The sequence below is a fragment of the Hypanus sabinus genome, chromosome 25, assembly GCF_030144855.1.
Source record: "Hypanus sabinus isolate sHypSab1 chromosome 25, sHypSab1.hap1, whole genome shotgun sequence".
Taxonomy (NCBI): domain Eukaryota; kingdom Metazoa; phylum Chordata; class Chondrichthyes; order Myliobatiformes; family Dasyatidae; genus Hypanus; species Hypanus sabinus.
Window position 1 is genome coordinate 277,680 of NC_082730.1, and position 144,179 is coordinate 421,858.

Below are 144,179 nucleotides of genomic sequence, written 5' to 3' on the forward strand. Positions count from 1 at the left end.
AGGAGGTAACCAGGCATATAGATGAAGGTAGTGCAGTGGATGTGATCTACATGGATTTTAATAAGGCATTTGACAAGTTTCCATATGGTAGGCTTATTCAGAAAGTCAGAAGGCATGGGATCCAGGGAAGTTTGGCCAGGTGGATTCAGAATTGGCTTGCCTGCAGAAGGCAGAGGGTTGTGGTGGAGGGTGTACATTCAGATTGGAGGGTTGTGACTAGTGGTGTCCCACAAGGATCTGTTCTGGGACCTCAACTTTTTGTGATTTTTATTAACAACCTGGATGTGGGGGTAGAAGGGTGGGTTGGCAAGTTTGCAGATGACAAACTTGCCACCAAACAAAGGTTGGTGGTGTTGTAGATAGTGTAGAGGATTATCAAAGATTGTAGAGAGACATTGATAGGATACAGAAGTGGGCTAAGAAGTGGCAGATGGAGTTCAACCCAGAGAAGTGTGAGGTGGTACACTTTGGAAGGACAAACTCCAAGGCAGAGTACAAAGTAAATGGCAGGTTACTTGGTAGTGTGGAGGAGCAGAGGGATCTGGGGGTACATGTCCACAGATCCCTGAAAGTTGCCTCACAGGTAGATAGGGTAGTTAAGAAAGCTTATGGTGTATTAGCTTTCATAAGTCAAGGGATAGAGTTTAAGAGACGCGATGTAATGATGCAGCTCTATAAAACTCTAGTTAGGCCACACTGCGTCCAGTTCTGGTCGCCTCACTATAGGAAGGATGTGGAAGCATTGGAAAGGGTACAGAGGAGATTTACCAGGATGCTGCCTGGTTTAGAGAGTATGGATTATGATCAGAGATTAAGGGAGCTAGAGCTTTAATCTTTGGAGAGAAGGAGGATGAGAGGAGACATGATAGAGGTGTACAAGATATTAAGAGGAATACACACAGTGGACAGCCAGCGCCTCTTCCCCAGGGCACCACTGCTCAGTACAAGAGGACCCGGCTTTAAGGTAGGGGGAGGGAAGTTCAAGGGGGATATTAGAGGAAGATTTTTCACTCAGAGAGTGGTTGGTGCATGGAATGCACTGCCTGAGTCAGTGGTGGAGGCAGATACACTAGTGAAATTTACGAGACTACTAGACAGGTATATGGAGGAATTTAAGGTGGGGGGTTATATGGGAGGCAGGGTTTGAGGGTTGGCACAACATTGTGGGCTGAAGGGCCTGTAATGTGCTGTACTTTTCTATGTTCTATGTTCCAATTAGAGTGCACAACCTCAAAACTGAGAGGAAACCCTTTAGAACAGAGGTAAGGAGGATTTTCTTAGCCAGACAGCAGCAAATCTGTGGAATATTCTGTCACAGACTGTGGTGGAGGTCAAGTCTGTGTGTATATTTAAGGTAGAAGTTGGGCGTATGGGGTTGAGTGGGATCCAGGATCAGCCATGATGGAATGGTGGAACAGACATGATGGGCTGAATGGCTTAATTCTGCTCCTACGTCATGTGGTCTATCCTCCCACATTTCCCTTCCTTATTGTTGGTACATAGTGATGGAGATGCAACATAAAGATTCTTTACTCCCTCATGTAAGATGGACATAAGAAATAAAATTTTAATTCTAATTCTAATCTAATCAATTCCATCATCCAAATCTTTGACATATAACTTAAAAGGAATCAATCCCAACACAGACCCCTTTGGAACACCACTAGTCACTGGCAGCCAACCAGAAAAGTCTCCCTTTATTCCCTCTCTTTGCCTCCTGCCAATCAGCCACTGCTTTATCCATGCTATAATCTTTCCTGTAATACCTTGGGCTCACAGGTTGCTAAGCAGCCTCATGTGTGGCACCTTGTCAAAGGCCTTCTGAAAATCCAAGTACACAACATCAACCGATTCTTTGTTTATTCTGCATGTTATTTCTTCAAAGAGTTCCAACAGATGTAATCTGTGGCCAATCCAATTTTGAATCCAAATGTCCAAATCAGAGTGAACTCATGCTTCTTAATTTTGTTCATCAGCTGCCATGAAGGACCTTGTTGAATGACTTACTAAAGGATATGTGCTTTATGGCTGGCTATGTGGAGTGTGAGTGGTTGCAGCCTATGCTCATGTATTTGAAGGGGCTGCCCCTCAAGTTCTAATTGGACTACAGCCCTACACTCCTGACTTTAGGTACTTGGTGGAAAGGGGTTGAGGTGTGAAAGACAGGAGACTCCTTTTCAACTATCTCCTGAGCCTGACCAAGGTGATTGAGGCAGAGTACAAGCAGCAATCTGCTCGGCCGACTGCTGGTACCTCTTATGAGGATGTACCCATCCAGGTGTCCCTGGAGAGGGAACATGTGCTGTCCATGAGCACCTTGGGAGGTTGTTCCAGGACTGGGGGATGCCAAGGGAGTTTTATGGTATTGTAGAAAAGGGTAATCATATTTTTAATTCCACTAAAATCACATATATTAATTTATTTTATTCTAAAGAAAGAGTATATGAGCAAGAAAGGAGAATGGCAGTATGAGAAAGGCAGACAGTAAGGGAGAGAAGGGATGAAAGAGAAAGACCAACATTGAGAAAAAGGGTGAGGAGAGAGGAGGCCAAGACAGAAAATGAAGGAACGAATGAGAAAGGGTTGCAGACTGACCCTGCAGAGACAGAGAGTGCAAACAACCAGGGGAAGTAGTCTCTTGCACTAGTACTTTTATGTTTATTTTGTTGTGATTTTTGCGCGTGTAAATTGTGTACAATTAGTGTTAATGTAACATTGGGATCACATGTTTGTCCTCATCTATTAACGCACTGTTCTGCTCCTACATGAAGTAAGTTTTATGGTATTTATACCCTTTGGCATATTCATCAACAACAATGTTAAATATGAACATGGAGGAAGGTAGAGTGGCTGACCCAGGCAAGGTTGGAAGTCATCAGACCATATTGTGAGAGCTACCTGCCCTGTTCAGCCAGGTTTGCAGGATTCACTGGATGTTTGCTCAGCCTTGTATTGATTATAGAGCCTCTAGCTCATATGCTGTGTGAGGTGTAGGGGTCACGTTAGTCTCCTTTCCCCAGCTTCCCAAAAAAGAGACTGGTCTGTTATCTTAGTGTCTTGTTTATATTTTCTTTCTCTTTACCTCTATTCCCACGAGATTTTCGTGCTGATTTCTCAATAGAAAAAGATTAAGTTAAAGAGCTTTACAGATAGAAAAAAATCATCAGGTGGCGCCCACCAGGAGTGGAGATGCAGGGACAGACCAGAGTCTCATCCACCTGCAACTGAACAATGGCTGCTGATTGGATGGCGATTAATCATCGTCATCATCATCATCATCATCATCATCATCGTCGTCGTCGTCGTCATCATCATCATCATCATCGTTGTCGTCATCGTCATCATCATCGTCATCATCATCATCATCATCATCTTCTGTGTTGATCTCGCCTGAAAGTACGTCCTCAATCCAGTCCTCTAGCTCATCGGTGCTGGGCAGGTCATCCTCATCCATGTCAAGCCAGACGCTGTCAGCCTGCAGCCATAGAGAGAGAAGTGCAGGGGTGGGGGGGAAGACCAAGAGGGAAGTGAAGGAAGGCACAAGAGATTCTGGAGATGGAAATTTGGAGAACGCACACAAAGTCTAGCAACAGCTCTATTTCTGTGGTGAACTACATATACCTGTCTGGACATGCCCCCCCTGCTGACTGCTCCTGTGGCTCCTGCCACCAACCGTGGCTCCTTCCACAGACCCCAGTATAAAGGCAAATGGGGACTCCGCCCCAGTCTCAGTCTCCAGGATGCAGTGTGGTGGTCAATTGCTGCTTGTTCTTTCTTCCAGCCAATAAAAGCCAATATCTTGCCTCACGTCTCAGAGAGTTATTGATGGTGCATCAATTTCCATCTTTAGTATCTTTATTTTTCCCTTCCAGGGTTCTTTTGAAGACCCTGACCTGGAGTTACATGCAAACTTCAGTTCTCTATGGGAATGGGACCTGTTCTCAAGGTTTCAGGACCAGCTGTTGTTGCTTGCCACACCAAGGGTTTGGCCTGAGCATCTGGCTTGAATTTGAAAGCCTAAGATCTCGGGGCTCTGGAGACGGGTGGATCAAGGGTCGGTGTCCTGACAGGAGACTCATGTGTCATCGGGGAGGCTGGAAAATCTTTCGCTGTGGGCCCGAAAATCTGAGATCTTCACAATCTTCAGGCACAGAGCTTGTAAAAAGCGATGAAACACACTATTTAACATCGTAAACTAGCGGGTTGTTGTTATGTCGCCCATTCACTGTGAAAATGGGGGACACCTCCTTCTCTCTTATTAGGGAGAGAGAGAGAACCTGTGGTTTGTCAAAAACTGGATGAAGTGCGGTAGTCTTTGGAGTAACTGCAATGTCTGTGTCTTTGCTATCACCTAGCTCATGCTTGTGCTTGGTAGTGGGTGCGCTATTTTGCTGGGGAGGGAGAGGGGGGAATTGTTGCTTGTTGCTGCTTACACATGGGAGGGAGGAGCTGGGGGGTTTCTTTTGGGTTCTCATGTTTAACTACCATTCAATCTTTGGGGCACTTCTCTGTTTTCATGGATGTTTGTGAAGAAAAAGCATTTCAGAATGTATATTGTATACATTTCTCTGATATTAAATTGGACCTTTGGACCTTTGAACCTTTGAAATACTGAAAGAACACAGCAGGTCTAGAAGCATCTGTGGAGGGAAAAGAACAATCTTTCCTGCTGAGGCAGTGTGAATCTGTTGATGTCATTTATTGTATCCGATACTCCCAGTGTGGAATCCTCTACATCAGTGAGTAGTGACCTGGATTGGCAAACGACTTTGTCAAGTACATTTGCATTGCTCGCTGAGATCTTATAACCGCCACCATTTCAACTCTACTTCCCATTCCAATACCTACCTTCAATCAATGATCTCCACAGTGGTCACAGATGCAGGTTGAAGGAGGAACACCTCATATTCTGCCTGGGTACCTCCAATCTGATTGCACGAAAGTAGCCATCTCTAACTTACGGTAATAACTGCCCCCATTTCTTTTTATAACTGCCCACCTTTTTTCCTCATTCTGGTTGCCCTCTCACCCCATCTCCTTCCCACCCTCATGATGTCCATGACCTTCTACTGGTTTCCCAACCTCCTTCCCTTTATTGCTCTTCTACCTGTCAACTCCTAGCTTCTCCCATTATTCTCCTTTGCCTCTAATCAATCTTTAACCTCATCAGGTCTCAACTATCAGCTCCCAGTTTGTGCTCCTCTCCTTCCTCCACCTTCTTATTCTGGTTTTTGGCCCTTTCTATTCCAGTCCTGATGAAGGATCAGCCCAAAACATGAACCATTCACTTCCCACCATAAATGTTGCTTAGCCTGCTGAGTTCCTCCAGCATTTCCTGTTTGTTATTCAAGAGAGAGAAGGCTCTGTGACTGTGAAAGTTATCCAACTCCCACCCTCAACTCCCTCCATTTTTGATTGCTGCATGAGGTGAGTCCTCACCACATTCTAGATGGGAAGGTGGCTTGCTGTCATGGAGGGGAGACCATGCAGTTCAGGCAAGCCCCTCAAGAGGAGAAATAGAAAGGAGGAGGGCACCTGGAAAGACCTGGTTTCTACACAGGCAGATATAGAAAAGATAAGAATCAAATGCAGGAAGAGACCATTCAGCACATTTGGAGTATTGTGTTCTGATCTGGTTGTATCATTATAGGAAGGATGTGGAAGAGAGAGTACAGAAGAGATTTACCAGGGGGATGCTGTCTGGATTTGAGATCATGTCAATGGACAATAGACAATAGGTGCAGGAGTAGGCCATTTGGCCCTTCGAGCCAGCACCATCATTCACTGTGATCATGGCTGATCATCCAGAATCAGTACCCCATTCCTTGCTTCTCCCCATATCCCTTGACTTTGCTATCTTTAAGAGCTCTATCTAACTCTTTCTTGAAAGCATCTAGAGAATTGGTCTCCACTGCCTTCTGAGGCAGAGTATTCCACAGATCCACAACTCGCTGGGTGAAAAGGTTTTTCCTCAACTCTGTTCTAAATGGCCTAGCCCTTATTCTTAAACTGTGGCCTCTGGTTCTGGACTCCCCCAACATCGGGAACATGTTTCCTGCCTCTAGCATGTCCAATCCCTTAATAATCTTAGATGTTTCAATCAGATCCCCTCTGATCCTTCTAAATTCCAGTGTATACAAGCCCAGTCGCTCCAATCTTTCAACATATGACAGTCCTGCCATCCCTGGAATTAATCTCATGTACCTACGCTGCACTCCCTCCATAGCAAGAACATTCTTCCTCAAATTTGGAGACCAAAACTGCACGTAATACTCCAGGTGTGGTCTCACCAGGGCCCTGTACAATCGCAGAAACACTTCTTTGCTCCTATACTCAACTCCCCTTGTTATGAAGGCCAACATGCCATTAGCTTTCTTCACTGCTGCTGTACCTACATGCTTACTTTCAGTGTGATGAACAAGGACACCTAGCTCTCGTTGTACTTCCCCTTTTCCTAACTTGACACCATTCAGATAGTAATCTGCCTTCCTGTTCTTGCCACCAAAGTGGATAACTTCACATTTATCCACATTAAACTACATCTGCCATGCATCTGCCCACTCACTCAACCTGTCCAAGTCATCCTGCATTCTCATAACATCCTCTTCACATTTCACACTGCCACCGAGCTTTGTGTCATCTGCAAATTTGCTAATGTTACTTTTAATCCCTTCATCTAAATCAATGTATATTGTAAATAGCTGCGGTCCCAGCACTGAGCCTTGCGGTACCCCACTAGTCACTGCCTGCCATTCTGAAAAGGACCTGTTAATCCCTACTGTTTCCTGTTTGCCAACCAATTGTCTATCCCTACCCCCAATACCATGTGCTTTAATTTTGCCCATTAATCTCCTATGTGGGACCTTATCAAGGGTTTTCTGAAAGTTCAGGTACTCTATCTCCACTGGCTCTCCCTTGTCCATTTTAATAGTTACATCCTCAAAAGATTCCAGAAGATTAGTCAAGCATGATTTCCCCTTCGTAAATCCATGCTGATTCGGACTGATCCTGTTACTGCTTTCTCAATCGTCTGGCTTCCTGCTCATCTTTAATATGTTATACTTCTTCTCTTTTATTTTTATACTGTCATTGACTTCCCTTGTCAGCCACAGTCGCCCCCTACTCCCCTTAGAATCTTTCTTCCTCTTTGGAATGAACTGATCCTGCATCTTCTGTATTATTCCCAGAAATACCTGTCATTGTTGTTCCACTGTCATCCCTGCTAGGGTATTCTTCCGGTCAGCTTTGGCCAGCTCCTCCCTCATGGCTCCATAGTCCCCTTTGTTCAACTGTAATACTGGCACTTCTGATTTTTCCCTTCTCCCTCTCAAATTTTAGATTAAAACTTATCATATTATGGTCACTACCTCCTAATGGCTCCTTTACCTCGAGTTCCCTTATCAAATCTGGTTCATTACACAACACTAAATCCAGAATTGCCTTCTCCCTGGTAGGCTCCAGTACAAGCTGCTCTAAGAATCCTGCATGTTGAAATCCCCCATAACAACCGTAGCATTACCTTTGCAACATGCCAATTTTATCTTGATTCAACTTGCACCCTATATCCAGGCTAGTGTTTGGGGGCCTGTAGGTAACTCCCATTAGGGTCTTTTTACCCTTACCATTTTTCAGTTCTATTGATACTGTCTCTACATCTCCTGATTCTATGTCATCCCTCACAGGGACTGAATTTCATTCCTCACCAACAGAGCCACCCACCCCCTCTGCCCACCTGTCTTTCCTTTCGATAGGACGTATACCTTTGGAATATTCATTTCCCAGCCCTGGTCCTCTTGCAGCCAGGTCTCTGTTATTCCTATAACATCATTCTTGCCAATTTCCCACTGAGCCTCAAGCTCATCCACTTTATTTCTTATACTTCGTGTATTCATGTACAATATTTTTAATCCATTACTCCCCTCACCTTTCACATCAATTCCTGTTGCACTTGGCCATACTCTCTAATCCCTTCCTGAGCTTTCTGCTTCTTTAATTCTGTTGTCTTTCTTAACTTTTCTTACTCTCTCTTTCCCTTTAACTCCATCCTTATATTTCCAGTTTGTCTTCTCCCCCCCCCCCCCACTGCTTAGTTTAAGCACACCCATGTACCAGTGGCAAACCTGCCTGCCAGAATGCTGGTCCCCCACCTGTTAAGGTGCAACCCATCCCTTTTGTACAATTCATCCTTACCCCAAAACAGATCCCAAAGGTCTAAGAATCTAAATCCCTGCTCCCCGCACCAGCTCCCCAGCCACAAATTCAAATCCCCTATTTCCCTGTTCCTGATGTCTAATGGGGAAAGTTTCAGTGAACTAGGGCTTTTGTCTTTGGAGTGAAAAAAGATGAGAAGTGACTTGATAGGAGTAAAAAAGACGATGAGGGGCATAGATAGAATGGCAGCTGGTGTCTTTTTCCCAGGGGCAGCTATGCAAGTGGGTACAATTTTAAGAAAGGAATTTTAAGAAGGAAAGTACAGGAGAAATCTCAGAGTTTTTTCACACACAGAATGATAAGTGCATCGTACACACTACCATGTGGAAAGGAGGGATTAGATTGGCCTTGGAGTAGATTAGCACAAAAGTACAGTATCGTCGGCCAAAGGGTCTGAACTGTGATATGCTATTCTATGATCAGTGATCGTCCTTCTCTCATTTATCCCACAAGCATGGGAACAAACTCAGGAAAAAATCCAGTGAACTCAGAATAAATGAACACAGAATGGACCCGATCAGTGACGATATTGGTAGTGTCACCTCATCAGAAAGCAGGATCTGTACAGGAGGACTGAGCACTCCAGTTATGTGAAGAGGTTGGAGAGGCTGGGTCTGATCTCTCTGAAGCAGAGGAGTCTGAAAGGTCACAAGAGTCCTCGAACCATGAATCAAAGAAACAGGCTGTCAATCAGTTTTATAAAATCATGTAGATGATGGGATTCTATTTTTCTTGGTGAGAATCTTTGAAACAAGAGAGTTTATAATGATTGGAGGTTTCAGAGGAGTTCTGGAAAGAATTTTTCCCATTGGAGTTTAGAACCTATACACACTACCTGAGGGTGGGGGTGGAGTGTGGAGACAGAGATTCTCATCACACTGATGCATCTGGATCAGCACTTGAATAACTGAGGAAGATGCGGACTGAGTGCTGTGAAATGGAATTGAAATAGATAGAGACAATAATCACCATGGGCATGATGGGCCAAAAGGTCTCCATCTGTGCTGTGTAATACCAATACCAATCCTGGAGCCACAGGCAAGTTTTTGGTAGATTAGAGCATAGTAAATGTTGTGACTTTACTTAAGAAGGGCAGCAAAGAAAAATCTATGAACCATGGACCAGTAAGCAAAACAACTGTGGTTGGTAGGTTACTACATGGAATTCAGAGGAATAAGTTACATAAATATCTGGAGGGACAGGGGTTGATTAAGGGTAGTCAATACGCCTTTGTGTGTGGGAAATCATGTATCATGAACTTGATTGAGCTTTTTGATGAGGTGTCCAAGGTGGTCCATGAAGGCAGGGCATTGGACATGATCTATATGGAATTCAGTAAGGCCTTTTTTAAGGTTAAGCATGGCCATCGGCTATGGGTGCAACATCACTCCAGATCCAAGGAGATCTGGCTAATTGAAGGTGTAAAGCAGAGGGTGATGATGCAATGTTGCTAGTTGGAATGGAGGCCCATAATTAGTGGTATTCCCCAGAGGTATACAACTGCTATTATCAGCTACATCTGTATGGATTAAAATATACAAAAGATGGCTTGTACGTTTGCAAGAACTCGTTGGTATCGTTGATAGGTGGTATCATTGACAATGAAAATGATTATCAGGATTTACAGTGAGATCTTGAACATTTTGATAAGTGGACTGAGAAATGGCAAATGGAGTTTAATTTTGATACGTGTGAGGTATTGCAGTTTCAAAAGTCATATCCAGGTAGGAAGTGCCCTGGAGAATGTTGTGGTACAGAAAGACCTTGGAGAACTTGGTACATGGTTTTTGAAAGTGGCACCACAGATAAACATGATAGTGAAGAAGATGCTTTTCATCAGTCAGGGTGCAGGGTAATAAGTTGAGATTTTATGGTGCAATTGTACAAGAGGCCATAATTGGAGTGTTGTGTTCAGTTTTGCTCACTCTACTGTAAGAAATGTGATTGAACTGGGACGTGCACGGAAAAGATATACAAGGATGTTGGCAGAATTGTAAGGGTTAAAGGGAGAAGTTGGACTATAATACCATAAGACATAGGAGCAGAATTAGTCCATTTGACCCACTGAGTCTGTTCTGCCATTCAATTATGGCTGATCCTTTTTTACTCCTCCTGAACCCCATTTCCCAGCCTCCTCCGCATAAATTTTGATGCCATGTCCAATCAAGAACATATCAATATCTGCCTTAAATGCATCCAATAACCTGGCCACCAGAGCTGCACATGGCAACAAATTCCACAAATTCACCACCCTCTAGCTAAAGAAATTTCTCTGCATCTCTGCTTTAAATGGATGCCCCTCTAACCTGAGGCTGTGCCCTCTTGTCCTAGACTATCCCATCTTGGGAAACATCCTTTCCATATCTACTCTGTCTAGGCCTTTCAACATTCGAAAGGCTTCAATGAGATCACCCTTATCCTTCCATCTAATTCCAGGGAATACAGACCCAGAGCTATCAAATGTTCCTCGTATAAAAACACTTTCATTCCTGGAGTCATCCTTGTGAACTTCCTCTGGACTCTCTCCAATGCCAACATATCTCTTCTAAGATGAGGAGCCCAAAACTGCACACAATACTCAAGGTGAGGTCTCACCAGTGCCTTATACAGCCTTAGCATCACACCCCTGCTCTTGTATTCTGGACCTCTTGAAATGAGTGCTAACATTGCATTTGCCTTCCTCACCATTGACTCAACATTTAGGGTGTTCTACACAAGGATAGTCAAGTCTAATTGCATCTCAGATTTTTGGATTTTCTCCCTATTTAGAAAATAGTCCACACTTCTATTTCTACTACCAAAGTGAATGACCATGCATTTTCCAATATTATATTTCATTTGCCACTTTCTTGCCCATTCTCCGAATCTAAGTCCTTCTGCATCCTATCTGTTTCCTCAACACCACCTGCTCCTCCAGCAACTTTCGTATCATCTGCAAACTTGGCCAGAAAGCCATCTATTTCATCATCTAAATCATTTATATACAGCATAAAAAGAAGTGGTTCCAACACCGACCCCTGCAGAACATGACTAGATACTGACAGCCAACCAGACAAGGATCCTTTTACTCCCACTTCCTACCTCCTTCCAATCAGCTAACGCTCTAACCATGCTAGTAATTTTCCTGTAATACCATGGGCTCTTAAGTTGGAAAGCAGCCTCATATGTGGCACCTTGTCAAAGGCCTTCTGAAAGTCCAAATATACAACATCCACTGCAGTCCCTTTATCTATCCTACATGTAGTCTCCTCAAAGAATTCTGACAGGTTTGTCAAGCAGGATTTTCCATGGAGGTAACCATGCTGACTTTGTCCTATCTTGTCCTGTATCACCAAGTACTCCATCAGCTCATCCTTAACAATTGTCTCTGACATCTTCCCAACTACTGAGGTCAGGCTAACTGGTCTATAATTTCCTTTCTGCTGCCTTCCTCCTTTCTTAAAGAGTGGAGTGATGTGCAATTTTCTAGTCCCCTGGCACCATGCCAGAGTCCAGTGATTTTTGAAAGACCATTTCTAATTCTGCCACAATCTCTAACTCTACCTCTTTCAGAACCCTAGGGTGCAGTTCATCTGGTTAAGGTGACTTATGTACATTTAGGTCTTTCAGCTTCTTGAGCACCTTTTCCCTTGTAATAGTAACTGCAACCACTTCTCTTCTTTAAACACACTGCAGCATCTGGCATACTGTTAGTGTCTTCCACAATGAAAGCTCATGCAAAATACTCATTTAGTTCATCTGCCACCTCCTTGTCTCCCATTATTTCTCCTGCCTCATCTTCTAGCTGTCCTATATCCATTCTCATCTTTTATTTTTTACATACTTGAAGAAGTTTCTGCTATCCACTTTGAAATTACTTGCTAGCTTGCTTTCATATTTCATCTTTTCCCTTTTAATGATTCTTTTAGTTGCTCTCTATAGGTTTTTAAAAATTTCCCAATCCTCTATCTTCCCACCATTTTTTTCTTTGTTGTATGCCCTTTCTTTTGCTTTTATAATAGCTTTGACTTCCCTTGTCAGCCACTGTTGTACCATTTTACCATTTGAGTATTTCTTCATTTTTGGAATAAACATGTCCTGCACCTTCCTCATTTTTCCCAGAAATGCATGCCATTGCTGTTCTGCTGACATCTCTGCCAGCAGTTCCTTCCAATTTACTTTGGCCAATTCCTCTCTTATACCAGCAACACAGACAAAATGCTGGTGGAACACAGCAAGCCAGGCGGCATCTACAGGAAGAAGTACAGTTGACATTGAGGGCTGAGACCCTTCATCAGGACTAAGAGATTTGAAAGTGGGAGGCGACACTTCACCCGTGAGTCGGCTAGTGTGATAAACTGCGTCTGGTGCTCCTGGTGCGGCTTTCTATATATTGGTAAGAATCCGATGCAGACTGGGAGACCGTTTCGCTGAACACCTACGTTCTGTCTGCCAGAGAGAGCAGGACCTCCCAGTGGGTACACATTCTAATTCCATGTCCCATTCCCATTCCGATATGTCAATCCATGGCCTCCTCTACTGTCAAGATGAAGCCACACTCAGTTTGGAGGAACAACACCTTATATTCTGTCTGGGTAGCCTCCAACCTGATGGCATGAACATTGATTTCTCTAACTTCCGTTAATGCCCTTCCTCCCCCTCTTACCCCATCCCTTTTTTATTTATTTGTTTATTGTTTTTTCTCTCTGTCCCTCTCACAATCACTCCTTGCCAGCTCTCCTTCTTCCTCTGGTGCTCCACTCCCCCTTTCTTTCTCCTTAGGCCTCCCGTCCCATGATCCTTTCCCTTCTCCAGCTGTGTATCACTTTTGCCAATCAATTTTCCAGCTCTTAGCCTCATCCGTTCCCCCCTCCTGCCTTCTCCTATCATTTCAGATCTCCCCCTCCTCTCCCACTTTCAAATCTCTTACTATCTTTTCTTTCAGTTAGTCCTGGCGAAGGGTCGCGGCCCGAAACATCGACTGTACTTCTTCCTATAGATGCTGCCTGGCCTGTTGCATTCCACTAGCATTTTGAGTGTGTTGCTTGAATTTTCAGCTTCTGCAGATTTCCTCGTGTTTCCTCTCTTATACCACTGTAATTTCACTTACTCCGCTGAAATACTGCAGTCAGACTTTACTTTTTCCCTATAAAATTTCAAGTTGAATACAATCATATTCTGATCACTGGTTCCTAAAGATCTTTTACTCTAAGCTCCCTAATCGCCTCCGGTTCATTGCATAACACCCAATCAAGTATAGATGATCCCCTAGTAGGCTCAACGACAAATTGCTCTAAAAAGCCATTCAACAAGTTCACCCTCTTGAGATCCATTACCAACCTAATTTTCCCAATCAACCTGCATGTTAAAATCTTCCGTGACTATCATAACATTTCCCTTTTGACATATCTTTTCTATTTTCTGTTGTAATCTGTGGTTCACATCCCAGCCACTGTTGCAATCAAATTTCTTCCTCAGCACTGTCTACCTGTCCACCTATCTTTGTATCATCTGCAACCTTTGCCACAAAGCCATCAATTCCATTCTCTAAATGACTGGCAAACAATGTGAAAAGTAGCAGTCCCAATACTGACCCCTGAGGAACACAACTAGTCACTGGCAGCCAACCAGAAAAGGCCTTCTTTATTCCCACTCAATGCCTCCTGCCTTTATCCATGCCAATATCTTTCCTGTAAAACTACAGGATTTTAACATGTTAAGCAGTTTCATGTGTGGCACTTTATCAAATGCCATTTGAAAATACAAGTAAATGATATCCACTACCTCTCCTTTGTCCACCCAGCTGAATACTTCCTCAAAGGACTCCAACAGATTTGTTAGGCAAGATTTCCCTTATAGAAACCATGCTTCATTTGACTTAGGTTTATCATTAGTCTCAAGTTACCCCGAAACCAAATCCTTAATAATAAACTCCAACACTTTCCCAACCACTGAGGTTAGGCTAACTGGCCTATAATTTCATTTATTTTGACTTACTCCCTTACTTAAAGAGTGGAATGACATTTGCAATTCTCCAGTCCTCCAGGTCCATGCTAGAATCAAGTGATTCTTGAAAGATCATGTCCAATGCATCCATTATCTCAACAGCAACCTCTCTCAGGACTCTGGGACGTTGTTCATCTGGTCCAGGTGACTTATCCACCTTAAGACTTTTGACTTTGCCTAGCACTTTTAGTATCCTGCTTTATATTATTGGCAAGTTTGCCCTCATATTTCATCTTTTCCTTCTTATGGCTTGTTTAGTTGCCTTTTGTTGGATTTTTAAAGCTGCCCAATCATCCAACTTCCCTCTCACTTTTGCTACTTTATATGCCTATTCCTTGGCTTCTATGCAGTCCTTAACTTCCTTTGTCAGCCACAGTTGCCTACCCCTGTCAGTTAAGAACTTCCTCTTCTGTGGGACATGTCTATCCTGTGTTTTGTATTAATCACAGAAACTTCAGCCTCCTCTGCTCTGCTGTCATCTCTGCCAGTATCCTCCTGCTAGTCAAGCTCCTCTCTCATGTCTCTGTAACTCCCTTTATTCTATTGCAATATTGATACATGTGACTTGTACTTCTCCCTCTCAAACTGCAGTATGAATTCAATCATATTATGATCACTGTCCCCACAGGGTTCCTTTACAATAAGCTCCCTAATGAGATCTGGGTTATTACACAACACCCAATTTAAGATCATCTTTTCCCTAGTAGGTTCAAGCACAAGTTGCTCTAAAAAGTATTCTCATAGGCGTTCAACAACTTCCCTTTCTTGCGATCTGACACCAACCTGATTTTTCCAACCCCTTTGCATATTGAAGTCCCTCATTACAATTGTGACATTACCCTTGTAACATGCCTTTAATCTCAACCCCACACCATGGCAACTATTTGAAGGTCTATAAATGATTTCCATCATGTTTTTTTTAACCCTTGAAGTTTCTTAACTCCACCCACAAAGATTCAACATTCTCTGACCCTATGACACCTCTTTCTAAAGATGTAATTTCATCTCTTACCAAAAGAGCCACACCACTGGCTATGCCTTCCTCCCTGTCCTTTCAATACAAAGTACGTTCTTTGATGTTAAGCTCCCAGCTACGGCCTTCTTTTAGCCATGACTCAGTGATGCCCACATCATGCTGACCAATCTCTAACTATGCCACGAGTTCGTCCACCTAATAATGAATGCTACGCACATTTAAATACAACTCCTTCAGTCCTGCACTCTTCACCCTTTTGACTTTTGCCTGTGATATAACTAAACTCTTTGCTGTCTGGATTTATACCCAGTCATTGGCTTGAACTTCCTTACATTCATGTTACACCCATCATCTACTTGTAAACATGCTGGCTCATCCTCAGCTCTATCATACTGGTTCCCCTCTCCCTGCCCTTTTAGTTTAAAGCACTCCCAACAGCTCTAGTAAACCTGCCCGCAAGATTATTGGTCCCCCTCAGATTCAAGTACAACCCATCCCTTTTGTACATGTTCCATCTGTCCCAGAGGGGTCCCAATGATCCAGAAAACTAAATCCCTGTCCCCCTGTTCCAACTCTTCAGCCACGCATTTATCTGCCACCTCATTCTATTCCTTTCCTCACTGTCATGTGGCACAAGCAGCAATCCCAAGATTACTACTCTTGAAGTCCTGCTTTTCAGCTTCCTTCCTAACTCTCTGTATTCTGTGTTTAGAACCACCTCCCTCTTTCTACCCATGTCATTGATACTAATATGTACCACAACTTCCAGCTGCTCTCCTTCCCTTTTCAGGATATTATGGACATGTTCAGAAACATTCCAGACCCTGGCACCTGGGAGGCAAACTACTATCTATGTTTCTTTTTCACACCCGCATAATCACCTATCTGTCCTCCTAAGCATTGGAAAGGGTACAGAGGAAATTTACCAGGATGCTGCCCGGTTTAGAGAGTATGGATTATGATCAGAGATTAAGGGAGCTAGAGCTTTAATCTTTGGAGAGAAGGAAGATGACAGGAGGCATGTTAGAGGTGTACAAGATATTAAGAGGAATAGACAGAGTGGACAACCAGCGCCTCTTCCCCAGGGCACCACTGCTCAGTACAAGAGGACATGGCTTTAAGTTAAGGGGAGTGAAGTTCAAGGGGGATATTAGAGGAAGGTTTTTCACTCAGAGAGTGGTTGGTGTGTGGAATGCACTGCCTGAGTCAGTGGTGGAGGCAGATACACTAGTGAAGTTTAAGAGACTAATAGACAGGTATATGGAAGAATTTAAGGTGGGGGGGTTATATGGGAGGCAGGGTTTGAGGGTCGGCACAACATTGTGGTCCGAAGGGCCTGTAATGTGCTGTACTATTCTATGTTCTATGTTTTAATTATAGAATCCTCTATCAGTGCTGCCATCTTCTGCAGAGCCACAGAGGCAGACTCAGTGCTAGAGGCATGGCTGCTGTTGCCTCTCCCATTTAGGTCCTCCTCTCTCCTTAGTGTACTCAAAATGGAGCACTTATTATTGATGGAGGTGGCCATAAGAATGCTCTCCACTATCTGATGTTCTCCCTTCCCTACCTAATAATCTTTCTGCTGTGTCAGGCTAGGGTCTAAATGGTGTTGGACATGGTTCCAGCAACCTGTCACTGATCTTACATTCTGTGTCTAGGTTGCAGAACAGTGATTCTTCTGCCTTTCTGTCTCCAGAATGACACTTCTTATCCACATTTTTTGTTATACCACCAACTGACAGACAGTTGGAATCTAACAGAGCAGAGGGGAAAAGGACCATAGCGTGTGAGGAAGGCTGGGACCTGGGCAATACAGACTTCACATACAATTCTGCTGGAACAGAGGGAGCTGTAGCATCCAATGGGGAATCCTTCCAGTGGAAGGAGTCACCATTCTGACCCACAGAGAGTCGCAGTATTACCGACTCACAGATTTGTACAGCATAGAAGCAGACCCATAGTGTCCATGGTGACCCTACTGTCCATCTACACTAACCCTATTTGCTCAAATTAGGACCGCTTCCTGTTCCTTGCCTTCTGGTAACTGTCTAAATGCTTGTTAAACATGGTGATGTGGTGAGCAGCAATGTTCTAACAGGGATACAGGAACAAAACATAATGCAGAGGATTGAATCTGGAAACAGGAACTTGCCAACTTAAGGGACAGCCCAATTCTCCATAAGGAAAAAATCCTGGATACCACACAAACCGTTGTTATCCTGCAGGTTGTGAACAAGCATGGAGGGCAGTTATAAACACTGTCCTTAGCATATAATAAAAGTTTAGATCAGGATAACCAGGTATTATCTCCAAGTTGCAGATGACAGAAAGCTGGGCTGTGAGGTAAATGGTAAGGGTGCAAAGAAGTTGTAGTGGGGTGAGTTAATTCAGGTGTAATGCACTGTGGCCTGCTCCTGTGCCACAGTTAATATGGAATTGTATCCCCAACATGTCTGTTCCCCACCCTTCCCATTACAGCTCTGCAACCATCACCCCCCACCCACACATACATATACATACACAACTCACCGGCCCTTCAGAAGGCCACCTCATACATGCAAAACACTTACGTCAGTGACATTGACGATGCCAATCTGGGGTTCGGACAAATCGATGTTGAATGTTTTCTCCCAGTATGGATTCAGCTGCAGGGAGGGAAATGGGAGAGAGGTGAGTAGAGATTAGGGATGGAGGGCAGGCATGGCCAAAAGGCAGGGTCAGCAAAAGGGGAATGACAATGACTTTTCCTCCCCGAAAAGAAACTGGTGTAATGTTCAGGATAAATGTAAATGTTCTGTCCCTCCTTCCAGGCTGACAGCATTTTGCAAACTTTGATAGAAAGTGCCCACAGATATCCCAACCAACAGACTTCCCAGCACTCAACTCTTGGCAGGACCAGGAGAGGTGGTAGCCAGCCTGATGTAAGGCCCAGGACACTGGGAAGGGTCTAATCACAAGCAAAAGAAAATCTGCAGATGCTAGAAATCCAAGCAACAGACACAAAATGCTGGAGGAACTAAGCAAGCCTGGCAGCATCTATGGAAAAGAATATACTGTAGTCGATGTTTTGGGCCAAGACCATGTCTTAGGAGCAGAATTAGGCCATTCAGCCGACCTAGTCCCTTCAACAGGACTGAAGAAAAAAAAAAGAGGAATCAGAGTTAGAAGGTAGGAGGAGGAGAGGAAGAAACACAAGGTGATAGGTAAAACCTTGAGGGGGTGAAGGATGAAGTAAAAAGCTGGAAGTTAATTGGTGAAAGAGATACAGGGCTGGAGACGGAGAAATCTGATAGGAGAAGACTGAAGGCCATGGAAGAAAGAAAGGGAGGAGGAGCATTAGAGGAAGTGATGGGCAGGTAAGGAGATAAGGTGAGGGAGGGAAAGGAGAATGAGAAATGGTGAAGGAGGTAGTTTAATTCCACTTCCCATTCCTATTCTGACATGTCAGTCCATGGCCTCCTCTACTGGTGTGATGAGGCCACACTCAGGTTGGAGGAGGAACACCTTACATTCCTCCTGGGTAGCTTTCAACCTGATGGCATGAACATCAATTTCTTGAACCTGGTAATGCCCCGACCCCTTCACCATTCTCCATTCCCTTTTCACCTCTCTCACCTTATCTACTTTCCTGCCTATCACCCCCTCTCGTGCTCCTCTCCCTTTTCGTTTTTCCATTGCCTTCTCTCTTATCAGATTCCCCCTTCTATAGCCCTGTATCTCTCACCAATCAACTTCCCAGCCCTTAACTTTAGCCCCTTCCACACTCCGGTTTCACCTGTCACCCTGTGTTTCTTCCTCTCCTCTCCCCACCTTCTAACTGACTCATCATCTTTATTTTTCCAGTCTTGATAAAGGGTCTAGGCCTGAAACATCAACTACACTCTTTTCCATAGATGCTGCTGGCCTGCTGAGTTCCTCCTGCATTTTGTGTCTGTTGCACTGGGAAATATTATGGTCAGAGTAAGATTACAGCAAAGCCAGGCATTACGTGTAGGGATAGGCCAATGATTAAGTAAAGGGAACAGCTGGGTTGGAGTACAGTTTAGATTAGATTTAGTATTGTTAGGATTGCAAGTACATTTAAATAAAGTCACAGTGAGTCTGAGGCTGGGACACAACGAGCACTGGGAACTGAGCAAGTGTTTGGGTCTGGCTTCAGGTAAGGGCTTGATGATGAGGGTCAGGCAGAGCACTTAAATCAGGTTTAGAGTCAGTGACATAGAAAGTGGAACAGACGTTGGGAGGGGTTGGGTGTGAGGGGCCTTGGGAATGGTTGGAAAGTGAGGCAGCTGTAGGTAAGGGTTGAGGAATGAAAGACACATTGGGAAGTTTTTGGAAGTGGGACAGATATATGGAAGAGTTGTGCAGTGAAGGCACCTTGGGGAGGGTTTTCATGTGAGGAAGCCATTCAGATATAAAGTGCTGGGAACTGTGGATTGATATGAAAGGTGAGGCTCATGGATTTGAGATGGTCTTAGAGCCTGGGCAGTGAGGTTGTACCCAGGTTTTGTGTGAGCTGGGGCTCAGGATGTTTTAGGGTAGGACATGGATGTGGGAGTTTGGTTTGGGGAGTAAAGACAAAGGAGGACAGGTTGTGTTCATCTGGGAACCATCAGTGAATCAAAGTTCTCAGTGTAACAGGTACCAGAGGGAAGTCTTCAGGATCGATCCAGATGATGCTGAGGTCTGGATTGTCTGTGTTGTCCTCTGCCACTTCCTTCAGAATCTCCAGGAATTCATAACCATCTAGGACAGGGAGAATCCAGTGGGAAAGAGAGAAGCAGTGATTATGGCAGTGATAGTACATCGATGCAACTTCACCTTCAGTGTGACTCCTTGCCACCACCCCCCCACAGAGCATAGCACCCTCACTGGCTCCACCCACAGCTAGCAGATCCCTCATTGCTCTATTGAACAGTGAGGAGCTCCCTTACTCTGCCCTTCCCATAGAATGGTGCTCCCTCAACAGTGAGCGGTTGTTGGTATGAAAATTGATTAGATAGCAACAGAAGTAATGGCCAGAGGAGGTTACAGAGATGGGGAGGTGCATAAATGTCAGAGGAAGCTACAGAGACAGGAAGGGTGTAGAGGACAGAGAAGGTTACAGGGATAAGGAAGTTGGGGAGAACAGAAGGGGTGACAGCAATGGAGAATGGGTCGGGGCCGGTGGGGTGATAGGAATAAAGACTGTGCTCTCAAAATAACTAATGCCCATTCCCCCCACCTTGTGTTTCCAAAATAAAGCCAACAAGATTGGCCTCAGCCCTGTCTCTGGGCATCACCTGCGTCATCCTCCTCTGCAAAGGCCACGATGTGTATCCCATTGATGTCGTCCTCCTGAGTCCAGATGGGTGGTGGGGTGTAGGGATGGGGAAGACAAAGAATCACAAGGTCATGAAACAGCTTGTGTCACCAAAGCTGCATCACAGGCAGCGGAAGTTGAAAGGTCACTAGAGGGGTGATAGCAGAACAGTCTCTGAGCAACATGAACACTCACCCAGGTCTCGTACATACTGTCAGGCTTCAGCTTCCGCAGAGTAGCCCTGCAATCATTCAAACCATTATGTTTAGAAAATCATTGAGCATTTCCACAGTAAAGCTCTCCCTGCACTTATTTATTACACACTCCCTCTACACTGTCCCATCACACATACCCAGGGGAGGGTTAGACACAGAGTGAAGCTCCCTCTACCCTGTCCCATCATGCACTCCCAGGGCATGGGTCAGACACAGAGTGAAACTCCCGCTACTCTGTCCATCATACATTCCCAGGGGAGGATTAGACGCAAAGTGAGACTCCCTCTACACTGTACTATCACACACTCCCAGGGGATGGATTAGACACAGAGTGAGACTCCCTCTACCCTGTCCCATCACGCACTCCCAGGGCATGGGTCAGACACAGAATGAAGCTCCCGCTACACTGTCCATCATACATTCCCAGGGGAGGATTAGACACAAAGTGAGACTCCCTCTACACTGTACTATCACACACTCCCAGGGGATGGATTAGACACAGAGTGAGACTCCCTCTACCCTGTCCCATCACGCACTCCCAGGGCATGGGTCAGACACAGAATGAAGCTCCCGCTACACTGTCCATCATACATTCCCAGGGGAGGATTAGACACAAAGTGAGACTCCCTCTACACTGTCCCATCACGCACTCCCAGGGCATGGGTCAGACACAGAATGAAGCTCCCGCTACACTGTCCATCATACATTCCCAGGGGAGGATTAGACACAAACTGAGACTCCCTCTACACTGTCCTATCTCACACTCCTAGGGGATGGATTAAACACAGAATGAAACTCCCTCTACACCGTCCCATTATACACTCCCAGAACACAAATCAGACAAAAAGTATTGTTCTCTCTACACTATCCCATCACACACTGACAGAGTATGGTTCAGACACTGAGTGAAGTTCCCTCTACAGTGTCTCCCAGGGATGGGTTAGACATAGAGTGAAGATCCCTCTGCTTTCTGCCCTCTGCTCACCTTTTATGTTCAATGACATAATCGACAATTTCTTTCTCTGTGTAGGGTTTTCCTGGAATTGTATCTGGCTCATCCATAAATGGTTCATAGAAGTCAACTTGGTTCATTTTAAGGTCCAGGTTATTTGCCACCTATATAAAGCAGAGAGAGACTTTGGAGCTCTTAACTATGGTGCGCAACATGTCCCTTACTCTGTTACCTGCCCCTCAGTGATTTCACACACAACCATCGCCGGTCCCCTTGGAAGTGCTTCCCTCCCAGTTTCCCTGCATTCCTCCCATCTTGCAGCCTAACAATCAATGATTGTAGAATCTTCAGTTCCATTCAGAACTCCTCAACAAATGAAGAATTTTGTATCTGTATGTAGTGAGATCTGGTCATTATTCAGACACAGGCTGACAAAATGACAAGTACATTTGCAAAGTATCTGGTAATGGCCATCTCAACAGGAGACAGCATGGCACTAACTTTCAAGCTAGTTATGGGAAGTGGTCAGGACAGTTTTGAAACTCGGGCTCTAACTCAGCTGATGTCAATATTGTTAGACAGAACTTGAAAACAAGAGACATAAGACACTAATGACAGAAGTGATGATATTAGCTTAAAGGAAGAAAGCAGACGGTAGTTGTGGTAGGAATGTATTCTGCCTGGAGGTTGGTGACTAGGGGAGTGCCGCAGGGATCTGTCCTGGGACCCCTGCTATTTATGATTTTTATAAATGACCTGGATGTAGAGGCGGAAGGATGGGTGAGTAAGTTTGCGGATGACACAAAGATTGGAGGAGTTGTGGATGGAGCTGTAGGTTGTCGAAGGTTACAAGAGGATATAGACAGGCTGCAGAGTTGGGCAGAAAAATGGCTGATGGAGTTCAATCTGGACAAGGGTGAGGTGATGCATTTTGGAAGGACAAACCAGAAGACTGAGTACAGGATTAATAGTCAGTTACTTAAGAGTGTGGATGAACAAAGGGACCTTGGGGTTCAAATCCATAAATCCCTCAAGGTCGCTGCACAGGTTGATAGGCTAGTTAAGAAGGCCTAGGCTTCATTAACAGGGGGATTGAGTTCAAGAGTAGAGAGGTCATGTTGCAACTCTACAAATCTCTGGTGAGACTGCACTTAGAATAGTGTGTTCAATTCTGGTCACCTCATTATAGGAAGCTATGGAGAGGGTGCAGAGGAGATTTACCAGGATGTTGCCTGGTTTGGAGAACAAGTCATATGATGCAAGGTTAGCAGAGCTGGGACTTTTCTCTTTGGAGTGTAGAAGAATGAGAGGGGACTTGATAGAGGTTTACAAGATTATGAGAGGCATAGGTAGGGTGGATAGTCAGTACCTGTTTCCCAGGGCACCAACAGCAAACACCGAGGGCATATGTACAAAATTAAGGGAGGGAAGTTTAGGGGAGACATCAGGGGTAAGTTTTTTACACAGAGGGTTGTGAGTGCCTGGAATGACTTGCCAGGGATGGTGGTGGAGGCTAAAACATTAGGAGTATTTAAGACAAGTGAATCTGCAGATGCTGGAAATAAGTAAAAACACAAAATGCTGGCAGAACTCAGCAGGCCAGACAGCATCTATGGGAGGAGGTAGTGATGATTTTTCGGGCCGAAACCCTTCATCAGGAGTGAAGTAACATGGGATGGTTGAGGGGGGATAAGAAGTGGGGGGAGGGATGAAGTAGAGAGCTGGGAAATGATAGGCTGAAGGGAAATGGGCTGGGGGAAGGTGGAGAATTACGGGAAATAAAAGAGAAAGAAAGGTAGGGCTGGGGGGGAGATTATAGTGAGGGGGAGAAAAGAGAGAGAAAGAGAACCAGACTAAAATAATAGATAGGGATGGGGTGGAGGGGCAGGGGTATCAACGGGTGTCTGTGAGTTGAATGTTCATGCCGGCAGGTTGGAGGCTACCTAGGCAGGAGATAAGGTATTGCTCCATCAACCTGCGTGTGGCCTCATCTTGACGGTAGATGAGGCCATGGACAGACATATTGGAGTGGGAGTGGTCTGTGGAATTGAAGTGTGTGGCCACAGGGAGATCCCACCACTGCTGGAGGACTGAGCGCCGGTGTTCGGCGGAATGGTCTCCCAGTCTGTGACGGGTCTCCCCAATGTAGAAATGGCCACATTGGGAGCACCGGATACAGTATATCACCCCAGCTGACTTGCAGGTGAAGTGTTGCCTCACCTGAAAGAACTGTCTGGGGCCTAGGATGGTGGTGAGGGAAGAAGTGTGGGGCCAAGTGTAGCACTTCTTCCGTTTGCAGGGATAAGTGCCTGGAGGGAGGTCGGTGGGGAGGGATGGGGGGGATGAATGGACAAGGGAATCGCATAGGGAGCGATCCCTGCAGAAAGCCGAGAGTGGGGGGGAGGGGAAGATGTGTCTGGTGCTGGGATCCTGTAGGAGGTGGCGGAAGTTACGGAGGATTATACAGGTGGCAGAAGTTATGGAATTTAAGAGCATCTTGGACAGGCACATGGATGAAAGAAAAATGGTAGTGTTGGTTTAGTACTTTTTTTAAGGATTATATGGGTCGGCACAACATGGAGGGCTGAAGGGCTTGTACTGTGCTGTAGTGTAGTGTTCTATGGTTTTATGTCTTCTAAAAGCATGAGGTGGTACATCAGACTGAAGCAAGGAGAGGTTAAAAGTGTCTGACTGATTTTGCTCCTCCTACAGTTGCAGGAGAAAGTACAAGGAGACAGGGACCATAAGAACATGAGACATAGGAGCAGAATTAGGCCATTCAGTCCAACAGGTCTGCTCCGCCATTTCATCATGGCTGATTCTATATCCCACTCAACTCCATACAGCTGACCTCTCACCATATCCCTTGATGCACCAACCAATCAAGAATCTATCAATTTCCGCTTTAAATATACCACAAGCTTGGTCTCCGCTGCAGTCTGTGGCAGAGCATTCTGCAGATTTACTACTCTCTGGCCCAAAAATTTCTCCTTACCTGTGTTCCAAAGGGTCGCCCCTCAACTTGGAGGCTGTGCCCTCTAGTTCTGGATACCCCCATCATAGGAAACATCCTTTCCATATCCACCCTATCCAGTCCTTTAAACAATCGCTAGGTTTCAATGAGATCCTCCTGCATTCTTCTAAATTCCAGTGAGTACAGGCCCAAAGCTGCCAAATGCTCCTCATGTTTACCCCTTCATTCCCAGAATAATCCTTGTGAACCTCCTCTTGATTGAGTCCAATGACAACACAACCTTTCTGAGATATGAGGCCCAGAACTGTTGACAATACAAAGTGCAGCCTGACCTCTGCCTTATGAAGGCTCAGCATTATCTCCTTGCTTTTATATTATATTCCCTTTGAAATAAATGCCAACATTGTGTTTGCCGTCTTTACTCTCGACTGAACCTGTAAATTAACCTTCTGGAAGCCTTGCACGAGGACTCTAAGTCCCTCTGCCCCTCTGATGTTTGAACCTTATGCCCATTTAGATAATAGTCTGCACTATTGTTTATACAAAATGTGTTATCATACATTTTCCAATACTATATTCCATCTGACACTTTTTTCCCCATTCTTTCAATTTGTCTAAGTCCTACTGCAATCGCATTTCTTCCTCTACCCCTCTATCTACTCTCCACCTATCTCCATATCATCCGCAAACTTTGCCACAAATGAGTCTGTTCTGCCATTTTATCATGGTTGATCTATTTCCATCTCAGTCCCATTCTCCTGTCTTCTCCCCATAATCTTTCATGCCATGACTGATCAATAATCTATCAACCTCCACCTTAAATGAACCCAGTGACCTGGCCTCCACAGACGCCTTTGGTAATGAGTCCACAGATTCACCACCCTCTGGCTAAAGAGATTCCACCTAATCTTTGTTCTAAATGGACATCATTCTTTTTTGAGGCTGAGCCTTCTGGTCCTAGACTCTCCCACCAAAGGAAGCATCCTCTTCACATCCACTCTATCAAGGCCTTTCGACATAATGGATGAGCCTCCCATGGGGGATCTTCTCAAACACCTCTCTAACATCCATGTAAGCAACATTTGCTGCCTTGTTTTCATCAATTATCTTCATTGCCTCCCTATAAACTCAATTAAGTCCGTAAGGCATGAATTGCTCACACAAAAGCATGCTGGCTGTCCCAAAGTCGGCCATGGTTTTCCAAATGCTCAAATCATATCTCCAAAGCCCCAACATCATTCCTGTAATAGGGCTACCAAAATTGAATGCAATACTCCAGATGTGGTTTAGATAGATTTATACAGTTGTAACTCTGTTGTTTCAGAGAAGTTTCTGAGCCTTGAGGTCAAAGCCTGGACAAATACAGACAAGCCTGCCATACATCTTCTTCAACACCCCCTCAAATGATGTGGCTATTTTTCAAAGAGCTATGGACTTGAACAGAAAGTTCCTGCTCTGCATCAATTCTGTTCAGTGCAGAGTTTCCTCAAATCCCTTCTTATGATTCAGATTTTCTTTTCTGTCTCTCCGTCTGTAGCCCACCCTCACCTCCCCTTTCCAAGTGCATCACTCCCTCTTCACCACCCCTCTGAGAGTGCAGCATTCCCATAGCATGCTTCCCTCACTGCCCACAGCACTATCCCACCCCCTTCTCCCCCTAGTTCAATCTTTACCCTTCCCCAATGTGGTTCTTCCACACTGTTCATCCCACAATGAGGCACACTCGCACTGTCCCTCCCACTGTATGGAGTTTTGTCCCATGGTGTGGAGCTACCTCACTACCCCTCCAACAGTGTAGCATTCCCTCACTGCCATTTCCCCAGCACTGCTCACCCTTGATACTACTGTGGCTGAATATGCAGCACTGCCGTGTGTCAGACAGCATGTCAGCACTATCAGTGACCAGAAACGATTGCTTCAGTTCACCCAGCAGCTCCAGACTCACCCGTTTACTGAAAGTGGCATAGAATGCAATATAGGGTTGAAATTCTTCTGCTGCCTCTTCAAATGCTTTGAACTCTGGGGATTAAGAAGGGTAATTATTATCTCCTGATGCATTTGGAGTACTATGCACAGTTACACTCTCCATACAGAACAAAGATTAGCATAGGGGACTGTCCCTTCAGCCCATGATGCTGTGCTAAAATAATTATGATGTTTAATTAAACTAATCTGCCCATATCTGTCCATTCCCATTTCAGAGCCTCAAATACCTCTGTCATATCTTTCTGAACCACCACCTCCGACCACGCATTCCATACACTCACAACAAAACACTCTGCACAACAAAATTTGGTCCCTACGGTTCTTCTTTGAACTTACAACCCACCCCACCCCATATCTTAAATGGTACAGTAAAAAGGTAAAAAGGTGAGAAGGTAAAAAGGTAAAAATGGTACAGTAAAAAGGTTTTCTACTTTATCTTTGCCTCTCATTATCTTGTAAACCTCAATCAGATCTTCCATCAGCTTTGTTTTAAATAGCTGTCACATAACTTCTTTGCTTTTCCTCAATCCTCTGACCAATGAAAGTAAGCAAGCTATATGCCTTCTTACCATCCAATCCACTTGGGTGGCCATATTCAGATAGCTAAGGATTAGAATCCATGTTTTCCTCTGCACATTAAGGCTGTTAAGGGCTCCGCCATTAACTGTATACTTTCCTCTTACATTTGACTTCCAAAAATGCAATACCTCATATTTAATTATAATAATTAGATTAGATTAATTATCCGGTGACTAGTGGTGTGCCTCAGGTATCTGTACTGGGTCCATTGTTGTTTGTCATATACATTAATGATCTGGATGATGGGGTGGTAAATTGGATTAGTAAGTAAGCAGGTGATACTAAGGTAGGTGGCGTTGCGGATAATGAAGCAGGTTTTCAAAGCTTGCAGAGAGATTTAGGCCGGTTAGAGGAGTGGGCTGAACGATGGCAGATGAAGTTTAATGCTGATAAGTGTGAGGTGCTACATTTTGGTAGGAATAATCCAAATAGGACATACATGGTAAATGGTAGGGTATTGAAGAATGCAGTAGAACAGAGTGATCTAGGAATAATGGTGCATAGTTCCCTGAAGGTGGAATCTCATGTGGATAGGGTGGTGAAGAAAGCTTTTGGTATGTTGGCCTTTATAAATCAGAGCTTTGAGTATAAGAGTTGGGATGTAATGTTAAAATTGTACAAGGCATTGGTAAGGCCGGATTTGGAGTATTGTGTACAGTTCTGGTCACCAAATTATAGGAAAGATGTCAACAAAATAGAGAGAGTACAGAGAAGATTTACTAGAATGTTACCTGGGTTTCAGCACCTAAGTTACAAGGAAAGATTGAACAAGTTTGAAAGATTGAACCGCTCCCTGACCTTTAGCATTATCATGGAAAAGGATAGAATCAGAGAGGACAGGAAAATTTTTAATTGGGGAAGGGCAAATTATGAGGCTATAAGGCTAGAACTTGTGGGTGTGAATTGGGATGATGTTTTTGCAGGGAAACGTACTATGGACATGTGGTCGATGTTTAAGGATCTCTTGCAGGATGTTAGAGATAAATTTGTCCCAGTGAGGAAGATAAAGAATGGTAGGGTGAAGGAACTATGGGTGACAAGTGAAGTGGAAAATCTAGTCAGGTGGAAGAAGGCAGCATACATGAGGTTAAGGAAGCAAGGATCAGATGGGTCTATTGAGGAATATAGGGTAGCAAGAAAGCTTAAGAAGGGGCTGAGAAGAGCAAGAAGGGGGCATGAGAAGGCCTTGGTGAGTAGGGTAAAGGAAAACCCCAAGGCATTCTTCAATTATGTGAAGAACAAAAGGATGACAGGAGTGAAGGTAGGACCGATTAGAGATAAAAGTGGGAAGATGTGCCTGGAGGCTGTGGAAGTGAGCGAGGTTCTCAATGAATACTTCTCTTCAGTATTCCCTACTGAGAGGGAACTTGATGACAGTGAGGACAATATGAGTGAGGTTGATGTTCTGGAGCATGTTGATATTAAGGGAGAGGAGGTGTTGGAGTTGTTAAAATACATTAGGATGGATAAGTCCCCGGGGCCTGATGGAATATTCCCCAGGCTGCTCCACGAGGCAAGGGAAGAGATTGCTGAACCTCTGGATAGGATCTTTATGTCCTCGTTGTCTGTGGGAATGGTACCGGAGGATTGGAGAGAGGCGAATGTTGTCCCCTTGTTCAAAAAAGGTAGTAGGGATAGTCCAGGTAATTATAGACCAGTGAGCCTTACGTCTATGGTGGGAAAGGTGTTGGAAACAATTCTTACAGATAGGATCTATGGGCATTTAGAGAAACATGGTCTGATCAGGGACAGTCAGCATGGCTTTGTGAAGGGCAGATCGTGTCTAACAAGCCTGATAGAGTTCTTTGAGGAGGTGACCACTCATATAGATGAGGACAGTGCAGTGGATGTGATCTACATGGATTTTAGTAAGGCATTTGACAAGGTTCCACATGGTAGGCTTATTCAGAAAGTCAGAAAGCATGGGATCCAGGGAAGTTTGGCCAGGTGGATTCAGAATTGGCTTGCCTGCAGAAGGCAGAGGGTTGTGGTGGAGGGTGTACATTCAGATTGGAGGGTTGTGACTAGTGGTGTCCCACAAGGATCTGTTCTAGGACCTCTACTTTTCGTGATTTGTATTAACGACCTGGATGTGGGGGTAGAAGGGTGGGTTGGCAAGTTTGCAGATGACACAAAGGTTGGTGGTGTTTTAGATAGTGTAGAGGATTGTCGAAGATTGCAGAGAGACATTGACAGGATGCAGAAGTGGGCTGAGAAGTGGCAGATTGGGTTCAGCCTGGAGAAGTGTGAGGTAGTACACTCTGGAAGGACAAATTCCAAGGCAGAGCACAAAGTAAATTGCAGGATACTTGGTACTGTGGAGGAGTAGAGGGATCTGGGGGTACATGTCCACAGATCCCTGAAAGTTGCCTCATGGGTAGATAGGGTAGTTAAGAAGGCTTATGGGGTGTTAGCTTTCATAAGTCAAGGGATAGAGTTTAAGAGATGCGATGCACTGCTCTATCTTCATCAATGTGTTTTGCTACATCTTCAAAGAATTCAATTAGGCTTGTAAGGCATGAGCTGCCCTTGATAAAGCCATGTTGACTATCTGTAATCAGATTATGTCTCTCCAAATGTTCATATATCCTGCCTCTTTGGATCTTCTCCAAAAACTTGCCTACTACTGAAGTAAGACACACTAGCCTATAATTTTCTAGGTTATATCTACTCCCTTTCTTGAACAAGAGAACAGCATTTGCAACTCTCCAATCCTCTGATACTTCTCCCATCCCTATTGATGATGCAAAGATAATCATCGGAGGCTCAGCAGTCTCCTCACAGTAGCCTGGGGTATATCTCATCCAGTCCCAGTGACTTATCTAGCTTAATACATTTCAACAGCTCCAGCTCATCCTCTTTCTTATTGTCCATACACTCAAGTGTTTCAGTCCATTGAAAGTCATCCCTACAATTGCAAAGGTCTTTTTCCCTGGTGAATACTACTGCTACCTCCTCTGGCTCTATGCACATTTCCACTATTGCACCTGATGGCTCCTATTCTCATACAGCTTATCCTTTTGCTCTTCACATACTTGTAGGGGTTTGGGGTTTTCCTTAATCCTACTCACCAAGGCCCTCTTCTGGCCCCTTCTAGTTCTCATAATTTCATTCTTGAGCTCCTTCCCAGCATCCTTGTAATTTTCTAGAACTCTAACAATACCTAGTTTCTTGAACCTTTTGTAAGCTTTTCCTTTCTTCTTAGCTAGATTTTGTACATCCTTTGTACACCATGGTTCTTTTATCCTACCATCCTTTCCCTGCCTCAGTGGAACATACACATGCTGAATGCCATGCATACGTTCCCTGAACATTTGCCACATTTCTGCTGTGCATTTCCCTGAGAGCACCTGCTCCTAATTTATCCTCCCAAGTTTCTGCCTAATGGTGACCAGTGTGTGCCTCAGGGATTTGTTCTGGGACCCCTTCTCTTCATGATAAATAACCTGGATGAAGAAGTGGAGGGATGGGTTAGTAAATTTGTTGATGACACAAAGGTTTGGAGGGATATCAGAGGTTACAGTGGGACATCAGTAGAATGTAAAACTGGGCTGAGAAGTGGCAGATGGAGTTCAACCCAGATAAGTGTGAGGTGGTTCATTTTGGGAGGTCAAATATAATGGCAGAATATAGTATTAATGGTAAGACTCTTGGCAGTGTAGAAGATCAGAGGAATCTTGGGGTCTGAGTCCATTGGGCACTCAAAGCTGTTGCGCAGGTTGACTGTGTAGTTAAGAAGGCAAACGGTGCATTGGCCTTCATCAACCTTAGGATGAGTTTAAGAGCCGAGAGGTAATGCTACAGCTATATAGGACCCTGGTCAAACCCCACTTGGAGTACTGTGCTCTGTTCTGGTTACCTCACTACAGGAAGGATGTGGAAACTATAGAAAGTGTTAACAGGAGATTTACAAAGATGTTGCCTGGATTGGGGAGCATGTCTTATGAGAATAGGTTGAGTGAACTTGGCCTTTTCTCCTTGGAGCGGCAGAGGATGAGAGGAGACCTGATAGAGTTGTAGAAGATGATGAGAGGCTTTGGTTGTGTGAATAGTCAGAGGCTTTTTCCCAGGGCTGAAATGGCTAACACACGGGCACAGTTTTAAGTTGATGGGAAGTAGGTATAGAGGAGATGTCAAGGTTAAGATTTTTACACAAAGATTGGTGAGTGCGTGGAATGGGCTGCCTGTGACCGTGATGGAGGTGGATATGATAGGGTATTTTAAGAGATTCCTGGATAGGTACATGGAGCTTAGAGAAATAGAGGGTTATAGGTAACCCTAGGTAATTTCCAAAGTAAGTAGATGTGCAACACAGCATTGTGGGCCAAAGGGCCTGTTTTGTGCAGTAGATTTTCTATGTTTCTATGTAATAACATCATATTTCCCCCTACCCTAATTAAAAGTTTTCCCAAATTGTTTGCTCCTAGCCCTCTCCAGCGCTATAGTAAAGGAGATAAAATTGTGATCACTACCTCCAAAATGTTCTCACACCAGGAGATCTGACAGCTAATCAGGTTCATTTCCCAATACCAGATCAAGTATAGCCTCTCCTCTTGTTGGCTTGTCAACATATTGCGCCAGAAGGCCTTCCTGAACACACCTAACAAACTCCACCCATCTAAACCTCTTTCTCTAAGGAGATGCCAGTCAATATTAGGAAAGTCAAAATCATCCATCACACATACTTATTATTATTGCACTGTTCCAGAATCTGCCTCCCTATCTGCTCCTCAATGTCTCTGTTGCTACTGGGGGCTCTATAAAAAACACCCAGTGGAGTTACTTCCTTCTTCCTGTTTTTGACTTCTACCCAGAATGACTCAGTAGACTTCCTCCTTTTCTGCAGCCGTGATGCTATTCCTGATTAGCAATGCCACACCCCCACCTCTTTTGCCTCCCTACCTGTCCTTTTTGAAATATCTAAAGCCCGGCATACTCAGCTGCCATTCCTGCCCCTGAGACATCCAAGTCTTTGTTATGGCCACAACATCATAGTTCCACATATTGATCTAACTTCATCTACCTTGTTTATCATACTCCTTGCATTAAAATAGACACATCTCAAGCCATCTGGCTGACTGCATCTTTGCTCTGTCATTTGCTTATCCTTCATCACAAACTCCTTACAAGCTGTCTCTACTTATGTGCCAGCTGCCCCATGCTCTGCTTCTTCACTTCAGTTCCCACCACCCTAAAAATCTATTTCAAACTCTCCCCAACAGCATTAGCAAACCTTTCTCCCACGATATTGGTTCCCCTCCAGTTCAGGTGCAACCCATCCACTTGTGCAGGTCACTCTTTCCCCAGAAAAGGTTCCAATGATCCAAGAACTTGAAACACTGCCCCCTGCACCATCTCCTTAGTCACTCATTCATCTGTACTGTCTTCCTTTTCTGACCTTCCCTAGTTCATGGCATCAGGAGCAATCTAGAGATTAACACCTTGGAGGGTCTGCTCTTCAGCCTCCTTCCTAACTCCCTAAACTTAGTGTGCAGGACCTCTACCCCTCTCCATCCATGTCATTTGCACCAATGTGTATCACAACCTCTGGCTGCTCACCCTCCCCTTCAAGAACATTCTGCAACCACTTAGTGACATCCTAGACCATAGCACTCAGGAGCCAAACACTATCCTGGCATCTCTTTTGTTATTTATAGGTATCAACATACAGTTCATATCCTACTCTGGATCCCTGAAGAACACTACCTGTCATGGATATCCAGCCAGAGCATGTCACATCAAAAACTAACCTCTCTTTTCAGTGGAAAAGGTAATTCTGAATCCAAATGGCCATGTTACTGTGGATCTCATGCATCTTAATCTTCTGGATGAGCATACCATGAGGCACCTTGTCAAACACCTAACTAAAATCAATGTAGACAATATCTAGAGTTCTACTTTTGGCAACTACCTTTGTTACCACCTCAAAAGACATGACCTGCCCCCCATAAAGCCAACTGACTGTTCCTTATCAGGCCATGCAGTTTGAAACATGTGTAAATCCTATTTCTAAGAAACCTTTCCAATAACTTCTCTGCCACTGATATGATTTGTTGGTCTATAATTTCCTGGATTATCCATTATCCCTATCTTCTTCTTGACCAAAGAAGAAATTTAGCTGCTCACTAGTCCTCTGCGATCTTGCCTGTGGGTTGAAAACATACAAAAATCTAGGTCAAGACCTCAGCAAACTCCTCTCTTGCCTCCTTCAATAAACAGGGATGTATTCTTCGGACTCTGGGGAATTATTTTTCAAGAGACCCAACTTCCCCTCCTTACTGATCTCAAAATGCCCCAGCATGGAAGAATTCCCCACATTGATCTCACTGTCGTCCATATACTCTCCTTGGTGAATCTCAATGCAAACTATTAATTTAGTACTTTGCCCACATCCTCTGATTCCAAGTATAAATTCCCTGCTTTATCCTTGAGTGGTCATGCCCTAACCCTAATTATCCCATTTTTATTATCTCCTCTATCACGTATATAACATCGAAACCCAGTACTATTCCTCTTCAAACTAAGTCTCCATGATGGCCACAACTTCATGATTCCACAAACTATACAGGACACATCCATCTGCTTCATCCATAATGGTTCTTGCACTGAATCAGATGCACTTCTAATGAGCAATCCCACCATGTTCATTTATATGGCTCTGTCTGTTCTTCCTTTCAAACTTGTCAGAACACCTCCCCTGGATCAAGCCCACACTGAAAGCACTGAGCACAGCTTTGGTCTCCAGACTGCTGGATTTGATCAGACTGGGTGTAGTGTGTGCAAGTATGATATCTAAATCCTTGGGTTCAACCATACCAGTGTACCGTGTACATTTCTGGTCTCCATATCCCTTTGTTAGTCCACACAGGGAACACTGCACAGTTCTACTCTCCCTACCTCTGGGTCAGACCATACTAGCAGCATCATGCACAGTTCTGACCTTCATATCTCTGGATCACATCACATTGGGAGCACGGTGTCCTGTTCTGATTTCCATATCCTTCAGTTAGACCATACTGAGTGCATTGTTGTGTTCATTTCTGATCTTACATATTCTTGGGTCAGACCACACTATGATCAACCTGTATCACATGTGTAACTCTTTAGATCTCTCTCTGTATTGCAGAGGAAGATAATCAAAGGTGTAGGATGGCAATGCTGAGATGGCTGGCATGACCAGACAGGAGGGTGGAACAGCCATTTGCAATTCTATGACTGCTAACATCTTACGTTCTGAGTCTTCGTTCTTGAAGTACCCAACCAGCTTGATTTCATCCTCATTATCCTCAAACGTTTCTAGCTCATCCTCATCGTCGATCATCTCCACTGGGTCTTCCAGAACCTTTAGAAATACCAGCAGGTCAGCAATCATTATCACAGCACAAAACAAGTCAACTACACTCAGTCCTCCCAATTCCACCTCCACCTTTGCAGCTCTCCACCAGTCCCTCACCATCATCACCAACCCACATATCTGGACTCCCACATGAGGCACTGATTATTGTTGGTCATGCAACCAGAGGCTCTCACCCTGTAGAATGGATACCTGATATCCCAGTAGGGTTGGGCACAGGGTATCAGGATGGGTGCCTGTTTGGATGTGTAGGAAGAGGGTCTGGGAGGGTGAACTCCATGAACATTGGGATCTTGGAACACATCCATTGCTGGAGGACTACTCTGAAGGTTAGTGTAACTATAGTGAAGGCACTGCCTGAGGGGAAGAGTCGGAGCGGTGTGGATTACACCAACCAAGATCCCACCCTGGTTAGACACACTGGAAGATCTATTTCAAGTGCTCCTTTTATAGACTAAATTAGGGAAGAGATACCTAAACCATGGATTTGAGGTTGTTCTACTTTGTCACCTGGCTGAGTGACTCCAACAGGTGGTACATATTGCAGTCACAGTGTGTTGATGGAGGGAGGGGTTGTTTATGGAGGAGGAGGGAAGGAGTTTTTAGGGCAGCAGATGGGGAGGTTGTTTAAGGCTGAAGGAATGAGTATTTAGGAAGCTGGAGAGAGGGAGTGTTTAGTGAGGCGGAGGGAAGGAATGATTTAGAAGTTGGATAGAGAGCTGATAGAGTGACTCCTTTGCTCTGGATGGTGTTGGCCTTCTTGAGAGTTGTTGGAGCTGCAGTTACCCAGACAAGTGGTGAATGATCAATCACATTCATGACCTGTAAATGGGGAGAGCCATGGGATATTGGAATTTAAATCACGCCCCACAAGATCTCCAGTCTCTGACCTGCTCCTAGAGCTATGATGTTTATCCATAGTCATAGGGTGATCTGGTTGATATTCTATTCGGTGGTGACCGTAGGATGTTGATGGTAGAGACTGAATAATGGAATGCCAGTGGCTAGACTCGCTGTTGTTGGAGAAGGTCTTTGTCTGGCAGTTATGTAGTTGTAATGGTACCTATCACTTCTCAACCTTAATCTGAATGTTGTCTGGATCATCTGGAAAGTGGGTGGGATCCAGGTGCGATTCCCCTAGGCAACAAGGAACCTCATGTCTCCTTGTTTGGTACAGAAGTCTTCAAATTTTAAACAAAAACTAAGGAGTTGGTAAGGCCATAAGACCATAAAATCAAGGAGCAGAAGTAGGCCATTTGGCCCATTAAGTCTGCTCTACTATTCAATCATGGGCTGAGCCAATTCTTCCAGTCATATCCACTCCCCTGTTTTCTCCCATGCCCTTTGATGCCCTGGCTAATCAAGAACCTATCTATCTCTGCCTTAAATGCACCCAATGACTTGGCCCCTGCAGCCACTCATGGCAACAAATTCCACAGATTTACCACCATCGGACTAAAGTAATTTCTCCACATCTCTGTTCTAAATGGATGTCCTTCAAACCTGAAGTCATGCCCTCTTGTCCTAGACTCCCTTACCATGGGAAATAACTTTGCCATATCTAATCTGTTCAGGCCTTTTAACATTCAGAATGTTTTGATGAGATGCCCCCTCATTCTCCTGAACTCCAGGGAATACAGCCCAAGAGCTGCCAGACATTCTTCATATGGTAACTCTTTCATTCTTGGAATCATTGTCACAAATGTTCTCTGAATTCTCTCCAATGTTAGTATATCCTTTCTAAAATAAGGAGCCCAAAATTGCACACAATGCTCCAAGTGTAGTCTCATGAGTGCCTTACAGAGCCTCAACATCACATCCCTGCTTTTATATTCTATACCTCCAGAAATGAATGCCAACATTGCACTCATCTTCTACACCACCGACTCAACATGGAGGTTAATCTTTAGGGTATCCTGCACAAGGACTCTCAAGACCCTTTGCATCTCTGCATTTTGAATTCTCTCCACATTCTAAGTAATAGTCTGCCTGTTAATTTCTTCCATCAAAGTTCATGACCATACACTTTCCAACATTGTATTTCATTTGCCACTTCTTTGCCCATTCCCGTAAACTATTTAAGTGTCTCTACAGGCTCTCTGTTTCCTCAACACTACCCTATCTTTGTATCATTGGCAAATCTATTAATCACAAATCTATTAATCCCATAGTCCAAATCATTGATATACAATGTAAAAAACAGTGGTCCCAACAGCGACCTCTGTGGAACTCCTCTAGTAACCGGCACCCAGCCAGAATAGGATCCCTTTATTCCCTCTCTCTGTTTTGTGTTGATCAGCCAATGCTCCACCCATGCTAGTAACTCCCCTGTAATTCCACGGCCTCTTATCTTGCTAAGCAGCCTCATGTGCAGCACCTTGTCAAAGACCTTCTGAAAATCCAAGTACACCACATTTACTGCATCTCCTTTGTAAATCCTGGTGACCAAAACCTGGTTCTAACTTGGGACCTGCCAACCTCTAGCACATGCAGTTGTTAATTTGAGATCTAGAGAAGGGGAGGTTTCAATTTTCAACCACATGGAAGGTCAGTGCTCGTTGCTTCTGAGGGCAGCCAGGGTGGGTAGGAAGTTGGTTGTAGCACGTGGGTGAGAAAAAGGAGAGACTACCTGGTACATTCTGTCTTCTCCTCCCACCTATCAGTAACAATATAAAAGCCTGTAAGTATGTACTGTACCATGAAGCTCATGGACAAGTTCTATACTACTCTTATCAGACCCTTAAATGGACCTCTTGTCCTATAAGAGACTTGGCCTCAAAATCCACATCTTTCTGATCTTGCACCTTATTGTTTACCTGTATTACACTTACTTAGTAGATATTACACATTATTCTATATTCTATTTTTATAAGACCATAATACCATGAGATAAAGGAGCAGAATTAGTCCATTTAGCCCATTGAGTCTTTTCCGCAATTTCATCATGGCTGATCCAATTTTCCTCTCAGCCCCAATCTCCTTCCTTGTATCTTCTTCCCTGTATCCCTCATGCCCTCACCAATCAAGAATCTATCAACCTCTGCTTTAAATATTGTATCTTCCATAGTGAAGACTGATGAAAGTTACTTATTCAGTTCATCCACCATTTCCTTCACCCCCTTTACTGCCTCTCCAGCATGTTTTTCCATCAGTCTGATATCCACTCTCACCTCTCTTTTACACTTCATGTATCTGAACAAACTTTTGGTATCCTCTTTAATATTATTGGCTAGCTTACTTTTGTATTCCATCTTTCCCTTCTTAATGGCCTTTTTAGTTGCCTTCTATTTTGTTTTAAAAGCTTCCCACTGCTCTAACTTCCCATTAATTTTTGCTCCATTATATGCCATCTCTTTGGTTTTTATGCGTCTTTGACTTCTCTTGTTAGCCACAGTTGTGTCATCTTTCCTTTAGACCATAAAACCATAAGACATAGGAGCAGGATTAGGCCATTTGGCTCATTGAGTCTGCTCTGCCATTCAATTATGGCTGATCCTTAATTCCCTTTCTCCGATCCACTTCCCGGCCTTCTCCCCGTAACCTTTGATGCCATGTCCAATCAAAAACCAATCAATCTCTGCTCTAAATACACCTAATGACAGACTCCATAGCTACCTCTGGTGACAAATTCCACAAATTCTGGCTAAAGAAATCTCTACACATCTTTATTTTAAATGGGTGCCCTTCTATCCTGAGGCTGTGCCCTCTTGTCCTAGAAACCCCCACCATGGGAAATGTCCTTTTCACATCTACTTTGTCTAGGCCTTCTAAATTCCAGTGAGTACAGACCCAAAGCAGTCAAATGTTCCTCATACAATAACCCTTTCATTCTCAGAATCATTTTTGTGAACCTCTTCTGAACCCTCTCCAATGCCAGCACACCTTTTCTTAGATGAGGATCCCCAAACCGTTCACAATACTCAAGGTAAGTGCCTTATAAAGCCTCAGCATCACATCCCTGCTCTTATATTCTAGACTTCTTGAAATGAATGCTAGCATTGCATTTGCCATCCTCACCACTGACTCTACCTGCAATTTAACCATTAGAATGTTCTGCACAAGGACTCCCAAGTCCTTTTGCATCTCAGAATTTTGGATTTTCTCCCCACTTAGAAAATAGTCTGCACATTTATTTCCACTACCAAAGTCCATGACCATGCATTTGCCAACATTACATTTCATTTGCCACTTTCTTGCCCATTCTCCTATTCTGTCTAAGTCCTTTTGCAGCCTACCTGTTTCCTCAACTCTACCTCTCCCTCCACTGATCTAACTATCACCTGAAAACTATGTAACAAAGCCGTCTATTCCATCATCTAAATCATTGATATACAGCATAAAAATAAGCAGTTCCAACACCAACCCCTGTGGAACACCACTAGTCAAACAGAAAAGGATCCTTTTATTCCCAGTCACTGCCTCTTTCCAATCAGCCAATGGTCCAGCCATACTAGTAACTTTCCTGTAATACTATGGGCTCTTAACTTGGAAAGCAGCCTTGTGTGTGTCACCTTATCAAAGGTCTTCTGAAAGTCCAGATATACAACATCCATTTCAACCCCTTACTCTATCTTGCTTGTAATTTCTTCAAAGAATTCCAACAGTTTCAGCAGGCAAGATTTTTCCTTAAGGAAGCCATGCTAACTTTGTATCTTGTCCTGTGTCACTAAGTACTCCATCACCTCATCCTTAACATTGACTCCAACATCTTTCCAACTACTGAGGTCAGGCTAACTGGTCTATAATTTCCTTTTTGCTGCCTTCCTCCTTTCTTAAAGAATGGATTAACATTTGCAATTTTTCAGTCCTCTGGCACCATGCCAGAGTCAAATGATTTTTGAGAGATCATTATTAATGCCTCCACATTCTCTACCGCCACCTCTTTCAGAACCCTAGGCTGTAGTTCACTTATGTACCCTGAGGTCTTTCAGCTTTTTGAGCACCTTGTAATAGTAACTGCACTCATTTCTCTTCCCTCACACTTTTCAATATCTGGCACACTGCTCGTGTTTTCCACAGTGAAGACTGATGTAAAATATTCATTTGGCTCATCTGCCATTACTTTGTCCTCCATTACTACCTCACCAGCATCATTTTCCAATATCAACTCTCATTTCCCTTTTACTCTTCATGTAACTGGAAAATACAATTTGCCTACCGACACAACCGATTGACAGATGATGCAATAACCACTGTTCTACAAACCGTCCTTACACATCTGGAGAAGAAGGATGCTTATGTGAGAATGCTGTTCTTGGACTGCATTTCAGCATTCAACACCATTGTTCCATTCAGGCTTGACAAAAAGTTCAGAGACCTCGGCCTTCACCCTGCCTTGTACAGCTGGATCCTGGACTTCCTTTCAGATCGCTGGCAGGTTGTAAGAGTGGGCTCCCTCACCTCTAACCCTCTGATTCCCAATACAGGAACTCCTCCGTGCTGCTTACTGAGTCCCCTCCTTTACTCCCTGTATACTCATGACTGTATTGCCACCCACAGCTCCAATCTGCTAACTACATTTGCCAATGACACTACATTGATTGACCTTATCTCAAACAATAACGAGGTGGTCTACAGGGAAAAAGTAATCTCTCTGACACTGTGGTGTCAACAATCTCTCTCTTAAAGTAAAAAAAAACAAAGGAGCTGGTTGTTGGAGATGACATCATTGACATCAATGGATCTGGGGTTGAGAGTAAACAGCTTCAAAATCCTCAGCATCCACAGCACCAAGGACCTCACATGGTCTGTACACACCAGCTGTGTAGTGAAAAAGGCACAACAGCATCTCTTTCACCTCAGATGGTTGAGGAAGTTTGGTATGGGCCCCCAAATCCTAAGAACTAAGTATTTACTCAGTAGACCAACGTAGTCTATAGAAGTGAAGCAAAGCTGCATCAATTTCATGGACCTTGGCTGAATTACAGAGGAGAAGGTGTTTGCTATCCCAAGGCAAATAATGGTGGATAAATTCACAGGGCTGATTAGGGGTTCCTTTGATGCTATGGGAGGGAGGCAAGTGCAATAATTGCCATGGCACTAGAAAAAATATTTACATCATCTTTACTGACAGGAGAGGTACCTGAGGATTGGAGGATAGCCAATGTTGTTCCACTGTTTAAAAAAGCTCTGAACTTAAACCAGTGAATTATAGGCCATAGAGTCTGACACCAGTGGATGGAAAATTACTGGAAGGTATTCTAAGGGACTGGATATATAAGTATCTGGATAGACATGGTCTGATTAAGGACAGTCAGCATGGCTAAGGACAGGTCATGTCTAATCAATCTTATAGAGTTTTTCGAGGACATTACCGGGAAAATGGATGCAGGCTAGGCAGTAGATGTTGTCTACATGGACTTTAGCAAGTCATTTGACAATGTCCAGCATGGGAGATTGGTCAAGAAGGTTCAGTCACTCAGCATTCAATATGAGGTAGTATATTGGATTTGACATTGGCTTTGTGGAGAAGCCAGAGATTGGTAGTAGAGGGTTTCCTTTCTGACTGGAGGACTGTGACTAGTGGTGTACCACAGGGATCAGTGCTCGGTCATTTGTTGTTTGTCACCTATATCAACAATCTGGATAATAATGTGGTCAACTGGATCAGCAAGTTTGTGGATGTCCACAAGATTGGCGGATGAAGTGGACAGTGAGGAAGCCTATCATGGCTTGCAGAGGTATCTGCATCAGCTGGGAAAGTGGGCTGAAAAATGACAGATGGAACTTAATGATGACAGGTGCGAAGTTTTTCACTTCGGTAGGACCAGCCAGGGTAGATCTTACACAGTGAATGGTATGGCAATGATAATGTGGAGAATAAAGGGATCTAGGAATACAGGTTCAAAATTTGTTGAAAGTAGCATTACAGGTAGATTGGTTCATAAAGAAAGCTTTTGGTACATTGACCTTCATAAATCAATTTAACGAGCGCAGGAGATGGGATGTTATGTTGAAATTGTCTAAGACATTGGTGAGGCATAATTTGGAGTATTGTGAGCAGTTCTGTTCATAGAAACATAGAAAACCTACAGCACAATACAGGCCCTTCAGCCCACAATGCTGTGCCGAACATGTACTAAGTTTAGAAATTACCTAGGGTTACCCAGAGCCCTTTATTTTTCTAAGCTCCATGTACCTATCCAGGAGTCTCTTACAAGACCCTATCATTTCTGCCTCCACAGCTGCCACTAGCAGCCCATTCCATGAACTCACTGCTTTCTGCGTAAAAAAACTTATCCCTGACATCTCCTCTGTACCTGCTTCCAAGCACCTTAAAACTGTGCTCTCTCATGTTTACCATTTCAGCCCTGGGAAAAAGACACTGAATATCCACACGATTAATGCCTCTCATCCTCTGCCGCTCCAAGGAGAAAAGGCCGAGTTCACCCATTCTCATAGGCCATGCTCCCCAGTCCAGGCAACATCCTTGTAAATCTCCTCTGCACCCTTTCTATAGTTTCCACATCCTTCCTGCAGTGAGGTGACCAGAACTGAGCACAGTACTCCAAGTGGGGTCTGACCAGGGTCCTACATAGCTGTAATGTTACCTCTCAGCTCTTAAACTCAACTCCACTGTGAATGAAGCCCAATGCGCCGTATGCCTTCTTAACCACAGAGTCAACCTGTGCAGCAGCTTTGTATGTCCTATGAACTCGGTTCCCAAGACCCCTTTGATCCTCCACACTGCCAAGAGGCTTACCATTAATACTATATTCTGCCATCATATTTGACCTACCAATTTGAACCACCTCACACTTATCTGGGTTGAACTTCATCTGCCACCTCAGCCCAGTTTTGCACCTTATCGATGTCTCACTGTAACCTCTGACAGCCCTCCACACTATCCACACACCCCAACCTTTGTGTCATCAGCAAATTTACTAACCCATCCCTCCACTTCCTCATCCAGTTAATTTATAAAAATCACGAAGAGAAGGGGTTCCAGAACAGATCCCTGAGGCACACCACAGGTCACTGACCTCCATGCAGAACATGACCCATCTACAACCACTCTTTGCTTTCTGTGGGGAAGCCAATTCTGGATCCACAAAGCAAGGTCTCCGTGGATCCCATGCCTCCTTACTTTCTCAATAAAGTAAGGAGGCATGTTCACCTACCTACAGGAAAGATGTAAACAAGGTTGAAAGAGTACAGGAAATTTTACAAGGATGTTGCTGGGTTTGGAGGACCTGATTTAAAAGGAAAGATTGAATAGCTTAGGACTACATTCCTTGGAATGTAGAAGATTGAGAGGAGATTTGATATACAGGATTATGAGAGTTACAGAAAGGATTAATACAAGCAGGCTTTTTCCACTGAGGTTCAACTGGAGGTCCTCAGTTAAGGGTAAAAGGTGAAAAGTTTAATGGAAACATGAGGGGAAACATTTTCACTAAGAGGGTTATTAGAATGTGGACCAACACAAATGGTACAGGCAAGCTTGATTTCAACATTTAAGAGAAGTTTGCATAGGTACATGGCCGGTAGGGGAATGGAGGACTATGGTCCCATTGCAGATTAGAGGGTTAGGCTGTTTAAAGATTTCTTGTATGGGCAAAATGGGCCAAAAGACCTGTTTCTGTACTGTACTTCTCTGTGTACTTGTACTTCGAAACATAGACACATAGAAAATCTACAGCACAATACAGGGCCTTCAGCCCACAAAGCTGCGCTGAGCATGTCCTTATCTGAGAAATTATCTCGGGTTATCCATAGTTTCTATTTTTTTAAGCTCCATATACCTGTCCAGCAGTCTCTTAAAAGACCCTATCGTATCCACCTCCACCACTGTCGCCGGCAGCCCATTCCACACACTCCCCACTCTCTGTGTAAAAAACTTACCCCTGACATCTCCTCTGTACCTACTTCCAAGCACCTTAAAACTGTGCCCTCTCATGCTAGCCATTTCAGCCCTGGGAAAAAGGGCTGTCACCCTCCAATATTATGATCACTGTCTCAATTGGGTCCCTTTACCTTAAGCTCCTGAATCAAATACATTTCATTACACAACACCCAATCCAGACTATCTAATCCCCTCATGGGATAACCCGCAAGCGGCTCTAAATAACAATCTTGGAGGCATTCTACAAATTCTCTCTCCTGAGATCCAAAATCAGCACCAGACATAAAATCACTCATGACTATCCTAACATTGCCTTTTTGACATGCATTTTTTATTTTCTGTTGCAAATTGTAGCTCACCTTCTGGCTACTGTTTGGAGGCTTGTATATACACCCCATCATAGAAGTCGGAGGAATGTACCCCAGGTACTGAGGGAGGAGATTGCTGAACCTCTGGTGATGATCTTTGCATCATCAATGGGGACTGGTGAGGTTCCGGAGGATTGGAGGGTTGTGGATGTTGTTCCATTATTCAAGAAAGGGAGTAGAGATAGCCCAGGAAATTATAGACCAGTGAGTCTTACTTCAGTGGTTGTTAAGTTGATGGAAAAGATCCTGAGAGGCAGGATTTATGAACATTTTGGAGAGGTATAATATGATTAGGAATAGTCAGCATGGCTTTGTGAAAGGCAGGTTATGCCTTACAAGCCTGATTAAATTTTTTGAGGATGTGACTGAACACATTGATGATGGTAGAACAGTAGATGTAGTGTATATGGATTTCAGCAAGGCATTTGACAAGGTACTCCATGCAAGGCTTATTGAGAAAGTAAGGAGGCATGGGATCCAAGGGGAAATTGCTTTGTGGATCCAGAATTAGCTTGCCCACAGAAGGCAAAGAGTGGTTGTAGATGGATCATATTCTGCACAGAGGTCTGTCGCCAGTGCTGTGCCTCAGGGATCTGTACTGGGACCCCTATTTATCATGATTTTTATAAATGACCTGGATGAAGAAGTGGAGGGATGGTTTAATTAATTTGCTTATGATACAAAGATTGGAGGTGTTGTGGATAGTGTGGGGGGCTGTCAGAGGTTACAGCAGGACACTGATAGGGTGAAAAATGGGCTGAGAAGTGGCAGTTGGAGTTCAATCCAGATAAGTGTGAGGTGGTTCATTTTGGTAGGTCAAATATGATGACAGAATATAGTGTTGATGGTAAGACTTGGCAGTGTAGAGGATCAGAGCGATCTTGGGGTCCGAGTCCATAGGATACTCAAAGCTGCTGCACAGGTTGACTCTAGTTAAGAAGGTATACAGTACATTGGCTTTCATCAATCGTGGGATTGAGATTAAGAACCGAGAGGTAACGTTGCAGCTAGTTAGGACCCTGGTCAGACCCACTTGAGTACTGTGCTCAGTTTTGGTCACCTCACTACAGGAAGGATGTGGAAACTATAGAAATGGTGCTGAGGAGATTTACAAGGATGTTACCTGGATTGGGGAGCATGCCTTATGAGAATAGGTTGAGTGAACTTGGCCTTTTCTCCTTGGAGTGGTGGAGGATGAGAGGTGACCTGGTAGAATTGTAGAAGATGTGAGAGGCATTGACCATGTGGATAGTCAGAGGCTTTTTCCTGTTTAACCATAGCTTATCATGAAACAATTTTCAACGTCCAACTAACCTACCAACCAGTATGTCTTTGGAATGTGGGAGGAAACCAGAGTACTCAGAGGAAACTCATGCCGTCATGGGGAGAATGTACAAAATCCTTACAGGCAGCAGTGGGAATTGAATGCAGTTTGCTGGCACTGTAATGCATTGTGCTAACCACTACGCTATGATGCTGCCCTGTTTTTTGCTGTAGAATCTGCTTGAAGGCTTTATAAGGCATTGGTAGGGCCTCACTTGGTCTATTGTGAGCATTGTTTGGCCCTTCGTCTAAGAAAGGTTGTGTTGATATTGGAGAGGGTTCAAAGGAGTTCATGAAGATGATTCCGGGATTGAAAGGCTTATCTTAGTAAGATGGGGGGGGGGCCAGGGATCAGTTTGAGGAAACTATGGGAGAGGAGGTTAGTTCACCAGTAGAGCAAGTAAGTAGACTGTGTGTGAGGGAGGAAAGACAGGTGATGGAGAAGGGATGCGCTCAGCCCGAAGATGTAGGGGAGAAGAAAGAAAAGGATAATAAATTTGAATGCATTGTTAGGGATGAAAAGAGAGGAGGAGGTGGAGAGTATCTTAAATGTATCTATTTTAATGCTAGGAGCATTGTAAGAAAGGTGGATGCGCTTAAAGCGTGGATTGCTACCTGGAATTATGATGTTGTAGCTATTAGTGAAACATGGTTGCAGGAAGGGTATGATTGGCAACTAAATATTCCTGGATTTAGTTGCTTCAGGTGTGATAGAGTAGGAGGGGCCAGAGGAGGAGGTATTGCATTGCTTGTCCGAGAAAATCTTATGGCGGTGCTTTGGAAGGATAGATTAGAGAGCTCCTCTAGGGAGACTATTTGGGTGGAATTGAGGAATGGGAAAGGTGTAGTAACACTGATAGGAGTGTTTTATAGGCCACCTAGTGGGGACTGTGAGTTGGAAGAGCAAATGTGTAAGGAGATAGCAGATATTTGTAGTAAACACAAGGTGGTGATTGTGGGAGATTTTAATTTTCCACACATAGATTGGGAAGCTCATTCTGTAAAAGGGCTGGATGGTTTAGAGTTTGTGAAATGTGTGCAGGATAGCTTTTTGCAACAATACATAGAAGTACCGACTAGAGATGGGGCAGTGTTGGATCTCCTGTTAGGGAATGCGATAGGTCAGCTGACAGAAGTATGTGTTGGGGAGCACTTCGGGTCCAGTGATCACAATAGCATTAGCTTCAATATAATTATGGAGAAGGACAGGACTGGACCTAGGGTTGAGATTTTTGATTGGAGAAAGGCTAACTTTGAGGAGATGCGAAGGGATTTAGAGAGAGTGGATTGGGTCAAGTTATTTTATGGGAAGGATGTAATAGAGAAATGGAGGTCATTTAAGGGTGAAATTATGAGGGTACAGAATCTTTATGTTCCTGTTAGGTTGAAAGGAAAGGTTAAAGGTTTGAAAGCACCATGGTTTTCAAGGGATATTAGAAACTTGGTTCGGAAAAAGAGGGATGTCTACAATAGATATAGGCAGCATGGAGTAAAGGAATTGCTCGAGGAGTATAAAGAATGTAAAAGGAATCTTAAGAAAGAGATTAGAAAAGCTAAAAGAAGATACGAGGTTGGTTTGGCAAATAAGGTGAAAGTAAATCCGAAAGGTTTCTATAGTTATATTAAAAGTAAGAGGATAGTGAGGGATAAAATTGGTCCCTTAGAGAATCAGGGTGGTCAGCTATGTGTGGAGCCGAGGGAGATGGGAGAGATTTTGAATGATTTCTTCTCTTCGGTATTCACTAAGGTGAAGGATATTAAATTGTGTAAGGTGTGGGAAACAAGTAAGGAAGTTATGGAACCTATGACAATTAAAGAGGTGGAAGTACTGACGCTTTTAAGAAATTTAAAAGTGGATAAATCTCCGGATCCTGACAGGATATTCCCCAGGACCTTGAGAGAAGTTTGTGTAGAGATAGCAGGAGCTCTGACGGAGATCTTTCAGATGTCATTAGAAACGGGGATTGTGCCGGAGGATTGGCGTATTGCTCATGTGGTTCCATTGTTTAAAAAGGGTTCTAGAAGTAAGCCTAGCAATTATAGACTTGTCAGTTTGACAAGTGATGGGTAAATTAATGGGAAGTATTCTTAGAGATAGTATTTATAATTATCCGGATAGACAGGATCTGATTAGGAGTAGCCAGCATGGATTTGTGCGTGGACGGTCATGTTTGACAAACCTTATTGAATTTTTTGAAGAAGTTACGAGGAATGTTGACGAGGGTAAGGCAGTGGGTGTAGTCTATATTGACTTCAGCAAGGCCTTTGACAAAGTTCCACATGGAAGGTTAGTTAAGAAGGTTCAGTCGTTAGGTATTAATGCTGGAGTAATAAAATGGATTCAACAGTGGCTAGATGGGAGATGCCAGAGAGTAATGGTGGATAATTGTTTATCGGGATGGAGGCCAGTGACTAGCGGGGTGCCTCAGGGATCTGTTTTGGGCCCAATGTTGTTTGTAATATACATAAATGATCTGGATGATGGGGTGGTAAATTGGATTAGTAAGTATGCCAATGATACTAAGGTAGGAGGTGTTGTGGATAATGAGGTGGGTTTTCAAAGCTTGCAGGGAGATTTATGCCGGTTAGAAGAATGGGCTGAACGTTGGCAGATGGAGTTTAATGCTGAGAAGTGTGAGGTTCTACATTTTGGCAAGAATAATCCAAATAGAACATACAGGGTAAATGGTAGGGCATTGAGGAATGCAGTGGAACAGAGAGATCTAGGAATAACAGTGCATAGTTCCCTGAAGGTGGAGTCTCATGTAGATAGGGTGGTGAAGAAGGCTTTTGGAATGCTGGCCTTTATAAATCAGAGCATTGAGTACAGAAGTTGGGATGTAATGTTAAAATTGTACAAGGCATTGGTAAGGCCAAATTTGGAATATTGTGTACAGTTCTGGTCACCGAATTATAGGAAAGATATCAATAAATTAGAGAGAGTGCAGAGACAATTTACTAGGATGTTACCTGGGTTTCAGCAATTAAGTTACAGAGAAAGGTTGAACAAGTTAGGTCTCTATTCATTGGAGCGTAGAAGGTTGAGGGGGGATTTGATCGAGGTATTTAAAATTTTGAGAGGGATAGATAGAGTTGACGTGAATAGGCTGTTTCCATTGAGAGTAGGGGAGATTCAAACGAGAGGAGATGATTTGAGAGTTGGGGGCAGAAGTTTAAGGGAAACACGAGGGGGTATTTCTTTACTCAGAGAGTGATAGCTGTGTGGAATGAGCTTCCTGTAGAAGTAGTAGAGGCCAGTTCAGTTGTGTCATTTAAGGTAAAATTGGATAGGTATATGGACAGGAAAGGAGTGGAGGGTTATGGGCTGAGTGCGGGTAGGTGGGACTAGGTGAGATTAAGAGTTCGGCATGGACTAGGAGGGCCGAGATGGCCTGTTTCCGTGCTGTGATTGATTGTTATATGGTTATCAGTTGACGATTGTTTGATGGCTCTGGGCCAGTACTTGCTGGAATTTAAAAGAATGAGGGGGATCTAATTGACCTATTGAATGCTGAAAGCCCTAAATCGAGTGGATGTGAAGAGGATGTTCCCTATAGTTTGTAGTCACAGCATTGTGGGCTGAAGGGCCTGTACTGTACTATTGTTCTATGTTCTAGTCTATGACCTGAGGGGGCAGGCTCAGAATAGAGGGTGTCCTTTTAGTACAGATATGTGAATAAATTGCTTTGGTCAGAGGGTGGTGAATCTGAGGAATTCATTGCCACAGATGGCTGTGGAGGCCAGGTCATTTCATGTACTTAAGGTGAATGTTAATCGATTTTTGATAAGTCAGGGCATGATCATTATGGGGAGAAGTCAGGGGAATGGGGCTGAGAAGGAAATAGATCAGCATGATCAAATGGCAGAGCAGTTCTGATGACCTATATGGCCTAATTCTGTTCCTATGTCTTATGGTGTTATGGTCTTATAGTCTCAAACCAAACCAAAAATGTGGTACAGAAAAGGGTGCCCCAGAGCTGTCCAAATAATGGAACGTTGAAAGAAGATGGAGTGGGAAAAGAGTCACTGTACGTATAGCAGAAGCCCTCTTTCAATCTCCCCACCATTACACCCAATCACTTACATCCAGGAGGAACTCCACTATAGTGTCAGCTGCCAGCTCGCCATCGTATTCGATCACGTTATCCTCCTTGAAGACATAAATACTGCCTTCTTCAACCAGACCTGTAATAGGATGTTGTTCAGTGGAGGTTCACAGAGGGGGAAAGGGAGATCAGTCAGGCAAGTTCTATCTGAATGGGACTCACCTTTTTTCTCTATCCTCCCACCCAACATCATCAGTCCACTATTACTGCCTCCCCTCCAACTCAGAATTCCTCATCCAACTTTCCCTCTTGTATTCTACTACCATCCCCTCCTCCCCTTCCCCTCCACTCTCAACTCCTCTCTCTTACAATAGCCATTTCACTAACCCCTTCCCACCCCCTCTTTCCTCTCAAGCACATGGGGAAATTGAATGGACTCACCTAGTTTCTTTGCAACAGCCTCATCCTCCTCTGCGTCAACCAAGCCAAACCCAATGTTCTCATCTTCCAAGACCTGTGCTGCCAACTGGTGGGTGGGAGAGAATCAGAATCAGGTTTATTATCACTGGTATATGATGTGAAATTTGTTAACCAACAGTAGTTCAATGCAAAACATAATATAGAAAAAAAACAAAATAATAATAATAAATAAATCTTATTCAATATCTTTATACAGTATACGCATATTGAATAGATTAAAAATTGTGCAAAAAACAGAAATACTATATATTTTTTAAAAAGTGAGATAGTGTCCAGGAGTTCAATGTCCATTTAGGAATTGGATAGCAGAGAGAAAGAAGTTGTTCCTGAATCACTGAGTGTGTGCCTTCAGGCTTCTGTACCTCCTGCCTGATGGTAACAGTGAGAAAAGGGCATGTCCTGGTTGTAGTAGGTTCTTAATAATGGGCGCTGCTTTTATGAGACACTGCTCCTTGAAGTTTTCTATGTTTTCTGTGTTTTTCTAAGATGTCATAGGTCCATTGTAGGCTAGTACCCAAGATGGAACTGATTAAATTTACAACCTCCTGCAGCTTCTTTCGGTCCTGGCAGTAGCCCCAGCCCCCGTACCAGACAGTGTTGCAACCTGTCAGAATGTTCTCCAGTATAGAATGCTATAGAAGTTTTTGAGTGTATTTGTTGGCATACCAAATCTCTTCAAACTCCTAATAAAGTATAGCAGCTTGTCCTGCTTTCTTTATAACTGCATTGATATGTTGGGACCAGGTTAGATCCTCAGAGATCTTGACATCCAGGAACTTGAAGCTGCTCACTCTCTCCACTTCTGCTCCCTCTATGAGGATTGGTATGTGTTCCTTCGTTTCACCCTTCCGGAAATCCACAATCAGCTCTTTCCTCTTACTGACGATGAGTGCCAGGTTATTGCTGCGGCACCACTCCAATAGTTGGCATATCTCACTCGTGTACGCCTTCTCTGCCAGCTGCGGCTGTGTCATCAGCAAATTTATAGATGGTATTTGAACTATGTCTAGCCATGCAGTCATGGGTATATAGAGAACAGAGGGTTACTTAGTGCCCATCTCCTGATCCCCAAGTGGCCAAGAAAGATTGAGGGCTAGTACAGTAAATAAGAATAGTCCATCGAAGTGGTCAGCAACTGAATGAAGACCATTTAAAAATTTACATAAAAGCCAAAATTCAGGAGAACTAATCAAAGGCGTAACAAGGAGCCTAAAATCCAAGAGATCTGTTATATAATCAAGAAAAGACCCTCATGGCTCAGCACTTTCATTGTGTTCCTAGTGTTGCTTTCTTGAGTCTGGCTGATTCCTGTTGAGGTTTTTGTAATTTTGCTGAGATCTAAGGACAAGTCTGACATGTTGATGGGTCTTTGTTCAATCTTTGGATATTTGCTGGTCTTCTGGGAACATTTCCCTGAGGGGCCCATGTCGATTCACTAGGTCCTTGTTCAGTTTTGAATTAGCAGAGAGTCCTTGATAAACTTTGGGTTGTTTTGAGTGTTTAGTTCTGATCAAAGACCCAAGAAAAATACAAGAACTAGACAGAGATTAAGCAACTTACAACAAACCTAATAAAGGCCTAGTCACCTTCAGTAAAGACCCAAAAACAATAAAAACCCAATAACAATCTGGGAAAAAGTGTATTTGAAGTTTCGGTAAAGTCTTGTGGAAGTGTCAGTGATGAAGACTACACACAATAGCAAATGTCAACATTTGTGAATGCATCTAATGAAGACCCTACTAATGAAGTTTCATTAAAGTCCAGGAACGTGAAGTTTCATTCAGGGCAGAGACCCAGTTCACAATGCACTTGCAGGACAAGAACCAATTACCAAGGTTCAGTAGGGGATAGCCAGAGCATCACCTAAACCAGGCAGCTCCCAGGGAGGCATCTATGGTCCCCAGGATCAGAAGACGCTCCACAGCCTGATGTACCAATGAGGGAGCACAACAGCCCTAATCCCTGCTTCCTACACCCCTCCCTGTCACTTTATTTTCTTCCAGCCCCTACACAACTCCCTATTCTGGAGCCCTCTTAGGCCCCCACATACCATGCATTGTTACCTCCTCTGACTTTGACATATGCTCCACCACTACCATTCAGGAGTGGAATTGGTGAGGTGTACTCTGATAGACTGGAATATGTCCATCAGGAAGGAGGAAGTGCTGGAAATTGATTTACGTGAATTGGACAGATGCTCTTGGTCCAATGAAATCTATTCCAGGGTGGAAGCAAGGGAGGAGACAGTTGGAGTTCTAACAGCTATGTTTACATAATTTTTAACCATTGTTGAGGTACAGGAAGATTGGAGGGTGGTAATATTTTTTGTCATGTCCAAGAGGGTCAGTTGGGTTAAACCTGGGAACTACAGAGTAGGAAGTCTTAGGAAGTCTTGCATCATTGGTCGGGAAATAATCCTTAGGGAAAGGATGCTTGTTCACTTGGAAGGGCAGGGACTGATTAGGAGGTGTCAGCATGGATTTTTTCATGGGAGATCATGTCCCACAAACGTGAATGTTTTTCTTTGCGGATAAAACTGAGGAAGTCAGGATAGTAGCTGAGGTTTACAAACACCTTAGTTAGGCATTTGACAGGTTCCTGGTGGTAGGCTGGTCCTGAAGGTTAAAGCACAAAGATGTTGAGATATATTTGAAAACTGGTTCTAAACCTACCTGGGTAATAGGAGGCAGAATGTAAGGTAATATAGGTATTTATCTGACTGAAAGTTTGTATCTAGTGGTGTACAACATTGGTAAGTGCTGTAACCATTATTGTTTATGGTATGTACAGATAACTTGGTTGAGTATGTAGTGGTATGGTTCATGAATTTTCAGATATTGCAAAGAGTGGAGCAAGTTGTGAAACAATACAGAGGGATGTAGACCAGCTGGAATGCTGAACAGGGTGGAGGGAGACGGAATTTAATCTAGAAAAATATGGTCAAGTACTTCAGTCCTTTAATTCTGGCAGGGCATATTCAGTAAATGGCAAGGATTAAAGAAGCTTTGATGTAGAGAAAGTCTTTGGTCAGCAAGTTTACGTGGGTCGGGTCACTTAGCTTGCTTGCCTTCATAAGCAGGGCATTGCAAATAAATACTAGAATGAAGCATTACAGCAGTACAATACATTGGCAAGGCCATGTTTAGAATATTGTGTGCATTTCTGGTCACCACTATAGAAATGTTGTGATAGAGTTAGAGAGAATGCAGAAGAGAGTCACTTGGATATTGTCAGGAACGGTGAGCTGTAATTCTAAAGAGAGACTGGATTGTCTGGGTTAGTTCTTACTGACCAGTAGGAGGCTGAGGGGTGAACTTATAGTGGTTTGTAAAATTATAGAGACATAGATAGGATCTATATCCCAGGGTACAACGGTCTAAATTTAGAAGGCACAGGTTTAAGGTGAGAAGAGCAAATCTTCAAAGGGGACCTGTGGGATCAGTTTTTCACACAGAAGACAGTAGATGTGTGGAACAAGCTGCCAGTTGCAGTGATACAGGCTGGTACAGTAATAACATTCAAAAGACACTGATAAGATAGGAGGGGCTCAGAGGGATATGGGCCAAATGAATTCAAATGGGGCTCACTCAGGTAGGCATCTTGGTTGTTGTGGACCAGTTGGGAAGGGCCTGTGTCCATGTTATATGACTCTTGACATAGAGGTATAGTGGGTGAAGGAGGTTAGAGAGACCCAGGAGATGGGTTTATAGGTAGCAGTAAGGGTCACAGAGATGGGGGCAGTTTCTAGGGGGACAGTGTGATATAGTTATACAGCACAAGAAAAGCCTTCTAGGATCGGACTCTCCTACATGGGGGATAAAACTATTCAACTTATACATAGCCCTCATCATTTTATAAGAATCTCTATAAGTTCAACCTCAGACTCCAATGCTCAGTGAAAACAATTCCTACCTATCCAGCTCCTTCTTATAATTGAAGTCCTCTGGTCCCAAGAACATTCTTTGAAATCTTTCTGTACCTGTTCTGATAGAATAATATCCTTCTTTTAGATAGTGACCAGAACTACAGTCAACACCAACATATTGTATAGTTCAAACATGCTGACCCAAGTCTCATAAATCACCTCCAGTTCTGACATTCCTCTTTATCACTGTAACCTCTTCTAGCCTCTATACTCTGCCCTGTCTCTATAACTCCCTGCAACCTCTACACCCCTACCTGTGGCCTCTACTGTCTCTGTTACCCTTTTTGGCCCCTACAGCCTTCATTGTCTATAACTTCCTCTAGCTCTCAGACCCCTCTTTGTCCCTGTAACTCCCTCCGTCCCCTACACTTATCTCTATCTCTGTATTCTCCTCCAGCTCTACACTCCTCTCAATCTCTCTAATCCCCTTTAGTGCTTACACATCTTCTCATACATATAACCCCAACAGTCCATACATTTCTCCCTGCCTCTGTAACCTCTTCTGGCCCCTACACTACTTTTTGTCTCTATATTTCCCTGAGGTCTTTCATCCCCCCCTGTCTCAGTAAGCCCGCCCTCCCTCCCTTACACCTCTCCCTGCTGCTCTAACTCTTCCAGCTGCTGCACCTCCCCTGTACCTGTACCTCACTGCTGGGTGGCTTGTTCTGTTTTATGACGGGGAGGGTGAAGCTGAAGCTGATGTATTTGACTCCAGGGCTGGCAACCCTTTACTGGTGGGTCCATGAGGGGTTTGAATGACCATTCTGTTGCTCTAGATTGGCTAATGGAAAGAGCAGCCACACTCCTCACTAAGAATTGTGACAATAATCAGAAAAAGCACACGAGTGTCCAGGCTATATGTGTCCGGGAATGTTGCCCAGTACATGACGAGGGCAGAGATTCTCACCCTTCACTGTACCAGTTGTAGAGGAGGAGTTGTGTGACGAGGTCAACATATGATACACACAACATATGACTCTGGGTTATGTTACTTGTGCCCTGCAGCACTCCATCCTGCAGCCAAGGTGTCAGGTTCAAGCAATTTTAAGTTTCAGAGGCACGTGTAGGATTAGAGACGCCTGGGTACAGGCCATCCAGTAAAACTGTTTCCAAACTGGCAGCGTGTGTGGTGTATAACTAAGGGCTAGGTGGTTGTGCAAGGCATTTAAAGGCACACACAGATCTATGCATAAATGAGTGCGCGCTAACACACACACACACACACACACACACACACACACACACCTCCTTTTCTCGCCCTAGGTCAGATACGGAGACAAGGAGAGAGGAAGAGATGGACATACAGTATTAGCATTGAAATGATACCATGCTTATTCGACATACATTATTTTACCTATCACGCGCGTGATCATTTGACACACATATCCATATACAGCCACCACACTCACACACATACTCACATGCAGAGACGAACTCACATGAGCATATATACACATACACACACACGCGTACGCATACACAAACAACCATTTGTGTAAGGCGTATGCCCGCGAACAAGAATCTCGTTGCTGTGAGCTGTCCCACGCAAGCCCAGACGACACTTAGAGCTGAACCTTGCTCCCTGCCCCGGCGAATACTGAAATATTAAAATAGCAGTTTTCAGTACGCAAGGGAGACCCCCGTCCCCGCCCCCAAACATCTCCCCCACCCCCAACATCGGGGCTGTGGATGGTTCCTTCGTGGGGTCCACAGCCCTGCTGGCGCCTTTTGCCTGTTCGTACCTCCAGCGTGAGCTCGTCCCATTCAAACTGCTTCACGGAGACCTTGTCATCGCCTACGGGCTCGTGGTAATACAGGCAGAGGATGTCAAACTTCTTCAGGACCTGCTTATAGTTCTTTGAGGAAAGGTGGATGACCCGGTCTTCGCCGTCGTACTCAGGGATTTTGATGCCCTCCTCCGCCTGGCTCAGGGCGAGAGTAGCGGCCGACAGGAGGAGCAGCCAGGGGCATCTCATCGTGCAGCTGGAGAGCTCTGGGGAGGGGGCACAGAGAGAGAACCCTGAAGCAGAGATAGAGATAGGGGCAGCCTCGGATGGGGGAAGCAGAAAGCGGGAACTCAGGAAATCTTCAGCCACACGCTTGGACTGCGCCGAGATGCAAGGAGGAGAGCAAGACCCTGGTCAAGCCAGCTGCAGCCTGAAGCAGTGGCAATGTGCTGGGTGTGGAGATTCTGGGTCTGGCAAGGAGGCTGCCTCACGACGAGGGAGCTATACACCCATATTAAGGAAAATGACCCAGGGCAGAAAGCAACACTTCTAAAAATAAAGGAAGCTGAGCCCAGGAAAGAAGGAGCAAAGGATCGCGCTGCCCGGCGCAGCCAGCCAGCGCGGCTCACACCACAGCACCGAGAAAATTAATACGTTGCTTGCGCGGGGGAATTAGAGAGAGAGGTCGACCCATAGGTCAGAAGCAGTGAGAGTGAAGGAGGAGGTGGCAAGAAGGGCAGACGGGGGATGAGTGGGTGGTGGCAGCAGTGCTGGAGAGAACAATGGACATCGAGGAGATAGAGGATGAAAATAATGATGGGGTAAAAGTGGGTGGACAAGTATATATGGAGAGAGAGTATGTAGATAGAGGGAGAGACAAACTAGGAGCACATCCAGTGAGAGCGAATGTGACAAATGACCAATGGACCAAAAGACCAATGGAGACAGAAAGGGGAGGCAAGGAGACAGAACCGATGGATATATAGGTAGAAGGAATGACGGTGAGAGATGGTATCTTGAAATTATATTTGCAGAGGAACAGCCGGAGAGCGAGAGAGAGGAAGATACAGACGAACAGGTAGATGGAGGTGTTGGTGGACAAAGTTAAATGGAGACAGGAAATGAGGAGCTATTATGGAAGCATGGGAGGAGCAGCTGAGGGAAGGAAGAAATGTTGGAAGAAGGGTTCGATAGAGCGAGAGAGAGAGAGAGATGGGGGGAATGGATAGAAAGACTGATGAATGGAGAGGGGAGAAAGAAAAAAGGATGGAAGGAGGAGAGATGGTTGTAGAGAGGAGGGAGTACAGAAAGAGGGTTGAATGGATAGAGGAGGAATGGAAGGAGCAGAGATGGATGATCAGAGAAGGTGAAGAGAGATTGGGGTTAAGGAGAGATGAAATGTGATGAGAATGAGGTGAACGTGTAGTGAGTGATGGGTGTGCTGTTCCAGGGGACATGGCCATCTCTGTGCTGGGTTTGATTAGGTGGATCCAGTTTCCATTGAAGCTGCTTTTCAGCTTGTGATGTCACTGGGCTGGGGATTAAGATTTCACCTCATCGACGAGGCACAATATGGGAGACTGAGGCTCCATGAAGAGGGAGAGATGACACAGGCAGTGAGAAAGACCATGAGGAAGAAGAAAACATAGGTGAAGTGGAAAATGGAGAGAAAAGGGAAGGGAGAGAAAGCAGGAGGGAAAGACGAGGAAAGCACAGGGGTATGGGTTAGCAGGGGTTTGGAGGGAGAGCAGGATTGGGGAGAAAGTAAGGGTGGGAGAAAGAGCATGGATGGGGAGAGAGCAGGGTGGTGTGAGGGTGGGGGTAGGGAGAGGGGATTTGGAGAAATAGAAGTTGGGAGTGATCAGGTAGTGGGCATGGGGAGGGTTTGTTGGGGAGAAAGAGCTTGTCTGGGAAGAGAGTGGATTTGAAAATTGTGGGTGGGGAGAAAGTGTGTAGGTGGGGGTGAGAATGTGAGGATGGGAAGAGAGTAGGGGTAGTGTTTAATGGGGAGGGGATGCGGAGAGAGCATGGGTTTAGGGAGAGCGTGGAGGGGTGGGGAGGCAGAGCAGAGGTATTGCAATAGAGAGAAAGAGTGAAAGGGTGTGTGAGCAGAGAGAATGATGATGGGGATAGAGAGTGAGGGTAGGAGAGAGAGAGACAATGAGTTCATAAGACCATAAGACATAAGAGCAGAGTTAAGCCATTCAGCCCATCAAGTCCACTCTGCCATTACATCATCTGATCCCAGATCCCAATCAACCCCATACACTTGCCCTTCACCATATCCTTTGCTGCCCTGACCAATCAGGAAATTATCGCATTGCTTTCTCAGCACTACCTACCCCTCCACCTATCTTCAAATCATCCACAGACTTTGCCACAAAGCCATCAAATCCACTATCTAAATCATTGACAAACAATGTGAAAAGTATCAGTCCTAATACTGATCCCTGAGGAACACCTCAGAGCAGGCATGGGAGAGAGCAGGTGTGGACATCGGCCATACCAACAATGTTTACCAGTATTAAGGAGTTGAGGGTGGACCCCATCAGAGAAGTACTGGTGTAGAAAACCAAGCAATGGAAAGATGGACCCGCTGGATGTCCAGGATTGGGACCACTTTATGGGACACTGATCACACCTCCTGAGGAGAGCCCCATCTAGGTTGGGGGAGAATGATATGGAGAGGGGAGGGCAGGTTGACAGGATAGAACAGTTCCAACCCCCTCTCCATGAGTCCCACTGCAAGCAGGATTCAATTCAACACCCATCAGCTATGTTCAAATCCCAGCCAGGCTGAGCTCACATACGATATGCTCTAGTAAATATAGCCCCGTGGATTAAATTACTGCCAGCAAACCATTCTACAGAATGCAGGGAGAGCAGCAAATGTCGGCAATCTGCCCAAAAACAGATGGAGCCTAAATTCATGTGTCTTACATGTTCTCCCAAACACTGGAAAGTGGGAAGGATACCCTGTCCCTCAATCCATCAATCCACACTCCAAATGTTCCCCACCCCTTCCCATTCACTCCTTCATCCAATCCCTATGGGCCCAACTCTTTCTCATTCTCTCCCAAAGTCCAATCCTAATGGACCTTATCTCTTCACATTTACTCTCACTGCTCAATCCCAATGGACTACAACCCTGCCTATTCAGTCCCAGTATTGCCCACTCCCATGGATCCCATTCCTTCTCATTTACCTCCATCGTCCACACTCTCTACAGTTTCCACCTCTTCCCATTCACTCCTATAGTCCACACTTCCAGTGAAGCTGACCCCTTACCATCGACTTCCAGAGTAAACAATGGAAGAGGTGACAGAGGTAGGGAGGCATATAGGAGTTGAAGGGGTTTACATTGTTAGGGAAGATGTAGGAGCCAGGAGGTTTACAGGAATATAGATATACTGTAGGTGCTGAAAAGGTTATAGAGATTATAATGGTGTAGAGGCAAGAGGGGTTCATAGAGATAAAATTAATGTAGGAGCTGGATGGGGTTACAGAGACAACGCTTTCTCATTGAAGGTGTGTCAATGCTGAAGGGATTTGTGGATTCAGTGGGATGTGAGGGCACAAGACTTCACAGAAACAGGGGAACTGTAGAGGCCACAGGGATAGGGATGGATACCGGAGCTCAAGGGGTTTCAGAGTTATGGAGAGGTGTAGGTGTGGAAGGGTTTTACAGAACCATAGAACATTACAACACAGAAACAGGCCTTTTGGCCCTTCTTGGCTGTGCCGAACAATTTCTCTGCCTAGTCCCACTGACCTGCAACTGGGCCATATCCCTCCAAACCTCTCTCATCCATATACTTGTCCAAGTTTTTCTTGAATGTCAAAAGTGAGACAGCATTCACCACTTCATCTGGCAGCTCATTCCACTCTCCCACCACTCTCTGCGTGAAGAAGCCCCCCTCCAATGTTCCCTTTAAACTTTTCGCCCTTCACCCTTAACCCATGACCTCTGTTTTTTTTCTCCCCTGGTCTCAGTGGAAAAAGCCTGCTTGCATTCACTCTATCTATACCCATCATAATTTTGTACACCTCTATCAGATCACCCCTCATTCTCCTACACTCCAGGGAATAAAGTCCTAACCTATTCAATCTTTCTCTGTAACTCAGTTTCTCAAGTCCTGGCAACATCCTTGTAAATCTTCTCTGACTCTTTCAACCTTATTAATATCCTTCCTGTAATTAGGTGACCAAAACTGCACACAATACTCCAAATTCGGTCTCAACAATGTCTTAAACAACCTCACCATCACATTCCAACTCATATTCAATACTTTGATTTATAAAGGCCAATGTACCAAAAGCTCTCTTTATAACTCTATCTACTTGTGATGCCACTTTTAGGGAATTATGTATCTGTACTCCCAGATCCCTCTGTTCTACTGTGCTCCTCAGTGTCCTACCATTTACCTTGTATGTTCTACCTTGGTTAAACTTCCGAATAGCAAAACCTCACACTTTTCTGCATTAAACTCCATCTGCCATTTTTCAGCCCATTCCTCCAACTGGTCCAAATCCCTCTGCAAGCTTTGAAAACCTTCCTCACTGTCCACTATACCTCCAATCTTTATCAGCAAATTTGCTGATCCAGTTTGCCACATTATCATCCAGATCATTGATATAGATGACAAATAACAATGGACCCAGCACTGTGGCACACCACTAGTCACAGGCCTCCACTCAGAGTAGCAATCCTCCACTACCACTCTCTGGCTTCTTCCATTGAGCCAATGTCTAATCCAATTTACTACCTCTCCATGTCTACCTAGCGACTGAATCTTCCTAACTAACCTCCCCTGTGGGACCTTGTCAAAGGCCTTACTGAAGTCCATGTATACCATATAACCGTATAACAATTACAGTACGGAAACAGGCCATCTCGGCCCTTCACGCTTAAGCCAAACGCTTACTCTCACCTAGTCCCACTGACCCACACTCAGCCCATAACCCTCCATTCCTTTCCTGTCCATATACCTATCCAATTTTACTTTAAATGACAATACCGAACCTGCCTCTACCACTTCTACTGGAAGCTCGTTCCACACAGCTAACACTCTCTGAGTAAAGAAATTCTCCCTCATGTTACCCTTAAACTTTTGCCCCCATCTCTCAACTCATGTCCTCTTGTTTGAATCTCCCCTACTCTCAATGGAAAAAGCCTATCCACATCAACTCTGTCTATCCCCCTCATAATTTTAAATACCTCTATCAAGTACCCCCTCAACCTTCTCCACTCCAAAGAATAAAGACCTAACTTGTTCAATCTTTCCTTGTAACTTAGGTGCTGAAACCCAGGTAACATTCTAGTAAATCTTCTGTACTCTGTCTATTTTGTTGACATCTTTCCTATAATTCAGTGACCAGAACTGTACACAATACTCCAAATTCAGCCTTACCAATGCCTTGTACAATTTTAACATTACATCCCAACAGCTATACTCAATGCTCTGATTTATAAAGGCCAACATTCCAAAAGCTTTCTTCACCACCCTATCCACATGAGATTCCACCTTCAGGGAACTATGCACTGTTATTTCTAGATCACTCTATGTGATCTAGGAGATGTGGCTGAGTACAGGGCTATGGTGGGAAACTTTGTCACATGGTGTGAGCAGAATCATCTGCAGCTTAATGTGAAAAAGACTAAGGAGTGGTGGTGGACCTGAGGAGGGCTAAGGCACCGGTGACCCCTGTTTCCATCCAAGGGGTCAGTGTGGACATGGTGGAGGATTACAAATACCTGGGGATACGAAAAGACAATAAACTGGACTGATCAAAGAACACTGAGGCTGTCTACAAGAAGGGTCAGAGCCGACTCTATTTCCTGAGGAGACTGAAGTCCTTTAACATCTGCTGGACAATGCTGAGGATGTTCTACGAGGCTGTGGTGGCCAGTGCTATCATGTTTGCTGTTGTGTGCTGGGGCAGCAGGCTGAGGGTAGCAGACACCAACAGAATCAACAAACTCATTCGTAAGGCCAGTGATGTTGTGGGGGTGGAACTGGACTCTCTGATGGTGGTGTCTGTAAAGAGGATGCTGTCCAAGTTGCATGCCATCTTGGACAATTACTCCCATCCACTCCATAACGTACTGGTTAGGCACAGGAGTACATTCAGCCAGAGACTCATTCCACCGAGATGTAACACTGAGTGTCATAGGAAGTCATTCCTGCCTGTGGCCATCAAACTTTACGACTCCTCCCTCGGAGTGTCAGACACCCTGAGCCAACAGGCTGGTCCTGAACTTATTTCCACTTGGCATGATTAACTTATTATTATTTAATTATTTATGGTTTTATATTGCTGTTTCTACATCATTCTTGGTTGGGCGGCTATAACAAAACCCAATTTCCCTTGGGATCAATAAAGAATGTCTGTCTGTCTGTCTGTCTGTCTCTGTTCTACTGCATTCTTCAATGCCTTACCATTTACCATGTATGTCTTATTTGGATTATTCTTACCAAAATGTAGCCCCTCACACTTATCAGCATTAAACTCCATCTGCCATTGCTCAGCCCACTCTTCTAACTGGCCTAAATCTCTCTGCAAACTTTGAAAACCTACTTCATTATCCACAACACCACCTACCCTAGTATCATCTGCATACTTACTAATCTAATTTACCACCCCATCATCCAGTTCATTAATGTATATGACAAACAACATTGGACCAAGTACAGATCCCTGAGGCACACCACTAATCACCAGAATCCAACCTGACAAACAGTTATCCACCACTACTCTCTGGCATCTCCCATCCAGCCACTGTTGAATCCATTTTACTACTTCAATATTAGTACCTAACGATTGAACCTTCCTAACTAAACTTCTGTGCGGAGCCTCGTCAAAGGCCTTACTGACAACATCCACTGCTTTACCCTCGTCAACTTTCCTCATAATCTCTTCAAAAAATTCAATAAGGTTTGTCAAACACGACCTTACACGCACAAATCCATGTTGACTGTTCCTAATCAGACCCTGTCTATCCAGATAATTATATATAACATCTCTAAGAATACTTTCCATTAATTTACCCACCCCTGATGTCAAACTGACAGGCCTATAATTGCTAGGTTTACTCTTAGAACCCTTTTTAAACAATGGAACCACATGAGCAATACGTCAATCCTCCGGCATCATCCCTGTTTCCAATGACTTTTGAAATATACAACATCCACTGCCTTCCCTTCATCCACTTTCCTGGTAACTTCCTCAAAAAACTCTAATAGATTGGTTAAACATGACCTACCAAGCACAAAGCCATGCTGAATTTTTCTAATAAGTCCCTGTCTATCCAAATACTTGTAGATCCTATCTCTTAGTATTCCTTCTAATAATCTACCTTCTACCGATGTCAAACTTATTGGCCTGTAATTTCCCAGTTTACTTTTTGAGCCTTTTTTAAAAAAATGGAAGTATATGAGCTATCCTTGTGGATATCCACATTTGAAATATTTCTGCCAGGGCCCCTGCAATTTCAACACCAGTCTCCTTCAAGGTCCAAGGGAATACCATCAGGTCCTGGGGATTTATCTACTCTGATTTGCCTCAAGACAGCAAGCACCTCCTCTTCTTTAATCTGTATAAGTTACATGACCTCCCTACTTATTTGCAATAGACACAGAGACAGGAATAGCTAATAAGGTAAGGCAAATGAATTCAAAAGCATGGAAAAACTCTGGTACTGGAATCTCATAGCAATAATAGAAACACAACAGAGAGAAGAGCAAGATTGGCAGCTCAGAGATCCAGAAATCAAGGTAGAAGAGGAAAGGGCTTTGTCTTTTTGATGATGGAGGACATACGAGTGGTGCTTAGAGTAGGTATTCCTTAGTGATTGTCAAGTGGGACCATATGAATTAAATATAGATGCCAGAAGGAGATGGTCACTTTGACTATACTATGTTGTAGGCTCCACCAGAGTCAATGGGCAGTGGTGTTGGGAGATTGCTGATAGTTGTAAGAGCAGTGGGGCAGTATTGGTGCCATACTTTTAACTTGCCAAATATTGTCTGGGTACAAAGTGCAAAGCCCCACCACAGTCAATGGGCAGTGGTTTTGGGAGATTGCTGATAGTTGTAAGAGCAATGGGGCAGTATTGGCACCATACTTTTAACTTGCCAAATATTGTCTGGGTACAAAGTGCAAAGGGCTTGGACAGGGTGGAATTTGTTAAATGTATCCAAGAAAGTTTCTTAATCAACATATGGAGGGTGTAAGACTGAACCTCCTCCTGGGGAATGAGGTAGGGCAGTGGAAGAAATGCATATCAATTACTGCATATGACCAGTTTTAAACTGTTATGGAGAAGGATGGATAAGTAATTGAGGCAAGGCCAATTGTGGAGGTATTGAGCATGATGTTGCAGAGGTCAATTGGGTGAGAGCATTTACGGGTAAAAGGATGATGGATAAGTGAAAGGCTTTTAAATTTTTTTATTTATTGAAATACAGTGTAAAATAGGCCCTTTTGGCCCTTTGAGTCATACTACACAGCAACACACTAATTCAGTTCTAGTCTAATCATGGGACAATTTACAACGGCCAATTAACCTACCAACTGCTACGTCTTTGGAGGAAACTGGAGCACCTGGAGAAAACCCACGTGGGAGAACATAGAAGCTTCTTACAGGTAGCGATTGGAATTGAAACCAGGTCCCTAATACTGTAAAACATTGTACTAACTGCTACGCTACCATGCAATCCCACGTGCGAAAATAATTTATGAGCATTTGGGAAATCTTTGCCTAAATGGAGACAGTCAACATGGATTTGTGCAGGGCGGGTCATGTCTTACTAATGATTGGGTTTTTCAGTGAAGTTATGAAGATCATGGACAGTGCTAATGTACAGAAGGCATCTTAGAGTCCAAGTCCATAGCATCTTGAAAGGGGTGTTGAAGATGATAGGGTGGTAAAGAAGGTGCATGGCATACTTGCCTTTATTAGTAGGAGTACTAAATTCAAGAGATAGGAAGTTATGTTGCTGCTTTATAAAATTGATTAGGCCACATCTGGAGTACTACATTCAATTCGGATGGGCATAGAGCTGCTGATGTTGTCCACCTTGATTGTAGTAAGACGTATAGAACATAGAACAGTACCATACAGTAACAGGACTTTTGGCCCACCATGTTGTGGTGAACATTAAATTAGTAATCAAAAGCCAGAAGAATCCCTTCTGCCTACACAATGTACATATTTTTTCCATTTTCTGCACATTCATGTTCTGATCATATTTTTCTCCACCATCAGCTCTAACAGCACATTCAAGCACCCACCACTCTCTATGTAAAAAACTTGCTCCACGCATCTCCTTTGAACTTAATCCCTCTCACCACAAATGCATGCCCTCTGGTAATAGGCGTTTCAGTGCTGTGAAAAGGATACAAGCTTTCTACTTTATTAATGCTTCCAATGATCTTAGAAATTTCTAACACATTGCCCCTCAGCCTCTTACATTCCAGAGAAAACAATCCAAGTTTGACCAAACTCTCCTTATAACGCGTGCCCTCTATCTTGATAAACCTCCTCTGCGCCCTCTTCAAAGCCTCAGCATATAATAGGATTCCACATGAAGTGATATAGTATGGAAGTAGATTCTCCGGCCAAACTTGTTCATGTTGACTATGTTGCCTAACAAGCTAGTCCTATCTACCTATGTTTGGTTCATAGCTCTCTGAATGTTTCTTATCCATGCACTTATCTAGATGGCTTTTAATCATTATTTTTGACAACTCCTTTCAAATACACGTCACCCATTCTGGAGGAACATTGTCTCTTTTTTTAACTGCATTGCACTTGTGGTTTCTAAATGACAATAAACTGAATCTGAATCTGAATTAATAATATATTCTGTCATCATATTTGACCTACCAAAATGAACCACCTCACACTTATCTGGGTTGAACTCCATCTGCCACTTCTCAGCCCAGTTTTGTATCCTATCAATGTCCTGCTGACAGACGTCCACACTATCCTCAACACCCCCAAACTGTGTGTCATCAGAAAATTTATCAACCCATCCCTCCACTTCCCTATCCAGGTCATTTATAAAAATCACGAAGAGAGGGGCTCCCAGAACGGATCCCTAAGGCACACCACTGGTCACCAACCTCCATGCAGAATATGAACTGCCTACAACCACACTTTGTCTTCTGTGGGCAAGCCAATTCTGGATCCACAAAGTATTTCCCCTTGAATCCCATGCCTTCTTACTTTCTCAATAAATTTTGCATGGGATACCTTGTCAAATGCCTTGCTGAAATCCATATACACTATATCTACTGCTCTACCTTCATCAATGTGTTTAGTCACATCCTCAGAAAATTCTTTCAGGCTCATGAGGGATGACCTGCCTTTGACAAAGCCATGCTAACTATTCCTAATCATATTATGCCTCTCCAAATATTCATAAATCCTGCTTCTCGGGATCTTCTCCATCAACTTACCAACCACTGAAGTAAGACTCACTGGTCCATAATTTCCTGGGCTATCTCTACTCCCTTTCTTGAATAAGGGACAGCATCTGCAAACCTCCAATCCTTTGGAACCTCTCCCGTTCCCATTGATGATACAAAGATCATTACCAGAGGCTCAGCAATCTCCTCTCTTGCCTCCCACAGTAGCTTGGGCTTGGGCTACATCTCGTCCAGTCCTGGAGACTTATGCAACTTGATGCTTTCCAAAACCTCCAGCACATCTTTCTTAATTTATATGTGTTCAAGCTCTTCAATCCACTGTAAGTCATCCCCACAATGTCCAAGATCCTTTTCCATAGTGAATACTGAAGCAAAGTATTCATTAAATATCTCTTCAATCTCCTCCGGTTCCGAACACACTTTTCTACTGTCACACTTGATTGGTCCTACACTCTCATATCTTCTCCTCTTGCTCTTCACATACATGTAGGATGCCTTGGGGTTTTCTTTAATCATGCTCGTTCAAGGCCCCTTCTAGTTCTCCTAATTTCATTCTTAAGCTCCTTCCTGCTCACCTTATAATCTTCTAGATCTCTATCATTACCTAATTTTTTAATACTTTCGTAAGCTCTTCTTTTCTTCTTGACTAGATTTTCAACAGCCTTTGTACTCCATGGTTCCTGTACCTTAACATCCTTTCCCTGCCTCATTTGAATGTACCCATGCAGAACGCCACACAAGTATTCCCTGAATATTTGTCACATTTAGAAACATAGAAAACCGACAGCACAATACTTGCCCTTCAGCCCACAAGGTTGTGCCGAACATGTCCCTACCTTAGAAATTACTAGGCTTACCTATAGCCCTCTATTTCTCTAAGTTCCATCTACCAATCCAAAAATCTCTTAAATGACCCAATCATATCTGCCTCCACCACCATTGCCAGCAGCCCATTCCATGCACTCAGCACTCTTTGAGTAAAATACCTACCCTGACATCTCCTCTGTACCTACTCCCCAGCACCTTAAACCTGTGTCCTCTTGTGGCAACTACTTTAGTCCTGGGAAAAAGCCTCTGACTATCTATATGACCAATGCCTCTTATCATCTTATACACCTCTTTCAGGTCACCTCTCATCCTCCGTCGCTCCAAGGAGAAAAAGCCGAGTTCACTCAACCTATTCTCATAAGGCATGCTCCCCAATCCAAGCAACATCCTTGTAAATCTCCTCTGCACCCTTTCTATGGCTTCCATATCCTTCCTGTAGTGAGGTGACCAAAACTGAGCACAGTACTCCAAGTGGGGTCTGACCAGGGTCCTATATAGCTGCAACATTACTTCTTGGCTCCCAAATTCAATTCCACAATTGATGAAGGCCAATACACCACATGCCTTCTTAACCACAGAGTCAACCTGCACAGCTGCTTTGAGCATCCTATAGACTTGGATCCCAAGATCCCTCTGATCCTCCACACTGTCAAGAGTCTTACCATTAATACTATATTCTGCCATCATATTTGACCTATCAAAATGAAACACTTCATACTTATCCGCATTGAACTCCATCTGCCACTTCTCAGCCCAGTTTTACATCCTATCAATGTCCCTCTGTAACCCCTGAAAGCCCTCCACACTATCCACACCACCTCCAACCTTTGTGTCATCAGCAAACTTACTAACCCATCCCTCCACTTCGTCATCCAGTTCATTTATAAAAATCACGAAGAGTAAGGGTCCCAGAACAGATCCCTGAGGCACTCCACTGGTGACCGACCTCCTTGCAGAATATGACCCATCTACTACCACTCTTTGCCTTCTGTGAGCAAGCCAGCTCTCGATCCACAAAGCAATGTTCCCTTAGATACTGTGCCTCCTTTCTTTCTCAATAAGCCTTATCATTGATGGGGTACCTAATCAAATGTCTTGCTGAAATCCAAATACGCTACATTTATGCTCTTCCTTCATCAATGTGTTCAGTCACACCCTCAAAAATTCAATCAAGCTTGTAAGGCACGACCTGCCCTTGACAAAGCCATGCTGACTATTCCTAATCATATTATACCTCTCCAAATGTTCATTAATCCTGCCTTTCAGGATCTTCTCCATCAACTTGCCAACCACTGAGGTAAGACTCACTGGTCTATAATTTCCTGGGCTATCTCTACTCCCTTTCTTGAAAAAAGGAACAACATCCACAACCCTCCAATCTTCGGGAACTTCTCCCATCCCCATTAGGTATCTCTGCTATTTCCTCTGGTTCTCTACATACTTTCCCACTGTCACATTTGATAAGTCCTATTCATTCACGTCTTATCCACTTGCTCTTCACATACTTGTAGAATGCCCTGGAGTTTTCCTTAATCCTGCCCGCCAAGGCCTTCTCATGGTCCCTTCTGGTTCTCCTAATTTCCTTCTTAAGCTCCTTCCTATTAGCCTTGTAATCTTCTAGATCTCTAACATTACCTAGCTCTCTGAACCTTTAGTAAGCTTTCTTTTCTTCTTGACTAGATTTATTACAGCCTTTGTACACCACGGTTCCTGTATCCTACCATAACTTCCCTGACTCATTGAAATGTACCTATGCAGAACTCCACACAAATATCCCCTGAACATTTGCCACATTTCTTCCGTACCTTTCTCTGAAAATACGTTTCCAATTTAAGCTTCCAGTTTCCTGCCTGACAGCCTCATAATTCCCCTTGCTCCAATTAAACACTTTTCTAACTTTTTTTCCTATCTCTCTCCAATGCTATTGTAAAGGAGATAGAATTATGATCACTATCTCCAAAATCCCACTGAGAGACCCGACACCTGACCAGGTTCATTTCCCAATACCAAATCAGGTACAGCCTCTCCTCTTGTACGCCTATCTACATACTGTGTCAAGAAACCTTCCTGAACACACCTAACAAACTCCACCCCATCTAAACCCCTTGCTCTAGGAAGTTGCCAATCAATATTGGGGAAATTAAAATCTCCCACCACGACAGTCCAGTTATTATTACACCTTTCCAGAATCTGTCCCCCCATCTGCTCCTTGACGTTTCTGTTACTATTGGGTTGTTTATAAAAAACATCCCGTAGAGTTATTGCCCACTTCCTGTTTCTAACTTCCACCCACGGGGTCTCAGTGGACAATCGTTCCATGACTTCCTCCTTTTCAGCCGTGCCATGCCCCTACCTCTTTTGCCTCTCTTTCTGTCCTTTCTGAAACATCTTAAGTCTGGCACTGTAAATAACTATTCCTGTCCCTGACCCATCCAAGTCTCTGTAATGACCACAACATCATACCTCCAAGAACTGATCCAGGCTCTAAGCTCATCCATTTTGTTCATGATATTTCTTGCATTAAAATGGACACATCTCAAACCATCGGTCTGAGCGCATTCCTTCTCTATCACCTAACTATCCTTCCTCGCGCACTGTCTCCAAGCTTTTCTAATTTGTGAGCCAACCACCCCTTCCTCCATCTCTTCAGTTCGGTTACCAACACCCAGCAATTCTAGTTTAAATTCTCCCCAATAGCCTTAGCAAATCTCTCTGCCAGGATATTGGTTCCCTTTGGATTCAAGTGCAACCCGTCCTTTTTGTACAGGTCATGACTGTCCCTGAAGAGGTCCCAATAATACAGAAATCTGAATCCCTGTCCATTGCTCCAATCACTCAGCCACGCATTTATCCTCTCCCTCACTCTAATCCTATATTCATTGTCTCATGGCACTGACAGTAATCCCAAGATTACTATCTTAGAGGTACTCTTTCTCAAGCTCCTTCCTAATCCCCTGTAGTCTGTTTTCAAGACCCTCTCCCTTTTCATTCCTATGTCATTGGTACCAATATGTACCATGGCCTCTGGCAGTTCACCTTCCTACTTCAGGATTTCGTGGACGTGATCAGACCGGGTGCCCGGACCTTGGCACCTGGGAGGGAAACTACCATCTGTGTTTCTTTCCTGCATAAATTATTGGTGAGGCTGCACTTCAAGTAATGCTTCAATTTTTGGTCACCCTGTTAATGGAAAAAGCATTTAAAAACTGTTTCCTGGTGTGGCCTCCTGCACATTGGTAATAGGTTGGGGAAATTGCTTCGTCGAGCAACTTTGCTGCATCTGAAACTGGGAGGATTTCAGCGGTCAACCACTTTAATTCCACTCCCTATTTTCATTTCAACATGTTTGTCCATGGCTTCCTCTATTGCCATGATGAGCCCACTCTCAGGTTGGAGGAGCAGCACTTTATATTCCATTTGGATAGCCTTCAGCTTGAGGGCATAAACATCCATTTCTCTGACTTCCAATAATTTCTCCCCCTCCACCCAGCCCCCCCCCTCCTTTTCCATTTCGGCTCCACCCTTAACATTTCTCTTCTCCTCACCGGTCTACCAGCTCCCTTGGTGCTAATCCTTTTTTCCTTTCTCTCATGGTCCACTCTTCTCTCCTATCAGATTCCTTCTTTTTCAGCCCTTTATCTTTTCCACCCATCATCTCCCAGGTTCTCATTTCATTTCTCCTCTCCCACCCACCCACCTTCCCCATCATCTGGTTTTATCTATCACCTTCCCTTGTGGATTGTACTCTTTATCTCCTCCCCTGCCCATCCAATCTTCTTATTCTAGCTTCTTCTCTCTTCCTTCCCAGTCCTGGTGAAGGACCTCAGCTAGAAATGTTGATTTTTTTTATTGCTCTCCATAGATACTGTGTGTTCCTCATCCATTTTGTGTGTGTTACATAGAACATAGAGCACAGATTTACAGCACATTACGAGCCCTTCGGCCCACAGTATTGTACCAACCATTTAACCTACTCTAGAGACCATCTAGAGTTTCCCTAGCGCATAGCCCTCTATTTTTCGAGGCTCTTTGTAAAAGATGTTGCACTGGAGTTAAACTGGAAGGACTGTGGAGAAAATTTATGAGGTCCTAAGATATAAGGAAAGGTTGGTCAGGCCAGTTATTAATCCTTAGATAATGAGGGCTGACCTTACAGAAGTGTTTAAGGATTATGAAAGTCACAGATAATGTGGATGGTATGCTACAGGAGTCCAATTTTCGTGTTATAGATTTAGAGTGAGAAGGAAAAGTTTAAAGGGGGCCTGAGGGGCAACATTTCCATGCAGATATGGTGAGTGTATGGAATAAGCTGCTGGAGGAAATGGCTCAGGCAGGTACAATGGGATAATTTAAACAGCACTTGGAGAGGTACATGGATCAGTAGAGTTTTGAGAGATAAAGACCGAACACAGCAAATTGAGACTCACTGGGTGGGCACCAGTGGGCTGAAGGGTCTGTATCCTTACTATATTGCTCTATGACAATGACAGACTGCCAGACCCACTGAAATGCTAGCTGTGATCTCCTGGTCCAGTTTACATTGAAAAGGCTATTGATGTGGGATCCTTGTGTGGAGAAATAACTGAGGCAGTGGGTGAGGCAAGAAAGAGGTGTGGGCTTGGCTGAGACAGGGGAATGTCTGCAGGCCTAGCTGAGTTAAAATTAACTGCAGCCACTGGAAAGCTGAGTGCAGACTGACACTCAACAGCTGGGAATGGCTAAATATAGATGACATGGAGTGAGCTCTTCACATGTAGAGTGCTGAGACACAAACTCCTCCCACAATTTCCTTCCCACATTCACCCCACCCTTCGTACCACATTCTTTCACCCTCTCTCTCCCACCCCCTCAGTCATTTAATCCAGCCTTTCCACACTCACTGCCTCCCTCAGATTTAGGCACCCATTCACTTTCACACAATTCAAACCTCTCCCTCCCAAACTCATTTTTTCCCAATACAACAGTCCCCAAACCCTCCTGTACTTCCTTCCCAACCCCCTAACAGTCTCCCCAGCCTATCTGCACTCTCTCTCCCCCTGCTTCCTGCACACTCTCTTTCCTATCCTTCCCGTTTTCACATACTCTCTCCCACCCCCACCTCCTGCACTCCCCCTCCCACCTGTCATCTCTCTCCCCATACCACCTGCACACTCACTCCCCATCCCACCAGTACTCTCTCCTCATCCCACCTGCACTCTCTCTCCTACACTCTCTCCCCAACCCACGCTCTCTCTCCCCATCCCACAGGCACTCTCTCTCCCCAATCTATCTCCTCCAACCTGTACTCTCTACCCATCCCACATGCATCTTCTTCATCTCTCTTGAAATCTCTTTCCCTGTTTCTTCTCCACTCTCTTTGGCCCCTCCTGCACACTCTCCCCATCTTATCTGCACTCTCTCTCATCCCTCCTGCAGTCTCTCTCCCCTCATTCCTTCACTCTCTTTTCCTATTTTTTTCTGAATCTCTCCCATCCCTTCTACACTCTCTCCATCCCTCCTACACTTTCTCTCGCTGTCCCTCATGCACTCTCCCCCCACCCTCCTGCACTTCCCCTCCTTCCTGCTCTCTCTCTCCCACTCCCTCCTGTATTCTCTCTCCCTGTCCCTCCTATATTCTTACTCCCCATCACACCTGCACTCTAACTCCCCACCCATCCTGCATTTTCTCTCCCGTTCTCCTGCACACTCTCCTTGTCCCTCCTGCATTCGCTCTTCCCGACCCTCCTGCACTCTCTCTCCCCCACCTTCATCCTGCACTCTGTTTCCCATCCATGCTGCATTTTCCTTCTGTCTCTTCTGTACTCTCTATCCCAACTTCACTGTCTCTCCATCCCTCTTACTCTATCTCTCTCCTTCCCTCTTGCACTCTCTCCCATCCCTCCTGTACTCTCTTCCCCTCCTTTCATCACTCTCTCTTCCGACCCTTCTGCACTCTCTCTCATCCCTCTGTCATGCACTTTCCCTCCCTCCTGCACTCACTTTCTCACCCTCTGGAATCAAAACTGGAGTGATAGTGCTGAGGATGAGGTAGTTGGTTTACAAACAGAGGCAGTGTGTTAGGGAGGAGAGGCTGGTAATAGAGCAAAATTGCAGTCAACAGCAGGTGTTGCATTGTAAAAGGAAGATAAAATCAAAAGGAGTGAATACAGGACTGTAGGTCTTAAATTTGAATGTGCACATGTATAGAATAAGGTAAATGAACTTGTTGCATGGTTACAGATTGGCATATATGATGTATGGGCATCACTAAGTCACACCTGAAAGATTATAGCTGGGTGCCTAACATCCAAGGATACACATTGTATCAGAAGAACAGGCAGGAAGGCAGATGGGGTGCGTGACTCTTTGGTAAAAAATCAAATCAAATCATTAGAAAGAGGTGATATAGGGTCGGAAGTTGTTGAATCTTTGTGGATAGAGCTAAGGAACTGCAAAGGTAAATATACTCAAGGGAGTTGTATACAGACCCCTAAACAGTAGTAAAGATGAGGTCTACAAATTATAATAGGAGATTGAAAAAGCATGCCAGAAGGGCAATGTTACAATAGTCATGGGAGATTTCAATATGCAGATAAACTGTGAAAATCAAATTGGTACTATATCAGAAGAGGAAGAATTTCTAGAATGCTTATGTGCTGCCTTTTTAGAGCAACTCATGGTTGAGCCCACTAGGGGATCATCTGTTCTGGATGGTATATAAACATAGAAACATAGAAAATAGGTGCAGTAGGCCATTCGGCCCTTTGAGCCTGCACCACCATTCAGTATGATCATGGCTGATCATCCAACTCAGAACCCTGTACCTGCTTTCTCTCCATACCCCCGATCCCTTTAGCCACAAGGGCCATATCTAACTTCCTCTTAAATATAGCCAATGAACCGGCCTCAACTGTTTCCTGTGGCAGAGAATTCCACAGATTCACCACTCTCTGTGCGAAGAAGTTTTTCCTCATCTCGGTCCTAAAAGGCTTCCCCTTTATCCTTAAACTGTGACCCCTCAATCTGGACTTCCCCAACATCGGAAACAATCTTCCTGTATCTAGCCTGTCCAATCCCTTTAGAATTTTATACGTTTCAATAAGATCCCCTCTCAATCTTCTAAATTCCAGTGAGTATAAGCCTAGTTGATCCAGTCTTTCTTCATATGAAAGTCCTGCCATCCCAGGAATCAATCTTGTGAACCTTCTGTGTACTCCCTCTATGGCAAGAATGTCTTTCCTCAGATCAGGGGACCAAAACTGCACACAATATTCTAGGTGCAGTCTCACCAAGATCTTGTACAACTGCAGTAGAACTTCCCTGCTCCTGTACTCAAATCCTTTTGCTATGAATGCCAACATTCCATTTGCCTTTTTCACCGCCTGCTGTACCTGCATGCCCACCTTCAAAGACTGGTGTACAATGATACCCAGGTCTCGTTGCATCTCCCCTTTTCCTATTCGGCCCCCATTCAGATAATAATGTTTTCCTGTTCTTGCAACCAAAGTGGATAACCTCACATTTATCCACATTAAGTTGCATCTGCCATGAATTTGCCCACTCACCTGACCTATCCAAGTCACCCTGCATCCTCTTAGCATCCTCCTCACAGCTAACACTGCCGCCCAGCTTCGTGTCATCTGCAAACTTGGAGATGCTGCATTTAATTCTCTCGTCTAAATCATTTATATTGTAAACAACTGGGGTCCCAGCACGGAGCCTTGTGGTACCCCACTAGTCACTGCCTGCCACTCTGAAAAGGTCCTGTTTACTCCCACTCTTTGCTTCCTGTCTGCCAACCAATTCTCTATCCACATCAATACCATATCCCCAATACCGTGTGCTTTAAGTTTGCACACTAATCTCCTGTGTGGGACCTTGTCAGAAGCCTTTTGAAAATCTAAATATACCACATCTACTGGATCTCCCCTATCCACTCTACTAGTTATATCTTCAAAAAATTCTGTAAGATTCTCCAGACATGATTTTCCTTTCACAAATCCATGCCGACTTTGTCCGATGATTTCACCTCTTTCCAAATGTGCTGTTATCACATCTTTGATAACTGACTCTAGCATTTTCCCTACCACCGATGTCAGACTAACCGGTCTATAATTCCCCGGTTTCTCTCACCCTCCTTTTTTAAAAAGTGGGGTTACATTAGCCACCCTCCAATCCTCAGGAACTAATCCAGAATCTAAGGAGTTCTGAAAAATTATCACTAATGCATCCACTATTTCTTGGGCTACTTCCTTAAGCACTCTGGGATGCAGACCATCTGGACCTGGGGATTTATCTGCCTTTAATCCCTTCAATTTACCTAACACCACTTCCCTACTAATATGTATTTCCCTCAGTTCCTCCATCTCACTACTAGACCCTCGGTCCCTTACTATTTCCAGAAGATTATTTATGTCCTCCTTAGTAAAGACAGAACCAAAGTAGTTATTCAATTGGTCTGCCATGTCTTTGCTCCCTATGATCAATTCACCTGTTTCTGACTGAAAAGGACCTACATTTGTCTTGACCAATCTTTTTCTTTTCACGTATCTATAAAAGCTTTTACAGTCAGTTTTTATGTTCCCTGCCAGCTTTCTCTCATAATCTTTTTTCCCTTTCCTAATTAAGCCCTTGGTCCTCCTCTGCTGGTCTCTGAATTTCTCCCAGTCCTCAGGTGTGCCACTTTTTTTTGCTAATTTATATGTTTCTTCTTTGGACTTGATACTATTCCTAATTTCCCTTGTCAGCCACAGGTGCACTACCTTCCCTGGTTTATTCTTTTGCCAAACTGGGATGAACAATTGTTGTAGTTCATCCATGCGATCTTTAAATGCTTGCCATTGCATATCCACCGTCAACCCTTTAAGTATCATTTGCCAGTCTATCTTAGCTAATTCACGTCTCATACCTTCAAAGTTACCTTCTTTAAGTTCAGAACCTTTGTTTCTGAATTAACTATGTCACTCTCCATCTTAATGAAGAATTCCACCATATTATGGTCACTCTTACCCAAGGGGCCTCGCACAACAAGATTGCTAACTAACCCTTCCTCATTGCTCACTACCCAATCTAGAATGGCCTACTCTCTAGTTGGTTCCTTGATATGTTGGTTCAAAAAACCATCCCGCATACATTCCAAGAAATCCTCTTCCTCAGCACCCTTACCAATTTGGTTCACTCAATCTATATGTAGATTGAAGTTACCCATTATAACTACTGTTCCTTTATTGCACGCATTTCTAATTTCCTGTTTAATGCCATCCCCAACCTCACTACTACTGTTAGGTGGCCTGTACACAACTCCCACCAGCGTTTGTTGCCCCTTAGTGTTATGTAGCTCTACCCATATCGATTCCACATCCTCCAGGCTAATGTCCTTCCTTTCTATTGTGTTAATCTCCTCTCTAACCAGCAATGCTACCCCACCCCCTTTTCTTTCCTGTCTATCCCTCCTGAAAATTGAATATCCCTGGATGTTGAGCTCCCATCCTTGGTCACCCTGGAGCCATGTCTCTGTGATCCCAACTATATCATATTCATTAATAACTATCTGTACATTCAATTCATCCACCTTGTTACGAATGCTCCTTGCATTGGCACACAAAGCCTTCAGGCTTGTTTTTACAACACTCTTAGCCCTTATACAATTATGTTGAAAAGTGGCTCTTTTTGCTTTTTGCCCTGGATTTGCCTGCCTGCCACTTTTACTTTTCACCTTACTACTTTTTGCTTCTACCCTCATTTTACACCCCTCTGTCTCTCTGCCCTTGTTCCCATCCCCCGGCCACACTAGTTTAAAGCCTCCTGAACAGCAGTAGCAAACGCTCCCCCTAGGACCAGAATTGATTAGAGAGGCAAAGGTAAAGGAAACCTCAGGGGTTACTGATCATAATAAGCTAACCAATAATATTAAAGACAATACCAAAAGTTTCCTCAGATATATAAAGTGCAAAAGAGAGGCAAGAGCAGATATTAGAATGCTGGAAAATGATTCTGGAGAGGTAGTAATGGGAAATGACAGATGGACTGAATAAGTGTTTTGCATCACTCTTCATGGTGGAAAACACTAGCAGTATTCTGGAAGTTTGAGTGTCAGAGGGTAGAAGTGTGTGATGTCGCCATTACTAGGGAGAAGGTTCTTGGGAGACTGAAAGGTCTGAATGTAGGTAAGTCACCTGGACTAGATGGTATACACCCCAGGGTTCTCAAAAGGGTGGCTGAAAAGATTGTAGAGGCATTAGTAATAATTTTTCAAGAAACAATTGATTCTCCCACATTTCTGGAGTACTTGAAAATTGCAAATGTCACATCACTCTTGAAAAAGGGTGAGAGGAAGAAGAAAGGAAATTATCGACCAATTAGTCTGATCTCTCCGGTTGGGAAGATGTTGGAATTGATTGTTAAAGATGTGGTTTTGGGTATTTGGAGACACCTGATAAAATAGGCCATAGTCAGCATCATTTCTTTAGAGGAAAATTTGCCTAACAAATCTGTTGGAGTTCTTTGTATATATAACAAGCATGATAGACAAAGGAGAATCAGTGGATGTTGTGTAGGCCTTTGACAGGGGACACACATGAAGCTGCTTAACAAATTAAGAGCTCATGGTATTACAGGAAAGATATTAGCAAGGATAGAACATTGGCTGCTCGGCAGGAGGTAAAGTGTGGGAATAAATAGAGCCTTTTCTGGATGGCTGTCGGTGACTAGTTGTGTTCCACGGCAGTCTGTATTGGGAACCATTCTTTTTATGTTATATATCAGTGATTTGGATGAAGCAATTGTTGGTTTTGTGACCAAGTTTGCAGATGATATGAAGATATGTGGAGGATCGGGGAGCTTTGAGGAAGTAGAGACACTACAGAAGGACTTAGACAGATTAAGAGAATGGGCAAAGAAGTGGCAGATGAAATACAGTCACGAGGAAATCTGTAGATGCTGGAAATTCAAGCAACGCACACAAAATGTTGGTGGAACGCAGCAGGCCAGGCAGCATCTATAAGGAGAAGCACTGTTGACGATTCAGGACTGCCGAAAGGTCTCGGCCCAAAATGTTGACAGTGCTTCTTCCTATAGATGAAATACAGTGTTAGGAAGTGCATGGTCATGTGCTTTGGTAGAGGAAACAAAAGCATAGACTATTTTCTATCTCTCCCATCCCTCCTGCACTCTCTCCATTCCTCCTGTACTCCCTCTCCCATCCTTCCTATACTCTTTCTCATCCTTCCTAAACTCTACCTCTTCCCTCCTACACTCTCTTCCCTCCCTCCTACAGTCTCCTGTCCCTCCTGTGGTCTGTCTCCGCTCCATCCTGCCAACTCTCTCTGTCCCTCCTACACTCTCTCTTCCCTTTCTCCTGCATGAGCTCTCATCCCTTCCAGCACTCTCTCTGCCCACCTCTCCTGTATGCTTCCCCTCCTTCCTGGGCTCTCTCTTCTCATGCCCCTGTATATCTCTCTGTCCCTCTGCATTTGTTCTCCCTGCATCCCACTTTCGATTCAGGAGAATAAAAGCAATCCCTCACCCAAAAATAGTCATACAATCCTTTACAGCTGAAACCACCCTTCACCTCCCTTCCCTACATCTCTTGTGTAATGCAGCAATCGCTCCCTACCTCTTCCTTCCACAGTACAGCATTCCCTCACTGCTCTCCTATCACTCCACTTCACCACAGCCCTTCCCTCATCCCTCCTCCCACAGAACAGCAGTCCCTAATCATCCATCCCTCATTCCCCTCATGGACCTCCCCCACCTCTCCTTCCACGGCACAGCGTTCCCTCACTGCCCTTCTATCACTGAACTTCACCACAGCCCTTCTCCCATCCCTCCTCCCACAGAACAGTGCTCCCTATTCATCCATCCCTCATTCCCCTCATGGCCACACTCAACCTCATTCCACAGTGCAGTGCTCCCTAATCTTCCATCCTCCTTTCCCTAACAATGGCCTCTCCCTCAGGGCTCTGTCAGATTAACCAGACGTTGTTCACTGATAAAACTCCAAACCTAGAAAAAGGTATAACATTTCTCTTTAATAGTTTTAAGTGCTCTGTGGTAGTTCCTCCATTCACAGCAATGGCCCATACTTTTGCAGCACCTGTCTCTCCTGCTGTGTGAAGGAGAGAGTGATGTTCTGCCACATGTGCAGACTGACAGGCAGTACCTATTGGGACATATGGGCCCTTGTACTGTCCAGGATGAGGAGTGGAATCGTACCAGTGATAATAGTCCTTAAACGGCAGGAACAGGACAGCTTATACACAGGGTGACACTCCCTTTACACTGTCCCATCACACTCTCCCGGGGCATTGGTCTGACACAGTGCAGTTCCCTCTACACTGTCTCATCACACATTCCCAGGGCATGGTCAGACACAAAGTGAAGCTCTCTCTACACTGTCCCATCACACACTTCAAGATGGTGGTACTGAGACAGAAACTGTGAACTGCCTCTTGAGGGGCAGAGGTAGTTGAAGGAAATTGTGGAAGACTTGGGGATTAGTCACGTTCTTGGGCTATCACCAGGATCTGGAATGTTGCAAAATCACGCATGTGCGATTGAAGCTTAGTGTGATACATTTCAAAGCTCTTTGTTGTGATATAGAGGGGCCTGTTCCCCAGCTTATAGAATATACAGTATATATCCACAGTGTACACACACACACACACACACACACACACACACACACACACACACACACACACACACACACACACACACACACACACACACACACACACACACACACACACACACACACACACACACACACACACACACACTATATAAAATAGACTTGACCAAAGGAAGTATAAATATATACACACTCTCTGAGTGGGCAATTGGGAGGCAGCCAGTGGAGGCAGTCAGCAAGTGACAAGCAGTCAAATCATTGCCAGGGGAAGATCAGGGAAGCAGAATGAGAAGACCTGGTAGGGACAGGGGGAGGAGTTGGTGGGGGGGAAGGAGTGGCGGAGGAGACAGAGAAAAGTACAGAAGGAGAGCATAGGGGAGAGGGGAGGGAAGTAGGAGGAGTAGAAGAAGGAGGCAGGGAAAGGGGAAGCGGAAGCAGAAGGCAGAGGAGGAGTGACATGGGAATAGGACAACTGAGAGGGGAGCATGATGGACAGATGAGAGGAAGGAGGTGAGGGAAGAGGAAGAGAACGGGAGTGGTGGGAGAAGCCACGGTGATAGAAAGGATCAAATGAGGAGGACAATACGAGGGGAGCATGGAAGGTAAGGCAAGGTAAGCATGGAAGGAGGGGAGGAGAGGAAGGAGATTGGAAGGAGAAGAAGACAGGCAAGCAAATGAGGGAGGGTAGAGGGAAGAGAGAGTGAGGGGCTTCCCTGATTGAGGGCTGGCGTGACTCTCTGACTTTAGTGTCTGACTGTCCAACAACTCCTTCACCATATCCACTTCAATACTGATTGGTCACAATTCGAAAGGCACCTGAGGGGTGGGAATGATTGAAGGGCCAAACAGGGAAATGGGGTGACAAAGGGAAGGGTCAGGCAGTTGAGGATCATAAATGGTCAGACATGGGTCTGCATGCGCTGTTGGTAGGGACGTCCATGCTCGGACTGGGAGGAGGAGTAAGAGAAGCGGGAGGCACCAGTGTACTTGGGTGGAGTTTCAAAGGATTCGAATGTCCGCGTGTACAGGGGCATGCCATATGTATAAGCATAGGGCTCGTATGATAGCTGGCTGACTGCGTCCCCAGCTCCATCCCCAGGAAAGTCGGGCAGTCGCCCATAGGGTGAGCCTGTCAGTGGGGGTACACCAGCACCCTGGGCATAGCCACTGGTGTGGGAGAGGCGGGAAGGAGGGCGTGTCTCAAAGCGTGGCCCCGCAGGTCGGTAGTCCGCATACAGAAGTGTCCGGGAAGCTGGTCTCTCTTCTTGACCCCGCACATTGTAGTAGCCATTGGTCGGATCCTGAAGCCAAGGGGAGAGTAGATGTGAGTCCTCAGTCGCTACAGTGCCCACCTCCATCCATTCCTCTAACCCTTCCAGAAACATATTCTATTAGCCTTCCCTCCCTCACTCCTCCACTCAATCCCCAACCATCCACACTTCAAATCCTCCCACCCTCTGAGTACATCCCATCTGTCACCCATATATAGACCTTCTCTCTCCCACCACCCATTCATGCCTTCCATCCCTGCCTCTCACCCTCCATCCTCCCCTCCCACTCACCCTCCATACACCCCTCTCTCTCACCCTCCACTCATCCCTCCCTCCCACTTACCCACAAGCTCCTCCCTCCCTCACTCTCAATCCCTTCTCACACTCCATCCTCCCCACCCTTCCTGTCACCCTCTATCCACCCCACCCTCTCACCTTCCATCCCCTTCCCCTCTGTCACGTTCCATACACACATCCCTATCAACGTCCATCCATCCTCTTTCCACCCCTCCCTCTCTTTCACCTTCCAAATGCCCCTTGCTCCCTCTCACCCTCCATTTGCCTCCTCTCTCCCACTCTCACTCTCCATCCACCTCATCCCTCTCAACCTCATCTACTCCTCCCTCCCTCTCACCCTCCATTGATCCCCACCATCCACCACCTTCCTTCCTCTCACCCTCCATCCACCACCTTCCTTCCTCTCACCCTCCATTCACCCCCTTCCCCCTCTCACTCTCATCCAACTCATTCCTCCCTCTCATTCTCCTTCCACCTCTTCCATCTGTCCACTTCCTCCCACTCTCTTTCCAACTCCTCTGTCCATCCCCTTCCTCATTTACACATCTCCACAGCTGGGGGCACACTGTGTGGGATGTGGTGCCTGCTGGAGATGTTGGGAGTGGGACTAGAGTTTCCTTTACCTTGAGTTCATTCTCCTCCCGTGTATCGATGATGTCTGGACGCAGGTCGGACTTCAGTTCGATGTCCTCCTTGAATGCCTGAGCAAGGTAAGACAATGAGGAGTGAGTGTGAGTGTGTGTGTGTGTGTGTGTGTGTGTGTGTGTGTGTGTGTGTGTGTGTGTGTGTGTGTGTGTGTGTGTGTGTATATGTCTGGACCGTGGAGCAATCTTTATGATCTTCACAATGCGTCAACTACAAGAAAAATGTCGTAAACAACTTCAACCTTTGTACATGGTATTCATCGACCTCACCAAAGCCTTTGACTCAGTATCAAGGCAACTCATATGGAATGTCCTATTCAGCTATGGATGCCCTGAAAAGTAAATTTAAATCCTGAGACTCCTACACGATGGCATGCTTGGTCAGCAAAAGTAACTGTGAGCCTTTTCAAGTCAGATCAGGAGTAAAACAGGGATGCTTGATTGCCGCCACTTTGTTCACCATCTTCACTGCGACAAACATCCACAGCATCAAGGACGACCTACCCCCAGGACTGGAAATTGTCTACAGAACAGATGGCACAGACTTTTCAATCTTGCCCACCTCAAGTCCAAAAACAAGATATCCATGAGTTCCTCATCAAGTTCCCATACGCAGATGACAACAGTGTTGCAGCTCTCTCAGAAAACCACCTACAACAGATTCTGACTGCCTTCAACCGTGCATACACGAAACTTGGACTTACCATCAATTCCACAAAGACTCAGATCATCTTCCAACCATCACCAACTGAGAGAAATTGGATAGAACCAACAACTTAACTTTGCAAAACAACCCTGGAAAATGTGGATCACTTTCTGTATCTTAATGAGGAGATCCAACATCATCTTAAATGCACTGGAACAGCTTTTGGACATCTCCAAACAAGAGTCTTTCATGATCATGACATCTGAACAGACACCAAAGTGTTAGTGTACAAAGCAGTGGTTATCCCAACGCTCCTATATGCATCAGAAACCTGGACAACATACCGACGACATCTGAAGGCACTTGAAAAGTTCCATCAATGCTGTCTTTGAAATGTATTATTTATCAGCTGGGAAGATAGAAGAACCAACATTGGTGTGCTAAATCAGGGGTCAATACAGTGTGCTAGCTTGGTTCAGGAGAGTTTAAACTAATTTGCAAGGGGGATGGGACCCAGAGTGATAGAGGAGTGAAAGAAGTGCATGGAGTAAAGCCAGATGTAACATATAGAGAGGCTTTGATGAAAAAGAAGCAGAATAAAGGGTGTAAAGGTAATAAGGTAGAAGGGCTAAAGTGTGTGTACTTCAATGCAAGAAGCATCAGGAACAAAGGTGATGAACTGAGAGCTTGGATACATACATGGAATTATGATGTAGTGGCCATTACAGAGGCTTGGCTGGCACCAGGGCAGGAATGGATTCTCAACATTCCTGGATTTCAGTGCTTTAACAGGGATAGAGAGGGGGTAAAGGGGAGGAGGGGTGCATTACTAGTCATGGATACTATTTCAGCTGCAGAAAGGGTGGATAATGTAGCAGGATCCTCTTTTGAGTTAATATGGGTAGAAATCAGGAACAGGAAGGGAGCAGTTACTCTACTGGGGGTATTCTATAGGCCCCCTGGTAGCCGCAGAGATACCGAGGAGCAGATTGGGAGGCAGATTTTGGAAAGGTGCAAAAATAACAGGGTTGTTATCATGGGTGACCTTAACTTCCCTAATATTGATTGGCACTTGTTTAGTTCCAAGGGTTTAGATGGGACAGAGTTTATTAAGTGTGTCCAGGATGGATTCCTGTCACAGTATGTTGACAGGCTGACTAGGGAGAATGCCATACTAGATCTAGTATTAGGTAACAAACCAGGTCAGGTCACAGATCTGTCAAGTGGGTGAGGATCTGGGGGACAGTGATCACCGCTCCCTGGCCTTTAGCATTATCATGGAAAAGGATAGAATCAGAGAGGACAGGAAAATTTTTAATTGGGGAAAGGCAAATTATGAGGCTATAAGGATGGAACTTGCGGGTGTGAATTGGGATGATGTTTTTGCAGGGAAATGTACCATGGACATGTGATTGATGTTTAAGGATCTCTTGCAGGATGTTAGGGATAAATTTGTCCCGGTGAGGAAGATAAAGAATGGTAGGATGAAGGAACCATGGATGACAAGTGAAGTGGAAAATCTAGTCAGGTGGAAGAAGGCAGGATACATAAAGTTTAGGAAGCAAGGATCAGATGGGGCTATTGAGGAATATAGGGTATCAAGAAAGGAGCTTAAGAAGGGGCTGAGAAGAGCAAGAAGGGGGCATGAGAAGGCCTTAGTGAGTAGGGTAAAAGAACATCCCAAGGCATTCTTCAATTATATGAAGAACAAAAGGATGACAGGAGTAAAGGTAGGACCGATTAGAGATAAAAGTGGGAAGATGTGCCTGGGGGCTGTGGAAGTGAGTGAGCAAGGTTCTCAATGAATACTTCTCTTCGGTATTCACCAATGAGAGGGAACTTGATGACAGTGAGGACAATATGAGTGAGGTTGGTGTTCTGGAGCATGTTGATATTAAGGGAGAGGAGGTGTTGGGAGTTGTTAAAATACATTAGGACGGGTAAGTCCCCGGGGCCTGACGGAATATTCCCCAGGCTGCTCCACGAGGCGAGAAAAGAGATTGCTGAGCCTCTGGCTAGGATCTTTATGTCCTCGTTGTCCGTGGGAATGGTACCGGAAGATTGGAGGGAGGCGAATGTTGTCCCCTTGTTCAAAAAAGGTAGTGGGGATAGTCCGGGTAATTATAGACCAGTGAGCTTTACATCTGTGGTGGGAAAGCTGTCGGAAAAGATTTCTAGAGATAGGATCTGTGGGAATTTAGAGAATCATGGTCTGATCAGGGACAGTCAGCATGGCTTTGTGAAGGGCAGATTGTGTCTAACAAGCCTGATAGAGTTCTTTGAGGAGGTGACCAGGCATATAGATGAGGGTAGTGCAGTGGATGTGATCTACATGAATTTTAGTAAGGAATTTAACAAGGTTCCACATGGTAGGCTTATTCAGAAAGTCAGAAAGCATGGGATCCAGGGAAGTTTGGCCAGGTGGATTCAGAATTGGCTTGCCTGCAGAAGGCAGAGGGTTGTGGTGGAAGGAGTACATTCAGATTGGAGGGTTGTGACTAGTGGTGTCCCACAAGGATCTGTTCTGGGACCTCTACTTTTCGTGATTTTTATTAACGACCTGGATGTGGGGGTAGAAGGGTGGGTTGGCAAGTTTGTAGACGACACAAAGGTTGGTGGTGTTGTTGATAGTGTAGAGGATTGTCGAAGATTGCAGAGAGACATTGATAGGATGCAGAAGTGGACTGAGCAGTGGCAGATGGAGTTCAACCTGGAGAAGTGTGAGGTGGTATACTTTGGAAGGACAAACTCCAAGGCACAGTACAAAGTAAATGGCTAAATACTTGGTAGTGTGGAGCAGCAGAGGGATCTGGGGGTACATGTCTACAGATCCCTGAAAATTGCCTCACAGGTATATAGGGTAGTTAAGAAAGCTTATGGGGTGTTAGCTTTCATAAGTCGAGGGATAGAGTTTAAGAGACGCGATGTAATGATGCAGCTATATAAAACTCTAGTTAGGCCACATTTGGAGTACTGTGTCCAGTTCTGGTTGCATCAGTATAGGAAGGATGTGGAAGCATTGGAAAGGTTACAGAGGAGATTTACCAGCATGCTGCCTGGTTTAGAGAGTATGGATTATGATCAGAGAATAAGGGAGCTAGGGCTTTAATCTTTGGAGAGAGGGAGGATGAGAGGAGACATGATAGAGGTGTACAAGATATTAAGAGGAATAGACAGAGTGGACAGCCAGCGCCTCTTCCCCGGGGCACCACTGCTCAGTACAAGAGGACATGGCTTTAAGTTAAGGGGAGTGAAGTTCAAGGGGGATGTTAGAGGAAGTTTTTTCACTCAGAGAGTGGTTGGTGTGTGGAATGCACTGCCTGAGTCAGTGGTGGAGGCAGATACACTAGTGAAGTTTAAGAGACTACTAGACAGGTACAGGGAGGAATTTAAGATGGGGGGTTATATGGGAGGCAGGGTTTGAGGGTCAGCACAACATTGTGGGCCCAAGGGCCTGTAATGTGCTGTACAATTCTATGTTCTATGTTCTATGTTCTATGTCACCAACCTTTTAGCATCGTGGACCGGTTTAATATTGACAACATTCTTGCGGACCGGCTGACGGGGGCAGTGTTATCATGACTGGAGTATAGGTGATAAGTCATTTATAAGTGGCTAATACACTCAATTTTGTTTCTAAAAGGGTTTATCTAACAGATTTAATATTAAACACACAGCACATATTTTCCTTGCATGAATATAGTGATAAGTCAATTATAACTCACTTCTCAGTCAATAGCATCATAACATTTTAAGTGACGTTTGGATATTAAACACACAGCACATATTTTCCTTGTATGAACATGTAACATCATTGTAACACACCAGTGAGAGGACCAGGTAAGGGCCGGAGGTCCCTGTGCTGGGGCCTCGGCAGTCGCAGTCCGGAGAAAGCGACCGACTGAGCAACGAGTGTGACAGCGGGGGTGGAGTTTCAAGATGGTGACGTAAACATCTGCCTTTTAGGCACTCTTCATTTTTTTAACTATAATCACCCTTTAATCAAATCTTTTCGAACTTAATCATATGAGTTGCTACTTCTGATTAACTTTTTTTTTCCTAAAACAATATTTGATCTAATCTTGTCAAACTTAAAATGGCTACAAGCAAGAAATCGTCTAAGGATCCTTTATCCATCGACATAATTTCTAACCTTCTGGATGCTAAACTTGCGGGTTTGGAAGGCAGGTTAGAAGGTAAATTGGAAAGTAAACTGGCAAGTTTGGAAAATAAGCTTACCACGAAAATATCTGAACTTGAAGCAGTTGTTAGATCGCTTGAAACTAAGCTTCAATCGCAGGCATCAGATATTCAGCGGCATGAAGATAAGATCACGACTCTTGAAAAATCAAATTGTGAAAAAGCACGTACAATTGAAGTGCTGGAGAAGAAGATAGAGTCGACTGCTAAAACTATAGATCAGTATAAGTTTAAAATTACTGATCTCGAAAACCGATCTCGTAGACAGAATTTGCGTATCATCGGATTTCCCGAAAAAGTTGAGTCCGGTGATTTAACTGAATTTTTCTCTAAATTATTGTGGGAAATTTTCGGTGATGAAGGTTTGCATAATAAACCTATTATCGACCGCGCTCACAGAGTTGCGAGATTTTCGGCTACGAGTGTTAAACCACGAGCGGTGATTGTTCGCCTTCATTATCCTCGTGAGAAAGAGCTTCTAATTCGATTAGCTCGTAAAAAAGGTATGATTTCTCACAACAACAACAGATTTCGAATTGTTGAGGATTATTCATACGAAGTAATGAGAGCGAGAATCGCTTTTAAACCAGTGATGGCAGAGATTCACTCGATTGGACTTAAACAAGCTTTAATATATCCAGCGAAGCTTAGAATTATGCTGAACGACAACAGTCAACAATTTTTCAACACTCCGGAAGAAGCGAAGAAATTTGTTGAAGAATATCGATCTTCTAGTGCAACTTGAACTATGTGTTATATTGAAGATTTTTCGGAGAGAGGATGCCATCTCATTTTAAGTTTTAACCTATGAAGCTGGGTTACAACTTCTTATCCTGATCTACGGGTCTGGTTCTTTTTTTTTACTACTATTATCATTGTTTATAGATGCTCTTTTAATTCTTATAATATCCTTTTTTATACACGTTTTTATTTTGTAATAATGAATTACTTTTTTTTCAAAATGTCGTTTCTTCTTCCCATAAGACTTTGCTTTCTGTAAGCGTTTATTTGTCTGCCTGTACTTAGAAATGGGATGAATGTTTTGAATTTTTTAGTCTTTTTTTTATATATATTGTAGTGTCTATTAAATCTTTTTTTTAATTCTATTTTGATAACTCTTTTTTACTAAATTTTTTTTAATAGATTGCTGAACTTACATTTATATTTTGTAATATGGCTTTTTCAAAATGTCGTTCTTCTTCCCATAAGTCTTTGTTTTTGAAACGTCATCTTTCTTGTATTTGAACATGGAATTTTTTTTAAAGGTATATTACACTTTCAAATTTTAATGTTCATACTCTTTTTTTATTAATGATTGTTTGTTTTATTATATTAGTTTTTTCATTCTGACTGATATATATTTTCTTTTTGCAACCCTATATCTTAATCTGGGTGTTACATAGTTTTTTTTTAAATCTTTTTATGGAGCTGCCATCTTGAAATGGGGGTAATGTTAGTATTAGATTATGCGCCTGCTGCTTGGCTTTCTTTCGAAGGGTGGGGGGAGGGGGAGGGATCTTTTTTCATGCTTTTGCTTTTTATTTTTTTGCTTTTAGTTTATGGGCCGACTTTAAATTATTAATATTGTTGAGGTGTCATGTTCTCCGGTTGCTCCTGAATCAATTTTCCTTCTTCCTGAATTATGGGTTATGTGTCTTTTTAACCTTTTATGATACACACAACTAATATTGGCATGATGGATAAATCTATTAACTTTATCTCTTGGAATACTAATGGTTTAAATCATCCGATTAAACGTAAAAAAATATTTAAAGTATTCCATAGATTGAACGCTAATATTATTTTTGCACAGGAGACCCATATTAGGAGGGAGGATAATCAACGTTTTTTTAGGTTCTGGAAGGGTCAACAATTTCACTCGAATTGTACCGCCAAAATTAGGGGTGTGTCTATTTTTATAGACCCCTCAATTTCGTTTACACATCATGAAATTATTTCTGATCCACAGGGCAGATTTTTGTTGATAACTGGCTCACTTTTTAATCGAAAAGTCGTTCTAGTTAATATTTATGCTCCAAATTTTGACTGCCCTGAATTTTTTAAACGTTTATTTACTTCCCTTCCTAATCTAAATGAATATATGTTGATAATGGGTGGAGATTTTAATTGTTGTTTGAATCCTTCGATGGATAGATCTAAACCTATTCGAACTCTTCCGAATAGATCAGCTTTACTTATTAATTCTTTTATGGTCGATTCGGGAATTACTGAAATATGGCGGTTTCTGAACCCTAAAGATAAAGAATTTTCATTTTTTTCACATGTATATCATAGTTATTCTAGAATTGATTATTTCCTTATTGATCATCGTCTATTAGCAGATGTTACTGATTGTAAATACGATTCTATTGCCATTTTGGATCATGCACCTTTGAAGTTATCTATCAAGATCTCGGACTCTTCCATTAATACTAGATCTTGGAGACTCAACGCTACTTTGCTTCAAGATCCAGAATTTATTACCTTCATAAAACAACAAATTGACTTATTTTTTTCAACAAACTATACCGAAGAGATTGATAGAGGAATACTTTGGGACTCCTTCAAGGCTTTTATCCGTGGACAAATTATCTCATATTCCGTTGGTAAAAGAAAACAAAGATATTTAGATATAGCTTTATTGGTAGATAAAATTAAAGAAATTGATAAGATTTATTCCGTTACTCCTACCAAAGAACTTTATAAGAAGAGAGTTGAGCTTCAAATGGAACATAGCTTATTATTATCTTCTTCAATTGAGAATCAATTAATCAAGACCAGGGCTCAATTTTATATTCATAGTGATCGAACTGGTAAATTGTTAGCTAATCAATTAAAAGCTATTTCGACTAAGCGACAAATTATTAAAATTTGTAAACAAGACGGTAATTTAACTACTGATCATAAAGAAATCAATAACACTTTTCAAGATTTTTATAAATCTTTATATCAATCAGAATTTGATGGTGACCTGTCCATGATGGATAATTTTTTTAACAATTTGAATATTCCTAAACTGATAGATGAAGATCGTAGCTTACTTGATGCTCCTATCTCTATGGCCGAAATAAGAGAGGCTATCTCATCAATGAATTCAGGGAAAGCTCCTGGCCCTGATGGTTATATTGTAGAATTTTTTAAAACTTTTTCTTCTTTACTTTCTCCTTGGTTATGTGAAATCTTTAATGATGCGTTTGTTAAGAAGAGATTACCTCAATCTTTTTATGAAGCTACTATCTCTCTAATTCTTAAAAAAGATAAAGATCCTACTTTATGTGCATCTTATCGCCCTATATCATTATTAAATGTAGATTCTAAGATTCTTAAAAAAAATTTAGCCATTAGATTAGAAAAGGTACTATCACAGATTATTTCAGAAGATCAAACTGGTTTTATTAGGAATCGGTATTCCTTTTTTAATGTTAGAAAATTGATTAATATAATTTATACTTCATCACCCACAACCCCAGAATGTGTTATCTCATTAGATGCTGAAAAAGCTTTTGATAGAGTTGAATGGACATACTTATTTAATGCATTGAGAAATTTTAATTTTAGTCCTAATTTTATATCATGGATTAAATTAATATATTATAAACCTGTTGCTTCTGTTCTTACAAATAATTATAGATCCTCTTTTTTTCAATTATCTCGTGGTACGAGACAAGGTTGACCTTTAAGTCCTTTATTATTTAATATTGCATTAGAACCTTTAGCCATTACTATTCATGAATCTCCTAATATTTTTGGTATCACCCGTAATGAGAAGTTATACAAATTATCACTTTATGCTGATGACTTGCTGTTATATATTTCTGATCCTAACAGGTCTATTCCCGCTATTTTATCCTTGTTGGCTCAATTTGGTAGTTTTTCTGGTTATAAATTAAACTTAGATAAGAGTGAATTATTCCCCTTAAACGCACAAACCTTATTGAATGACAGGATACCATTTAAAGTTGTTACTGATAACTTTATCTATTTAGGTATAAAAATCACCAAGAAATATAAAGATTTATTTAGACTGAATTTTTTACCTATGCTTCATCAAATTCAACAATTTACTACAAGATGGTCTCCCTTATTCCTATCATTAGTTGGTCGGATTAATGCTATTAAAATGATGATTCTACCGAAATTTTTATATTTATTTCAAGCCTTACCAATTTTTATTCCTAAATCTTTTTTTGACAACATTGATTCAAAAATTTCCTCATTTGTGTGGCAAAATAAAAACCCCAGGTTAAGTAAAAGGCAATTACAAAAATCTAAAAAAGATGGTGGTTTAGCTTTACCTAACTTTAGATTTTACTATTGGGCGAATAATATTCGTAACCTAACGTATTGGAAACTAGATTTGGACTCACCATTGTGTCCACAGTGGGTAAATTTGGAATGTAGTGAGGTAAAGGGATATTCTATATTCTCCGTTCTTGGTTCTTTTCTTCCTGCTGATTTAGTTAAATTCAATAAACAGATATCTAATCCTGTTATCAAACATACACTACGAAATTGGTTTCAATTTCGTAAGTTTTTTACTCTGAAAAACTTTGTTCTTGATAGCCCTATTTTACTTAATTTTTTTTTCAAACCTTCATTGACAGATCAAGCTTTTAGCATATGGAAAAGGAAAGGTATAAAATGTTTTCGTGATTTTTTTTTGAAGGTACTTTGATGTCCTTTGACCAACTTTCCAACAAATTTAAATTACCTAAATCTAATTTTTTTAGATACTTACAAATTAGAAATTTCTTACATAAAGTTCTACCATCTTTTCCCAATTCAACTTCATTGGATTTCTCAGATTTGATTTTCACCTTTAATCCTTGTCAGAAGGGATTAGTAGCTTTTATTTATAACATGATTATGAAGATACAACCAGAAATATCAAATAGAATTAAACAAGAATGGGAAAAAGAACTTCGATACAATATATCAACAGATAAATGGGAAAAAATTTTACAAATGGTTAATTCCTCTTCTATATGTGCTAAACATGCTTTAATACAATTTAAAATTGTACATAGAGCTTATATGTCTAAAGATAAGCTTGCTCGATTCTATTCTCATATTAACCCTCAATGTGACAGATGTCATTTAGAAGTGGCTTCATTGACCCACATGTTTTGGTCATGTCCCACTTTACATAACTATTGGAAGGACATATTTGGTGCCATTTCCTCAATTTGGAATATCGATTTATAACCTCATTTTATTACTGCAATTTTTGGTATACCAAATGAGGATGGTAATCAATTTTCCCCTCCAATCAGACGAATGATTGCTTTTGTAACATTAATGGCCAGAAGGTCTATATTACAAAACTGGAAAGAAGTAAATCCTTCTACCACTTTCCAGTGGTTCTCTCAAACTATTTCTTATCTGAGTTTGGAAAAAATTAGTAGCACTATTTTTGACTAATCAATTAAATTTGAAGAAACTTGGGGACCGTTCATTCGACATTTTCATATGAATTAATTTGGCCTTTTTCAGACCTTCTCTCCGCTTATTCTTGTTCAGGTATGGAGTTCCGGAGTTTTTTTTTGACACTATCATATACTTATAAACTGTTATTATTGCCCATGTTAGTTTAGTTTAGTGTTTTTTTTCAATATATATTCTCTTTTATATATTTTCAAATTTTTTTTCCTTTTCTTTGATGATTATTTTTGGTTTTTTTTCATATATAATTATATAGACTTGATTGATTAATGTACTTTTTTTTGTTGATGTTTAATAGGATATTATTATCCTATTACTAATGTAATTTCAAGTCTATTGTATTTATAACCTATTCATTATTATGTTATGTTTTTTCTTATATATATATGAAACTCAATAAAAAGATTGAAAAAGAAAGAAAGAAAGAAAGAAAGAGTGTGACAGGGCGCCCCCTCCCCTTGTAGGTATGTAGGATCCATTGGCTGACAAAAGTTTGGCTTGAGGGATGCCTTTCAGTAGATCGCAATGAGGTAGCTGCTCTGCTGCTTATGAAACCAAGCCGAATTAGGTCATCTGCGAATATTTTAGCACCAGGTTCCCTACGAACATTCGGTGTGCTAAACAGGTTTAGAGGCAGCACCCATCTGTCAGCAGTCCAGGCCAATAGCAACGGTGGCCGGTTACCCGAGGCCAACCATTGATCCCTGGCGCTGGGGTATCATTGCGTTTAGGCGATTAATGACCTTGCATGGATTCAAGTTCAATAATGGGCATGACAGGGAATGCGGAAAGGTGCAGCTGACTCATATTGTTTTATATCGCCAAATCATATTTCCTCACGGCCCGGTAGCCCATGCTTTGTGGCCCAGTACTGGTCCGCGGCCCAGTGGTTGGGGACCACTGTGCAAAATGAAGCAAAAACAACGAGCATTGAAGCCTACATTATCAAGAACCAACTAAGATGGAGCAGTCATGTTGTTTGTATGAAAGACGAATGTCTGCCGAAACTAATCTTCTACTCCCAGCTTAAAGAAGGCAAACGTAAAAGAGGCAGGACAACAGAAGAGATTCAAAGACGTCTTAAAAGCCAACATGAAGAAATGTAACATTGATATCAACAATTGGGAAACCAATGCCAAGGACAGGAAATTCTGGCAAACCATCATCTGAGAAGGAACAGCAACCTTCGAAGCCAAAAGATGTGCAGAATTAGAAGAAAAGAGAAGAAAATGGAAAGAGAGGCAGCAACAACCAAAGCCCGATCTGCCATCTGGAATTACCTGTCCTGAATGCGGAAGAACTTTCAAAGCCACGATTGTACTCATAAGCCACTTGAGAGCCCATAAATAGATCAACAGAATGAAGACCGTCATCCTCGACCTTGAGGGATAGCCACAATGACGATGACGATTCAGAGGCTTTTCCAGGGCTGAAATGGCTAGCACGAGAGGACGTAGTTTTAAATTGTTTGGAAGTAGGTACATAGGAGATGTCAGGGGTAGATATTTTATGCCGAGAGTGGTGAGTGTGTGGAATAGGCTGCTGACGACAGTGGTGGAGGTGGATACAATAGGGTCTTTTAAGAGACTCCAGGACAGGTACATGGAGCTTAGCAAAATAGAGGGCTCTGGGTAACCCTAGGTAATTTCTAAAGTAAGTACATGTTTGGCACAGCATTGGAGGCTGAAGGGCCTGTATTGTGCTGTAGGTTTTCTATGTGTCTATGTATCTATGAGTCTGCTCTGCTATTTCATCAAACTATTTAATTTCCTTCTCAGCTGCAAACTCTTGCCTTCTCCCCATATTACTTCATGGCCTGACTAATCAAGAATTGATCAACCTCAGCCTTAAAGGATGCCAGTGGCAATGAATTCCAGAGGTTTACCACTGGCTAAATAAATTCCTCCGCAACTCTATCCCTCTGTTCTGAGACTGTGTCCTCTGGTTGTGGACTCACCTCCAGATATCTCTACATTCACTCTATCAAGGCCTTTCAACATTTGATAGATTTCAATGAAATTCCCCCTCACTCTTGTGAATTCCATTGAGTAGAGGCTCAGAGCCATCAGATCCTCCCCATATGACGCTACTCAATCCCAAAATCATTTTCATGAAACTCCTTTGAACCTTCTCCAATGTCAGCACATTATTTCTTAGATAAGGGACGCAAAATTGTTCACAATACTCCAAGTGAGGCCTCACCAGTACTTTATAAAGCCTTAACATTATATCCTTGCTTTTATATTCTGGATTTCTCAAAATAAATGCTAACATTGTAATAATAACAGGTCTGTTATTATTACAGCTATACACATCCCACCACAGGCTGATACCAACCTGCCTCACAATAAACTTTGCCAAACCATCAATATTCATGAAACCACACACCCAGAGGCTCCTTTCATTATCGTTGGACACTTTAAACCAAGCATCGCTGACTAAAGCTTACCCAAAGTTCTGCCAAAACATTCGGTGAGCACTCTGGGAGGAAGCATACTCAAGCACTGCTACTCTTCCTTCCATAATGCCTTTAAAGCACTTCTCCGCACTCCATTTGGAAAGTCTGACCATTCCTCCATCTTGGTCCTACCCACCTACAGGCAAAAATTGAAGCAGGTAGCAGCCATAGTGAAAACTATCCACTGCTGGTCCAACCAATCAGACTCACTGTTACAAGACTGCTTTGATAGCATCACCTGGGAAGTATTTTGAGTTGAGTACATCACCAAATACACAGAGGTGTTCTCAAGCTTTATTCAGAAGTGCACTGAAGACATTGTTACCTAAAAATCGATCTGGGTCTACCCAAACCAGAAGCCTTTGATAAATAATAAACAAGCAAAAATCTGCAGATGCTGGAAATCCAAACAATGCACACAAAATGCTGGAGGAACTCAGCAGGCCTGACAGCATCTATGTAAAAAAAAGTACAGACAATGTTTTGGCCTGAAACCCTTCGGCAGGGTTTTCCACAGGTGCTGCCTGGCCTGCTGAGTTTCTCCAGCATTTTGAGTGTGTTGTCTTTGATAAATAGTTCAGTGCATGTTGCTCTCAGCACAAGGGATAAAGCCTTCACCTCCGGAGATCAACAGGAGCTCAAGAGATGCCACTATGATTTATGCAGAGCCATCAAGGTAGCAAAATGGCAACACAGGGACAAAATGCAGTCACAACTCTGCGACAATGATACAAATGGCATATGGCAAGAACTGCACACCATCGCAGACTTTAAGAGGAAACGCAGAGGTCCAGCCAACATTTCCACCTTGCTTCCTGACAAGCTAAATGTTTTTTACATCGACTTGAAGTTGCTAAGACTGAACCTCCGAGGAGAACTATTGACGAGACCTGCACCCTGGTCATCTCCGCGGCCGAGGTATGTAAAACATTCCAACAGCCGCCAGGCAACGGGGCTGAACGGCATCCCAGGGCACCTACTCAAAGAGTGTGGTGAACAGCTGGCTGGTGTGGTTACAGATATTTTTAATCTCTCCCTTTCCCAAATCATCTATCATTGTCTCTGTACCTAAGAAAACCAAAGTAGCATTCCTGAATGATTTGTGGTCTATCACACTCACCTCAATTATAAGCAAATACTTTGAGAAGGTGGTTAAAGACTACATATGCAGCATGCTACCACCCACATTAGATCTCCTACAATTCATCTATCGATAGAACTGTCTACCGATGACACCATGGCCACAGCACTACACACCATCCTCACTCACCTGGAGAAGAGAGATGCATATATTAGAGTGCTGTTCCTGGACTACCGTTCATTATTCAACACCATAATTACCTCCAGATTTGACAGGAAGCTCAGAGACCTCAGCCTGCACCCCACCTTATGCAACTGGTTCCTAGACACCAACAGATGGTAAGGATAGGCTCCCACACCTTTGCCCCTCTGATCCTCAACATGGGTGCCCTCCAGTGTTGTGTTATGTGTCCCCCTTCTCTACACCCCTTACACCCATGATTGTACTGTCTCACACAGATCCAATATTCAATTCAAATTCACAGATGACATGACTTTGATTGGCCTTATAGATAGATAGATAGATAGATACTTTATTCATCCCCAAGGGGAAATTCAACATTTTTCCAGTGTCCCATACACTTATTGTAGCAAAATTATTTCTAGCAATGATGAGACACCCGACAGAGGAAAGATTGACATCCCGACACAGTGGTGTCAAGATAACAACCTCCCCTTAATGTCTGAAAAAACAAAAGAGCTGATTGTGGATTTATAAAAGGTATGGAGATAGGCTTTCCCCAATCAACATCAATGGGTCTACAGTTGAGTGAGTGAATAGTTTCAAGTTCCTGGATATACACATCACCAATGATCTCACCTGGACTGCACACGCTGGCTTTGTGGCAAAAAAAAAAAGCACAACGTCGTCTCTTGCACCTCAGGTGACTAAAGAAGTTTGGCATGGTCCCTCAAATCCTCAAGACTTTTTACAGGGGCATCATTGAGAGCATCCTAACTGGCTGTATCACTGCCTGGTATAGGAACTGCACCAATCTTGATCGCTGGGCACTGCAGAGAGTGGTACAGACAGCCCTGCGCATCTGTGGATGCGAACTTCCCTCCACTGAGGATATTTACAGCAGCAGCTGCAGAAAAAAGGCCTGGAAGATCATTGGGGACACCAGTCACCCCAACCATAAACTGTTTCAGCTGCTTCCATCTGGCAAATGGTACCACAGCATTAAAGCCAGGACCAACAGGCTATGGGACAGTTTCTTTCTATAAGTCATTAGATTTATAAATTCACATGTCTGTACATTGCAATGGAGTCATAACACAAAGATTTTTACTCTCTCATGTTGTGGGATGGATATAAGATTTAAATAGATTCCAATTCTAAATTCTAATTCCAATTCTTTACTTCCTCAGCACTGCCTGCCTCTCCATCTATGTTCATATCATCCACAGACTTCGTCACAAAGCCATCAATTTCATTCTTTTAGTCATTGACATATAACATAAAAATAAGTGGTCCCAACACAGACCCCTGTGGAACCCCAATAATCACCAGCAACCAACCAGAAAAGGCCTCCTCTATTCCCACTCTTTGGCTCCTGCCAATCAGTCACTGCTTTATCCATGCTAGTATCTTTCCTGTAATACCATGGGCTCATAGCTCGTTAAGCAGAATCGCATGTTGCACCTGATCAAAGGCCTCTGAAAATCCATACACAGTTCTCTTGTCTATCCCGCTTGCCATTTCTTCAAAGAATTCCAACAGGCAACTTTGTCAGGCAAGATCTTCCCTTAAGGAAACCATGAAGACTATGGCCTATTTCATAATGTACCTCCAAGTTCCCCAAAATCACATCCTTAACAATCGACTCCAACATCTTCTCAACTACTGAGATAAAACCAGTGTAGCATTCACGCTTTGAACTGTAGGGCACTAGGGAGTATAATGGAACACAGGGACCTAGGAGTACAAGTTAACAAAGTGATGAAAAGAACAGGGCATTGACTATAGAAGCTGGGACATTATATTGCAATTATGTAAGGCGAGGCCAACTTGGAAGTACAATGTACAATATTGGTCATCCTTTAATAGAAACACATTGTTAACTTGGAAAGCATGCAGAAAATATTTATGAGGATGCTGCCAGGACTTCAGGGGCTGAGTTATTGGGAGAAGTTGGCCAGACAGTTAATTAATTATTCCTTGGAATGTAGGAGAATTAGGGCTGTCCTTATAGAAATGATTAAAATTATGAAAAGCATAAATAAATTGATGATAACAGTGCCTTCCTCAGTGTAAAGGAGTCAAAAACTAGGGGGCATAGATTTAAATAATAGGGGAAAGATTTAAAAGTGAACTGAGGTACAATTTTTTTCTCACAGAGTGTTGTGAGTTTATAGAACAAGCTGCCAGAGGAAGTGGTTGAGGCAGCTACAATATCATCATTTAAGAAGCACTTGCATAGCTCCATAAACGAGTGGGTGCCATGTTTGGCATGGACTGGTTGGGCTAAAGGGCTTGTAAAAAACATTAGTGATGTCAGTTGTTTTTCACACAGTGTGGTGGGTGTATGGAACAAGATACCAAATCAATTAATAAAGGTGTGTACAATGACTACACTTAAAAGACATATGTACAGGTACATAGATAAAAAAGGTTTCATGGGCCAAACACAGGCAAATGGTACAGGCACAGGAAGACACCTTGGTTGGCATAGATGTGTTGAGCTGAATCTATGTTGTATAGTTCTACTGTGTGATTCTAAAAACAATAGTCAAGCTTGTGAGAGACAGTTCTCCATGCAAAAGCCACGCTGACTATCCAAATCAGGACCTGCTCTAGATCCTTTCTATCAGAATCCCCTCCAATAGCTTTCTGACCACCTACAGGCTCACTGGCTTGTAGTTCCTGGCTTGCCCTTGCATTCCTTCTTCAACAAAGTCGAGCACTAGCCATCCTGCAAACTTCCAGACATCACATGCAGATAAAAAAATATATCTGGATGGCCCCTACAATTTCTTCTCAAGCTTTTCACAGTATCGTGAGAACATAAGCCGTATGAAATAGGAGCAGGAGTCAGCCATCTGACTTGTCGAGTCTGCTCCATCATTCAATAAGATCATGACTGATCTGACCATAGACTCATCTCTATCTACCTGCCTTTTCCCTATAACTCTTAGTTCCTCTGCATTCATCTATCCAACCTTGTCTTAAATATATTTACTGAGGAAGCCTCCGCTGCTTCACTGGGCAAAGAATTCCACAGATTCACCACTCTTTAGGAAAAGCAGTTCCTCCTCATCTCCATCCTAATTCTACTCCCCCAAATCTTGAGGCTATGTCCCCTAGTTCTAGTCTCACCCACCAGTGGAAACAGCTTTCCTGCCTCTATCTTATCTACCCCTTTCATAATTTTATGTTTCTATAAGATCGCCTCTCATCCTTCTGAATTCCAGCGAGTACAGTTCCAGGCAACTCAATCGCTCCTCATAGTCTAACCCCCTCACCTCTGCAATTAACCTGGTGAACTTTCTCTGCATTGCCTCCCAAGCCAGTATATCCTTCCTCAAGTAAAGAGCCCAGAACTACACGCAGTACTGAAGATGCAACCTCACTTCTGGGGGATAACTTGTCAGGTCCCGGGCATTCTCCATTTTACTGCATCTTGAGACCTTCAGCAGTATCTCTTTTGCAATGTGGATATGTTCTAAGACATCATTGTTCTCCCTCCTGAATTCCCTAGCTTCTAAGATGATCTCCACACTAAATGCAGACAAAAAGTACTCATTTCAGACCTCATAGACCTTTTGGTTTCACACATAGATGACCATCTCTAGAATTCCTGATGCACCTGGACACATCCTCTGCCTCAGCCTCTCTTTAAATCCACATATTACTGAACCTGAATGTCCCTCTCTTCTCTAATGCTCTCACCTACCTCACACTGAACCTACAGCACTCCATTCACTCAGAAACTACCTGAGACAGAATGACATTTAAGAAACGGAGACCACACACGTGCACGAACACAGACCCTATCTCTCTCACACACACACACAAACACATACAAGAGGATATCAACACCTACTACACACCACCACCATACCGAGTACATGGCTTTCATCACCCGAGTTGCTGTGGAGATGCTGGAATCATCCTCCTCCAATTCCTTGCTGCCCAGTGGTGCCTCTTTGTTCACCGACTCCACTTTAATGTCAGGTTTCCCAAGAGTCACATCCTTCCGACCTAGACAAGAATATACCAAATATTCAGGAGACAAAGACAGCATAGTACAGCAGCTCCCTCTAAACTGTCCCATCATCCACTCCCAGAGCACAGGTTAGACAAAGAGTGAAGCTCCCTCTGTATTATCCCATAACACATTCCCAAGGTCAGATACAGAGTGAAGCTCCCCCTGCACTGTCTCATCACACACTCACAGGCATGGATTCAACAGAGTGAATTTCCCTCTACACTGTCCCATCACACACTCGCAAGGTACAGGTTAGATACAGAGTGAATTTCCCTCTACACTGTCCCATCACACACTCCCGGGCATGGTTTCAACAGATTGCATCTCTCTTTCTGTCCTTTCACACACTCCCAGGGTCAGTCACAGAATCCAAACACAGTTACCTCAGGATCTGCGGAGACTCCTGTGCGCCAAGCACCTTAGATGGCACGTGATGGCAACGTACTTTCTCTGGAGGGGCTACTGTCTTCATACAGAGATGTGGCTATCTCCAGTGAGCATCAGCTGTGCTACTCTGTGGATGCTGCCCAGCTTCTATCAGACTTCTAAAAGTCTGGAACATGGTAACATCTGGCTGACACCAAACTTAGCTGGCAAATGTTGGTGTCCGAGATGAGGGAGCGGCCCACATTTGCTCAGCTGGAGTTACTCATTGAACCCAGGTGGTGGAATCTTATCTGGAAGCCTGTCCAACTTTTTCAATTGCTAACTGAGCATATACATACTTCCTGAACATTGCCAGACACTCAGCCAAGTCAGCTGTCTCTCATCAAGAAATACAGCCCCTTTCAGAAATGAAGGAAGGAGGCATCCGTGTGGGCTACCGCTCTGCACCATCCATTTCCTAGCTCTTGGTCACCATCCTAACACACCATACAGTCCCCAGTAGAAGTTTTTTATGAGAATGTCCTTCTCTTCCCATCAAACCCTACCAAGTCATTCGTTCAACAGAGAGAATCACCCCCTACACTGTCCCATCTCACACTCTCAGGGCATGGGTTAGACAAAATGAAGCTTCCTCAATACCGACCCATCACACATGCCCAGGGTTAGACAGAATATGGAGATGTTCTGACTGAGCTGGGAGAAACCATTGGATAAAGTTATCCTGTGGCATCAGAGAAGGCACAGCATGACTCCTGAACATCTTAATGAGCTGCTGTTCCATTGTGGGAGCTTCTTCTGTAGTTTTTCCACTTGTTTGGGCTATATTTGTTGGCTGCTGTTAACTGTGCAGTTTTTCACACAGCAGCTGACAATTTGTCAGAAGCCGTTTTTACACTTAAGGGAGTGAGAAAAATCATTCATTTTCCAACTAACATTGGAACGAATCCCCTCCCTCTATCTCATCATGTATCTCAGTCAGTGTGAGTGGAAGGGTGTTTCCTAGACGTCTCAATTCTTTGAGGCCTGAGGTTTTCACATGACCAGCAGAGCCTTTCCTGGCACTGGAATTCGCTGGCATTTTACCAAGAGGACCCATTTACTCATTTTACCACTGAGTGTGGGGTGTTCTCCTATTATCCCAACTTAGAAGATTCCATTACATCTTCCCCTCAATGTCTAAACAGTAAAGGCTAGTTTTAGTGTGATTAGTGATGTTTTTCAATTCTTTTTATGTGACCCCACAACCCTGAGGTGGCCGTATCAATGGGATCTGCTAATGCAGCAGCATTTTGGTGAGCTGCAAGAACTTCCAAACTTTCTAGTTAGGAACACTTCTTGCTTTTTATGTGATGTTATCAATTGACATAGCTGCTTACACTGTAGCTGCATATATACTATAGTTTTGTTTGGTTTTGGACTGTATCGCCACCGTGCCAGATTGATCACCAGGGAGTAGTGGACCCGAGGTACAATGTAAAGGCTACTGCCTCTAAAACCTCAGACAGTGCCCTGTTCAGTTAGTGTCACTTAATGCAGGTAACAATGCATTTTGCCTTCTGACTCTAGAAAAGTGCTCAGAGGCCATGGAGGACTTGGTTGGTGTCAGCGGCATGCTGGCCTCTGAGAAGTATGGAAAGGTTGTGTTCTACATGAGGACCAATGAGTTGGTGTATCGGGATCTTAGCAGAGGAAATTTTCCTACAGTTGGAGTTGGTGACTACTCCCACACAGTGGATCATCCTCAGACTCAAGCTCTTCATCCCAAATGAAGATATCCTTCCCCATCTTGCCCACTTGGGTCAAGTAAGATCTGAGATCACTGTCCCATGAGTCATAAGTTCAAGCACCGCACCCTCCGCAACATTATCTCTTTCTGGCACCAGGCGTTCATGCAATTGGCCCAGGAGAAGGATGCTCAGGATCGATTTACCTTGTGGCACTAAAGGGGCAAGCTACAAGGTATACTGGAGTTCTGAGTGTTTGTAGCGCCATATGTGCAGGGAAGTGGGGCATTTTCAGAGGGATTGTCCCAAATCTCAGATCAAGGTCTCCACCTCTGGCACCACTGCTCCCTCTCCCCCACTGCCTACCCCTCCCCCCAAGGTTCAGGGTGATGGTGGGGGGGGAGGAATCCTGAGGCTGCGCTTAGCATGGGAGGATGAAGAGATGGGGAAGAGCCAATTTTGGCAGAAAGGCAAACAAGAGGAAGCATCAGGGATAACGGACCCTTGGGGATATGCAGCTCATCCACCTCTGTGCCTTTTATTGGGGAATCCACTTGCCTTGAAGGTCAACAGGGTCTGAGGGGAGAGTCAGGTGGACAAGGTGATGGAAACTGAGGCTGCCAGTGTTCTGGTGGTCCCTACATCGACATCCTCCTCTGGCCTGAAGACAAGGAGGTGTCCTTCTCCTGATGGGAAAGAAAGTGCAAGGGTGCAACAGCCATCAGAGGGAGTGGGATCCACTGTGGAGGTTAACCCCCAGCCTGAATGCCCAGTTTGGCTTCATGCCCTGATAATCCCCCTGTGGTGGTGAGGAAGGGGGCAGTCCCAGTCCTGTTGAGTGGGAAGACTTTGCCACTACTTAAGGTGACTTTGCCTTAGTATGGCTACTGAGACAGTCCTGGAACCTTCAACGCAGGACTTTGTGGCTAGTGCCTTCTTAGAGATGGGAGCAACAGAAGAGGGTAATGAGACAGAGACCAGCCCTCCCTCTCACAGGATCTGGCTCTGGATGGACCCCTGAAACTTGAACCTTTGGGCTGCTTCTCAGCCAAGCCCCTGAGCTGAAGGATATCCCCATCGAGCCACCCATATCAAACCTTTGTTCCTCAGATATTTTGAGGGACAGCTCCTCTGCAGCAGTTCCTTGAGGACTGAGGTGGAGGTGGAGTCAGCAGGTGGAGATGAGGTACCAGCAGCACAGTGGGGCATGGGTTGGCTGGTACATGGGGAAAATGATTGGGGCTCCATGCATAGTGAGGGGGTGGAAGGGGATTTTGTTCAACAATCTCTCAGTCCTCAAGCATGGAAGTGAGTCTCCTACAGGAAACCCATACCATCCTGGAAGACTAATCCACTTGGCTCCTGGAATGGCAGGGAGGTTGTCTATGTGAGTCTCCTCAGCTCCACCTCCAGTAGGACGGTGATTCTGTTGGTCCCTAGCTTCTAGTGAGAAATAGTAAGAGTCTGGAACATGGTTACCTCAGGCCAGGAACCCTCTTTGTTGGCTGAAGGAATGGCCCAACCCTACCCAACGGATGTTGGTGCAGCTCAGGTGTGTGGAGCGACTGGGCTCGCCTCTACTCCCCTAGAGCTGCTTGTTGGGCCCATACAACTTGAGTCATCTCTTATCAACACCCATAGTCCCTTTTCAGGGATGTAGGTAGGAAGTACCTTTTTGGGCTGCTGCTCCATACCTCCACATCCTAGCCTTTGTTGTTCATTCCGACATGGCATGGTGGTCTATCTTTCTACCTGGGAATGAGGGGAGCCCCCAGTGGAAGTCTTTTTATGAGGAAATTCTTCCCATGCACCTTGGGGACCTGAGATGGAGGCTGCTGCATAGAGCAGTGCTCTGTGATGTTTCTTACTTTGTACATGGATCTCCCAGCCACATGTTGCCTCTGCAGGCTGGAGAAGACCATGTACCTCATGTACAGGGAGTGTACGAGACTGAAACTCCTTTTCACATATCTTCAAGGGCTTCTCCTCATGTTCTGGTTATGTCTTAGTCCCAACCTATTTGTACATGGTCATCCAGTAAGAAGGGGAGCAAGGAGAGATGAGGATATCCTTGTGAACTTGCTCCTAGGGCTTGCTAAAACAGCTGTTTGTGGGTCCTTGAATCAGGTGACAGAGAGTTATACTGGGCAGACTGCCTGGCGAAGTGCATGCCCAGGTAACCATTGAAAGGAAACACATGCCAACATGGGTACCAAGGAGGTGTTCTGAGACCATTGGGCTCCACGAGGGATTAGTGTGATTCTTGTTAGAGATGGAAACATTTCAGTTTAATTTAGTTCATCAAGTAGCTATGTTTGTAGTAGCATTGAATGCATAGTATTTATAATAAAGGTATTTTGTAAAATAAAAGAAGGGTCAGATAGAGACTGAAGCTCCTTCTATGCCCTCCATCATACACTCCAAGGGTAACATACAGAGTGAGTCTCCTACATACACCGTCCATCACGCATTCCCAGGGCATGTGTTGGATAGAGTGAAGCTTGACCTGGACTGTGCCATCATGTACTCCAATGACATTGGTCAGACACAGACTGAAACACCCTTTACATTGTTTATCACACACTTCCAGGACATGGGTTAGATACAGAGTAAAGCTAACTCTACACTATCCCATCACACACTTCCATGGCATGGCTGAGACACAAAGTGAAGATCCCTGCATTGCTTCATCACAAACCTCCAGGGCACAGTTTAGAAACAGAGTGAAGCTCCCTCAACACTGCCCATCACACACTCCTGGCGACTTGGGTTTGACAGAAAGAAACTCCGTCTGTACTGTCCCATCACACAATGCCAGGGCCAGACACAGAGTGAAGCTCCTTCTACACAGTCCCATTGCAATCTCTCAGGATCAGGCACAGAGTGAAGCTCCCTCTACACCATCTGGTATACACTTCCAGGGCATAGATAAGACATTGAGTGAAGCCCTCTCTAGCCTATCCCATCACACACTCCCAGGGCATAGGTCAGACCATAAGAACAAGATATAGGAACAGAATTAGGCCATTTGGTCCATTGTGTCTGCTCCACCATTTCATTATGACTGAAGCATTTCCATCTCAGCCCCAATCTCCTACATTCTCCTCATATCCCTTCATGCTTTGACTGATCAAGAACCTATCAACTTCTTCCTTAAATATCCTGAATGACTTGGTCTCCACAGTCACCTGCAGCAACAAATTCCACAGACTTTGTTAAAGGAATTCCTCCTCATCTACATTCTAAATGGACACACCTCTATTCTGAGGCCGTGTCCTCTGGACTTAGACTTCCCCATCATTGGAAACATCCTCTCCAAATCTACTCTATCGAGGCCTTTCAACATTTGATGGTTGTAAATGAGATTCCCCTGTCATTCTTCTGCATTCCAGTGAGTAAAGACCTAGAGCCATCAAACACTTTATATCCCGCTTTATTTCATAAGGCTTTCTATCCTGGAATCAATTTTGTGAATCTCCTTTGAACAACCTCCAGTTTCAGCACATCCTTTCTTACAAAAGGGGCCCAAAACTGGTCACAATATTCAAAGTGAGGCCTCCGCAGTGCCTTATAGTGCCTTAACATTATATTCTTGCTTTTATATTCTAATCCTCTCAAAATCAATGGGGACAGAAGTGTGTGAAGATGCCATTATTAGGGAGAACGTTCTTGGAAAACTGAAAGACCTTTCAGTTTTAAGTCACCTGGACCAGATAGTGTACACCCCAGGGTTCTGAAAGAGGTGGCTGAAGAGATTGTGGAAGCATTAGTAATGATCTTTCAAGAATCGATTAATTCTGGCATGGTTCTGGAGGAGTGGAAAATTGCAGATGTCACTCCTTTCTTCAAGAAGGGAAAGAGGCAGAAGAAAAAAAATTATAGGCCAGGTAGTCTGACCTCAGTGGTTGGGAAGTGGTTGAGTCGATTATTAAGGATGTGGTTTTAGGGTACTTGGAGGCACATGATAAAAAAGGCTGCAGTCAAAATTGTTGCTTTAAGCTAAAATCTTGCCTGACAAATCTGTTGAAATTCTTGGAAGAAAGAACAAGCATGATAGACAAAAGAGAAATGGTGGATGTTGTGTACTTGGATTTTCAAAAGGCCTTTGACAAGGTGCCGCAATTGTGGGAGCGTCATAAGTTAAGAGCGCTTGGTATTACAGGAAAGATTCTAGCATTGATAGTGCATTGGCTGATTGGCAGGGGGCAAAGAACAGGAATAAAGGGAGCCTTTTCTGATTGGTTGTTAGTGACTAATGGTGTTCCACAGGGGTCTGTGTTGGCATTTTATGTTATATGTCAATGATTTGGATGAATTCAAAGGTTCAAAGGTACATTTAATGTCAGAGAAATGTATACAATATACATCCTGAAATTCTTTTTCTTCGCAACCATCCATGAAAACAGAGGTGTACCCCGAGTTCCTTCGCCACTGTCCAATCACGCACCCCAGGCATGGGTTAGTCATAGATGAAGCTCCCTCTGTACTGTCCAATCATGCACTTCCAGGATTAGATACAGAGTGAGCTCCCTCTAACACTGTCCCTTCACATACTCCCAGGGCAAAGGTTAGACACAGAGTGAAGCTTTCTCTACGCTGTATCATCACACATTCCCAGGGCACCAGTGTGGTAAACTATGTATACCTGTCTGGACATGTCCCTCAGCTGACTGCTCCTGTGGCTCCTCCCACAGACCCCTGTATAAAGGCGATTGGGGCACTGCTCCTCCCTCAGTCTTTGACATGGTCGTGCTCCCTTTTTGCTGTTGATAAAAGCCTATCTTTCACTTCCAGTCTCCTAGAGTTATTGATGGTACATCAACCAATTAGACACAGATTGAAGCCACTCCCAGGGCGAGACATAGAGTAAAGCTCTCTCTGTCTTATCCATTATACACTCCCAAGGCATGTGTCAGACACAGACTGAAATTCTCCCTTCATTGTCCCATCACACATTCCCAGGGCATGTGTTAGATACAAGGTGAAGCTCCCTCTACACCATCCATTACATGCTTCCAGGAACGGATCCAGAGAGAATTTACCCTTAAACTGTCTCATCACATACTCTCTGGGCACAGTTTAGAAACAGAGTGGAGTTTCCTCTACACTACCCTTCACACACTCACAGAGCATTGGTTAGACAGAGTGAAGCCCCATCTGACCTGTCCCATCACAGAATCACATGGTCAGATTCAGTCTGAAGATCCCTCTTCACACTACCTGGGCATGGGTCAGAGACAGTAAAGCTCCATCTATACTTTTCCATCACATATCCCCAGAGCACAGATCAGAGACAGAGTGATGCTCCTTCCCGACCATCCAGCACTCACTACCAGGGCACAGATCGGACTCAGAGTGCATTTTCCTCTACACTGACCCATCACATGCTCCCAGGGCATGGGTCAGACACAGAGTGAAACTCCCTCTACAATGTCCCATCACAAACTAGCAGGGCACGGGTCAGACACAGAGTGAAGCTTTGTCTTCACTGTTACATCACACACTCCCAGTGCATGGATGCAGTACAGAGTGAAGGTCCATTTACATGGTCCTGTCACACACTCCCAAATCAGATACATCATGAAGGTTTCTCTACACCTTCCATCACACTCTCCAGAGCATAGGTCAGACACAGTAAAACTGCCGCTACACTGTCCCATCAGATACACACAGGGTATGGGTTAGAAACTGAGTGAAGAGACTCCGCCTACTGTCTAATGGAGTGACACACAGATCTGTGTGGCAGCAATTAATTCTTCCTTTTCCCCAGTTTAAACTTTGAATATTTAACTTTTATTTGTCGGATCTTAGAGGGGAATAGTTGTTACTATGTCACAATCTTTAAGAAGTGGAAAGCAGCTTCCTGAATCCAGCAATGGAAAGGAGAAAAAGTCGGAGGAAACACCAGCTTGGGCAGAGCGTCTGGGAAATTCACTGATGGGTCTGGATAAGAAGATAGACAACAACACGGTAAAACTTGATGCTACCTCTTCTGAGATGAAGTCATTACGAGAGTTTTCAGTTTGAGCAGGAAAACATTATTTCCCTGAATTCTGAACTTAAAGAGGCCAAGCGGCAAATCGTGGAGATTTCAGCTCACTTGGAGAAGTCTCAACATAAAATTATCGATTTGGAAGCAAGATCTCATCGGAATAATATTCGAATTGTTGGATTGAAGGAAGGATCTGAGACTGGAGATTTATTACACTATTTTGTTAACTTGTTGCAATCTGTTTCTGGATATTTTACCTCAACTTCCCGACATCGAAAGAGCACATAGAATTTTCACTGCAACATCTCACTGAGATAAACCAAGGTCAGTTTTGGTCTCCTTCCTTCATTTTAAAGTTAAAGACCAAATCATAAATCATGCAAGGAAACAAAGAGTTTTTAAATTTAAAGGTTCCGAGATTCGTTTTTATGATGATTATCCACGGGAAGTCACGAACCTACGGTCTAAATTTGTTCCAACTGTGAAGATAGCCTAGGATAAGGGATTATTCCCATCACTTTGATATCCAGCCTGATTAAAATTATTTTCCAAAGATTTAACTCCACGTGTTTTTCTGGACCCCAGAGAGGCATTGGACTATGTTAACTCTATTCTGGTTGTAGCCAAGGTTTGAATGGTTTTAGGTCTGCTGAATAATCATTCTTTCAGAAAGAAGATAAGCTTTGAATATTTCTGATTTGCTTAAGATGTCTTTTGATCGATCAACCATTTAAAGAAGATGTGAACTTTGTGAATGATGAATGACTTTTCAGAAATCTGTTTGGTCTATTGAGCAAATTAAGACAATGGACAGATTGTTTGATTATTTGTTTTCATCCTCCTTTTTTCCATTATTTAAGTGATAGTTTTCATAGTTCATGAAGTCTTTTTTTATATATATAGTTGGAAGTGCTTAGTCAATAGATAATTAGCTTTTTTTAAAAAAAAAGTTTTTCATTGGGCATGTCAGTTAAATGGAAAATGGTGCTGATTTTTCTTCACTAGAGATTACATAGGTATTTTTCTCTTTGTTTAATTTTATTGTTTTGGTGTCCTTGGAGATTGTTTCTGCATTCCCCAGCTATTTTTAAGGGTTAAGTATAAACATTTCTTTCTCTGACCTTTTATGCTGGATATGGGGAGAAAGATGTTGTACAGAAGAACTGAACAGTGCTGGCCCTTTGGCCCACGACGTTCTGCTTACCTTTCAATCTACTTCATGATTAATCTAATGCCTGTAGATAATTCTGTTTGTCTTTTACTATGAGCCTATTTAGGGGTTTCTTGAATGTTCTTGTTGTGTCTGCCTCTATAACTACCCATGGCAGATCTTACCATGGACCCACTGGTTTAGGAAAAAAACATCTCTGAGATCCCTATACTTTCTTTTGATCACTGTAAAATTTTGCCCTCTTGTATTAACCATTTCAGCAAGGAATCTGTTCCATGTTTTAATGATTACCCAGCCTCATCAGTGTCCATTGTTCCAGCACAATCATACTCTGTAAAGTAATGGAAGGCATTAAAACCAACTGATATTTAAATTGCATATACATCAGTTAGAAGCAAGGCCTGTAAGTGGGCAGAACCAGTTAACATGACTTGATATGGTGATGTGTTGCTTTGTAGTGTTTAGCTTTTTATATTTAGCAAAATATTTTTCTTTCCTTTGCAGGGCTTTTCTATTTTAGGGCCATGTGTTATCTTTTTTTTGTAACTTGGGGGGAGGAATTCAAGGGGGATATTAGAGCAAGGTTTTTCACTCAGAGAGTGGTTGGTGTGTGGAATGCACTGCCTGAGTCAGAGGTGGAGGCAGATACACTAGTGAAGTTTAAGAGACTACTAGACAGATATATAGAGGAATTTAAGGTGGGTGGTTATATGGGAGGCAGGATTTGAAGGTCGGCACAACATTGTGGGTCGAAGGGCCTGTACTGTGCTGTACTATTCCATGTTCTATGAATTGAGGAAAGCTTTTTAAAACTATTATAAAATGGGCAGCTTGCGGAGTCTCTCTCTTTTTTTACTCTATGGGGAGGCATTTCGGCTTTTTTTGCCGAATTTCGGGCTTTTTAGGGTGGTGGGAGGATTGGGGTTAGTTTTGATTTATAGGTTTAATTTGTAAGATTAATTTTAGTTTTCTTTTTTCTATTTTTTCCCATGATGGAGTTCTGGAGCATACATATTTTGTATATGGTAATACTTATCACCACCAGTTTTGATTAGCCTGTGCTGGTATGCAGGTATTTAGTGTTAAATAAAATAATTTTTTTATGGCAATTAAACAGATAAATGTTATAAGTTGGAATGTATGTGGTTGGAATCACCCTATTAAGTGAAAGAAGACTTTTAAAATTATTAATCGATTCCAATCTGATATAAGTTTTGCTCAAGAAATACATATCGAAACAGGCGATCAAAATAGTTTTTTTTTAAATATGGAAGGGCCTTCAATTTCATGCTACTTGTCAAAATAAAACAACAGGAATATCTATTTTTATTAAATCTAATATTTTATTTATCCAAGAAGACATTGTGTCAGATATTAATAGTAGATTTTTAATTGTTAAAGTAACAATTTGTAATAGAAAAATTGTTCTGGTTAACCTATATAGACCTAATGCAGATTATCTTTTTTTTAAAAAAATGTATTTGCTTTATTGCCAGATTTAAATGAATATCTTGTTAATGGGTGGTGATTTCAACTGTTGTTTAAATGCTTTGATTGACAAGAGTTCAACAAATCAGCCGCTTCCGAGTTGTTCAGCATCACATTAACTCTTTTTTTAATTGATTTTGGCCTGGCTGAAATTTGGAAACATTTACATCCTAATGATAGAGATTATTCTTTTCTTCACATGTTCACAAAAAAATATTCGAGAATTGATTATAGTTGATCCCCGATTTTTGTCCAAAGTCCAGAAATGTGAATATGATGCTATAGCTCTCTCGGATCATGTGCCTTTAAGTTTAGCTTTTGAATTGAATGATGTCACTATTGCAAATTTGCCTTGGCGTTTTCCAGAAAATTTATTACAAAGTCCAGACTTCATAAAATTTATTGAGACTCAGATAAAAGATTTTTTTCTTTTTAATAATACGGGAGATGATTATTGATGATATGGGATACATTTAAAGCATATTTGTACAGTCAGATAATCTTCTATTCAGCTAAGCTTAAGAAACAGACAAAAACAGAGTTAGATAAGATTTCCAAACAAATTAAAGACTTGGATAATATTTATGCAATCTCTCCTAACATTGATTTATTTAAACAAAGAGTTGAATTCCAATCACAATATAATTTATTATTAACTTATCCTATTGAAAGAAATTTGCTTAAATTGAAAAGTCAATTTTATGTGTTTGGAGATAAAAATAATAAGCTATTAGCATCTCAACTAAAAGCAGCTAGGAGACTTCCGGTAAGATGGCGATTGTTTAGTCACTTCAAACTTTTGCTCCGTTATACTTCCTATTTTTGCACTATGTGTCGCCCTTTTTAAACCTTAGTTCATTATTTTATTTGCTTTCTTTTATCTGCCTGTGAATACGTCTATCTTATAATGACTACAAAAAGTACTAAACTCAGGAAAAAAGAAACTTCCACGGCTCTGTCGGCTGAGATTCTCTCTATCCTGGAACAGCATCGACAAGATACTCTAATGGATATCAAGACTGAATTTAGAGCTTCTATCAGTCAGCTAGAGTCAAAATTGGATCAGATTAATGCCAGAGTGGATGACCATGCTGAACATCTATCTTGCATCGACCTAACCTCTGAAGATTTAGAACGCCGTGTTCAACATCTAGAAACTCTCTGCTCCAACCTAACAGAAAAAAACAGTAAACTTACTTCCAAAATGGTGGATCTCGAAAATCGGAGCAGACGCTACAATCTGCGAATTCTCGGCTTGCCGGAGGCCACTGAAAAGGGCTCTTCCGTTGAATTTTTCTCTTCTTTTCTCTGTGAGATTTTCGGGAAAGAATTTCTTCCAACTCCACCTGAGCTAGAAAGGGCTCACAGGATTTATTTTCCTTGTGCCATTTTGGGTTCTCGACCACAGCCAATTATTTTATATTTTAATCGATATCAAGTGAAAAACCATTTGATTATGGAGGCACGCCGTAGAGGTACTTCGACTTTTCAAAATACAACTATTCGTTTCGTGGAAGATTATGCCCCCCAGGTTCTGAAGATGCGTGCTGAGTTCAAAGGTGTAGTGAAAGTGCCTTTTGATCGTGGATTCAAACCTTCTCTTCGTAACCCAGCCGATCTTCAAATTACGCTTACTACTGGAGAATATAAGTGCTTTAAATCAGTGAAGGAGGCTGAGTTGTTTGTTGGAAATCTTCCAGCCATCTTGGCTTCTTCGGACCCGATTTGATTTTCTAAAATGGCTGATAAGTACTTCTTGAATTAAAGTTCTTTTTTGTGAACTCAGACTCTACTTGAACAATTCAGACATTAACTGTTGAGATTCTAAGGGTTCTAGTTAGTCTCTCCCTGGACTTGGTGCGATTTTCTTAAATAGATGATTTAAATCTAATGTTTCCCTGCGGACTTTTAGATTTTACTTGTGTAATTTATTCTACTTCTGAATAACTTTAACTATAGAGAACTACAATTGATCTTAATTTGTTTTGGAGGCTTGGAGTTTCTTATTGAAGGCTTCCCTGTTGATTTATGGTATAAGATTTGCTCTTTTTTTTTTAAACGGCTGATATTCTCTTTAAATTTATAATTTCCCCCTTCCCCCCCTTTTATTTTTTTCTTTCAATTTTTCATAGTTTCTTGCGGGTAGGTTAGTTTTTTTAAATTTTCTTTGTATTAAGTTTCATACCTTTTCTGACGAAGTTGTTCCTATTTGTAATTTTGCTCTCTAGTGCATAAATCAGCTACTATTTGCTATATTATCTATATGGAGCCTATGTCAATGATACGGAACTGGAAGTTATTTTTGGGGTAACATTTTTTTTGTAGAGCTAGCTGCTTTTTTGGGTAGCCATCTAGTTTTGGATTGCGAGGATGGGGTGGGTTCTCTAGTTCCAACACTATTTACTGTTTTTTCTGTTTTCCCTTGTTATTCAGGACATGTTTCTGCCCTGATTTTACTGATTTATGTTTATATTTTTGCTCCCAGACTGTTATTGCAATGTTTGATTTTATATATGCCTACTACCTTTTATGTACTAACGATTGATAATGGTTAATACACAAATTTGTGAGCTGGAATGTAAAGGGATTGAATCATCCTGTTAAAAGAAGGAAGGTCTTCTCCCATATTAAGCAACTCAAAGCTGACATTGCTTTCCTTCAAGAAACTCATATTCGTAGTTTTGATAATTCTCAGCTTTTGTCAAAGTGGCTGGGTCAGCATTTTCATTCATCCTTCCTGGCCAAAGCTGGGGGGGGTTTCTATCCTTATTAATTCAAATATTCCTTTTGAACTCCATAATAAAATATCTGACACAAATGGCCATTTTATTATCATTTCTGGTAAATTATATAATACTAAAGTTGTACTAGCAAACCTGTATGCTCCCAATTTTGACGATGTTAATTTTTCTGAACATTTTTTCTCCTCACTACCAGACTTAAATTCGTATTCTCTTATACTGGGTGGCAACTTTAATTGCTGGTTAGATTCCAATTTGGATCAATCGTCCCCTGTAACTAGATGACCTACTAAATCTGCTTTAGCTATTCACTCTTTTCTTTCTAATTATGGTATCTCTGATATATGGCATTTCCTTCATCCTACTGAGAGAGATTATTCCTTTTTTTCACATGTTCACCATACCTTTACTAGAATTGACTATTTTTTAATTGATAATCAACTTATTTCATTTATCTATTATTGTGACTATCAGAGTATACTGATTTCTGATCATGCTCCAATTACCTTGTCTCTAAATTTTCCTGGTCTCCCTCAGAGGATTAAACATTGGCGTTTTAACCCGACTTTATTATCGGACGATGATTTTCTAAAATTTATTAAGGATCAGATAACTTTTTATTTAAACACTAATACATCATCTGAAATGTCATCCCAGATTGTAAGGGATACCATGAAAGCATATTTGAGGGGTCAAATAATCTCATATACAGCAAATCTTAATAGAAAGTTCCATATAGATTGATTAGACCTAATTAATCAGATTAAAGAATTAAATCAATTGTATGCTCAAACTAATAACCCTGAATTATATAAGAAGCGTGTAGGCTTCAAACTAAATTTGACCTTCTTTCTACTCAACCTGTTGAACGTCAAATTCTTGAAAGTAAGAGTCGCTTTTATATTCACGGTGACAAATCTGGTAAATTTCTAGTTAATCAGTTGAGGTGTTCTAAAGCTAAACAACATATCACAAAGATCCAGAAGGAAAACGGGGATATTACATCAGATCACTCAAAAATCAATGACGTATTTAAAAATTTTTACTCTCGGCTTTATTCCTCTGAATCTCTGGATGAGAATATTTCTGTTGATCTTTTCTTAAATACTCTGAATATTCCTTCGCTTTCATCTGATTTTAAAGCAAAACTTAATGAGCCTATATCATCAGAAGAAATATCTTTTGCTATTTCTGCACCGTCTCCTGGACCTGATGGGTTCCCCGTAGAATTTTATAAATCATTCTCTTCACTCCTTTCTCCTCAGTTACTCTCAGTACTATCTGACTCGTTTAACTATGGTAAATTGCCACCCTCATTTAATGAGGATGTATAATTCTTTTATTTAAAAAGGGTAAAGACCCAACAGAGTGTTCCTTGTACAGGCCGATCTCTTTGCTTAATGTTAATGTTAAAATCTTGGCCAAAGTCTTGGCTCATAGATTAGAAACTGTTATACCCTCTATTATTTCTGATGATCAAACTGGTTTTATTAAAAACCATCTTCCTTTTTTTAACATACGGCGTTTATTTAATATTTTATATTCACCTTCAACTGGGATTCCTGAATGCGTTATTTCTCTTGATGCAGAGAAAGCATTTGATCGTATAGAGTGGAATTACCTCCTTGCGGTTTTAGAAAAATTTGACTTTGGTCAAAATTTTATCTCTTGGATCAAATTGGATCTCTTGGATCTATGTCCTACCACCTCTGTTTTGACTAATTCTCAGCAATCTCAGTTATTTAACCTCAAACGTGGCACCCATCAAGGATGTCCTTTAAGTCCCTTTGTTTTTGATTTGGCTGTAGAACCTCTGGCGATAGCATTTCGAAGCTATCCTGAATTGACCGGGATTTGGATGGGGGGTGTTGAGCATAAAGTTTCTCTTTATGCTGATGATCTATTACTTTTTCTTTCAAATCTGTCCACATCCTTACTTCCAATGTTTTCACTTCTTGAACAAATTAGCCAGTTTTCTGGCTATAAACTTAATTTACATAAGAGTGAACTTTTTCCAATTAATAAAGAAGCACAAGTATTAGCATTTTGTGACCTCCCCTTTAAAGTAGTTCATAATGAATTTACTTATCTTGGGATTGCAGTTACAAGGAAGTTTAAAGATCTTTTCGTGAAAATTTTGCCAATCTTTTATACACTACAAAACAGAGTCTGTCACAATGGTCACCTCTATCTATGACCTTAGTAGGTCGTATTAATGTTGTTAAAATGTATGTTCTCCCTAAATTTTTATATTTATTTCAATCTATCCCAATTTTTATTTCTAAAACCTTTTTGATTCCTTAGACTCTATTATTTTGTCCTATCTGTGGAAGAATAAGCGTTCTAGAATTAATAAAGTTTATCTTCAAAAATCTAAAAAAGAGGATGACATGGCCTTACCTAATTTTCGTTTATACTACTGGGCAGCTAACATTTGTTGCACTATCTTTTGGTCTTTTTTTTCATAGCCAATCTGAGTGCCCTAATTGGGTAGCAATGGAGCTGAATTCCAATAAAGATCTATCTATCTTTGCACTTCTTGGTTCTGCACTCCCTAGTAGTTTGTCTAGACTAATTGTTAATCCTCTTTTAGACATACTTTGCCAATATGGGCCCAGTTTAAGAAATTTTATGGTTTTTATGGTTTTTCCCTTTCTAGTCCTATCTTACATGATCATCTTTTTCTACCTACTATGTATGATTCAACATTCTATGATTGGTATAGGAAGGGCATTAAACATTTTGAAGATCTTTTTATCGATAATCGCTTCGCATCCTTTCAACAGCTCTCTGCTATGTTCAATCTGCCTAATGCCCATTTCCTTAGATATCTCCAAATCAGACACTTTATCAATCCTTTAATTCCTAACTTCCCTGAAATGCCCGAGAAAAATGCTATGAATTTCTTTCTTTCTATTAATCCACTGGGTAAAGGCTTAATATCATTTATCTGTGATAAATTAGTATCCTTACAGCGTGCCCCTGTGGATAAAATTAGAATGGCTTGGGAGCATGACTTAAATATCCCTTTATCTGATGAGATTTGGGACTCAATTCTCAAATCGGTTAATTCAACCTCTCTTTGCGCTCGCCACTGCCTTTTACAGTTTAAGATTGTTCATTGAGCCCATATATCCAAATCTAAATTATCTTGATTTTACCCTAATATTAGTCCTCTTTGTGATAAATGCAAAAGTGGCGAGGCTTCTCTTGTTCATATGTACTGGACCTGTCCTAGCTTAGAGAAATTTTGGAAAGATGTTTTTATAACTTTATCCTGTATTCTGAATCACCACTTAGAATCTAACCCTTTAATTGCTCTGTTTGGTTTCTTGAGTTCGACTAAATGTCGAATATTATCTTTTGCTTTTCTCCTGGCTAGACGTCTAATCCTCCTTAGATGGAGAGATGTTGCCCTGCCCACGCATGCTCAATGGCTTAAAATTATCATGTCCTGTTTAGACCTTGAAAAAAATCCATTATTCAATTCTTAATTCGGATATAAAGTTTCATAAGGTCTGGGGACCTTTTATTGAGTATTTTCATAATTTTCCTCTTAATTAAGTTTTTTTTTCAGTCCTTTGCTTTCAGCTCTTTTTTTTGGTAGTAGGCATTATTATCTTCTGTTTTCAGGTGTATTTACAGTTTTGGGGGTTTGAATGTTCTGATTTATATTTTCTACATTTTGTTTTGGTAGGTCTGGAGTTTTTTTGTTGTGGGGCTTGGGGAGGATATTAACTTTACATGACTTCAACTTGGGTGCTTTCTCAATGATCTTATTTTGTATTATATTACTATTGTATGTTTATCTTGCACTGTACTAATTTTCTACTTTGTTTTGGGTTTTTTTTATTTGTAGTGTTGTAGAAAATGCATTAAAAGTCAATTAAAAATTTTAAAAAGCAGCTAGAGCTAAAAGAAAAATTTTAAAAATTCGTAAGGGAGATGGTAGTTTAGCATGTAATTATGAAGATATTAATAAAATTTTTCAAAACTTTTGTATTGAACTTTATAAATCTCAGTTTCCAGTTGATTCTTCTAATATGAATGCCTTTTTACAAAAGATCGATTTTCCTTGAATTTCTGTTGAATATCAACAAACTCTTGATGCTCCTATTACTGAAAGTGAAAGGCAGAAAGCTATTCTTTCAATGCAGTCTGGTAAAGCTCCTGGACTGGATGGTTATTCTGTAGGATTTTATGAAAAATTTGAAAAGTTGCTCACTTCATATATGTTGGAGACACTTAAAGATTCTTTTTTGATAGGAGAATTACCTCCCACATTTTATGAATCTTCTATTTCTTTAATTCTTAAGAAAGATTAGGACTCTAATGACTATGCTTCATATAGACCGATTTCATTATTAAATGCGGATGCTAAAATTCTTTCAAAAATAATGGCTAATCAGCTGGAGGATGTTCTAGCTAAAATTATCTCTCAAGACCAAACAGGTTTTGTAAAGGGCCGTTATTCCTTCTCTAATGTTCAGAGACTGTTATATGTTATATATTCATCCTTTTCCAAGATTCTCCAATGTGCTGCCTCTCATGATACTGAAAAGGCATTTGAAAGAGTTGAATGGAAATTCTTATTGAATGTTTTAGAGAAATTTGGCTTTGGTATTAATTTTAATAAGTGGATTAGAATGATATATAAAAGACCTATTGCTACTGTTATTATTAACAAATGCAGATCTCCTTTTTTTTGGCTTTCACAGGGTACGAGACAAGGATGTCCGTTAAGTCCTTTGTTATTTAATTTGGTCCTGGAACTCTTGGCTATTGCACTTTGTGAAGCTAAAGATATTCATGGAATTTTCATAAATGGGACTGTTCATAAGATCTCCCTTTATGCTGATGATCTTTTAGTTTATATTTCGAATCCTGAAGAATCCATTCCTAGTTTATTGAAACTATTAAACAATTTTGGAAAGTTTTCAGGATATAAGCTAAACCTTTATAAAAGAGAATTATTTTCCCTAAATGATTCTGCTTCTATATATGATGATGTTCCTTTTAGAGCTACAGACTCATCTAAATATTTAGGTATTATTATCACTACAAATCATAAAGACCTTTATAAAGCTAATTTGATTCCTTTTAGTGGATTTTATGAAGCAATTATTTTGTAGATGGAATCCACTTACACTTTCGTTAGTTGGCTGAATTCATGCAGTTAAAATGATGATTTTACCAAAATTTTTATATGTATTTCAAAATTCCCCTTTTTTTAAAACTAAGAAGTTTTTTGATCAGGTTGACTCTATTATTTCATCTTTTGTTTGGAATAATAAAAGAACAAGAATTGGTAAATATAATTTACAAACATTTTTTTTAAATGGATGGTTTGCTTTGCCTAATTTAAGAATGTATTATTGGGCTGTTAATATACGATATATGTGTTTTTGGTTATATTGGGCTGATAGAAATGAATGACCACCTTGGGCTGATTTGGAATTGAATGCTGTGAAACAGTTTCACTTAATCTCATTATTAGGAGCTTCTCTACCTGTAAAACTGGCCAAAATTACTAATTTAAATTTATATCCTGTGATTAAGCACTTGTTACGAATTTGGTTCCAGTTTCATAATTATTTTAATCTCAAAAAGTTTAAACTTTTTAGTTTAATTTATCGAAATTATTTATTTAAACCTTCATTAAGTGATCCTACCTTTCTTCTTTGGAGGAATAAAGGAGTTTATTCCTTTACAGATCTGTTCCAAGATGGCCGATTGATGTATTTTGAGAAATTAGTAACAAATTACTCTCTCATATTCACATTTCCTGCAATATCTTCAGGTCAGACACTTCTTACAAAAATACTTAAGTAATTTTCCATATATACAAGATTCTGACCTGTTCGATATTACTTTAAAAATGAATCCTTTAGTGATGGGTTTTATTGGAAAAATTTATAATTTATTGTTACAACAGTGTAATTACCCTTCACTTAAGATTAAGCAAGATTGGGAGAAAGAGCTTAACATGACTCTGATAACAGAAGATTGGTTGCGGATTTTGTAGTTGGTTAACTCTTCTTCGATTTATGCCAATCACTCTTTAATTCAATTTAAAATTGTACATCGATACTACTTGACAAAGGAGAGATTGTCTAAAATGTTTCCTAATGTTGATAGTGTGACAGATGTAAAACCGAGACAGCCGCATTGACACATATGTTTTGGTCGTGTTCTGTACTGAAACATTTTTGGAAGACTATTTTTTCTACAATTTCCAAAGTTTTAAAAATTAATTTACAATCTAATAAATTGACAGTTTTGTTTGGTATAATCCCTCAATATATTCATGGTATTTCTCCATCAGACTAACATGTAATTGCATTTGTTACATTATTGGCCAGAGGGCTATTCTATTGAAATGGAAAGTTGCTTATACTCCTACTTTGATACAATGGTTTTCTCAGGTGATAATATGTCTCAGTTTGGAGAAAATCATGTCGAACTTTTGATCCTCGATTTGATTTTGAGAAAAGGTGGGGCTCATTTGCCTGTTACTATCATCTGATTTGAGTTAATTAATATGGTTTCCTTCTGATTTTTCTTTATGTGGATTTGAGTTGGCAGACTGATGTTTTATTTTATGGAAGCTAGTATAATGTATAGCTCCGGGGTTGTGCTCCCAATGGGTTTTTTTTGGGTTTTTTTTTTCCAGTTAGTAGGGGTTCTTTTTTTTCCTTCATTTTTTTTTCAAAAAAATAAAAAAGAAGGGGAAAAAAAAGAAAATGAGTGAAACTCCCTCTACATTGATCATCACACAGTCCAGGGCATTGTTTAGACAGAGTGAATTTCCCATGGCACTGTCCCATCACACACTCCCAGGGTCAGGCACAGAGTAAAGCTCCCTCTACATCATCTATCACACACTCCCATGGCACAGCTCAGTGACTGAAGCTCCCTCTATAGTCCCTATCACACACCCCCAAGGGTTTGGGTTAGTCACAGATGAAGCTCCTTCTGTATTCTCCTATCACACACTACCAGAATCAAACACAGAGAAACATCAAAAACATAAAAAACCAAAAGCACAATACAGGCCCTTTGGCCCACGATGCTGTGCCAAACATGTACTTACTTTAGAAATTACCTCAGATTACCCATAGCCCTCTATTTTTCTAAGCCCCATGTACATATCTAGGAGATTCTCAAAAGACCCTATTGTATCTACCTCCATCACAGTTGCCGGCAGCCCATTCCATGCACTCACCACTCTCTGCATAAAAAACTTACCCCTGACATCTCTTCTGTACCTACTTCCAGGCACCTTAAAACTGTGATCTCTAACGTTAGCCATTTCGGCCCTGGGAAAAAGCATCTGTCTAACCACATGATCAATGCTTCTCATTATCTTGCAACACGAGTGAATCTGCAGATGCTGGAAATAAATAAAAACACACAATGCTGGCAGAACTCAGCTGGCCAGACAGCATCTATGGGAGGAGCTAGTGACGATGTTTCGGGCCAAAACCTTTAATCAGGACGGTGCTCCTGATAAAGGGTTTCGGCCCGAATCGTCATCACTACCTCCTCCCATAGACGCTGTCTGGCCTGCTGAGTTCTGCCAGCATTGTGTGTTTTTACTTCTCATTATCTTACACGCCTCTATCAGTCACTTCTCATCCTCCATCACTGCAAGGAGAAAAGGCCCAGTTCACTCAACCTATTCTCATAAGGCATGCTCCCCAATGCAGGCAACATCTAAATCTCCTCTACACCCTTTCTATGGTTTCCACATCCCTCCTGTAGTGAGGCAGCCAGAACTAATAACAGTACTCCAAATGAGTCCTATATAGCTGCAATATTACCTCTTGGCTCCTGAATTCAATCCCAAGATTGATGAAGGCCAATGCACCGTATGCTTTCTTAAATTGCAAAGCAGCCTTGAGTGTCCTATGAACTCGGACCCCAAGATCCCTCTGATCCTCCATGCTGCCAAGAGCCTTATCATTAATACTATATTCTGCCATTATATTTTGACCTACCAAAATGAACCACCTCACACTTATCTGTGTTGAACTCTATCTGCCACTTTTAAGCCCAGTTTTGCATCCTATCAATGTCCGGCTGTAACCTTTGACAACCCTCCACACTATCCAAAGCACCCCAACAAATTTACTAACCCATCAGCAAATTTACTAACCCACCCCTCCACGTTCTCATCTAGGTCTTTATAAAAATCACGAAGTGAAGAGGTCCCAGAACAATGGGAGAAGTCAGAGAGTGGTAGTGGAGGATTGCTTCTCTGAGTGGAGGCCTGTGACTAGCGGAGTGCCACAGGAATCAGTGCTGGGTCCATTGTAATTAGTCATCTATATCAATGATCTGGATGATAATGTGGTAAAGTGGATCAGCAAATTTGCTGATGATACAAAGATTGGAGGTGTAGTGGACAGTGAGGAAGGTTTTGAAAGCTTGCAGAGGATTTGGACCAGCTGGAAAAATGGGCTGAAAAATGACAGATGGAGTTTAATACAGACAAGTGTGAGGTATTGCACTTTGGAAGGAAAAACCAAGATAGAATATAAAAGGTAAATGGTAGGGCAATAAGAAGTGCAGTACAACAGAGGGATCTGGGAATACAGATACAAAATTCCCTAAAAGTGGCGTCACAGGTAGATAGGGTAGTAAAGAGAGTTTTTGGTACGTTGGCCTTTATAAATCAAAATACTGAGTATAAGAGTTGGAATGTTATGGTGAGGTTGTATAAGGCATTGGTGAGGCCGAATTTGGAGTATTGTGTGCAGTTTTGGTCACCAAATTACAGGAAGGATATTAATAAGGTTGAAAGAGTGCAGAGAAGGTTTACAAGGATGTTGCTGGGACTTGAGAAACTGAGTTACAGAGAAAGGTTGAATAGGTTAGGACTTTATTCCCTGGAGCATAGAAGAATGAGGGGAGATTTCATAGAGGTATATAAAATTATGATGGGTATAGATAGAGTGAATGTAAGCAGGCTTTTTCCACTGAGGTTAGGGGAGAAAAAAACCAGAGGACATGGGTTAAGGGTGAAGGGGGAAAAGTTTAAAGGGAACATTAGAGGGGGGCTTCTTCACACAGAGAGTGGTGGGAGAGTGGAATGAGCTGCCAGATGAAGTGGTAAATGCGGGCTCAGTTTTAACATTTAAGAAAAACTTGGACAGGTACATGGATGAGAGGGGTATGGAGGGATATGGTCCAGGTGCAGGTCAGTGGGACCAGGCAGAAAAATGGTTCAGCACAGCCAAGGACCAAAAGGCCTGCTTCTGTGCTCTAATGTTCTATGGTTCTAACAGATCCCTGAGGCACACTACTGGTCACCAATCTCCATGCAGTATATGACCCATCTACAATCACTCTTTGCCTTCTGTGGGCAGGCCAATTCTGGTTACACAAAGCAAGGTTCCCTTCGATCCCATGCCACCTTACTTTATCAATAAACCTTGCATGGGGTGCCTTATCAAATGCCTTGCTGAAATCCATATACACTACATCTACTGCTTTACCTTCATCAACGTGTATTGTCGCATCCTCAAAAAATTCAATCAGGCCTGTAAGGCATGACCTGCCTTTGACAAAACCATCCTAGTCATATTATGCCCCTCCAAATGTTTATAAAACCTGACTCTCAGGATCTTCTCTGTAAATTTACCAACCACTGAAGTAAGACTCACTGGTCTGTAATTTTCTGGGCTATCTCTAATCCCTTTCTTAAATAATGGAACAACATTAGGAACCCTCTAATCCTCCGGAACCTCTCCTGTCTCCATTGATGATGCAAAGATCATTGCTAGATTCCGCAATCTCCTCCCTCACCTCCCACAGTAGCCTGGGTATATAACCATATAACCATATGACAATTACAGCACGGAAACAGGCCATCTCAGCCCTTCTAGTCTGCTGAACCTTTACTGTCACCTAGTCCCACCAACCTGCACTCAGCCCATAACCCTCCATTCCTTTCCTGTCCATATACCTATCCAAGTTTGCTTTAAATGACAATATCAAACCTACCTCTACCACTTCTACTGGAAGTTCATTCCACACAGCTACCACTCTCTGAGTAAAGAAACTCCCCCCCATGTTACCCCTAAACATTTGCCCCCTAACTCTCAACTCATGTCCTCTTGTTTGACTTTCTCCTACTTCCAATGGAAAAAGCCTATCAACATCAACTCTATCTAACCCCGTCATAATTTTAAATACCTCTATCAAGTCCCCCCCTCAACATCCTACGCTCCAAAGAATAAAGACCTAACTTGTTCAACCTTTCTCTGTAACTTAGATGCTGAAACCCAGGTAACACTCTCGTAAACCTACTCCGTACTCTCTCTATTTTGTTGGCATCTTTCCTATAATTCGGTGACCAGAACTGTACACAATACTCCAAATTTGGCCTTACCAATGCCTTGTACAATTTTAACATTACATTCCAACTCCTATAATCAATGCTCTGATTTATAAAGGCCAGCATACCAAAAGATTTCTTCACCACCCTATCCACATGAGATTCCACCTTCAGGGAACTATGCACCATTATTCCTAGATCACTCTGTTCTACCGCATTCTTCACTGCCCTACCATTTACCATGAATGTCTGATTTGAATTATTCCTACCAAAGTGTAGCACCTCACACTTATCAGCATTAAACTCCATCTGCCATCGCTCAGCCCACTCTTCTAATTGGCCTAAATCTCTCTGCAAACTTTGAGAACCTACTTCATTATCCACAACACCACCTACCTTAGTATCATCTGCATATTTACTAATCCAATTTACCACCCCATCATCTAGATCATTAATGTATACGACAAACAACATTGGACCCAGTACAGATCCCTGAGGCACACCACTAGTCACCGGCCTCCAACCTGACAAACAGTTATCCACCACTACTCTCCGGAATCTCCCATCCAGCCACTGTTGAATCCATTTTACTACTTCAATATTAACACCTAAAAATTGAACCTTCCTAATTAACCTTCCATGTGGAACCTTGTCAAAGGGCTTACTGAAGTCCATATAGACAACATCCACTGCTTTACCTTCGTCAACTTTCCTAGTAACCTCTTCAAAAAATTCAATAAGATCTTCCAAACTTTACCTTCCACGCACAAATCCATGCTGACTGTTCCTAATCAGACCATTTCTATCCAGATAGTTATGTATACCATCTCTAAGAATACATTCCAATAATTTACCCGCCACTGACGTCAAACTTACAGGCCTATAATTGCTAGGTTTATTGTTAGAACCCTTTTTAAATAATGGAACAACATGAGCAATACGCCAATCCTCCGGCACCATCCCCGTTTCTAATGACATTTGAAACATTTCTGTCAGAGCCCCTGCTATTTCTACACTAACTTCCCTCAAGGTCCTAAGGAACATCCTGTCAGGATCCGGAGATTTATCCACTTTTATATTCCTTAAAAGTGCCAGCACTTCCTCCTCTTTTATTGTCATAGTTTCCTTAACCTCCCTACTTGTTTCCCTTACCTCACACAATTCAATATCCTTCTCCTTAGTGAATACAGAAGAAAAGAAATTGTTCAAAATCTCCCCCATCTCTTTTGGCTCCACACATAGCTGTCCACTCTGATTCTCGAAGGGAAAAATTTTATCCCTCACTATCCTTTTGCTATTAGTATAACTGTAGAAAAGCTTTGGATTTATTTTCACCTTACTTGCCAAAGCAACCTCATATCTTCTTTTAGCTTTTCTAATTTCTTTCTTAAGATTCTTTTTACATTCTTTATATTCCTTGAGCACCTCATTTACTCCATTCTGCCTATATTTATTGTAAATCTCTCTCTTTTTCCGAACCAAGTTTCCAAAATCCCTTGAAAAACATGGCTCTCTCAAACTTTTAATCTTTCCTTTCAACCTAACAGGAACATAAAGATTCTGTAACCTCACAATTTCACCTTTAAATGACCTCCATTTCTCTATTACATCCTTCCTATAAAACAAATTGTCCCAATCCACTCCTTCTAAATCCTTTCGCATCTCCTCAAAGTTAGCCTTTCTGGAATCAAAAATCTCAACCCTGGGTCCAGTAACTATCCTTCTCCATAATTATATTGAAACTAATGGCATTGTGATCACTGGAATGGAACATACCCAACACATACCTCTGTCACCTGACCCATCTCATTCACTAACAGGAGATCCAACGCTACCCCTTCTCTTGTTGGTACCTCTATGTATTGCTATAAAAAAAACTATCCTGCATACATTTTACAAACTCCAAACCATCCAGCCCTTTTACAGTAGCTTGTCCAGTCCCGGTGACTTATTCAACTGGATGCTTTCCAAAAGCTCCAACACATGCTCTTTCTTAATGTCTATATACTTGAGCTTTTCAGTCCACTGCAAGTTATCTCTACAATTGCCTAGGCCTTTTTCCATAGTGAATACTGAAGCTAAGTATTCATTAAGTACCTCCGCTATCCCCTGTGGTTCCATACCCACTTTTCCACTGTCATGCCTGATGGGTCCTTTTCCTCTTATCCTCTTGCTCTTCACATACTTTTAAAATGCCTTCTGGTTTTCCTTAATCCTGCTCACCAAGGCCTTCTGATGGCCTCTTCTGGCTCTCCCAATTCTATTCTTAAGTTCCTTCCTGCTAGCCTTATAATTTTCTAGTTCTCTACCATTACCTAGTTTTTTGAACATTTCATAACCTTTTCTTTTCTTCTTGACAAGATTTTCAACAGCCTTTGTACACCATAGTTCTTGTACCCTACCATCCTTTCCTTGCTTCATTGGAACGTACCTATGCAGAACACCATGCAAATATCCCCTGAATATTTGCTACATTTCTGCCATATATTTCCCTGAGAACATCTGTTCCCAATTTATGCTTGCAAGTTCCTGCCTGATCGCTTCATATTTCCCCTTCCTCCAATTAAATGCTTTCCTAACTTGTCTGTTGCTATCCCTCTCCAAGCTATGGTAAAGGAGATAGAATTGTGATCACTACTTCCAAGATGCTCTCCCACTGAGAGACCTGACCAGGTTCATTTTCCAATACCAGATCAAGTACAGCCTCTCCTCTTGTAAGCTTATCTACATACTGTGTCAGGAAACCTTCCTGAACACACCTACAAACTCCACCCCATCTAAACACCTTGCTCTATGGAGATGCCAATCAATATTGGGGAAATTAAAATCTCCCATCACAACAACCCTGTTATTATTGCATCTTTCCAGAATCTGTCTCCTTATCTGCTCCTCAATATCCCTGTTACTATTGAGGGGTTTAAAAAAAAACACCCAGTAGGGTTATTGACCCCTTGCTGTTCCTAACTTACACCCACAGAGACTCAGTAGATGATCCCTCCATGACTTCTTCCTTTTTTGCAGCCATGACACTATCTCTGATCAGCAGTGCCATGCCCCCACCTCTTTTGTCTTCCTCCCTGTCCTTTCTGAAACATCTAAAGCCTGGCACTCTAAGTAGCCATTCTTGCCCTGAGCTATCCAAGTCTCTGTAATGGCCACAACATCATAGCTCCAAGTACTGATCCAAGCTCTTAGTTCATTAGCTTTGTTCATGATACTCCTTGCATTAAAATAGACACATCTCAAAGCATCAGTCTGAGCGTATTTCTTCTCTATCACCTATCTATCCTCCCTCTCACACTGTCTACAAGCTTTTCTTGATTTGTGAGCCAACCGCCTCTTCCTTGATCTCTTCAGTTTGGTTCCCACCCCCCAACAATTCTCATTTAAACTCTCCCCAACAGCCTTAGCAAACCTCCCTTCCAGTATATTGGACCCCTCAGACTCATGTTCAACCTGTCCTTTTTGTATAGGTCACTCATGCCCCAAAAGAGGTCCCAATGATCCAGAAATCTGAATCACTGCTGCCTGCTCCAATCCCTCGGTCACACATTTATCCTCCACCTCACTCTATTCCTTTACTCACCGCTGCGTGGCACAGGCAATAATCCCAAGATTGCTACCTTTGTGGTCCTGCTTCTCAACTTCCCTCCTAACTCCATGTAGTCTGTTTTCAGGACTGCTTCCCTTTTCCTATCTATGTTGTTGGTACCAATATGTACCACAAACTCTAGCTGTTCACCTTCTCACTTCAGGATGTCGTGGACGCATCAGAAGCATCCTGGACCCTGACTCTTGGGAGGCAAACTACCATCTGTGTTTCTTTCCTGTGTCCACAGAATCGCCTGTCTGAACCCCTAACTGTAGAGTCCCCAATCACTGCTGCTATCCTCTTCCTTTCCCTACCCTTCTGATCCACAAGGCCAAATAATGGGCCAGAGGCATGTTACCATCTGTGTTTCTTCCCCCAGGTAGGTCGATCTCCCCACAACAGTACTCAAACAGGAGTACTTATTGTTAAGGGGGACAGCCACAGGGGTACTCTCTAGTATCTGACTCTTGCGTTTCCCTCTCCTGACTGTTACCAACCTATCTGTCTCCCGAGGCCCTGCTGTGACTACTTGCTTACAGCTCATCTCTGTCACCTCCTCATTTCCCCTGACCAGATTAAAGGTCTTTGAGCTGCATCTCCTGTTCCCTAACCCTGTCCCTAAGGAGCTGCAGCTTGATGCACCTGGCATTGATGTGGCCGTCCAGGAGGCTGGGAATCTTCCAGACATCCCACAACTGACACACAGTACAGAACACCAGACTCACAGACATACTTCCTATTCCTATCCTTCACAAGTAATTTACCTCGCCTTGACCCATTATTGCCGAAGCCCAGTTGAGTCAAAGCTCTCCTACTCTGTCTCCCTCTACTCTAGTGCCCGCTCTATAAAGCTGTCTTCTTTTTAAACTCTTCCCACCAGCCCACATGTCAACTTGCTGACATCCACGCGCCTGCGCAGTCATTCCTCGATCACCTTCTACACTATCCTATCACACACTCTCAGAGCACAGGTCAGCCAAAGAGTGAAGCTCCCTTTACTCTGTCCCATCACATACCCCAAGGGCACAGGTTAGACACACAGTGAAGTCCCCTCTGTATTGTCCCATCACACGCTCTCAGGGCATGGGTTAGATACAGAGTGAAACTCCCTCTACACTATCCCGTCACTCACTGCAAGTTCAGATGCCGTGTAAAGCTCACTTTACACTTCCCAGTCGCACACTCCCAGAGCATTGGTTAGACACAAAGTTAAGCTCACTCTACACTGACTCCCACACTGACCTCTGTCTGTGATATCCTGCTGTCAATAGAATGGCCAGTGAAAGGTACAAGAACTACACCTAGTTTCCAGGACACGATCATGGTACAGAGCTTGGCACTAGTGCTGCCATCCCTCTCCACCCATTGGCAATTTCTGGTGTGGCTGGCATTGTCCCAGCTGCCCAGACTAGTGAATATTGCCCATACTGTGATATACAGCAAGTGGCATGTTACAGCAAGAAACATGTGCATTGCATATTTCTTCTTTCCGCAGGAAGCTAAATAAATTTGGTGTATTCCATTAAGCCTTATCAGTTTTGATTAATGCACCATAAAGAGCATTCCGTCTGAATATACAACAGGTGGGTATTGCTGCTACTCTGCATGTGACTGCAAGAAACAGCAGAGAATTATGGACACAGCTCAGCACATCAAAGGAAACAGCCACCCCTCTAGGGACACTGTGCATACTCCTTGCTGCTTTAATAAAACAGTCAGCATAATCAACAACACCACCCACACCAGACATTCCCTCTTCTCCCTTCTGCCATTAGGCAGAAGATACTAAAGCCTGAAAACATATACCATAAGCTCTAGAACATTGCGATCTCATTGTTAATCAAACTCTTGAATGGATGTCTTGCACCATAAGATGTACTCTTGACCTCACAGTCTACCTCATCTTGTCTTGCACTTTATCATATATCATTTTATGCTTTTCAAGCTCAGTGCTCTGTGTAATGATCTGATCAGTACGAACACGAGGCATGACAAGCTTTTCACTGTATCTCAGCACATGTGACAACAATAAACCAATACCATATCCAATGAGCTTGGGCTGTGCATGGGGATGACGATACCGGAAGGAGCTGCCCTCACTGCAGCACTGCTATCTCCACCTCCCCAGATGTCCTGAGATTGCATCACTGCCCCCTTCCCTGCCCTGTGCCCAACTTGGGAAAGAGGACTGAGCAATCAGAATGATTCATTCATTCCACTGGGGCAGAGGCTAACCATTTTTTAAAGACCACCCAATAGTAACAGGGACATCAAGGAGCAATAGGGAGACAGATTCTGGAAAGGTGTAATAATAAGTGTTGTTGTGGTAGGAGATCTTAATTTCTCAAATACTTTAGGAATGATTTACAGTGGACTGAAAAGCTTGAGCACATAGATATTAAGAAAGAGGATGTGTTGGAGCTTTTGTATTAATGGTAAGACTCTTGGCAGTGTGGAGGATCAGAGGGATCTTGGAGTCCAAGTCCACAGGACACTCAAGGCTGCTGCACAGTTTGACTCTGTGGCTAAGAAAGAATACAGTACATTGGACTTCATCAATCTTGGGATTGCGTTTAAGAGCCGAATGGTAATGTTGCAGCTATATAGGACCCCACTTGGAGTACTGTGCTCAGTTCTGGTCGCCTCACTATAGGAAGGATGTGGAAACCATAGTAAGGGTGCAGAGGAGATTTACAAGGATGTTGCCTGGATCGGGGAGCATGCCTAAGGAGAATAGGTTGAGTAAACTTGGCCTTTTTTCCTTGAAACGACGGCGGTTGAGAGGTGACCTGATAGAGGTGTATATGATGATGAGAGGATTTAATCATGTGGATAGTCAAAGGCTTTTTTCCTGGTCTGAAATGGCTAGCATGAGAGGGCACAGCTTGGAAGTAGGTACAGAGGAGATATCAAGGGTAAATTTTTTTACGCAGAGCGTGGTGAGTGTGTGGAATAGGCTGCCGGTGACGGTGGTGGAAGCGGATATGATAGGGTCTTTTAAGAGACTCCTCAGAAAAATAGACTGCTGTGGATAACCCTAAGTAATTTCTCAGATAAGGACATGTTCGGCACAGCTTTGTGGGCCACAGGACCACAGGGCATGTATTGTGTTGTAGGTTTTCTATGTTTCTAACTGGCTGCCTCTGTGGTTGGTCGCTTCAGTCCTGCCTGCTGTCTTTGTCATCAGGATCCAGAGGGAGTTGGATTTCTGAGAACCCTGATTGATGAGGGCGGTCAGTGGCTTATGTGTGTCTGTACCCAGTTGGCGGCTCTCAACCTCAGGATCCTGCAAAGATCCCTACATACTGAGTTTCCTCCAAGATGGCATGCTGGCAAAAGATTTTTTTCCGCCACGGTCATTGGTTTCAGGAAGACATGAGGATCCTAGTGGTGAGCATCAGCCATGCTGCTCCACGGTAGAGGCCTATCTAATATGTCAGGGTAGACATGATCCACTCCGGTCACAATGTGCTTCTGCCATTTGAGAGTGGCACTGTATGTGAGAGCAGCTGGTCTCAGTCTTGAGGTAGTGGATGTTGAGGTGCCTGTCCCAACTGTCCTAATTCCAGGGTTTTGACCATGCCCACGTGCCTTGGAAAAGGAGCCTGCAGCATCTATGTTACAACTGGGGATGTCTAGGCCTGTGGGAGCCATAAAGGCCTGAGTGTGCCCTGCATAGGGTGACTTGGTTGCAGTTTAAAGCTGTTGACTGCGAATAGTGTGAATTATGGAATACTATAACATTGTAATGGTATGACTATAATCACTGAATAAATTGCTGTTGGAAAAAGGGAAAAGGGATGGGAAAGAGAATGAAGCTCCCCCTACAATCCCTTCACACATAGAGTGCGGGATGGAGAGAGGAGGAGACCAGTAACACTCACTCCGCTTTCGTCTCCTGTAGAAGATGATGGCGAGGCTGCTTAGGAGGAGGGTGAGCAGAATCCCAAGCCCGGCTGTGATGCCAATGATGATTCCGATGGGAAGTACGTCTGAAAAGCAGAGAGAGGAGGTGGAAAGTCAGCAACCACATACTGGGCACCGAAGTCCCCGCAATCCTCAGGTGTCCCAATCAGAGTGGGGGCCTATCATTCAGGGACCAGAGAGCAGGGTGTTTCTGGCCCAGGAAGGCAGTGGGTCAGGCCTTCCACCTGCTGGGCATATGGCAGGGTGTGGAATGGGGATAAGGCATGGGGTCAGGAGGTGGGGTGGGTACAGGGATGTGGCAGGATGGGGAGTGAATGGCAATGGACTAATGCTAGATGGGAATAAACCACCATCAACACAAACCTACTGGGTCACTCAATCTGTATCAAACCCACTAAGCCCCCGTCCTCTTCTTCCCGCTCCCTTCCTCAAACCCAAGTCCCAAAGACAATGAGAACAGCTAGTGGGAATGGATATGTGTGCGGACTTGATCAGTGGATGGCATAGGGAGGTCGAAGGAAAGCATCCAGAGGTGGGACAGGAGCACGGAGAGTGCTCAGAGGATCAGTCCCACATCTCACATGCAGTGGATGGGGGTGGGTGATCATGAGGGACAAGGCAAGAGGGAGAGGAGAAAGAGTGGAGGGGAGGGATGACAAGGAGATAGAAAGAGGGAAGGTAGAGGTGAGGTGGGACAGTGGACAGTGGTGTTGGGAGGAGAAAGAGAGGGGAGAAGAAGGGTTAGGAGGAGGCAGAGGATGTAAGGTTTGGCACAGAGGCTGTATCCCTCACCTTGCTTGTGCAGTTGGATGAGGGCTGTACTTGGTCCGAAGCTATTCCAGGCTGTGCAGTTGTAGTCTGTCTCAAAGTCGGACTGGGCAACATTACTGATTAGTAATGTGGACTGTACTGCTGAACCTGTGCCCACCGTCTCCACTGAATACCGCTCATATGCTCCTGATTCCAGTACCATTTCCTTCCATGTCCATGCCTGTGGACCAACACACATCAACACACATTTCCCAAGACAGTTTGACACCATGAGTTAACCCAACCAGACCATGCAGCCAATCCTCTATTGGGTGGTTAATTCCATGTCAGTAGTTTTCTCCTTAAATGCTTCTATTGTATCTGCCTGCACCACTAGCCCTAGCAGTGCATTCCAGGCACTAACCAGCACCAAACCTTTTATCTGTCAAATGCATGCACTCTTGTATTAGACATTTCAATCCCAGGAAAATTTTACCAGCTGTCTTCTTATGCCCTTCATAACCTTATAAACAACCTCTATTGCTCCAGAGAAAACAATCCAGATTTGCCCATTCAATCCTAATAGTACATGCCCTCTAATCCAGCCACACACTGGTAAAGCTCTTCTGCACCCCCTGCAAAGCCTTCATGTTCTTCCTTAACAGGGTGACCAGAATTGAATGCAATATTCCAGATGCAACTTATCTAGAGCTTTATAAAGCTGTTACATAAGTTTCTGTGCCTTGAAGTCAATTCATTAACAATTAAAGGCAAGCATACCATATGCCTGCTTACCACTCTTAAACGTGTGCAGATAATTTAGGAAGCTGTGGACTGGGCTCCAAGATCCCTCTGTACATAAACACATTTAGGGTCCTGCCATTAACATATCATGTCACTTTATGTTTGATATCCCAAAGTGCAACACTTCACATATGCCTGGATTAAACTCCATCTGCCATTTTTCCATCCATAACAGATGATAAGACCTTAAGATATAGGAGCAGAATTGGGCCATTTGTCCCCATATATCTGTCCAACCATTTCATCATGACTGATCCCATTTTCCTCTCAGTCCTAATCTCTTGCCTTGTACCCATATCCCTTCAAAAATCTATCAACATCTGCCTTAAATATACATAAAGATCGCCTCTGTAGCTCCTGTGGCAAAGAATTCCACAGATTCACAATGATCTCGCTAAAGAAATTCCTCCTTATTTCCACTCTAAAAGAACACCCACCTATTCTGAAACAATGTCCTCTAGTCTTAGATGCTTGCACCATAGGAAACATCCCCTCCACATCCACTCTATCAAGGCCTTTTACCGTTCAACAGATTTCAATGAGGTCACCCCTCATTCTTCTCACTTCCTGTGAATGCAGGCCCAAAGCATCAGACACTCTTCAAATGCCAAACCATTCAATCCTGGTATCATTTTCATGAACCTCCTTTGAACCCTCTCCAGTTTCAGCCCATCCTTTCTAAGATAACAGACCTAAACCTACTCATAGTACTCCAAGTGAGGCCTCACCAGTGCTTTATAAAGTTTCAACATTGCATCCTTGCTTTTATATTCTAGTCCTCTCAAAATGAATGTTAATATTGCATTTGCCTTCCTCACCACCGATTCAACCTGCAAACTAGGAAATCCTGAAAAAGGACTCCAAAGTCCCTTTGCACTTCAGTTTTTTGCATTTTTTTCTCCATTTAGAAAATAATCAACCTTTTCATTTCTTCTAGCAAAGTGCATGATCATACACTTCCTGATACTGTATTCCATCTACAATTTCTTTGTCTATTCTCCTAATATGTCTAGGTCCTTCTGTAGCCTCTTTATTTCTTCAAAACTACTTTTCCCTCCACCTATCTTCATAAACTTTGCAAAAAAGCCATCAATTCCATCATCCAAATCACTGACATATAACATTAAAAAAAATCACAGACCCCATGAAACACCTCTAGTCATTGCCAGCTAACCACAAAAGGCTCCTTTTATTCCCACTCTTGGCCTCCTGCCAATCAGCCACTACTTTATCCATGCTAGAATCTTTCCTGTAATACCATCAGCTCGTAGCTTGTATCAATATTTGCATCTATATCCCACTATATCCTTTGGCAGTCTTAATGCTGTTCACAACTCCGCAAATTTTTGAATCATCTGTGAACTTACTGACCCACCCTTTTACATTTTCATCCAGGTCATTTAGATGCGTATATCACAGACAGTAGAGGCCACAGAACAGGTGTGCTGGAGCAGTCTGTACAAGAACTGCCTCAACCTATCACGGAAAGGCCCAAGATGGCTCACGTTATATGGGACCCTCTCCGGCTGACCAGGTGATGGCACAGCTGGGACCCCCCCCCCCCACCATGACCTCCAGCCTCCTCGACACCCACAAGTCCCTTCACTGCCACAGCATCATCCTCCACAGGCACAGGAGTACCCATGACTGGGCAAGATTAAACCCCATACCCGCAGCACTTATCAATAAAGCCAGGGCAGTTCCCGCAAGGCGGTGCGGCTGATGCTAGGCGCAGAAAGCCTCATGTCCTCCTGCAGGTAATGTCCCCGGAGAAGAAACTCCACGGGCAGCGCATGCCATCTCAATGAGTAGTTGGTATACAGGTATCTCTGCATGGTCCCGAGACGAGAGCTGCCAGCTAGGCATGTATGCACACCAATAATTGATCGCCCTCTGCAATCAGAACACTCTGGACCACAGCAGAGACCCAATGCCTCTTACTGTTCCCAAATCAATTCTGAATCCAAATGGCCAGGTCACCAAAGATTCTATCCATTTTAATCATTTGCATAAACTTCCCATGAGGAATATGTCAAACATGTTACTAAAATCCATGTTGACAACATCCACAGTGCTATCTTCATCAATCACTTTCCTCACTTCCTTGAAAGTAAGACATGATCTGCCCCACACAAAGCCTTGCTAACTGCCCCTAATTGATAATGATTTTACAAATGCTCATAAATCCTATCTTTAAGATTTCCCTCTAATAGCTTTCCTATCATAAATATGACTCATTTATCTACAGTTTCCAGAATTATCCCTACTTCCCTTCTTAAAAAATGGAACATTAGCTACTCACAAATCGTCTGAGACCTCAGGTGGCTAGAAAGGACACAAAAATATGGGTCATAGGCCCAAAAATCTCATCTCTTCCCTCTCCCAATAACCTGTAGTACATCACTTTCAGCTTTTCCACCTTAATTTTCTTTAAGAGACACAACAGAATATCCTTTATTTCTAAATTCCCTATCATATTAGTATGGTCTACACTGATTTTCCTGTTGTCCGCCTTTCACCTCTTTGGGAAGTACTACCACAAAGTACTCATTTATAACCTTATCCACATCCTCAGTCCCAATGCACATGCTCCCATTTTTATCCCTGAATGCTCCAACCCACTTCCTAATTATCCTCTTGCTCTAGATGTAAAAATAAAATGCCTTGGAAATTTTTCTTTAGTTCTATTTACCAAGGAGTTTTTATGGCCACTCCTGGCTTTCCTAAATTTCCCTTGAGTTCTTTTCTAGCTTTGTTAAAATCCTCAAGCACTCTGTTTGCTTTGAGCTTCTTAATCCTTACATATACCTCCTTTATCTTCTTGACTAAATTCACCACTTCTCTTGACATCCAAAGTTGCCTTATCTTGCCATTCCTATTATTCCTTCTAACTGTAACATATTTGTCCTATACATTGAAGAGTGGTCTTTTTTTCACAAAACTACAAAAGTTTATTTACAAGACAGTGAACAAATTCAAATTAAAATATGATTCTTACTGTGGACAAAGCAGTCAATTCCCTGAGGAGTCCACCATTCCCAGAAATCCCCACTGTACCCATCATGCATTTGGTCTTTGACACCACCACAGATCAACTGCAGACTTGCCCAAAAACAGCTGTTCCTAATTAACTCGCCCAAGGGGATGCTGACAAATACTGTTGTAGATTGTCCTGTTCCATTTTAATGCTGCTTATCAAGACCCATCTTATCCTTATCTATCACCATCTTAAAATTTAAGAAGTTGTCCCTCAACAGTTGTCCCACTGAAAAGTCAGTCACCCAGCAAGTTTCATTAGTAAACATCAGGTTTAAGATGAACCTTGCTCACATTGGACAAAGATACTTTCTGGGTCCACCTGCCAAATTCTGTCCTGTACAAACTTCTTGCACGAAATAAATCCTAGTCAATATTGGGATGATTGAAGTCACTCAACACAACAAGCCTGAAGTATTTACACCATATTCGGCACAACATTGTAGACTGAAGGGCCTGTACTGTGTTGTACTATTCTATGTTCTATCTCCTATGTTCAATTCTCTAATCTATCTCTTCCAATGTCTCAATGCCTTTGGGGGATCTGTAATGTAAATCCAGAGTGATGGCATCTATTTTATTTTTGAGTTCTACAATACAGAATCAGTATATTAACCCTCCATTATTTCTTCTTTGAGTGCAGCTGTGATATTATAGAAACAGAAAACCTACAGCACAATATAAGCTTGTCGGCCCATAAAGCTGTTCAATGACATAGGTAGGAAAAGGGAAGAGGTCCTGAAAGGAGAATATAGGGAGTTAGGAAGGCAGTTGAGAAGAAGGACCACAAAGGTAGTAATCTCAGGATTACTGCCTGTGCCACGCGACAGTGAGAGTAGGAATGGAATGAGGTGGAGGATAAATGCGTGGCTGGGGGATTGGAGCAGGGAGCAGTGATTCAAGTTTCTGGATCATTGGGACCTCTTTTGGGGCAGGTGTGACCTGTACAAAAAGGATGGGTTACACTTGAATCCTAGGGGGACCAATATCCTGGTGGGGAGATTTGCTAAGGCTACCGGGGAGCCTTTAAACTAGAATGGTTGGGGGGTGGGAATCAATTTGAAGAAACTAGGGGAGAGGAGGTTAGTTCACAAACAGAGAAAGCTAGTAGACAGTGTGTGAGGGAGGATAGGCAGGTGATAGAGAAGGGGAGCGCTCAGACCAAAGATGTAGGGGAGAAGGAAGAAAAAGATAATAAAGTTGATCACATCATTAGGGATAAACAGAGAGGAAGAGGTGGAGAGTTTCTAAATGCATCTATTTTAATGCTAGGAGCATTGTAAGAAAGGTGGATGAACGTAGAGCATTGATTGATACCTGGAAATATGATGTTGTAGCTATTAGTGAAACAAGGTTTGCAGGAGGGGTGTGATTGGCAACTAAATATTCCTGGATTTTGTTGCTTTGGGTGTGATAAAAGCGGAGGGGCAAGAGGAAGAGGTGTTGCATTGCTTGTCCGAGAAAATATTACAGTGGTGCTTTGGCAGAATAGATTAGAGGGCTCATCTAGGGAGACTATTTGGGTGGAATTGAGGAATGGAAAAAGTGTAGTAACACTTACAGAGGTGTATTATAGACCACCTAATGGTGTACGAGAATTGGAGGAGCAAATTTGTAAGGAGATAGCAGATATTTGTAGTAAGCACAAGGTTGTGATTGTGGGAGATTTTGATTTTCCACACATAGACTGGGAAGCCCATTCTGTAAAAGGGCTGGATGGTTTGGAGTTTGTAAAATGTGTGCAGGATAGTTTTTTTCCGCAATATATAGAGGTACCGACTAGAGAAGGGACAGTGTTGGATCTCCTGTTAGGCAATGAGATAGGTCAAATGATGGACGTATGTGTTGGGGTCCAGTGATCACAATGCCATTAGTTTCAATATAATTATGGAGAAGGATAGGACTGGACCCAGGGTTGAGATTTTTGATTGGAGAAAAGCTAACTTTGAGGCGATGTAAAAGGATTTAGAAGGAGAGGATTGGGACAGTTTGTTTTATGGGAAGGATGTAATAGAGAAATGGCGGTCATTTAAAGGTGAAATTTTGAGGGTACAGAATCTTTGTGTTCCTGTTAGGTTGAAAGGAAAGGTTAAAAGTTTGAGAGCGCCGTGGTTTTCAAGGGATATTGGAAACTTGGTTAGGGAAAAGAGAAATATCTACAATAAATATAGGCAGCATGGAGTAAATGAGGTGCTTGAGGAATATGAAGAATGAAAGAAGAATCTTAAGAAAGAAATTAGAAAAGCTAAAAGAAGATACGAAGTTGCTTTGGCAAGTAAGATGAAAATAAATCCAAAGGGTTTCTACAGTTATATTAATAACAAAAGGATAGTGAGGGATAAAATTGGTCCCTTAGAGAATCAGAGTGGACAGCTATGTGTGGAGCCGAAAGAGATGGGGGAGATTTTGAACAATTTCTTTTCTTCGGTATTCACTAAGGAGAAGGATATTGAATTGTGTAAGGTAGGGGAAACAAGTTATATGTCCTTATCTTGGAAATTACCTAAGGTTACCCTTAGCCCTCTATTTTTCTGAGCTCTGTGTACCTGTCCAGGAGTCTCTTAAAAGACCCTATCGTATCCACCTCCACCAACGTCACTGGCAGCCCAATCCACGCACTCACCACTCTCTGTGTAAAAAACTTACTCCTGTTTACCTTCTTTTAAACACCTTAAAACTGTGCCCTCTCATACCAGCTATTTCAACCCTGGGAAAAAGCCTCAGACTATCCGCATGATCAATTCTTCTCATCATCTTATACACCTCTAACATGTCATCTCTTATCTTCTGTGACTCCAAGGAAAAAAGGTGGAGTTCACTCAGCCTATTCTCATAAGGCATGCTCCCCAATCCAGGCAATATCCTTGTAAATCTTCTCTGCACCCTTTCTATGGTTTCTACATCCTTTCTGTAGCGAGTCGACCAGAACTGAGCACAGTACTCCAAGTGGGGTCTGACCAGGAGCCTATATAGCTGCAACATTACCTCTCAGCTGCTAAAATTAATTCCATGATTGACGAATGCCAATGCACTGTATGCTTTCTTAACCACAGAGTCAACCTGCGCAGCAGCTTTGAGTGTCCTATGGACTCGGACCCCAAGATCCCTCTGATCCTCCGTACTGCCAAGAGTCTTACCATTAATACTATATTCGTCCTTCATATTTGACCTACCAAAATGAACCACCTCACACTTATCTGGGTGGAACTCCATCTGCCACTTCTCAGCCCAGTTTTGCATTCTATCAATGTCCTGCTGTAACCTCCGACAGCCCTTCAAACTATCCACAATCATTGTGTCATCAGCAAATTTACTAACCCATCCCTCCATTTCTTTATCCAGGTCATTTATAAAAATCACAAAGAGCAGGGGTCCCAGAACAGATCCCTGAGGCACACCACTGGTCACCATGCAGAATATAACCCATCTACAACCACACTGCCTTCTGTGGGCAAACCAGTTCTGGATCCATAAAGCAATTTCCCCTTGGATCCCATGCCTCCTTACTTTCTCAATAAGTATTGCATGGGGTACCTTGTCAAATGCCTTGCTGAAATCCATATACACTACATCTACTGCTCTACCTTCATCAATGCGTTAGTTACATCTTCAAAAAATTCAGTCAGGTTCCTACAGTATGACCTGCCTTTCACAAAGCCATGCTGACTATTCCTAATCATATTACACCTCTCTAAATGATCATAAAACCTGCCTCTCAGGATCTTCTCCTTCAACTTACCAACAACTCAAGTACAACTCCTGGCCTATCTCTACTCCCTTTCTTCAATAATGGAACAACATCGACAACCCTCCAATTCTCCGGAACCTCTCCTGTCCCTATTGATGATGCAAAGATCATCATCAGAGGCTCAGTAATCTCCTCCCTTGCCTCCCACAGTAGCCTGGGGTACATCTCATCTGGTCCGGCTGACTAATCCAACTTGATGCTTTCCAGAAGTTTCAGCACATCCTCTGTCTTAATATCTACATGTTCAAACATTTCAGTCCACTGTAAGTCATCCTTACAATCATTAAGGTCCTTTTCTGTAGTGAATACTGAAGCAAAGTATTCATTAAGTACATCTGCTATCTCCTCTGGTTCCATACACACTTCTCCACTGTCACACTTGATTGCTCTTATTCTCTCACATCTTATCCTCTTGCTCTTCACACACTTACAGAATGCCTTAGAGTTTTCCTAAATCCTGTCCACCAAGACCTTCTCATGGCCCCTTCTGGCTTTCCTAATTTCTTTCTTAAGCTCCTTCATGCTAGCCTTATAATCTTCGAGATCTCTATCATTACCTAGTTCTTTGAACCTTTCATAATCTCTTCTTTTCTTCTTGACTAGATTTACAAGAGCCTTTGTACACCATGGTTCCTCTACCTTACCATCCTTTCCCTGTCTCATTGGAAAGTACATATGCAGAACTCCATGCAAATATCCCCTGAACATTTGCCACATTTCTTCCATGCATTTCCCTGAGAACATCTGTTCCCAATTTATGCTTCCAAGTTCCTGCCTGATAGCCTCATATTTCCCCTTACTCCAGTTAAATATTTTCCTAACTTGTCTGTACCTATACCTCTTCAATGCTATGGTAAAGGAGTTAGATTTGTGATCACTATCTCCAAAATGCTCTCCTACTGAGAGATCTGACACCTGACCAGGTTAATTTCCCAATACCAGATCAAGAACAGCCTCTCCTCTTGTACGCTTATCTACATATTGCATCAAGAAACCTTCCTGAACACACCTAACAAACTCCACCCCATCTAAACCCCTCACTCTCGGGATATGCCAATCAATATTTGGGAAATTAAGATCTCTTAGCAAGACAACCCTGTTATTATTACACCTTTCCACAGTCTGTCTCCCTATCTGCTCTTCAATATCCCTGTTACAATTGGGTGGTCTATAAAAAACACCCAGTAGAGTTATTGACCTCTTCCTGTTCCTAACTTCCACCCACAGTGACTCCGTATACAATCCCTATCTTCCACCTTTTTCTGCACTATCTCTGATCAACAGTGCCATGCCTCCACCTCTTTTGCCTTCCTCTTCTGTCCTTTCTGAAACATCTAAAGCCTGGCACTTGAAATAAGTATTCCTGTCCCTGAGCCATCCAAGTCTCTGCAATGGCCACAACATCATAGCTCCAAGTACTGATCCACGCTCTAAGCTCATCTGCTTTGTTCATAATACTCCTTGCATTATAATAGACACATCTCAAACCACTGGTCTGTGCATGTCCCTTCTCTATCACCTGCCGAACCTCCCTCTCACACTGTCTCCAGGCTTTCTCTATTTGTGAGTCAACCGCCTCTTCCTCTGTCTCTTCAGTTTGGTTCCCACCTCCACCCCCCCCAGCAATCCGAGTCTAAGCTCTCCCCAATAGCCTTAGCAAACCTCCCCACCAGGATATTGGTGCCCCGGGATTGTCTCTTTACCCAATTCTTTTGCCTCCCTATCTTTCTTTTCTAAAATATTGAAATTCTGGAATATTAAACATCCAATCATAAGACCATAAAACTTTAAGATATACGAGCAGAATTAGGCTATTTGGGCACTAAGTCTGCTCTGTCATTTAATCATGGCTGATCCATTTTTCCTCCCAGCCCCAATCTCTTGCCTTCTCCCTATATCCTGTCATGTCCTGACTAATCAAGAATCTATCTATCTCTGCCTTAAATATACCAATGATTTGGCCTACATAACTGCCTGTGGCAATAAATTCCACAGATCCACCACTCTCTGTATAAAAGAATTTCTCCTTATCTCTGTACTAAAAGGATGCCCTCTATTCTAAGGCTGAGTCCCCAACCACAGGAAACATCTTCTCGGTATCCACTCTATCGAGGCCTTTCAACATTCGACGGGGGTCACCCTTCATTCTTCTGAATTCCAATGAGTAGAGGAACAGAGGCATCTAACATTCCTCATTTGATAAGGTTTCAATCCTGGAATCATTTTCGCAAACCTCCTTTGAACCTTTTCCAATGTAAGAACATCCTTTCTAAGAAACTCAAAACTGCTCAAAATGCTCCAAGTGAGATTTCATCAGTTATTTATAAAGCCTCAACATTAAATCCTTGTTTTAAAACTCCAATCATTTTGAAATGAATGCCAACATCTCATTAGCCTTCTTCACCACCAACTCAATCTGCAAATTAACATTAAGGGAATACTACATGAAGACTCCCAGGACCTTTTGTATCTCAGATTTTTGAATTTTCTCTCCATAGAAACATAGAAAACCTACAGTACAATATAGGCCCTTCGTCCCACAAAGCTGTGCCAAACATGTCCTTGCTTTAGAAATTACTGATGGTTACCCATAGCACTCTTTTTCTGAGCTCCATGTACCTGTTCAGGAATCTCTTAAGAGACTATCGTGTCCACCTCCACCACTGTCATTGGCAGCCCATTCCATGCATTCACCATTCTCTGCGTAAAAACTTACACCTGGCATCTCCTCTGCACCTATTTCCAAGCACCTTAAAACTGTGCCCTCTCATGCTAGTCATTCCAGCCCTGGGAAAAAGCCTCTGACTAGCCACACGATCAATACCTCTCAACATCTTATACACCTCTATCAGGACACCCCTCATCCTCCATCGCTCCAAGGAAAAAGGCTGAGTTCACTCGACCTGTTCTCATAAGGCATGCTCCCTAATCCAGACAACATCCTTGTATGTCTCCTCTGTACCCTTTCTATGGATTCCACATCCTTCCTATAGTGAGGCGACTAGAACTGAAAACAGTACTCCAAGTGGGGTCTGATCAGGGTCCTATATAGCTGCAACATTACCTCTTGGCTCCTAAACTCAATCTCACAATTGATGAATGCCAATGCACCGTATGCCTTCTTAACCACAGAGTCACCCTGCACAGCAGCTTTGAGTGTCCTATGGACTTGGACCCCAAGAACCCTTATATCCTCCACACTGCCAAAAGTTTTACCATTAATACTATATCTGCCACCATATTTGACCTACCAAAATGAACCACCTCACACTTATCTGGGTTGAACTCCATCTGCCACTTCTCAGCCCATTTTTGCATCCTATCAGTGGCCCTCCACACTATCCACAACACCACCAACTTTTATGTCATCAGCAAATTTACTAACCCATCCTTGCACTCCTTCACCCAGGTCACTTAGAAAAATCACAAAGAGTAGGGGTCCCAGAACAGATCCCTGAGGCACACCACTGGTCACCAACCTCCATGCAGAATATGACTGTCTACAACCGCTCTTTACCTTCTGTGGGCAAGCCAGTTCTGGATCCACAAAGCAATGTCCCCTTGGATCACATGCCTCCTTACTTTCTCAATAAGCCTTGCATGGGGTACCTTGTCAAATGCCTTGCTGAAATCCTATACACTACATCTAATGTTCTACATTCATCAATCTGTACAGTCAGACACGTCCTCAAAAAATTCAATCAGGCACGACCTGCCTTTCATAAAGCCATGCTGACTATTCCTAGTCATATTATGCCTCTCCAAGTGTTCATAAATCCATTTAGAAAATAGTCTACACTTTTGTCTTCCACAAAAGTGCATGACTATACACTTCCCGATTCTAAATTTCTTCTATCAGTTCTTTGCCCATTCTCCTAATCTGTCTAAGTCCTTCTGCAATCTCTCTATTTCCTCAAAACTACCAGCCCCTCTACCTATCTTTGTACAGATCACAAGCTTTGCAACAAAGCCATCAATTCCATCGTCCAAATTATTGACATATAGTGTAAAAAGCAGCTGTCTCAACACAGACCCCTGTGGAACACCTCTAGTCATAGGCAGCCAACCAGAAAAGGCTCCCTTTACTACCATTCTTTGCATCTAGCCAATCAGCAAATGCTAGTATCTTTCCAGTAATACATGGGCTCTTAACTTGTTAAGCAGCTTCCTGCGTGGCACCGTCTCAAATGCCTTCTGAAAATCCAAATCCACAACATCTACTGAGTCTCCCTTTTCTATCGTGTTTGTTATTTTTTGAAAAAACTCCAACAGCTTTGTCAGGCAAGGAAACCATGCTGATGATGGCCTATTTTATAATGTGCCTGCACGTATCCTGAAACCACATCCTTAACAATTGACTCCAACATCTTCCCGGTTACTAAGGTTTGTCAAACTGGCCTAAAATTTCTTTTCTTTGCATCTCTCCTTTCTTGAAGAATATAGTGACGTTTGCAAATTTCTATTCCTCAGGAACCATGCTAGAATCAATTGATTATTACTAATACCTCCACAATCTCGTCAGCCACCTCTTACAGAACTATGGAGTGTATACCATCTAGTCCAGGTGACTTATTTACCTGCAGACCTTTCAATTTCCCTAGTAATGATAACTTCAGACTTCTGCTCCCTGATACCCTTAAACCTCTGGTTTACTGCTAGTGTCTTCCACAGTGATATACCTATTCAGTTTTTTCTGCCATTTCCTTGCCCCATTATTACCTCTCCAGCATTATTTTCCAGTCGTACAATATCTACTCTTGCCTCTCTTTTAGACTTTACGTATCTGCAAAAACTTTTGGTATCTTCTTTAATATTATTTGGTCCCTTGCCTTCATGTTCCATCTTTTCCTTTTTTATGACTGTTTTAGTTGCCTTCTGTTGGTTTTTAAAAGCTTCCCAATCCTCTAACTTCACACCAATTTTTAATAAAACCATAAGACCATAAAGTATAGTAGCAAAATTAGGTCATTTGGTGCTTAGAGCCTGCTCCGCCATTTCAACATGCCTGATCCAATGCTCCTCAGCCTCAATCTCCTGCCTTCTCCCTATATCCCTTATGCCCTGACAAATCAAGAATATATCAACACCTGCCTTAAATATACATAAAT

General features: G+C 42.8%; 2 protein-coding genes across 4 annotated transcripts in view; both read right to left on the reverse strand.

Moving 5' to 3' along the window:
* Positions 1–2,899: 2,899 nt before the first annotated feature.
* On the reverse strand, positions 2,900–58,069 carry LOC132381245 (calsequestrin-1-like). The gene is made up of 11 exons (XM_059950625.1): positions 55,264–58,069; positions 49,558–49,642; positions 49,155–49,255; positions 34,411–34,522; positions 26,561–26,634; positions 21,675–21,805; positions 20,670–20,715; positions 20,455–20,509; positions 19,818–19,918; positions 17,743–17,817; positions 2,900–3,475 (listed from the first exon to the last, which is right to left on the reverse strand). The coding sequence occupies exons 1-11, from the start codon at positions 55,495–55,497 to the stop codon at positions 3,254–3,256; spliced, it is 1,236 nt and encodes a 411-aa protein (XP_059806608.1). The 5' UTR covers positions 55,498–58,069; the 3' UTR covers positions 2,900–3,253.
* Positions 58,070–78,498: 20,429 nt separating this feature from the next.
* The window catches only part of LOC132380908 (kin of IRRE-like protein 1), a 210,246-nt gene continuing 144,565 nt past the window's right edge, over positions 78,499–144,179 (reverse strand). For 2 of the 3 annotated variants that reach the window (XM_059949826.1, XM_059949828.1), the window contains exons 11-15: positions 131,526–131,724; positions 130,691–130,798; positions 99,223–99,362; positions 81,312–81,389; positions 78,499–80,421 (exon numbers count right to left, since the gene is read on the reverse strand). In XM_059949826.1, the coding sequence (XP_059805809.1) occupies positions 80,020–80,421; positions 81,312–81,389; positions 99,223–99,362; positions 130,691–130,798; positions 131,526–131,724 (927 nt within the window). In that variant the 3' untranslated portion in view covers positions 78,499–80,019. The remainder of the gene's footprint in view (positions 80,422–81,311; positions 81,390–99,222; positions 99,363–130,690; positions 130,799–131,525; positions 131,725–144,179) is intronic. The other variant, XM_059949827.1, reaches the window with a different exon arrangement.

Bases quoted from the DNA above. Each gene is read 5' to 3' on its own strand.
- LOC132381245 (XM_059950625.1), bottom strand. From the start codon at position 55,497: ATGAGATGCCCCTGGCTGCTCCTCCTGTCGGCCGCTACTCTCGCCCTG. The intron at 49,643-55,263 runs GTACGAACAGGC...CCCACCCACCAG, and splicing joins GGGACGAGCTCACGCTGGAG to TTGGCAGCACAGGTCTTGGA. The intron at 20,510-20,669 runs GTGAGTGTTCAT...ATCTGGACTCAG, and splicing joins ACAGTATGTACGAGACCTGG to GAGGACGACATCAATGGGAT.